This window comes from Puma concolor, chromosome A3 (assembly GCF_028749965.1).
Source record: "Puma concolor isolate L17-30 chromosome A3, mPumCon1.1.hap2, whole genome shotgun sequence".
Taxonomy (NCBI): Eukaryota; Metazoa; Chordata; class Mammalia; order Carnivora; family Felidae; genus Puma; species Puma concolor.
In genome coordinates, this window is record NC_141669.1 from 63,088,033 (window position 1) to 63,232,211 (window position 144,179).

General features: G+C 40.4%; 1 long non-coding RNA gene across 1 annotated transcript; it reads left to right on the forward strand.

The window, feature by feature from the left end:
• The first annotated feature begins 14,606 nt into the window (after positions 1-14,606).
• LOC147582503 (uncharacterized) lies at positions 14,607-111,482 on the forward strand. The gene is made up of 3 exons (XR_015248733.1): positions 14,607-14,731; positions 90,866-90,987; positions 111,344-111,482. It is a non-coding gene; the product is annotated as an uncharacterized LOC147582503 (long non-coding RNA).
• Positions 111,483-144,179: the final 32,697 nt, after the last annotated feature.

The window sequence follows — 144,179 nt, forward strand, 5'->3', positions numbered from 1 at the left end:
CTGTATGGCTTACGTAGGAAGATAGCAGAATTGTCTTCTGCTTATCCTTTCGTTCAGTGTATTAAAAACTTTGGAACTTTATACAGAGCATATACAGTCAGAAATAGAAACAGGGCAGAAATTATGAAGAGAAGAAACTAGCAGCTTCAGAGATCTGCCTTGGAAAGAGGAGAAACAGAACAAGGACAGATACTGTGACATAATTATTTGACTTTGAGGTGGTCATCTGGCCTCCAGATGCCCTTTCTCAGCTCCTACTGTAAGGTTCATTTTACTCTCTGATGCTGCTAGAAAGTCTACTAATTGGAGATTCGGTTTTGTTTCCAAAATACCCCATTAGAAATGCAAATTCCTCTGGGAATGGTAGACTATAAATCATTTACACATTAGTATGAAATAGCTATATCAGATTTACTTTCCTTCTAAAATCTAGCTAAACTTTTGATTTGCCTTACGGCACAGAGTATTTTGCATCACAAAATACTGAAGTAGGAAGAAGGTAGAGACTAAGTCTGGGTGAATCTGGACAATATAGGGTTTAGGATACCCTGAAAGAATTGATTTTGGGGAAGAAGAGCCACAGATGGCAGAAGATATATCTAGGAGAGAAGATAGAAGTGGGGCTAAAATAACTTGGCCCATTTCAAAATGTTTGAGGCCTTTTGACCAGAAAATGGAGAAGAGGCCCATTTTCCTGCCTCTTCCTACTTTCTGCTATATTAGATGTTCCGTTGCCTTTTTCCAGGACCCAGAATTTAGGCTAATTGAAATATTTCTGTGAATCAGGTTTTCTGGACTAGCCTGGGAGCCTGGGGATCAACAACGTAACAAGAGAAAATCATTGTTTATATGTCAAAATGCATTGCAGGATTCTAAAATCCAATTTATTAATCGCAACTCATACTCCCAACATAGAATGGGTACCATGAGCTGTGGGGGCTGATTGGTTATAAGTGCCTACTGCCTGCCAGATGCTCATGAGATTGACTTAAACCACCACGGCTATTTAACTCACTCTCCTTACTTTAAGCGAGAAAATGCTTACATACTAACAACACTGAACTTTTAAAGCTTTTAGTTTTCTTTTCAGTAATCTCTTTTACATTTATTAACTCATTTGCTTACCTGATGATCTTATAGCTGAGAATATCCACGTACAACAATTCCCGCCTGTAGACCAGGTTGTCAGCTAAGGACTGTGGCAGGAATGACATTGCCTGTCATGCACATCATCATACCTCATCGCCATATCCATGGCATCATTACCGATAGACTAGACGGTCCTCTTTTACTAAGCCTTGGAATCCTTCTCGTGCTATGTTCAAGGGAACTCCTATTTGTTGATCAAAGTTGGCATACCAGAGTAGAACTATTTGTCATTCTCGGGCTTTACCAGTTCATTTAATGTCAATATCCCTAGCAAAATTGTCTCCCTAGGAATAGTGGTTGGCCAGTGCATCTCCTAAAGGGGAAATCAAATCTCTGAGTGGTCAGGCTAATAACATAAGGTACTCATCTCTCATTCATTCATGCTTTCATTCCATATAAATACAGTGAATTCCTGTTATTTGCCTGGAACCGTTTTGGGCCATGTAGCTATATCAGTAGAGCTTTCTAAGGTTTGACCATGAAGTAGAACCTAGTGGCTAAGCTTTCTGATACACAGCCAGAAACTAGCCTACCAAAGAGAAGAGACTTCTGGGTGGAAGATAGCATTAGATGGAACCACCTTTCTCTGCAGGACAGCAGTGCAGTGGGAGGAGCCTACAGAAGTAAGTACAAACTTAACACTGGGGCTCTTGGCTGGAACCTGGATTAGTACTGAGGGGGAGCTTTATTTTACATTTTAAAGTTTCTAGAAAAGGACAAAAATGGCTAGAGTGGTAGCAGCCACTAAGCAGTAGAGCTGAGACGCATATGTAAATACGAATATGACATAAACTGCATGTCTACAAGAATCCATGTCGCAAAATTGGCCCGACCATCAGAAGATTTTGCATATGTTCTTCTACTCTCTGTGTGAGTCCAAACATGCCAGATCCTCTCTTTCTTGTAGCAAGAGTGATAGCTGAGGCTGGCAGTGGAAGCTGAATGGGCTCCTTGAGGGAGAGGACTGTGTTTGTATCACCAGGTCTAGCATGGTTGCCAGCACACAAGTGGCACTCAGGATATGCTGGGTGAATCAAATTGTTCAGAAGGTCAAAGGAAATGGACGTTCCTCGAAGGGTTGATTTTCAGGTGTTGGCCATTAGGCATTCTGTGGAAGTTTGATAAATGGAATTTAATTTGATATTGATACTAGAGAAGTTGCATGAAAGCACATGGACAGAGTAAATATTACAGACCTAGATACTCAGTAAATGCTAGTATGCTTGTCAATACAGGGTTTTCTCCTCTCTTTTTTTCATGCTCTATTGATGTGGTATATGAGTTAGGCTAACACCAAGTTAGGCAGCTGTAACAAATAATTCCCCAAATTTCAGTGGCTGAACACTGGGAGTTTATTTCTTACTAATAAGAGTTCTATGTGGGCATTCCTGTTGTCAGGAAGTTTTCCTTTGTCTTATGGTTTTGCTAGCCCTTAGGGCCTTGAAAACTCTAGAACCAGTCAGCAGACAGAGGAAGAAAGTATTTCAAAGACATAAACTGAAATGCTTACATTCCATTGGTAACAACCCCTTCAGACCCCAGCCAGTGCAAGGTGGGGGCTGGGAAGTATGGTCGTGGCTGGGCACTGGCTTCCTAGTGAGCACTGCTCTGTGGAAATGGAACAGGGATTTGGGGTAGGCAGCTAGCCATCTTGCACACACATAGGAAGGTGGTTCTCAAACATCATTCAGTAGCGGCAGCTAAAAATACGATGTGGCTCAACCGGTCAGACCTTCCCTGCCCACTGCCACAGGAGAAACCTCGCCATCAGTCATCCCTCAGCTTATTCTTCTCACAGTTCCTCACTCAAAATACAAAATTGTGAAGAAGCAGGAACACAGTTAGGTGGTTCACATTAAGGAGGGTGGTCAGAGAATGCTGACCCCTTGGCTGTATCATGGAAGGAAATGAATACTAAGGGGACCAACTTTAGAATCTGTCCAGGGTCATTCTCCATGCCCAGGCCCCCTGAGGAATGTAAGCCAAAAGGAATCGAGTGTCCTCAGGAAGCTGATGGAACAGTTCATGAGAAGACTGTCCCTCAGGCTTCTGCCTGTTAAGCAGGTGCCACTGATAAAACAATAGGGAACTCTTGGAGGGAAACCCAGTCCAGTCCAGTCTGTCTCAGTGTAGCTCCAGTTAGTGAGTCCTCAGAAGCACCTCTCAAGGTCTGTCTGATCTGGAGGTGGCCATGTTTTCCTGTTTGCCTGCATGATTTGTCCCAGCACCATCTTCCTCCTATTCTGGGCATTTAGGAGACAGGAAAAACCTCTGATGTGAGAAGTGCAGTCAGTGGGCTCTGGTCTGAGAAACTTCTATGATGTGATAGAAACAATCATATTGAAGAAAACAGCCATCAACAAAGATGTCATAAAGCCTGGGACTCATTTAGGCCTGAAACAGTCATCCCTACCCTTCTTCATACTCTTCTTTTTTGCCAGGTTCATCTGCATTAAAATTATCATTCAAAAGGCATGGAGATAGTATGATTCCAACTTTGGGGTGTTTTCATGGCTTCATTAGGTTTACATACTTCTTTAACTTGGATTCACTGTAAATATTCTGAGGCCAGCGGTCTTTATATGAGTAGGCAATGTGAGTAACCTTCCTTCCTAGGGGTGGGGGCAGCTGTAGAGATCAGATGGGGGCCTGTTTCATTGTGGTACAGACGCCACACTTCTTGGTGGAAATAAACGCCCAGATTATTGAAAGAATGTAGAGATTTGTTGGCAGTTCTGGGTCAAGGTAAGTCAGTAGTTATATATTTTTTTCTATTTGGAATTACACTAGGGAGAGGCTGGCCTCAGGTGCTCAGACAACTGGCTATACCCCCTTGTCACTTGGCCACAGAAATTTGAATGGGTTTGTATACATGGCTTCTAATATTTCAGGCCATTTACTTGCTTTGTAAGTGATGCAGCTTCCCCCTCAAGTTTTGCATTTGCTCTAAACCAGATGGCCATGATGCCTTGGCTAATGCCTTTTAATATCTAAGCCTTGTATATCTAGTGCTTGGTTAATAACAGGGAAAAAGCTCCGGTGACTCACCTTGACCTCTAGAGGGAAAAAACATCCTTTTAATAATCTGGGAGTTTATTTGGATCGAAGGCATACTGCATGTTACACAATCTTCTTGTAGACCCTCACGGGTCACAAAGTGGCACCCTTGTTTTTTATGAAGTCAGCAAAGACGTATAGGGGCCAGGCTCACCGCTTCTCTGAGAGCCTTCACATTCATCTTTAATATGTAACCTCCTAGCAGAGCAGAAATCCTCGCTAAGTTTAACTGGATTTTCTCTGACAACTTTTCTAAGTATATTACCTTTGTTGCAATTAAAGGTACATTTTCCAAATGTCCTTAGGACGGACTGCAGGCCCGTATTTTAGGAGTCAACCCACAATCTCTCATGTCTTTTTACTTTAAAGTTTCTCTCTGCTCCTAAACTGGGAACTACTTGAGGGTAGAGACAAGTACATTGATCAGTGTTCTAAATAGAACGAACAATGCCTGAATACATCAGTCAGATTTGGTGAATAAATGAATGGGTGGAGGCTTATGGTACACCTTCACCAGTAGTTCTCAACCAGGGTTGATTTGCCTCCAGGGGTAATTGATAATGTCTGGAGATGGTTTTGGTTGTTACAGCTTGGGGGATGTATGTATGTGTGTGTGTGTCGGGGGGGATACTACTGACATCTGGTGGGTAGAAGTCTGGGGAGCTGATAACAGTCCTCACAACAAAGAGTCATTTGGCCCAAATGTCAATAATGCCGAGTTTGAGAAACTGCCACATGCATCCCATAATGCCACATGTGTTCAGAATGTCTGGAGGTGGCCATTGGTCTCTGGAAGATCCATTCAGCAAATATTTATGGAACATTTTTCATGTTGAAATTCAACCAAGGTATCCACTCATAAAGTCCGTTGAAATTTTCTTTTCCCTGTCTCATCTCCTTTTGTTTTTTTGTTTTTTTGGGTTTTTTTGCCTTCCTCCACCCCATTTCCTTATCCTTACCGTCTTCCAATATCGATGGGAAAAATGAAAGTATACAATGGACTGTCTGGAGGTAGGAGCATGGCTCTTTCTAATTACTAATTTAATTATAGCTGTGTCTTTCCTGGACCATTCCTTCCAAAGATAAATCTATTTATGCTGCCCTTACACAACTTGGGAAGCCCTTTAGAGATGGGTATTGAAGGTAAAGAAACACATTGACAGGATGTTTACTCTAATGATGCTCTCAAAAGCATTTGGGAGGTTTAAACATATGCTTCCAGCATCTCTTTCTATCTTCACATTGCTGCTAAATTGTGGAAAGCTGTAAATAGAAATAATGGACTCAGTTTATTTTTAATTAGAAGGCTGCTGCTTATAGCCGAAATCGTGACACTACCAAGCATGTCTTTCTCTCATTTGGAAGGAAAGAATGGAGTGATCCTAGGGTTTTGAACTTGCGCCAGGTTCCCTGAGTGTCTTGGTCTCTGCATCCCTGCAAATCCAGTGCCATTCAGTGGCATGTGGCCATAGGATGATTCTCTGCAGCACTTAATAGCGTCTTTAGATGTAGAAAATAATGCTATATTATTTCTGCAATAATAAACACTTCAGGGAGTTGTTTTATTTTTCCTTTTTCTTCATGTTTAGTTGTTAATATTTATCCATCAATTCAATAAAGCTTCATATTCAATTTTTTTCTGGGAAGGTCCTATTAATTTTTTTAGGCATGTGCATGGAGTAATGTTGTCACGATGCTATCTCCCAAATATACTTTATTCTGGGAATATAATATTTCTCCATAGACAACATTTCTGAGGCTGTTTCCCTCTTGGGCCTGCCCCCCCCCACCTCCCCCCCCCCCCCCCCCCCGCCCCGGCACCTGTAAAATGACATGGATAGACTGGGCTAGCCTGGTGTTCTGTTGTTTTAGGATCCTCTGGATCCTAAGTCAGGAACCTTCACTGTTGTCTCAATCTTCTGCACTAAAGTGGAGAAAATGCCCATGTAAACACTGCCCAGTTTGGAATTGCCTGGTCATGGGACAGAGAGCAGCCATACAAAGATCCAGCTCTAGGCCCTAGTGCTTCCCAAAATGCTGTGATTTATGATATACTACCTGCCTTGAAAGAACTATTTCTCTCTTCTTTCCTGATATTTTAATTTTTTTCCCCTACTGGATTAACATTTCCTACTCTGCGATGGGATGCCAACCCTAAAGTATCATGATTCATGGAGAGAAAACTTTACTGTTTGACATTCATACTATAGTAGAAAGGTCTAAGAAGAGAGTTTGATGGAACTAAGAATTAGCATGTTTAGTGATGCCTAGTTAGGTTTAAAAGGATGTTATGGAGGAAAATGGATTTGAAGAAAAGGAAATATGATAAAGTGGTTTGAAACTGTGCTGTCCACTGTGTTAACATATGTGACTGTTGAGCCCTTGAAATGGGACTAGTCTGAATTGAGACGCAATGGAAGTATAAAATACACATTAGATTTCTAATGGTATGAAAAAAATGTAAAATACCTAATTTATAACATTTTATATTGATTACATGTTGAAATAATTATATTTTAGATGTACTGAGTTAGATAAAATATATTATTAAAATTAATTTTACCTATTTCATTTTACTTTTATTATATGGCTACCAGAAAACTTAAACTTAGTATGTGACCACAGCTGTGACTTGCATTATATTTCTGTTGGACAGAATGCTTTCTGTGAACGGCCTTGCCTTCCAGAGCATGTTTCCGTGGCCTAGAGGTAAAAGTTTAAAATTTGCTGTAATTTGGTTTAACCCAAACTATCCTCTAGTTTCAAGTTCTCAGTCCTAGAGCAGGGATTCAGCCCCATGGGTAACTGAGCCTCCAAGCCAATGGATACCGTTATGTCTGTGAAGACTCTAAAATTAAATGCGAAGTTTGTGTGTGTGTGTGTGTGTGTGTGTGTGTGTGTGTGTGTGTGTGTGAATTCCACTGAGGAGAAGCTTCTTGACTTTCTTCAAACTCTCCAAAGGATCCTTGACCAACACTTGATTTGTACAAGTCCAGTGGACCTCTATTCCTATAGAAGTGAATGGTGGCTGGTATTCTCCCTGAGGTTGGGCAATATGGTGATATTGCCTTGATCCCAAACTATTTTAAAACTCTGACCCATGGTGAGAACTCTCAGTGTGATTTTGTCACTCTTTTGTTCTTTAGTTCTTGGTAGCTTACTGTTGCCTTCAGAATAAAGATCATATTTCTTAGGATGGCATTGAAGACCAATTATATGACTACTTTTCGAGTTGCATGTCCATATATGTTCCAACCACGAAAGTCTGCCTAATTTCTCAGAATCTGACCTTCAGTTAAGAGCCCTGTGTCTAGGGGTGTCTGGGTGACTCCATCAATTAAGTGTCTGACTCTTGATTTCAGCTCAGATCATGATCTCAGGGTTGTGAGATCGAGCCCCATGTTGGGCTCTGTGCTGAGTGTGGAACCTGTTTAAGATTCTCTCTTTCCCTGTTCTCTCTCTACAAACAAACAAACAAACAAACAAACAAACAAACTCATGTGTCTTTGGAGATGCTGTTTCCCCTTCTTAAAATTCCTTCCTCACCAAACTTTTATTCATCTACATTCTACTCAACATTAAACTAAGTTATAAGACAGGATGGGGAGAATGTATTTGTTTATCTCTTATAGGATTAATATGCAAACATGCAAATACTTCCATAAATCAGTAATAAAAAGAAAGTACAAGAAATATAGGCAAAAGATAATAAATTCAAGAATAAGAAAAGATGCTCCATTAGTAAGAGCCTTTTACTTAAATTTTGATGTTCTAGATACCATTTAAAATCTTTTGTGCAGTTAATCATTTCATGTCAATATTCATTACTACTAATACTTCGATAAAGGCAAGTACAAACAATAGCAGATGCCACGGTTGGTGACGGCAGGAGAAATGAGCACTGGCATAAAGAATCACTGGGCCTGTAAATTTTTTTGAAAGCTGGTTTGGTAACTAATCAAAATTCAAATGCACATACCCTGTGACCGAAAATCACGTTTCTAGGAATCTGCCCTGTACAAATACTAGGAGGAATGCATAAAAGTGTAGGTACAAGGTTTCTTCATGATAATCTGGATTGGGTAAATCAATTCTGGAATGAGCCTAGAATACAGTCATTGAAAAAGAATCAAATTGACCAACATAGACTAATTTGGGAAGAGATGAATAAGTTTAATTAATTCAAAAATATTAACAGTATACTATAGCTAGTTTGATTTTACTTTTTAAAACAAAGTATGCGTGTGTGTATGTGGCAGTACCACTGTGTTTATTGAGAATTTCTAAGTACCAGGTACTGTTTATATTCATTTTCTTTGTTTAAATTTCAAACCAGACCTAGAATATGTACTTTTACTAACTGTACTTTACATTCTAGAAAAATACTGCAGAGAGAAGCTAAGTGAATAGCCTAAGGTCACACAGCCAGTTGGTGGTTGAGCTGAGACTTGAAACCAGCCAGTTAGATTCCAGAACTGGTTGTCTTGGCCTCTGTGCATGTGTTCGGAGAGGGGGTAGAATGACATATTTACCTAAGAGCGAATTACAAGTCTCAAAGCATATGCCCTGCACTGTTAATGCTTTGGAAACTGAGATTGGAAAGTGGGAGGGAGGGACTTAAATTGTTTATTTTAGAGACTTCAGTAGAAGAAGGAATTAAGGTCAAATTGAGGGTAATTTTTTTATTTTATTATTTTTAAAATTATATTTTTAATTTACATCCAAGATAGTTAACATATAGTGTAATAATGATTTCAATGATTTCAAGAATAGAATTTAGTGATTTCATCACTTCTGTGTAACACCCAGTGCTCATCCCAGCAAGCGTCCTCCTTAATGCCCCTTGCCCATTTAGCCCTTCCTCCCCCGCAAAACCCCTCCAGCAACTCTCAGTTGGTTCTCTGTATTTAAGAGTCTCTTATGGTTTATCTCCCTCTCTGTTTTTTGTGTGATTTTTGCTTCCCTCACCTTATGTTCATCTGTTTTGTATCTTAAATTCCACAGATGAGTGAAGTCATATGATATTTGTCTTTCTCTGACTGACTTATTTTGCTTAGCATAATACACTTTAGTTCCATCCACATTGTTGCAAATGGCAAGATTTCATTCTTTTTGATTGTCAAGTAATATTACATTATATATATATACACACACACACACACACACACACATACATACACACACACACACACACACACCACATCTTCTTTATCCATTCATCAATCCATGGACATTTCAGCTCTTTCCATACTTTGGCTGTTGTCTTTAGTGCTGCTATAAACATTGGGGTGCACGTGCCAAGTTAAGGGTAATTTCACATTTTGTGCTTTTCTGTGTTTTCACATATTGTTCACTTTCTATATATTCAAACATAACCTATTGAATATTAGACATATTATGCCTTTGTAATTAGGAACATATCTATAAATGATGTTTTGAACTTAGGAGACTCTGCTCAGTCTTTGTGAAGCCTTTTCCAGTCTTCTCACTTAGAATCAACACTGCTCTGGTCTGTACTCCCTTCGAGATCACCATGCCTTATATAGTGTTAGTTCGATGACACCTTTCTTCTGCCCTAGGTGGGAAGCTCAGTGAAGGCAGGGATGGCACATAATAGCATTCAGCTGGTGTTCTGGATGGATAGATGCGTGGGTATGCAGATGGATGGAAAGAGTAAAACAGGCATGAATGTCACTGAGGGATTGTCACTGATGTCACCTCAAGCTTCAGCCTCACTGCTGTGTTGTGATCATAATAGTCTAACAGGTAGGGCTGCTGGGACCTCTCTGAATCACTGTGTGCTGTGTCTAGCTTGATGCCAGGATGAAGTAGGGCCACAATGACAAGTGCTGTTTAGCGTGATTTCCTTGGCACCACGTTGGGCTTAATAATAGGGAGAAATGTGGCAAATAAATTCTCTAAAAATTTACCAGCCTTGGGTGGAGATAATGAGAAATAGCCTAATCACAGAAGAAAAAATAAAACTTAGGAGGGGCCTTAAAATGTCAACTCTTTTACTTGGGCCTCCTATGTAGATGAAAGAGCCCTCAATGGAATGAGAGCATGTGTTTAAAAGCTCTCAGTTCTGTACCTGGCACTTAGTAGGTATTCAGAAAAGGTGTGTGCACACATTAATGGAATACACCTCCCATCAATTTTTCCAGTAATCCTGGATAGGAAAAAAAAAAAAACCCATAGGAATCATTTATTATATTCTATGATTTAAAAATTTACTCAAGAAAATAACTATAATCTATAAAAACAAATGAAAGAAAGGGAACTCACTTGATTATTGATCTGCTCCTATATGCTTTCTCTGTCTCTACCCTTAAAAGATAGGGGATTGATTAGTTAACTGGGGAAGCAATCACACTTCCAGATTATCAGTTTGATTCCACTATAAACTTCGAGTGATTATTTCCTTAAAAATGACTGTGCTGAGTCAAAAGTACAAGCTGTGTCTATAGCCCTCAGCAACAGACTTGACTGGTGGGAGCCACAGGCAGAATTGGCCTCCTTGGTCTGCTGATCCTGGCTTAACCCCTTGAATGCCCAGCTGATTTTTAGGTGATACTTGTAGAGCTTTTCACTGCATGCATGCTTTCTGTGGGATCACTCAATTAACTCTAATTGTCCTGCCCTGGAGAGCATGGCCCCTGGCAGACTAGGGAGTGTGGTCCTTCAGGGGTTTTATTTCAAACCTAATTTTACAGAGGGTGAATCAATCCATGGACTCTTTTCCTCAATATTTAATCAGACAGCAGGAGCTTCAGTGTCACAGGATCCCATTCTTCACTAGAGAGTTAACTGACTCCTTGTGGACTTCAAAAACCGGAAAGTAGGCTGTGCTTGCTGGTCAAGAATAAGCAGGGTGCTGCTGTACCTGGTCCAACAGGGGCTAAGATATTTTGAATGGGCTAACTGCTCAAACCCAGGAGTGGGAAACCTGTTTGTAGCATGTATTTTGGTAGAAGTCATTTGTATAGAGGGATCACCAATGGATGAGATAAGGAAGGAAAGGGAGGAGGAAGAGCCAGAGGAAAGGAAGAGGAAGGAAAAGAGGAGGAGGGGTAGGGGAGAAGGAGACAACTATGATGATGCTTACTTTAATAATTCCTAGAGGCTTTCAACTATCTCTTGGGCGGGCACAGGGTTCAAGGCAAAAAGTGCCTTGCCATCCTCCTCCCCACGTGCCCTGACCCCAAATCTCTACTATTTTATACAAAGAAAAAATGCTGAGTGTCAGGAAAGTCCTTGAAGAAGGCAGGTCCTCCAAAGTTGGAATATGTGTGTGTGTTAAGGATGGAGGAGACATTTTTGGTGGCAGCGAGGAAAGATATTTCTGGACCACTTGTTTATATGCATATGGACCTTAGGACATTTTTACAACCTTTTGGAGAGCTGCTTTGTTTCTTTACATAGTAGCTCCAAGAACCATTCAAACTAATGGCCCTTGTCGTGTCAGCCTTAGGAACAGTTCTAGTTCTGGGCTTTTGTTGAAGACCATTCCTCAGTACTTTCAGAAGAGTTTCATCATAAAAATAGAGATAATGTCTGTAGTATAAAGGCCATCATGTGTTTTTGAGTACCTACTACATTTTGTACCCAGTGCTAGATGCTGTATAGGATACAAAAAAGTTCAAAATCCTTGGCCTCAATGGATTTACTACCCAGTCACTAGCCACGATTTTCCTACAAGATAATTATCTTAGTCACTTAATCATGCAAGTTTTCAGGAGCCATTTATGAAACATTTATAAGTTGTTAGGTACTGTACATAAAACAGTTTTTTATTTTGCCTTCAAGAAGCTGGTAGAGACTAAATATTACATTGTTTTGTGTGTATTCAGAGACTATCAAAAATCAGGATAGACTCTATGATGTAATGAGGACCAGAGCAGACTCCCAGTAAATCCTGTTTGAGTGGTCCTATCTCAGTGTGCATTTGTGCATACATTTGGTAAACATGTGGGAAGTAGTAGAAGGCATTGAGCTAGAATTTGATGCCTGGGTAGAGTTTTGATGGCTGGAGAGAAAGGCGACTTGCAGAAGGCGGGGGCTGCATGAGAAGACAGGTTAGGTCTCAACTAGAAGCCTTAGTCTGTGGACCTATGGGAGACCCTGATTTATCCTCTCACTTTATAGGTGAAGAAACTGGGCCCAGCAAGAGGGAAAGGATTTGAATTCAGCACCAAGGACCTGGCAAGCAGCAACACCTAGCCAGATCCTAAGAGTTCCTTGTGCCGTTACTTCTTTATCCCAAGAATGGAGCGCTGCACTCTTGAGTACAGAGGAAAGCTTGGGGGTCTCCAGGGGCAGAAGCCCCGGTATAGTCCATTCTGGATACTGAAAATAATAGCAGCTTGGAATATGGCAAAGAGTGAATGACAGCGAAGAGGGAAAGAAAGAGGAAAGGAGGAATGGAAGGAAGAAAGGAAGGTGGAAAAGATGTATTTATCATGGGTCAGGCAGTCCCCTTTAATCATCATATCAATCCTATGAACAGGGTAGATATTGTCCCCTTTTACACCTGAAGGCACTGAGGTTCAGAATAGTTACATATCTTGCTCAAACTCATACCTAACAAGTGGTAGGAATGAGAACCAAACCCACATGTACCAGACTTTGGAGTTTGGGCTCTAACAACTGCATTGACTGCAACCAGACTAGTATCCAGATGACCTTGTATTTTGATCCCTAACTTCCTCTGCATCAGTGCTTGGCACAGTGCTCTCTTCCCTGATATTTTGAGGGAAGACAAAAGTGTCAGGTGTCGTGACTTTTTACTTGAAGTTTCACTTAATCTTCATCTCTCTTTAAAGTTGTTAGTATTAGCCCAGTCCTGCAGGACAGGAGACAGGCTGGGGAGTTCAAGCCCCAACTTCTAAAGGAGAGAGCTGGAATTTAAACCAGGTCCCTCTGACTCCTAGTTCCACGTTGCTTCCTATAAAGGAAGCATGAGTTTTCAGAGCCACAGAAGGGGAGGATCCCTTGCAGGTAGCTGAGGAGCGACTGTTGCATGTCTACCATTCCCAGCTTGGGAGGGAGCCCAGAACTGGAGAATCTTATCAGCTTTATTTCTCTGCCTGCCCTGAAACTCTCCCCTTGCATTTTATCTTAGAGGAAGTTTTTAGGAGCTATATTGTCCAGTAATTCAAGAACAAGATTCCCAGGCTCCAATGTCCTGCTAAAAACTGAACTTCATAGAGTTATCTAGTCCATGCAGTCTGTCTGTATAATATCCTTCCTTTGTAGAGAAAGACATTAGGAAAAAGATGACTTTCTAATGGCAAAGGACAGGACAGGCACCTCCGATATCATATGATAACCATCTGCTTAAGGAGTTAGAGCTACTAATTGGTCTCTCACCTTCAGTTTAAAAAATACACCTCCAACTTGGGGTTATTGTACAGTTCACTCATCAAAATCTACATTAAATGAACCTTCAAGTTGTGGCACAGACCACGACGTTTTTTTTTTTTTCTCCCTTGTCATGGAAATTGAAATGACTGCCAGGAAGGCATGGAGAAAGGTTGTGCGACAGATGGTGGGATTTCTGAGGCCAGGGAAGTCTGTAATTTATATTTCTCAGAGCTGGTTTAAAGCACTATCCAAATAGCCCAAGCTGGAGCACCTAGGGAGGCTGGTCAGTGAGTTGCTAAATGTAGACTGTCTGATAGCTTTAGGATTTCAGGAAGTAATGATCAAATAAAGTCCTTGTCCTCATGGAACTTAGACTTTTCTAGGTCTTTATCTCTCTGGGTAAAGACTGATGCTGAGGTAGACAGTGAACATAAAATTAGGCAGAGTAAGATGACTCACGTAGGATGATTTAGGGGCAAGTCAAAGTCTTCCCCACCGACCTTCCCAGCAAGCAAGAAACAACTATTTTGTCAACTTGTTATAGTGTCTGAAATACCACCATTAAAGATGCATTGCTATTCTGAATTGCGAATTTAGAAATAATCCCCTGGTAAAACGTACATACTCCTTCAACATATATTTGTTTCTTTGTCTTCCTGGCACAAACATCTTAGACCAAAGCTCTGGGTGGTGGAGATGGTGCAGTGGGTGGGACAACTTAGGGAGGTAGCAGCTGTAAAAATGAAATAGTTCACAATTTTGTTGATATTGGACATTCACGCAGGAATTTCCAGCATCTACTCTAAGCCTTGCTATGACAACGTTGTAGGGGCATGGCTTCACTTAGAAAACCCATAGATCAGAAAGAGAGTGGCTGGCATATATGAAGAACATGCCATGTTGTTTCTGCTATCAGGAGAGTCCAAGAGTGCTCGCCTTCATCCTTCATTGCTCTCTGACAATTTGTAGAATTAACTACAGAGTCATGATTACTCTGGCCAGCTGATTACCCTGGTGAAAGTGTGTTCTTGTTTCCCCAGAGCCACCAGCCCAGTGGAAATCCATGTGCTGCTTGTTTCTTCAATTTCTTGTGGCTGAACCAATGACGATGACGGTTTCAGGAAAAGAAGAAGATAGAAAGTCCTTCCAAGCCATGACTGAGGTAACGAGCTACAAAGCTTGATTAAGCCAGAGTTAATCTCTTCTGTTTCTTCACATGACTTAAAGGCAGTGACCTCATTCGTGGGCTCTCATCCTACTGTCACTCCCAGTTGAAAGGTCCTCCATCACCCTGTCTAATCATTCGGATCCTCCAGTTCCTTCCAGTTCAGAACACGACTCATGTTCTCCACAAAGTGCTTCCTTTTCATTCTTGTCTGCATAGTCCAGTCTTCTGACCTTTTATTGTTCTTATCGTTTTCTTAGACTGTTATGGTTTTATTGCCCTGCAGTATTATATATCAAGTTCACAGGCATCCTTTGTATCTCTCCAACTAAACTATAAGCCCCTTAAGGAGAGGAACGATGTCTTATATATCTCTAGTGCTTAATGAATTACATGGCACTGTAGCACTTTTTGAATTGAATTGAATTGACCCATTCATCTCTAATCCAGCGGCAGTGCTAAGTTTCCAGCCTTGACTTGGAATGAACAGTGCCAAAGGATATAAGAAAAATATTAAAGTTGATCAAGTCTTCAGTAGAACAGCTCCACTAGAAACCATAAATTCCCTGTGAGGATCGGACGGAGAACATGCTCTGAATACATAACCTTGGATCACTGTGAGCAAGTGGGTGAAACAAGGTGAAAGGTGATTTAGAGGAAAGGAAGAGAAAATTAAAGAAGATTAGGGAACTCAGAGACTATATTTTGAGACTATAACCAGCAGGACAGTTAATCATCGTGTGTTTCCAGGGCACGTATTTTGTAGTAAAGGGTGGTTTTAGAGAAAAAACACTGGGGCAGAGAAGAAGTTGTTCAGCCAAAGATGTGTGAGCTCCTGGAAACAACTGGGAGAGAAGAGGAAGAAAGTTCTGGAACTGGAGAAACAGCGTGGTGGAAATGAGAAAAAAATAGATTGGAGACCCCTGGCCTAGAGCCTAGAAAATGTAGGGCACACTTTGTGTAAAGATTTTACACTTTGTGTAAAAGATTGTAGAAAGCGAGCCAAGGTATGTCTTAAAGAATATTCAGTGGAAGTCCTTAGCCACAGGGCTTGTCTGGGCCTTTGAAGGTCTTGACTACTTTCCCCATCCAGGAACAAGTGGAAAACCTCAAGGGGTGGATGGCAGGGAAATTGTTAAAAGTTTATTCGGCCAAGGGCTGGTCATTAGAGCCACAAGCTGTCCCAGTCCATCCACCTAGCCCTGGGGGCAGGTTTTACCTCTGATAAAGACAGGATTGGGTTCTGGAGAAGAAAGGGCAGTAGAGAACAAATCTTTACCCCTTCATTGTCCCATGTCTCATTTGGTGACCTTACAGGATGTGTCAAATCGATGATTTCTTTCCGGCTGCATTTACCTGCCCCGAGGTTTGCTGTCTCTGAGGATGAGGTTTGTTGTTGCTGCTGCAGGAAAAATGGTCTGAACTGGGGCAAGATTCAGAAGCCTGTGGCGATGCTTTTCATGCTCTTTCTAGAACTGATTCCTATCCGTGTCCTTAGGCAAGACACTCTGTTTTCCCATCGCTAAAATGGGATAATAACTGCTCTGACAAAAATAGCATGGGAATAAATCCATTTGCCAGGCTTCTCCCTTTGAAGTCAACAAGGATGCCTTATCATTACTATAACCACTTTAACGCTCTCTCTTTGAAGACACCAGAACAAACCTAGAGGCATCTCAAATACATTTAATTGCGTCCATTTTTCTCCCCGCAGAAATACAAGAGGGGTGGCCAAAATGTGTGTGTGGGAAGAGGCAGCCGTGTGGGTAGAGGGAGAACAAGAGCAGTGAGGTCAGAGCTTCACAGTCCTGATAGGAATCACAATCTCAATGATAACGATAATCAGGAGCACCATCTGACTGTTTTTTAAAATATAAAGACCCTCCTCGAGCATGCTGTAAACATTGGTGAAAAAGCTGGGTGGCCTCTGGGGCTGGAAGCCGATTTCAGACGCGCAGTTTACAGGTGGGGAAAAGGAGACCTGAGGAATCATTGTCGGGAATCAAATGAGGAGCAGAAAGTTGGAGAAATTCACCTCCAAATTCACGGGGGCAGGCTTGTAGCACCCACATCCTACTCTGGTGGCAGAGCAGTGATTCTGAAGAGAATTGCAACTCTCAGATGCATGCCTTTGTTATTCAAGGTCCAACCTCAGCACAAAACCTGTGGGTGATTTTTCCCTCTCTCTTTTTTCCTGCTCACTCTTTCTGGGCTGATTCTATTAATTTCCCCCAATGGCACGTGTGCGGTCCTGCACCGACGCTGCCATTGCTGATCTCCTTATTCGTCTCGTAGCAGAGAGGCCATTTGGATGAATATATGTTCCCCATTTTCTTTGCATTATAAATTCAGTGTTGTGGGAAAAGGAGCGAAATGTAATGGCAAGGCCTCCGCAGAGAAATGTCCCTATTTGAGAAGAGGAGTTTTATAGGGGGGAACAATTGACAGGCTCTCAGTACAGTGGGTACGTTTTTCTGTACAACTGCATCACCACTAATGATAAATGAGGAATGTATGATAGCTGGCACCATTGTCTGACAGCTACAGTTTTGGCCAGAGGGCCGTGGCAGCCTTTAGACTTCTGTTCAAAATGAGTTAAACATATTAGGCATTATGAAGGCACAGAAGCCTCGAGAATGAGTGCTGAAATGAGTGATCCGGGTAGGCTCCTGGGTACACAACTTGCAAAGCAGATGTCATTCTAATAATGTGTGATATAGAACATGCCTGGCCTAAACCCTGCCGGATGAAATATGAAGCCCCGTTGGTGATATTTAATACCATTTTATGAGGTGCCATCTTATAAAGACAATGCCCGCCGTATGTGGAATGCTTAAGGTATTTTGCCAAAGGCACAGGGAGGTATCTGGAGTAAGTAGAATTTTTATTATTTTATAAGCCTTTACTTTGTAATATTTCTGTTTCCACATTATTGTGGGGGCTTGCTGCCCTAACCCTCTGTCGAGTGAACCTGACGAGCGGCTTGCTGGTAGATTGACGGATAGCCCTCGCTGTTTCTGGAAGAAAAGGCTAGCTCCCACCTAAATGCGTTCTTCAGAAAGCCCTCAACGCAGAAATACAGCTTTACTACCAGCATTCTTTGAGCGGGGACTTTGAGGGCAGCACACAAAAATATTGCCATTTTGCAAGTGGACCATCTCGAGGGTAATAGAGGATTTGTGTGGACTATAGCTACCAGTTCACATTTTCTCTTTTCACTACAGTTTCTGATGCCGGGTACCCACCGAAGTTTGGGGTCCCTTTTAGGACATCCTAAGGTTGATCAGGCTTGTGAGTCTTAAGCCACAGCGTCGGTGTGGATCTTGCAGCCCCTAAAGTCCTAGGAAATCTAAGCGTGTGAACAGCGATGGTCCAGGGCTGGAAGGGATTCTTGGGAGAGGTGTGCATGGTGCAGAGAGAGGAAGGGCACTGTCGGGAAGGATGAAGTGATGATAAGAGTACCCAATTTAAAGCATGTCACATTTTACATTTGTTTTCTAAATGCATTTACATTTACAACTCCCATATCACATACAGCCTTCCATAAGTTGAGAGCCATATAACCGACCAGACTCAGAATGCTTAAGAAAGACATCACATGTTACATTTCTGAATCAGGGTCTGTTCTCCTCATACTCATGGTTTGGGCAGTGACATTTCTTCAAGGATCTGTTCAAGGTGAAGCATCCTGTATTAATTATAGGTGCATTGGATGAAGAAGAATAGACTTTTAAAATTTTTTTCTTTTTTGAGATACCGGCATATCAAAGAAACTTCCCAGCACATCCTCGGAAATAACATAACCAAGGTCATTTACTTCTGAATTTAGGTTAAGCTCTTTGGACAGAGCTCTGCCCAACAGTTTGTGGGCGTGAACACTGCCTTTTCTCAATGATAAATCATCCAGACAGTGCGCACGGCCTGCTGGATGTGTGTGGCCAGGAAGGCTACTTTTCACTGAACCGTTGCCTCTCTGCCACCATCAGTGGAGCTATTTGCTAACGCGTAGCCTGGTGTGTTTGTTTTCCAATGGGCTTACACAGATTGTTCTTGTTATTGTGTGATTTAGTTAAATATCTAGTAATTGATGAAATATTACTGCAAAAAGAAGGGAGTTGTTCCTCTGCTATTGAAATGCACACTTTGGGGCTACTCGATGAAAGCAAGACACTAAAAAAAAAAATGTGCTGTTGAATTAGGCATGTGTAAGACATCTGCAGAGGATTGGAGGAAGATCATAAAAAGTAAGAGCATTTTACATTCAGATGGCTTTACAAGTGTCTAGTTCTCATTCCATTTGAAAGAGACTGAAATCAGAGATTGTAACTGATGGATGCTAGGGGTGTGGTTTTTGTAAGAACGACTAGTTGAACCCCCAACAGCTGATGCAAAGACAAGGTTTAGGTCTACATCAGAAGATTGACCGATAATGTACTTTGAGGAGTTTTCAGCTAAACTAAAATGTTTAAAGTCTACACAGATGACTTTTGCAATTCTGTGCTTTGGCAGACACTCCTCCTCAACCAGCCCACGACGGTCCTCATTGGGGAGGATCTGAATCTGTTCAGGTTCCAACTGCTGGTATGATTCCAAGCAGAACGGCTCCTTTCTTAGATGAGCTGGATTTACACATCAGCTTTTTTTTTTTTTTTTTTTTTTGAAATGAAGGGAGTCGGAAAAGTTTGGTGCTTGAAATAGAAGGACAACATTGTAGGGTCAGGGACAAGAGCACAGGATTTGGAGCTTGATGACCCAGCTCTGCCACTAAGTACGAACAACCTTGAGGAGGTTCGTCACTTAACCTTTCTAGACCTGTTTCCTCATCTGTAAAATGAGGATAATGATATTCTTCCCTATCTACCTTGCATCATTGCTCTGACTAGCAAATGATAGAATGTGAAACCTTTCACATCATCTATGAATATGACTTGCCCCTGCTGCTGCTGTTTCTACCTCCATCAGTTCCGCGATGGCTACCACTCATACTGTGCTTCCAGCTACTACTACTTGGGTACTGATGTGACTAGGGAGAGTAGGCACTGGTTTCCCTCAATTCCATGGGGTCTCTTTTGGAAGGACAGCTTTGCTTCAAAAGGGCAAGTGCTAGACTAGGGGTTAGAAGACCAGTTTCTTGCCACTCAAGAAATGTGTGACTCTGGAGAAGGCATCTCAGTCCCTCCATGTGTGAAATGAGGGGATGTCACTCACCAGTGGTTTTCAAGCTGCTTTTCTTCAGAGCCCTAGGTATCTGCTTCCATCTGATCTGTTTCATTATTATATGATTTTATGTGTAGCGTTTCTGTGTAAAATTTTGTTTAGAAAATGAAAATAAAGTTCCAGTTTTAAAAAGGGCTTACAAATCACTGGATTAGAGGTTCCCTAATGTTCCTTTTAACTACAAAAGCCTGCAATTTTGTCATTCTGGGAATTATTATGTCCCCCATTCCCTGATTCTCAGACCACTGTGGTCACTTAATTCCCAACTTGATCGTCAGAGCCAAAGAGAACAAATTGTCCAACTAATTAATTGCCTCCCATATGTGTAAGTGCCAGCTTTCAGCGTGTGGCCTGGCCCTTCCCTTTATGGACAACGGCAGCCTCAAGGTCCATATGACAATATTTTCTGTGGCAGTCCTCAGGTCTAATCTTTAAACAGGACCTGAGACACCTCACACTTGTCAGGAGAAGTAAAGGAGATTGGCAGATTGGTGACTGTCTATCATTTTCAGCTAAGGTGTTTTAGAGACACATGTGCCCCTCACCCTCCAAATACAGGCAGATGAATGTGTGACGGCTACAAATCCTCTCCATCTCTTTGTATAAAAGTCTGACTGATTGCTCTTTTGCTGTAAATACCTTGATAGATGAACTAGGGAGAAATGCATGTTTCCAATGAAGAGCACAGAAGTTGTGACTGGATGTTACCACAAGGCCCAGTCCCTGCCCCAGGGAAGGTATTAGAATGAATCAGATTATTTCCTTCCCTCTTCACCTCCCTTGGCTGGAAAGTCCTGAGATTGTTCTTCTAAGGGATTCACTACAGGTTGTGGTCAGAGCCGTTCTGTTGCTACCCCATTTCCAGGTGAGCCACCCCCCTGCGGCTTGGGGTTCAAGGTTGCTCTGACTGAAGACTCCTCACCTGGAGTGGGTAATAACTTGATATTGCTTAGCACAGAGATTTGGGGGAGACGGATATCCCTTGACTGGACACTGTCTCGTGTCCTATAATTTCTAACCCATTGTGATCAAAATAATCAAAGAGGCCAGAGAGGACACATATCCCTAATTTTCACAGGCTCCTGAAACCCTGTTTCTGAGTACTGATGTCACCGAGCCCAGGCACCTTTTTTGTGTCCTGTGAATTTTCACCAAGGAGATGGGAGTATCTCCGTTCTGATTTGCATCTGTAGTGAAGAGGAAGATCTGCTATGCTTGCTGGCCAGGCAGATTGATCTGCACCCATTAGAAAGGTCTCATTTTCCAACAGTAGGGTAAAAACTTTTGCCAGCAGGATCGGATAACTGAATGATTCAGGTAAACAGTGTTTTGGTTGTTGGAGAGTTTTGACAGGTACTATATGTGGTTATGTGTTTCTAATGTTTTACAATACTTAATTTTTGAACGAACTAATTTGTGAAACATACTTTTATTAGATGTATACTATTGTCACTCCTTGGGAGTTACAGATGTCTATCCAAGGACATACAAATAGACAAAAAGAATTCCTCCTGAGGATCAGGCTGTAAAGTCAACATATATTGTGCCAGAGCACAGATAAGTGAAATCTCTTTACAGTGATGGGATGACTTTCATGTTCAGAAATATTTGGCTGCAAGCTGAGGCACTATTGTGGCAAATCTACACAAATAATATAATTACCAGAGAAGGGGCTGATCAGATATAAAAGTAGAAAAAGGGGAGGATTCCAGTAGCAAATGCTGGCTCCCGTAGGGGAGAGAGAACCTCAGCCTGGTAATGCTGTGCTGTGGTCAAGACGGCTATGTCAGGTGATGCCATCTAAGACACCAGCCATACAACAGATCCCCCTTGTTCTGATTCACTTAAACTTCTGATGAGAGTTCATTTTATCATGAGGCTCTGGCCTTGCACAGAAAACTCCCGGGCAGCCAGACCCAAGGATTTAGGTCTGAAGGAGAGTAACACTTGTCTTATAAGTAATTAAATGAGCACTTAGGTTTTACACCACAGGTCTCTTGAGCTTGACTTGCACAAGTCCACTGGTGAGAGATAGGCTGTTCTCGGTGTGCCAACAAATCAGTTTCCAAGGACCATCAGAAATGCAGACCAGGCCCTAATTAACAATGGACACAGTTGCCTGTGTCCACCAGGGTAAGTGCACCAACCGAATAAATGTTGCCTTGTAAGCTGCCTGAAAACAGCTCACTGGACCCTCCCTGGTCAGCAGACCTTTTGTACATCTGCACTGTGGGACCCTTTCGTCTAATCAGAATTGTGTACCAGTGCCAGGCAAAATAAGTGCACACATTGGCAGATAAGTCACATCTCTGTGACTCACCTTTCCTCCATTTTGCCACAGCAGACAAAGGAACTGCTACATCCTCATGTCAGTAGTTTAGCATCTTCAGCTTTGCTCTTCCTCATGCTTTGGCCTTGAACATTGACTCTAGACTTGGGTTTAGTCTTGCTTTTGTTTTTTCCCATTTTTCCCTTTTTTGTTTTTAATTAAGAGTGTCGTTGAGGCTTGGGTGCCTGGACGGCTTAGTCAGTTAAGCGTCTGACTCTTGATTTCAGCTCAGGCCATGATCCCAGGGTTGTGAGATTGAACCCCACATTGGGCTCTGCACTGGGCATGGAGCCTGCTTAAGATTCTCTGTCCCTCTCCCCTCCCCTGCTCTTGCACACACACTCTCTCTATAAAATAAAAATAAATAAAGAGTTTCATTGACGTTTAACTGGCAAACCATAGCAGCACATTTAAAAGCATGTGATTTAATAGGTTTTGATAATATTGATATACCCATGAAACCATCACCACAACCAAAATAATGAACACATCTCTCGCCCTCAAAAGTTCCTTTGTGCCCCTTGTTAATCCCCATTTACCCTGCTCCTGGGCAACCGCTGATGAGCTTTTGTCCTTAGATTTTAAATCAAGCTCTTGCGGTATATTTTTGTACTGGTAACTAAGGACCGTTTATTACTACCTCAGTTGCCTCAATGGACTTTTCTAGCTCTGTTGGAAACCTGGGTGTCTGCATTTCACTTCTTGTTGCAAGAATTCCCTATTAATGAAGACTTTCTTGTCCAGACTATGTTCTATGCTTTGCTGCTAGAATAATTGTATTTCACCTACCTTCTGGGCTCTCCACCTGTTCTCTCTGCTGCATTCCTGACATCAACCTGCTACCAGTTCATTTCCCAGCTTTGTTGGCCACCAAGCTCTGCATGGCAAATAACTTTGCTCTGCCACTGCTCCACTGTAGGTCCTTGATAATGTCTGGTGTCTTTTGGCTACGTTTTCCCCCTTACCTGCTCCTAGAAATGTCCCTAAAAGTTGCTTGAAGCCACGGGTCTAACCAGTTGTTACCTTTCAGTCATTCTAGGATGAATCTATCCCGTCATCAGGTGATCCTATTATTGCCAAGAAAACATTTATCCCTACAACTAAAGCACAGTTATTTTGATTATTTCTTTATTCAGAGAGTTCCTTGGAATCACAGGGTATCTCAGTAGCACCATTGTGAATGTCACTGGCCTGCGGGTAGGTTACATTGATTTACTGGTTAGTAGAAAATTCTGGGTTATAGAAAAAAGGATGAATTGTGATAGTGACTAGACCCCAGCTGATGAGGAGAGTCAAGGGAAGAAGGTCACTGCAGGAACTATGGGGCTGTTTTCAGGAGTATCACCAGGACTGTCTATTTAGTCTTTGAATTCTGAACATTTTCTGTAGCTAGAGAAACCCAATGGGCAGAGGTAGTTATAGCTCCTCTACCTCTGCCTTAACCAGAATCAGAGTGAGAAATTAAATAACAAGAGGTTTAATCCAGTTCTCTAACATTTATTGAGTTACCACCATGGCTAGACACAGAGTTACTTGGTGGTGAGATTTAACAGACCTCGACCGTTTCTGCTGTTGGGTTGCTTACAGCTCAGTGAATGGGAAGGAAAAGTTCCTGTTCTAGTATCAGAACTCCTTTGGCAACTCTTCCTTGTTATAACAGTTGTTTATAGACCTGCGTGCTTAGGGGACCTTTCATGCGTTAGCTAATCCCCCAGACTCAACCTTATGGCCGACTCTAGAAAAATACCTGCTTGATCATTCTGGCTGTGGCATCACTTCTGGAACTTTGATGTGTGCCTCAGAGGTGACTTAGTGGCATATGTCTGTTCTAGGTGAACTGCTTAGTTCATTAGGTCCTGGGATGATGGTGGGAAGTGCTCTGCCGTGGAGGGCTAGAAATAGCATGACCCATCTGTATGTACCCACTGAATTTTGGATTTGTATGCCCAGTTGCTGTTTGTACTCACATGAAGTCAGAGTGCTATTTTCTCCTGAACACTTCTATAGGAGCCAATGGATTTTTGATACTGGTTTCTTTTTGTTTTTTAAGATATGACATTTTGGATATAGGGTCAAGTTAATAAGGCAACTCAGGTACCTCTATCTAGAGGGTCTCCTTCCTTTGTGGGAAAAGTGCAGTATACAGAAAGAAATGTCCCTATTCACATAAATATCTTCATGGCCATGGTGTGTAGTTCGTTAGGGACTGTAGTCACTATTTATTAGTATACTCATTGATAATTCTGGTCAGTAGCATATCTGGATACTTGAGCTGTCTCAGATTTTTTTGAATGTTTATTTATTTTTGAGACAGAGAGAGAGCACAAGCAGGAAAGGGGCAGAGAGAGAGGGAGACACAGAATCTGAAACAGGCTCCAGGCTCTGAGCTATCAGCACAGAGCCAAACACGGGGCTCGAACACACAAACCGTGAGATTTTGACCTGAGCCAAAGTCAGAAGCTTAAACAACTGAGCCACCCAGGCACCCCTCAGAATTCTTTTTTTTTTTCTTTCTGGAATTCTTAATACAATCCTCAAACACAATTAATTTAAATTAATATCTTTTATAAGCATATGCCATCTAGATACGTAAGAAAAGAAGGTCTAGAGATTTTAAAAATGATTGAGAATGTCAGTTTTGAAGTATGGTGATAATATCTGATACATATCTACCTGAGGCATCCTATGTATGAAGTCCTTATAAGACCAGTTCGTTTAAAATAAAGAAGTCATGGGGCGCCTGGGTGGCTCAGTCGGTTAAGCGTCCGACTTCGGCTCAGGTCATGATCTCACGGTCCGTGAGTTCGAGCCCCGCGTCGGGCTCTGTGCTGACAGCTCAGAGCCTGGAGCCTATTTCAGATTCTGTGTCTCCCTCTCTCTCTGACCCTGCCCCGTTCAGCTCTGTCTCTCTCTGTCTCAAAAATAAATAAACGTTAAAAAAAATTAAAAAAAAAATAAAATAAAGAAGTCATGGGAATGTAATGTACAGTATGGCGACTCCAATTAATAATACAATTGAAAAATAGTATAGCATATCTGAAAGCTGCTAAGGGAATAGATCTTAAAAGTTCTCATCACAAGAAAAAAATGCTTATAACTATGTATGTATGTTAACTAGACATATTGTAATGACCATTTTGCATATATACAAGTATTAAATCATTACATTGTATACCTGAAATTAACATAATGTTGTATGTCACTCAATAATAAAAGGTCAGTTAGCCTTGCACAGAGTAAATCTCTGTAATCTAATAAATTATATAACTCTTAGTCTTAGCTAGGCTCTATTTATGCCTTTCTGTGCTGGAGTTGATATTGTATGTCTGTGTATGTGTGTGTTAAGTGTACGTTTAGGTTTTTTGCTTTGTTTTGTTTTGCGGAGGTGAGTAGAGACTATAAAACAAAGAAAAACATTATTAATAGTACAAATCCTCCCCACAGCTGTAATGGTGAGTCAGTAGCATGGTCATTATGTATAAGCACATGAATTTTTATCTCTTTAATCTTTCATGAAATTAAATTACTTCTCTTCCTTTAGGTTCTTCCCCTGAGCAGAATTTTAGGGAGGCTGGGTGATAGTGAAACTTGGGAAACATTATATTAGAATCTCCTCCTTAGAATATGAGATAAACCTAAAAAATGATATAATAATCTGTACAAGGGCACTTCGGTATAAATCTTCAGATTGTTTCATTCATTCATTCAACACCTGCTTATTAAGCACTAGACACTATTGAGCACCAGACACATGACAATTAGGTCCATAAACATAAATTTGGCACAGTCTCTTCCTACAGTGTGGTTGATAATGAAACATGTTTCTCGGAAACAGTGAACTCCCAGCACAGAACTTGTCCCGTAGGTTAGGTTCAGTAAGTGTTTACTGACAATAGTCATGGTTTCCCAAAGTGTACTCTGTGGAACACTCACCTGGAGGTGCTCTGGGAAAACAACAGTGAAAAGGAGATTCCTGGTCAAAATGTTTGGAAAATAGTAGCTATTACCTTTCTCTCTTGAGGATTCACAAAGCAGAGTTATATATTTAAGGCTCTGAGAAATCTTACTGAATTTTGTTTAATCCAGCATCTCCAAAGCTCACTTAATTGGGGTACCCTTCTTTAAAGTAAACTTAATAACCTCTGTGGAACATATGTTAGAGAATACAGGGTAAATGAAAGTGAAAATCAATGTCAGAAAGACCTCTAATGGTTTAAACAAGCCGTGGAAGCCTTCGGTTCTTCCCCCAACTGCATGACTGAGGTCCCATCCCTCAGAGGCCTCATTATTGTATGTTTTTGACTTAGTGCAGAAGAAAAATTTTGGCCCAATAGGATGAGTAATATTGGGATATATATATGTATATATACCATAGTTTATTTTGTATATATAAATTATATGTACACAATACATATATCATATATATGTTATATATAAATACACACACACACACACACACACATATATATACATATATATATGTATATATATATAATTTATAAAGGAAAACATCACTGGACAAAAATGTACCAGTCTTAAAAATTGCCCACTTGTACCCCCAATTGTAGTTCATATGGAATCACACTTCTAGCAGATTCTAGGTACATTTCCATCCCAAGTCACCTGGACAATTTTTATATTATTAACCACATGAGTAGAATTTAATGGGAATAGCTCAAATAAAACCTGCCCTCACACTACCTTTGATTGTCAGTTTCCATTTTCTGAATGGCATTGATGGGAGTCCGACTCAGAATCCTTCCAAAATGTTTGAGGAATCCTTCACCATTTAAGAAATATAAATCAAGGTTAATTGAAGAAAAACGAGAGAAAGCGTGTCTTTATGTTACTCTGATAAATCTGTGGCCAGGCGATAATTGCAAAACAATACATAGGTGAAAAATAGAAGCTGACAACTCAAAGTAGCAAATTCTGATTGTATGGAATTACATTATTGCACAGGATAACTCAGCTCCCCGTCCCCATTCATATGCTTCCTTGGAAAAAGCTTGGAAACCAGGGGCATTTTTCTATACCCATTATTTTAGTTATACAGGTGGTTCATTGAACAGAACCTTTATTTTTGGATCCCAAAGTTGACTTCATTCCTTTAGCAGTGTGACTTGTGTTTCTCTCATGTACAACCCTTGTTTCAAACTCCATGAGATTTTTCCTTTTTTCTCCCCTTCCAGCCTAGATATTGTTGCCACTGTCAAATGGGAAATACACAGAAATAGGAGATTAAAAATGTAAATTTTATAAACAGAAATCAAAGGTCCTAAATCCTTAGCAAAGAAAAGCCAACATAAGTAAGAACATTAAAAAACATACATAAATAGTGCTTCCAGGCTGAATATGTTAAATAATTCAACAGTTAAGTCATAAGCGTTCTTAAACTTAAGTATAAAAATGCCCTTGACAATATTTCACAGCCGTGCATTTCTTTAAAATATTTAGCATTCTCATTAAAGAGAATGACTTTAGTTTATATATTAGTTACACTCCTGCTTGTTAATATGAAGGAATTTAGGAGCAAAAAGCATTCTTATGTGTATAAGCAAAAGGCAATTTACATACAAAGTTAGACAACAATTCACTTTTTATTTATTTCTGGATCATGAGCATCTACATATAGCTATACAGCATTTAAACAAATTTGTTCCTTAATGTGCAATATTAATATTCTCTGCCCCAAAGTGCCATTTGCTAATGCCATTGTGAAGACAGGTTCCTTCAAAGCTACACGGAAGTCCCTGCTTTAGAAAGACTTAATGAACCTTACATTTTTTGGAATACTGCACAGTGTAATGCCTATTACATATTCATTGCTAAAATGGAAGATTTCCTTTAACTCTGAGCTTCCTGGTCTAGTTCTCTGTAAAACATTGTCAAAAGTCACCAGAGACTCTCGTGGAAGATTGTGACTCTTGATAGCAGGATGTAATGGGGAGGTTTAGAGTGGAGAAGCCAGGAGTCTATCGCCCCACAGGGAGACGTTCTGACAGACAAATGGATGGATAATACAATTTTTGACATAATGGGATGAAAAAGTTTATGCCAGAAAGAACTGAATTAAAGTTATTACTTTAAAAGAAAGTCTGAAGTTTGAAATCATCAGAATTTCCAATGTGTGCTTCATTGTACTGCTGAGATGCAGAAGAGATTTTAAAACAGAGATGCTGTCAGCAGATTTACAGAGTGACTAACAAGGCCACCGTAAAATTTTAGTTACCTCTTTGGAAACATCCACAATAATAACCACAGTGTTTCCTTTTTTTCTCTCACATTTTTAATAAAGGAAATGCAACACTGTCCTTTTATGTTCCTACTTTCTCATTACGGAAAGCAGAGCGGTAATTTTCTGAGGTTCAGGATACAGTTCAGGGGGATGGAAGAATGGAAGGTGCCACGTTGCAGACTCTTGTGTTTGTTGAAATGTGGTTCCTAATGTAATGGCAGGCTTGGAAATCAGCAGTAGCAACTGGACAGCAGGCCTCCCTTGATGTGTTGAGGACTGATTTGGAAGGGTTACCAACCCCCTCTCCTTTATATCTACCTTGTGGGTCTCTAAGGTGCCAGCACCAAAACCCAGCATCAGATACAGCCACCCCCTTTATATACTCCACCTCATCGACTCAGTCTGGATGCTTGGAAACATAATGCTATCTTCATTCTCCTGACATTCTCCATTTTATTTCAGACCTTTAAAAAAATCACAGAATCTCATAATTGGTTTCCATTACGCTCTATCTTGTTCACGTTTAAATCAGTTCATACTGTCGTTTCACCAAGCACAATACTTTACACCTGCCCCTATTACTTCTTTTGTTACTTTGTATGGATTTTATTTATTTAGTGTCTGTCCTCCTTTGTGGATGATTCCATGAGGGTCACACTGTGTCTTTTTGTCCCGATGTCTCAGTGCCTATTAGGCTGGGACTAGGAGACATGCACTCTCAGGGTCATGCAAGCGAGCGCCTCTTTTACACCCTGGGTACCTCATTTGCCTTGCCCTACTCTTGGCCCTGGTGCTAGAACAATGCTTCACATGTAACAAGAGCTCAATAAATACCTGGCAAAGGTCAAAATGCCCCACTAGATGAGTAAAATTTAAAATATATTCTCTATTGTTGGAATAGATATCCTAATAAAATTATTTTCTTGCCTTTAACATTTAAAAAAATTTTTTTATTGTCTTAGAGTGAGTGAGCATGTGAATGAGCTGGGGAGAGAGGCAGAGGGAGGGAGAGAATCTTAAGCAGGCTCCATGCTCAGGTGGAGCTGGACATGGGGCTCAACTCCACAACCCTGGGATCATGACCTGTGCCGAAATCAAGAGTTGAACTCCCAGCCGCCTGAGCCCCCCACGTGCCCCTGCCCTTAACATTTTTGAAGGTAGACCATTATTACTATGTTGTATTTACCAGAGATAGTTTTCACATAGTTACATAGGAAAAGAGAACCTCAAGACTTAGAAGTTATTTCTCAAGCAGTGCATAGCATTGGCTACTCCTGGGACTCAGTTGGTAAGACTCTTATAATACAAAGCCTATTTTTAATTAATGCTAAATAATGGTTTAAAGAATAATATAATTCATGAAAATTAAATATCTGGAATTATGGACATCAAAAGAAAACAGTAAAGGATAAGTAAAGGAGGGAAAAAAGGACATAAAATAAAAACAAAGAATAGAGGGAAGAAAGAAACCTCTGGTGTCTTGCATGAATTCACCACCCGCCTACTGAATTCATGAGTTGGCTTATGTGTATCAGAAGATAATCCAATGGCATATATGTTAGTGAAAGATATTCTGACAGTTCAGTGACTAGAAAGTACTATTGTAGATTCCCAGTGCCTACCATTAATGAGGAAGGGGAGAAAAATGTAGACCCTGGGAAACTAACACTATTTAAAATAATATGTAACAAAAAATGTTAGTGTGCTGACATTTTTTTCTGACATTACTCTTCCAAGGGAAAAAAAAAAAAAAACACTCAACATGCACTTTGGAGAACTAAACTATAGTTTTTCAACTTTAGATCACCCGTCACCTTTAATTCTTGGGCCTTAGAGGGATATCAGTTTATTTTAAAACAGTGATGTTTCAGAAGAAAAAATTATATTAGAGTGAGAAACACCCTGCTTAGAAATAAGGTGATGATGATGATGGCGATAAGCATCCAAAGCATTCCCGTGGTGTTTTATAAAATGCATTCTCCAATGTTTCCCCATTTGATTCTTTAGGAATCCTGTGGCATGCAGGTATGGGAACATTCAGTATATCAAAAAGGAAACTGAGGTTCACAGAAACCCAGCAACTTAACTGAGGTCATCTGGTGAGTGCATGTGGACAACCACTCAGTTCTCAACCACATGGAAATAACATGTTCTCATTGGATTTTCAAGCTGTCATGTGCTACCAATGAAAAGCATAATAACCCACAAAAGTCAGACCCAGAGTGGCCCCTTAATGTATTTGGATACTAGGTTCAGGATGTAGACATTATATTGTCAACATACAGAGCCATATAGGAATTGGTTCCTTGGTACCTCTTTACTTTGGTAATCCTGACAAGTTTAAATTTTGTCTGAAAGGGGAATTTGGGATGTCCTGAAAGTGGTAAAGTATCACCTCGTTTAGAAATAGTACTGTTGGGGGGCGCCTGGGTGGCTCTCAGTTGGTTGAGCGTCTGGCTTCGGCTCAGGTCATGATCTCATGGTTTGTGAGTTCGAGCCCCGCGTCGGGCTCTGTGCTGACAGCTCAGAGCCTGGAGCCTGTTTCAGATTCTGTGTCTTCTTCTGTCTCTGTTCCTCCCCTGCTCGTGCTCTGTCTCTCTCTCAAAAATAAATAAACATTAAAAAAAATAAAAAAAAAAAAAAGAAATAGTACTGTTGGGGCACCTGGGTGGCTCAGTCAGTTAAGTGTCTGACTTTGGCTCAGCTCACGATCTTGTAGTTTGTGAGTTCAAGCCCCCAATTGGGTTCTGTGCTGACAGCTCAGAACCTGGAGCCTGCTTTGGATTCTGTGTTTCCCTCTCTCTCTGCCCTTCCCCCACTTGCGCACACACACACACACACACACACACACACACACACACACACACTTTCTCTCAAAAATAAATAAACTTTAAAAAATGTATAGACCAAAAAAAAAAAAAAAAAAGAAAAAAGAAATAGTACTGCTTCAGATGACAAGCAACATCTGAGTGTTTGGTTCCAGGACTCTCACTAAAATGAAGTCTGCTATATTACAGTAGGCTGCTTACAAGAGACACACACCGAGAAACCATGCCAAGAGAGGCACCAGAGTGATCCAGCTCCATAAAAAGAAAGTGAATCCAAGTAAGATTCACTCTGGAGAACCAAATTTGCAAAGTAGCACCAGTGTCAAGGTGGCTGTGCCTTGTAGCAAATTTCATGTAAAACCTCTTCCACCCTTCTAACTATTTGGAAGCATAAGTCTCCTTCCATGGTAACTTCCACATTCACAATTCTTTTTCATTCTTGGTAGGTTTTAATTATTTCATTTATCATATTGGGAATTTTACTCTGATATTACATGATGATGTGTGGTTGAGAAGAGTGCCTGGGGGCACCTGGGTGGCTCCGTTGGTTAAGCATCCAACTTCAGCTTAGGTCATGATCTCACAGTTCGTGAGTTCAAGCCCTGCATCGGGCTCTGCACTGCCAGCTCAGAGCCTGGAGCCTTCTTTGGAATCTGCGTCTTTCAGATTCTGCATCTTCCTCTCTCTCTGCCCCCATCCCTCAAAAATAAATAAACATTGAAAAAAAAAATAGAACTACCCTACAACCCAACAATTGCACTACTAGGTATTTATACAAAGGGTACAAAAATGCTGATTTGAAGGAGCACATGCACCCCAATGTTTATAGCAGCCCAATAAATAACAGCCAATTATGGAAAGAGCCCAAATGTCCATCAACTGATGAATGATAAAAGATGTGGTATATATACACAAGGGAATATTTACTTTTAAGAATATGAGTATAGAGGTGCCTGGGTGGCTCAGTCAGTTAAGTATCCCACTTCAGCTCAGGTCATGATCTTGCAGTTTGTGAGTTTGAGCCCCATGTCAGACTCTGTACAGACAGCTCAGAGCCTGGAGCCTGCTTTGGATTCTGTGTCTCCCTCTCTCTCTGCCCCTCCCCCATTTGGATTCTGTCTCTCTCTCTCTCTCTCTCTCTCAAAAATAAATAAACATTAAAAAAATTAAAAAAAAAAATAAGAGTGCCTAGGATTAAACTGACTTTGTGAGGACTTTGTGAATACCATAAAAACCTCCCTGAGTAGCCTCAGTGGGGAAACTGAGTCTTCTTCCTCAATCCCTGGAAATGACCGTGGGGCAAGTGCCCATTTTCTCTTTGGGTGCATCAATCCTGGTCTATAGCATGGGGCAGGGCAGAAATTATTCATAGGAAATAGTGATATTTTGGGGCGCCTGGGTGGCTCAGTCGGTTGAGCGTCCAACTTCAGCTCGGGTCATGATCTCATAGTCTGTGAGTTTGAGCCCTGCGTCGGGCTCTGTGCTGACAGTTCAGAGCCTGGAGCCTGCTTCAGATTCTGTGTCCCCTCTCTCTCTGACCCTCCCCCATTCATTCTCTGTCTCTCTCTGTCTCAAAAATAAATAAATGTTAAAAAAAATTAAAAAAAGAAATAGTGATATCTAGATGCCAGCTGGGCCTGCCGTGGTATGACTATGAGATGTTCACTCACCTTCCCTGTGCCTACCTTTCTGCCCATGAAGTAGAAATATAGGAACTGCTGGCTCTCCAAGATACTGGCCATTCTACAGTTCTGGCCCTCCCACCCTCCATACTACCTGAGGTATTTTTATTTGTAGCACTTCTGACGCCAAATGTGTATGTGGGGAGTTCCACATCAATAGCAAATTATCCAAATCTTCTGCACCAGTTGGATGTCCAACAATTCAGTTGAGTTCTCATACAATCTGTGATTAGCACAGACCCCACCTGTTGTCCTCACTCCCGACCTTCTGACACCAATCCCAAATCCCATTACTTTTGACCAACTGGCTATAAATTCAGAAATTCCCATGACCCACTTGCCTCTCTCAGGCTCAGGAATTCCCTAGAATGACTCATGGAACTCAGGAAGGTGCTTTGCTTGCTATTCCTGGTTTATTATAAAGATACAGGAATAGCCAGCTGGAAGAGATGCATAGGGCAAAGTATGGGGGGCAAGCTTCGTGGAGCTTCATTCTACAAGTGTGCAATTCTCCCGGCACCTCAGTGTCTTCAACAACCCATCAGCTCTCCAGATTCTACCATTTAGGGATTTTATGTAGGTTCTGTATCATAGGAATGACTGGTCAAGTCACTGGTCATTCATGATTGACTCAACCTTTAGCTTCTCTCTCATCCCCAGAGGTCAGGGGGTAGGGCTGAGGGACCTGTCTTTCTCATGATCATCCCTCATCCTGAAGCTATCTGGAGGCCTCACCAAGAATCATTTCACTGGCATATAAAAGACACATTGTAATTCCAGAGATCTCAAGGGTTTTAGGAGCTCTGTGCAAGGCACAAGGAACCACCTAAAACAAAAACAAATATTTACTTTTTATTATACCACACAGTCCATTGAAGAAATTTTCTTCCCAGGAGTCTGAGAGTTTTCACCCTCTATTCTATGACATGTATTGTTATTTTTTAAAAGTGTATTTATTTATTGAGAGAGAGAGGGAGACCACACATGTGTGAGTGAGCAGGGGAGGGGCAGAGAGAGAATCCCAAGCAGTCTCCCAGCTCTGTGCTGTCAACCCAGAGTCCAATGCAGGGCTTGATACCACGAACTGTGAGAGTATGACCTGAGCTGAAATCAAGAATTGGACATTTAACCACCTGAGCCACCCAGGAGCTCCTGTGACCTGTATTTTTATAATGCCTTTTCGTTCAGCTAAACATCTGATCCCTCTTACTGAGAGTCCTGTGTGGTACAGCACTGCCTGTCTCCTGTCCCCTTTGTTGGAGGGAGGACCACGGGGTGCCCTTCTCTAGTCCATGATTCACGGCCTTCAGTCTTCCCCAGTCTCTTAGAACTGGCTTTCAAAGGGCTAGTGCATCCCAGCTGGAGATGTGAAAGAGAGCATGAATAAAGGGAGTCATCTCTACTGTCATTACCAGAGGCATCGTTATCTTCACACAGTTGATAGCCAGTGACACTCAGCTTGGCACTATCGAAAAAGTTTTTAAAAAGCCACAGCTTCTGCCTTCTAGGGGCACACACCTGGAAATAGCATACCTGACATATATAGGGGCAATGCAGAGACAACAGTAATTGTATACACATCAGATAATTAACCACACTTACTAAATAGGTAAAAAGAATAGCTCAGCTGATGAGACATGGGCCAGAACCCTGGATCAGGGGTGGGGTGGGCGGTGGGGACAGCGCTATGTGACTAAAGGAAACAAATTACTGAACCCCTCGGGGATTTTGTGAAATGACAGCAATGATAACCCCATCTCAGATATAGGGAGAGAGCATTAGTAAATGTGGCTGGGAAGTCCCCAATAAAATGGAGGACATTATGGCATGGTGGGCAGAGTACTGAGCATTCGTGCCCAGGCACTGTACTGGGCATGAATATGGCAGGTGAGTTTGGAGAAGGGCAGATCCATAGGTACTACTATGAAACAGACTTGGGGCAGTCTAGGGTAGGGGACACCCAAAGTCCTCTGTGCTCTGATCACCTGTCCCTGTCCTCCTTGTCCTCCCTGGCTTCTAACTACACTCATGCCCCCACTTCCTGGCAGTTTCTCTCCCCTTGATTTCTGTAACAGGGCACTGTCATGATTTTCCTAGGTCTCTTTTGAACATTGATTTTATAAGCAGCTTTTACAAATGTTGACATATATTCTTTGTAATTATAATATGTAAATGGCTGAATAATAGTCTATCATGTGGATACATCGTAAGTTACTGAAGCATTCCTGTATATTTCAATTGATTCTGTTCTCACTCTTATGATTATTCCCTCAACCAGTGAACAGATCAGTGAGTATGCATATTCCTTAAAATGTCCTCTGCTGTGCAGAGGCCTGCACCTGTTTACCTGGCCGCCAGTCATACGCAAGAACCATTCCAGTACCTCTCCAACTTCTATTTATGTCATTTGTCAGTGATTCTTGCTCCCACTTTTTTATGTCATTCCTCAAAATTTTAACCTCTGTCGTTTTTACTGTAATTCACCTCTAAACAGACTCTCAAGACCTCAAAAACACCTCAGCTGACTGCTCTAGAACAGATACCTTCCTGTCTCTGAACTCTCATTATCCAACCATCCAACCATCAACCATCCACCCACCTACCCACCCATCACCTATGGGGCCCTCTACATATTCTATTTATGCACTTATTTTTTAGAGAAACAATGATGAAGACATGGCTTCTGTCCATAATAAATTGGTTAGTGTAGATGAGGAAGAAGATAGATGAATACCTGCTTGAGCACAATGTATACAAAATAGATGGATATTCCTAATTGGGGTACCCATCCTGATATGGGAAAGGGGTGGATGTTAGGGACAGTTTCTCTAGAGCAGGTGGCATCCATGCTGAGTTGTGAAGGATGCCTAAGTGTTAGCCAGGTTAAGAAGGATAAAACAGAGTGTCTTAGAGAAGTAGCAAGACAAAAGGAAAGAAAGAGAAGAAGGCATATTTGGGGAACTGGAAGCAGATCAGTAAGCTATACTGTGGTGTGTGTGTGTATGTGTGTGCACACCTTATGCACATGTGTGAAAAGCCAGTTTAACTTCGAAAAGGACAAGACCATGGAATTTCTTGCTCATCACACTAAAGTTTAAATTTTCCTCTGAGGATAGTGGAGAGCCATTGAAGGATTTCTGTTTTAATTTTTTTAAACGTTTATTTTTTGAGAGACGGAGACAGAGCATGAGTGGGGGAGGAGCAGAGAGAGAGGGAGACACAGAATCTGAAGCAGGCTCTAGGCTCTGAGCTGTCAGCACAGAGCCCGACGTGGGGCTTGAACCCACAAACCGTGAGATCATGACCCGAGCTGAAGTCAGATGCTTAACCCAACTAAGCCACCCAGGCGGCCCCCATTGAAGGATTTTAAGTGGGAAATTAGTATGGCCAAGTTTGTTTTTGACGAAGACTGCTTTTCCTGCAGCTTGGAGAATGAACTGCAGCTGGGCAGGACAGAGACAGAGAATCTATGTACATGATGGAAGAGGTGATGAAAACTTGAGCTCGGGGACAGTGAGGATGTAGAAAAGGAGGGAAATAGAAAAGCTATTAAGGAGGTAGAATTGACAGAAGAATTCTGTCAGGGAAGGTAGGGAGGGGATTGGTGAAGGATGAACATGAGGCATTGACAACTCCCAGGTGTTTGAGTAACTCACCTTTTGTAGAGCTTCAGTATAGATTGGACCACCTGATAGCACCCAAGGAGAGTTGATCAACCATGAGATGAGAGGAACGTCAAGGACAAAACCCTAAAGATCACTAATATTTACATGGCAGTTCTTCCTCATGAAGGATGCTGGATTCACAGCATCCTTTAGCTGTAAAGGAAGTAAAAGCTTCCATATTTAACTCAAGACTCTTGAACAGTACATACAACTGCAGTGCTCTAGCATTAACTAATACTTGAGCAATTGCTAAAATTCTTGACATTTGTATGTGCCAGTAATGGTGTACACTAGGTTTTATTATTCTTTTGTTAATGTTAATTAGAGAGGCTAAGATACTTTCCCATTCGTGTAGCTAGTAAGTGAAGGAATCATAGTCTCACCCAGGTCTGTCTGATATCAAAGTCTAGCTCCTTCGACTGCACCACTGCCTTTGTCTGGCACCTCAACATTACTGCTCTGATCCATTATGCTGGTCCTATCAGTAATGCTCCTCTGCTTTATTTCCATCAGTTCACACTCCAGACTTCCTCTAGGAAGCCACGTCATTACCCCAAAGCTGTTCTCCTGACTCACTTTATCCTCCATTTTGCATCTCCCCCAGTACTTTTTAAAAATATCATTTGCATTCTGTTCTTTCTGGTTTAGATTTTGGAGCAATTCAGCCAGAATATATTGAATGCCAACTGTGTGCCAGATATGACAGTGAGCACTTTCTAATATGTCACACTGTGACTGAGATCTTGTAGATGTATGCTGTTCCTTGATGAGGTAAATCCAGTGTTGGGATTGGAACTTGGGTCTACCAGACTCCAAAATCTGTGCTTAGTGGGAGAGGGCGAGAAAGGAAGGAAAGAAAGGAGGAAAAGAGAGAAACAAGAAAACAGGGATAGAAATGTAAAATAAACATTTAATACAGGCAGTCCATTTTGGAGGCAGAGATCTGGACTGGCCATTGTTCTCAAGAAGGCCGTTGGCAAACACAGTCCAGGTGGGTTTGTAGAGGCTCACATTTTCTTTCACTGGCTCGAGACAGAAAATGTGCCTCGTGAATGTGACTTGTTCTAGAGCATAATGCAGACCTTAAAAAAAAATCTTGGGAAGAGAAATATCATGGAAGATAAAATCCATGTAACCGATGGGTAGCCAACCTTTCTCAGAGTTGCTACAATTGAGGCTTCATTGATACGGTACACACAGCGGAACGTCTGACGATAGCAAATGAGCTGGGAAACCTAGCAGGCACTGGGCTCTCCTATACAAATATATAAAGGTATCAAAGTTAACAACTTATATAATAATACAAAATAAGATAATGTCAGATGTGGGGCCTGATTTACTCCAGTGTCCTAGCTTTGGGGGGCTGTTAGGATCTCTGTTGCACTGTTAGATTAACATGATTGTTCCCTTTTACATAACTAACTGTTCTACACTTTCTTTCCCTGACATTCAGTTTCTCAGTGAAACAAGCAGCATCCAGTTTCCCCTTGTCTGTGCATATAGCAAAGCCACTCACGAAGCCATGCTTAGCAACAATCTTTTGCAAAGGGCCAGGTGATAAATACTTTAGGCTTTTAAAGACCATGTAGTCTCTGTTGCAACTCCTCAGTCCAACCATCGTAGTGTGAAGACAGCCGCAGATAAAACGTAATGAGTGTGTCTGTGTTCCAATAAAACTTTATTTATGGGAACTGAAATTTGAATGTCATAAAACTTACACGTGTCAATAAATTGAATTCTTTTGATTTTTCAACCCATTTAAAAATATAAAAACTATTCTTAGCTTGTGGCTGTCTGAAGACAGGCAGTGGGCTGGATTTGGCCTGTAGCCCATAGTTTGCTGACCCCTGCACTACAGCATGGAAATCTTAGGGTGGTTAGATTCTCCTGTGTTCATAGGATAGCCTTCCAGAAGGAAGTGGTTAGCTAACTCTATTAGGGCCTCTGAGCTTCAACTATTAATTGATATTATTTCTTAATTCTCAGCTATATTTTAAGGTATGAACCTAAGGAATTTTAAAGTCATTATGTGGGTGAGGGACTGTTAAAAATAAATCCTTCAGGTTTAGAAGTGGTAGAGAGGGAATAGAAGGTGTTAGCAACTCCAGGAGTTTTCAGGCAGATGGTTCAGAGAGCATTGAGGCTGGCCGCAAGTTGCCTCTAAAGGTCATCGGTACAACTTTGTGTCTTCTTTTTATGTACTTTATGTCTCTCATAAAATAAAGTGAAAGCAGTTTAATTTAACAGTCTAATTAGCGATGAATTTTTCATTTTATATTTCTGACTATGCAATACCAGGGGTCTGGATTTGACTAGGGCCAGGAAGGGATTGTGTATATTAAATCGGGCCTTTCCGACAGCAGGCCAAATCGAAATGGTCTGTGTCTGTTTGGTTGCCAAAGAACTGTTGGGCATGGGGAGATGTCACTGTGCATTTTCTCCAAATAACAGGCCCAGGTATTGGGGTACCCTTTGAGCCTCACTTTCAACTGATACGCACTTCTTTCCTTATATTGTATGTGGTCAAGAGAAGGAATACTGTTTTGTAGGCAGTACCCAGGCATGGAGGGGGCCAAGTTTATGGATCTCCACAAACATTTGTTCTTCTTTGTAGCAGTGTTCCCAGTGGGCTAAATGTGAGCTCTCTTTCTTCTTTTTCTTTTTTGTTCTCTCACTTTTGAAACTAAAAAAAAACCCACAAAAAAAAACAAAACACAAAACCCACAAAACCTTGCCCAACAGATCTTGAAATTCAACACCTTGGGATTAATTTCTTTTTTTAATTGGTTTTACACCTCTAAGCGAAAGCGTGAGGGGCTGGGGCAAAGATGAAGCCTTGAGAAAAGACCTGATCTTGAAACTTGGCCAGGAGTTGAGAGAGCCCTCACTCTCAAGAGATCAGTAAGACTGCATGCGCCCTCATTTGAAAAGGCAAAGGACGGACCAAAGGCTATGGGACTCTGGTTGAGTCATGCTTTTTCCTGTATAAGCCAGAGAAGTGGCTACTTTTAAATTTGACTTTGTGATTTAATCTCTATAAAATCATTTAATCCTCTTCCTCCACTGCAAGTGATCAGCCCCAAAACAGCAACAAATATCCCCACAGACAGAATATTCACTTGAGAACATACAGCTTTTCAAAGCTGAAAATAGGATTTTTTTTTATGAACAATCCCATCAAAACACAGATTAAGTCCCTAACCCATCCAAAAAAAAAAAAAAAATCCTTAAAATGTCCATAATTCCATTCATGCTGTAACAAATCTGTCCATTTGGGGGGATCTCTAATTTATTTAAAGAATAAGATGCCTGTAATTTCAGGAGCTGTATTTTGTAAGGCAGCTGTAATAGACACATATCTTGTAACATTTTGGGAAAGATAGAAAAACAAAAACACAAACAAAACCGTGTCTTCTTAGGAAAACAATTTGTTTTCCAATGATGTACATTCAACTTTGGTTTTGAGGTACTTCTCACTCCAAAGTGCAGTCCTTTCCAGATCCACAGTGCAGGAGGGCATGAGCGGAGTTCTGCCTTCACTGGCCCTGCCTCCAGCATCTGGGTTTGGGAGAAGAGAGCTTTCAGCCTGCAGGTCCGAGGCATCCCAGTTCACGTGTTCTATAAGTGCCCTGAGTTCTGCTGCTGCTCCAGCTTGAAGGTGAGCTTGTTCAGCTCACTAGGGCCAACTGCACCCCAGGGGCCCAGAGCCAGTCAGAGATGAGCACAGAAGAACCAATTTGGTAACTACTCTGCCTCCTGGTGCCTTCCGGTGCTGGAATCAACTAGGCCAGGGGGGATATTGTCCCAAATATGGGTGGACAGGTAGGCAGAGATGGGGAAGTGGTCCTGAAGGTGAGGTGAGGGGTGTGGGTGGGGTGCAGTGCAGGGGAAAGATCTTTCCTTCCAGATGAAATCACTTGGATCTGTAAATGGCAGAAAGGAAGTCTTGAGATGGCTTTACCCACTCTGGCTGATTCATTTGATTAAGTATGGGTGAAGCGTTAGCTGTGTTTTTTGGGGGGGCATATATCCATAGTACCAGGCACCTCCTATAAATAAGCCTAGTTCACCATAGCTTTTCCTTTGTTTCTGGACTCCTGTGGTTCAAAAACTGCAAGACTTAGGCACTAATATCAAGGGGAGGATGTTTTCAGAGAGAGACAGAAGGAGAGGGAGATTGAGACATTGAAGGGGTTGCATCCTTGTGTCTCCTTTGGGTTGGGGTGAATGGGCCGTGTTGCAGCCAAAAGAGAAACAAAGGATGGCACAGAGAAAGTGGGTTCACTGAGAGACTAACCCTTGTTTACTCAGGGAAGGTAAAGAACAAGCACAAAACGGAGTGTAAGGGACCACTGGCACCTGTTATCGGTCATTAACAAACGACCATGTACTGCTAATCTGTGATCATAAAAAGGCCATCTGCTAATGCTCAAAGGTCATTAAGATGCCAGCCGTGTTTACTGTGTTCTCATTGGTGGGGCCAGTCATTTCTAAGAAAAAAGGAGCTTAAATGGTTATTGTGGTGGTGCCTGCTAATGCCGGTCTAGTTATGGGTCTGTCAGTGTTTCCATTATAAACCCGCACTCTCATCTGATTTAGAATACAACCACAAAAATAACAGGTTAACGGAGTATGCATGTGTGTGTACATGTACGTACTTTTTATTTTCACAGAGGGGGAAGCTTGAAGTGCACCAGCTTGCCTCTATTCACATTCACAGATATTCATTAGAAAAGAAAGGTGATTTCTTCATTTCAGGTCTTCTTTTATTTAACCTGACTGATGGGCCTGTTTCATAGAAGAGCCTTCCCACAGTGCCTAAAAACTGTTTTCCTTGATAAAATAAACACCTTTCCAAAGAAGAATCCCAACTTGACGGGAGACCTTGGCCCTTCCATGCTGCTGAGAGAATTGGATTATGTGTGGATTGACCAAAGATTGGATTACAGTGTTGGGAATGTACCTTAGAAAGGGCATGTACTGAATTAAAGCTTGCCTCCCCTTTTGCCTGCTTCTCTTGCACCCAGAAATTATCAGATAGGTTTCCCAATTGATTTTGTTTCTGTAACCCTTCAAATGGATTTATGCATGTACTTCTCTCTAAAGAGGAGAATCGAAATTATTTTTTCTTTGCTTTTTCAAGATAACAGTGAACTCATAGGAACCTATTAGAGTGATAGATCATGTTAAGTGTTCAAAGATGTTAATAATATAATCGTGGCAATCTAGAGCTAAATAATTTCATTATTATATATGTACACACTTATAAATGTGAGAAATATGTCTAGAGCGCTGAGGAACTGTTCTTTTTCTTCTTATATATTTTCTTGTCTCCTCTTCTAGGATTCTCCTAGAAAGGGAAAGATAGAAATAAAGCTCAGTGTGTAAACTAATTGACCAAAGGACTCAAAAACAAGTTATGTAATTTTAAAATTCTATCCCCAATCTGTTCATTGTGGCTGTTAAGGAAGGTGGCTCTTATCAGTGGGTGGCCTGGCAGACCATATGTTCTACTACCTGGCCACAGCAGGTGGGAAAGACAGAACCCACTTCTAAAATACGAATTTTAGCAATACTCTGTGTGCATGCCCGTGTGCATATTTGGGGGTAAAACAAGCAAGCATGGTCAGACCTTCAAGGTTATATCAATGTAGACTTGTGTGCATAAGTGTGATTTTCAAAAACGCGGGCAGCTGGGAATTTTGTTTGGTTTTGTTTTCTGTTTGGGGTGGGGGAGGGAGGTTGTCTTCTGAGATTCTTTAGTGATAGAGGCCAAGACTGTTGTTCAGATTTTTTCTCCTTAATTTCTGATAGCACCGTTTCTCATCATATCCTTGCCTTTCATCTCTGCCAATTAACTAAGTAGCCAGAGCCTTGTTTGAAAGTTCTGAGTAGTTAGTAAGCTCTTTTTTTTTTTTTCCCTGAGCCAAGCCAACGTGTCCTCTGGAGGCCTCTGAATGAGGGGTCTGTCCACTGCCCCCACCCCTGTCTGCCTGTTAGTGCAGGCCTGGGCTTAATCTTTTGCTTTCAACGAGTTGCAAGGGGGGTGGGAGTTATAGAGCAGGGGGTGGGGTGGTGACCGCAGGTGGCTGAAGAAAGAGGTCTTGTTCTCATGATGCTAAATGGCTGGTTAGCACTGCTTTTACTGTGAAATTCAGCTTCTGTCACTTCGTGGTTAATTGCTTTATTATTCTCAGATCCAGATTGGACCTGATTTAGTTCTGTCAGGAGCCATGACTCTTCCTGGCATTTGGCCAGGATCCTTTCGATCCTTTGATCTGAGGTTTTATAATCACATTACCGTTCAGATTGCGGCAGGAGGCATGGGGCTTTTGCTGCCTCTTTCTACTCAGAAGTGCACAGGTTTGCTCAGTAGGTGGATGGAGTGTGACTTTGACATGGGCAGGGGATTGACGATCGGGGTCTTATCCCTAACTCAGTTTCTCCTTCCTGGTATTAGGCTTTATGGGTTTAATTTGCTTTCCTCTTTTTGTTCAGCCCAAAACAGCAATGGTAGTAGGCATGGACTTGCCTCTTTGGTGGGTTGATTTTCTGCCATCTCAAAGTTGAACCCTGGGTGAGGTTTTGCCCTCTTCTTTTGCCAAAGCTTTTCTGCATCAGCTGGCTGTCCTTAATGTGAAATAAGTCAACAGGTAGTTCAAATGACCTCCCCCCTAATTGTAAGCAGAGCCTGGCTGGCCCGCATCAATTGTTCTGGGATACAGACGCCAGGCGGAAAACATCGAGTAGCCCACGGGCTGCATTGTTAGTGTGCCTGGTGCGGGTGAGGAGCAGAAGCAGCTATGGCCTGGGCTTTTTAATAGGCAGGGCTGTAAATGTCGGCCAGGCCTAAGTCACAGATGCACCACAGAGCTCTTTCAAGCCCTTATTCCAATGCTCCACTTGTAACTATTTTTAACCTTATTAAAAAGGAGCGAAATGCTTCAGCTTCACAAGCGCATACTAGAGTCTTGCAGTAAATTTCTTTGGTTTATAACTCCACCTTTGATTCAGAAGGCCAGCGGGCATGAGAACTTGGATAAACATAAATCTCCAGATCTGCTCCAGGGAACCATATGCAGTTAGGGATGTGCTAGAGACCGGCCCTGGGGCTCCAGCTGGAGCAGAGGGGAAGCAGAGGCTCCCCTCTTTGGATTTTCAGGCAGCTCAATCTTCAATTCAATCTTGCAAAGACAGAATTTGTGGCATTTGTGTAATAGAAACACAGACAAAAGTCAGAAGCATGCACCCAGGCAGGTGATGTCTGATAAATTGAGCTGCACGTGACCGGCTTCCCAGCACAAGGTCAACGGGCCCGTGGAAGCCAACTGCTGGTGTAGGAGGCAGAAGTGGGGCTGGCATTACAGGACCAAGGGATTTTTGTCTCTTTTTTTCACTTGTCACATGGCAGCTCCTCTTCTATCAGTGGCAGGAGCTAAAATCTCATTTAGAATTTCTTCTAAGCTTTCTAGTTTGGAAAGTCCTTGCTAACTTTTGAAATAAGGACTTTTGGGGGCTGGGCATAATCTTGGTCCGAGGTTCGTGCAGGGGTCTCTTTGTCGTGGTTCAAAACAGAAAGAGACTCTTGGCTGCTATACTTCTCTGAGTTTGGGTGCCCACTATGTGAAGAAGCCCAAATGGTACTACATTTTAGAGCGTCAACAGGGAGGCCTGAGAAGAGCTGACATGATAACAGAAGTTTCTGGTTTAAAACTTCAGCAGTCGTTGTGAGGTGTGTGTTATGTGTACTGTGTAAGAATCAAAGGAGCATTGCCTAGGACAAGGAAGACAAGATTTCTGTCCTCCAAGAGCTTGTCATTTTATTAGAGATGCCACATCTAGTTATTGAGCCGTATGGGAAGTACATGACTAGAGAGTTAACACCACTGGAGGTCAGAAAAGAAAGTATTTATGGTGCCAAGACAGGTCAAGACAGGCTGATGAGAGCAAGGGCACTAGATTCTCAGATACGGTTAAGTGTCGACTGTAGTGAACATCTAGCATTTTAACTGTTGATGATTACTTCTCTCCATTCGCTTTCTGGCGACAAAATTCTTGTCACTGTGGGAAAAATCCATTCTGCGTGGTTGATTCAGCTGGGCTGCCCCATGATGGTGTCGTGCATGTGACTGAGGCCTGGCTCATCAGAATATCTCACTGCTTTGGCTATGTTGATTGGTTCCAGCATGGACACCTGACTCGATCTGGCCAGTCGTACTCCTGAAACTCTCTTGACAGCTGTAGGGAAGACTCATTCTTTCCATTGGGTTTGCCAGGCTGGAAATGTGTGGGAGAGGGGCTGCTAACAGCTCTTCTTACATGGTGTGGAGAGAGGCAGTTTGAGCTGAACAGAGATAAGCAGAGCTGAGAGATGGCAAGGGAGACAGACATCTTTTGGTGACATCGTTTGAAGTTCTGTAGCTAGCTGTGTCTGAAGCCAGTTATGTGGGCCGATCGTTTCTTTTATCTCTGCTAGTTTGAGGCAGGTCCTATAAGGTATAATTGGGAGAATGTGACTAATATGGTGGGGAGGAGGCTGTGAAGGAAATGCTTCAAGGAGGTAGTATACTTGTTTCTGTGTTAGTGCTGATGGCTCATAAAGAGCGTTAAGTAACTTTACCCAAAACAGAGCAACAACAACAGAATGTGTCACCCTGGCCGACTCCTTTCTCTTCAAGACAGGCTACATGGCAGTGTATAGGATCAAGGCAAGATGAAATGTTTATTGGTAACGGGCCCAAAAAATCCATTTTTAGAAATATATTTATCACAGTGAGCTGCCACTCAGACCTCCCCAACTTTCTTTAGAAACCTCATTATCACCATATATTCTGCCAAGAACACACTTTGAAACATGATACTTTGACCAGAACTTTCAGTTCAATATTTATTGAACTCTGTGAGTCAGGTACTATGCTAGGTTTGGGGGATGCACTGAGGAACAAGATAGACATAGTCTCTGTTCTCAAAGAACTTGTGAACTCAAAAAATAGTGTAAACTGGTATTATTTAATGAGAATAGAGTTTTCTGATGGCTTTATATTTATTAAACATTGAATGTCTAAGATCTCTCTCAAGACTTTGTTTGTCTGGGCCTCAGGACACAACTGTCTCACAGTTCCCTAACTCCTTCTTACAGTTTGTTCAGCTGTGCCTTATGTCATAATCCCCTGGTCTTGATTTATTTAAGTGTTAAACTCCTGAAAGTTTGGGCCATTCCTATCAACTTGCTTTATACAATGCCAATTAAAGGGTTTTGCTCAAATTAAAAGAAAAAACTAAAAAGAAGAAAAAAGAATACTGTGCCAATTCCAGCTGAATTGAGTATAATATCTTTGTGTCCCTTCCATAGCATCCTCCCCACTTACTGTCTTGGCCTGGGATATCACGAATTGTAGCATTGATAGGTATACTTTTATGCTTCTCAGTAGTGATATATTCATGGTAGCAAAATAAGTTAGCCCAAGGGCCACAAATAATGGACATTTTAGATGCTGGTATGCCTCTCACCTTGTTTGTAAGGGTAAGTGAATTAGACTTAGGTCCAAAACTGGCTCTATCACTTAGTAGTTATAGTTCTTGGATAACATTGCTTAATGACTCTGACCTTCGATTCCTCGATGATAAAATTAGGCTAATAATAGTATCTATTTGGATATGAGGAGTAAGTGAAATAAATGCATGAAAACTGCTTAGCAAAATGCTGGTGTATAAAATATGCAAAGGATGCTAATATTAGTGCGTGAATGTATGATGAAAAATAAGATCCTTACTGTCTCGAGGTGCTTACCATCTCCTCAAGGTACCTACCTATAAATTACAAACATGACAAATACCACTTTTATAAAGTGATCAAACTAACATCATTACTAACGTTTATGATTTAGTAGTAATTGGCCAAATCTAAGTCATGTGCCTCCTGATATGATGCACTGAAAAGGACACAATACCGTATTTATGATATTCTTGCCAAAAATACACAACCTGAATTTAATCATGCAGAAGCATCAGGCAAACCCAAGTTGAGAGACATTACAAAAAAATAACTGACCTGTACTTTTCAAAACTATCAAGGTCATGAAAGACAACAGACAGATTGAGGAACTGTCTAAATGCAGTGTGTGATCTAGGATGGAATACTGGACCAGAAAGAAAAACAGGGGACTTTAATAGGATATTTGGCAATATTTGAATATAATCTTTACATTTGATGATAACATTGTTTCAGTGCTAATTCCTGATTTGGGTAATTGCTTAGTAGTTATATAAGATGTCAATAGTTGAGGAATCTAAGTGAAGGGTATGTATAAATTCCTGTCAATTTTATAACATTTGGGAATCTGAAATTATTTCAAAAGGAAAAAAGAAATGCATGTAGTAGGCATTCAATAAATCACGTTGTAACTGAGGGAATCTTCCCGAATCTGGGCCAGCCATTTAGATGAGGTTGGCAGCTTTGAATGCTGCGTCTGTGCGTAACTCTGCTGGAAGGTCTGGTAACTCTGTGAGGGTATTATACATTTGCAAGGACATTCCTGGGCTGGTTTCTATCTGATCCACTCCCTATGGTATGTCCTCCTTCTCCACAGGTCCTTTGAGAAAGATGTTTGAGACAAGCAGGAAGTTATTATCTGACAGTTTTTTAGAAATTGAGCTCCTCCTTTGAGGTCAGGGTGATTGTCCAGTTGATACAGATCTACTGAGAGCTCTCTGCATTGTTCAACTGTTAATTTTGCTCTGGAATCTACTGTCATCCTTTCACCTGTTGGGCCTTTCCTGTTAATCATTGGGAACAGGAGGAATAATTATGGACTTCTAAAAAAGGGTTAAGTGTCCAAATCTGACATTCACATTATCAATGTAGTACATGCAATAGAAGAAAACTTGGATGGGGCGCCTGGGTGGCGCAGTCGGTTAAGCGTCCGACTTCAGCCAGGTCACGATCTCGCGGTCCGTGAGTTCAAGCCCCGCGTCGGGCTCTGGGCTGATGGCTCAGAGCCTGGAGCCTGTTTCCGATTCTGTGTCTCCCTCTCTCTCTGCCCCTCCCCCGTTCATGCTCTGTCTCTCTCTGTCCCAAAAATAAATAAACGTTGAAAAAAAAATTAAAAAAAAAGAAGAAAACTTGGAAAAGTTGACTAAGGCTACCAAAGGGGCATAATATGAGACTATGCAGAGTTCTAGAAGGAGACTTTGTTCCAGAAAAGCCAAACCAGAGAGAGGTTTTGAGATCTATAAAATGCAAAAGATCACGGAATGTAAACACGTATTCTTCACCGTACATGACAGAGATATATGTCGAAATGTAGAGGGACCAGTTCTTGGAAAATAACAGGAGAAGTCATCACACAATATAAACAAAACCCACCAGGTAATGAGTCTGCCAGTGATGAGGTTCTTGAAGGATTTGAATTAACTTGTAGGAGATAGATCTGAGAGACAAGTGAAACCATGGAAGACGGAGTTGCCAGACAGACACACAGGCACATCCTTCACCTAAGCCTCCTTTCTTTCTACCCATGTTACAATCACATATCAAACTGTGTAATTTTCCTCTTCTTAATTTTGTTCATTCGTTCATAGCCCCTTGAGCATGGGCTGCTCTGTCCGAGTGAATCAGTGGTGATGACCTCATAGGAATGTTGTGAGGTTAACAAATACAAATTGTAATGTGCACTGCAGATATAAAGTGCCATAAAAATGCTAATGAATGATAATGTGCGTCCACTGGTTAGCGGGCCAGTGCGACAGGCCAAGGATAACAGAAAAAGAGACTGCCTTTTGAACACACAAAGTGCAATCCTATTCATCTGGCCTCACGCCTGCCACCATGGGAGGCTCTGGCTTGGGTCTCATTATTCACCCAAACAACTTCCTTTCCTTCTCTGTCTGGGTCTGCAAGCTGCTTTCTGAGCAAAGAAAGATTCCCTGAAACCTTTTGGCGCCATCAACAACAGCAGCAGCAAGAAAAGTTTGGCTTGAAAAATTCATTCATGGGAATGAAAAAATACAATGGAAATCTATCATTACGGATGTTTGGGAAAGAGGGAGAAAAAAGACCTGGGCTTTGTTTTGCATTTTGGTAAGAAATGATATATAGCTACATAGTAAAAACAGTTTTATTAAAAACATCTTCTCGCCCTGTATTCAAAATTTGAATCGTGCCCTCTTATCATCCAGTCACTTTAGAATGAAAGTTGGAAATGCTGATACTGTGGAACTAGCCCTTGGTATTCTATCTCATAGCTGATATATTTGTCTAATACTTTGGTTTTTGAAGGCCCATTACTCAGGACCAGTGTGCAGGGCACTTCATTTTAATCCTTTCTGCTTACTGAAAACAGGAATGCTAGGAAGAACTTGTAGATAAGATTACATTCCCTCTTCTGTGTGTCCCTAGGTGGTGGGCTATAAGCCAGATAGCAAAGCAAATGGAGTTGTCATCACCCTAAGAAAAGGGTTCTGACCTCAGATTTGTGGGACTTTTGTTTAGGGAAATCCTGCTAAGGGTTCTATGTTGGTTAGAACATTCCTTCTTGTAGAGTGGAAATTTTTAACAGCCCAACAAGTGTCCAGATATTCATAATGGGGAGTTCAGGGGCTTTGAGAACCTTAGTTTAGCAATAGAACAGGTGTAGAATTTCATTATGTCTATTCTGCCCGAATAAAAGGAACCTCTTTTTCCACTGAAGCAGCATATCTAGGACCAGTCAGGAGGCTTGGGCTATCCTGTGTTGGGAAATGTAAGGGGAATTGTGACGTTCTCACTCCATGGTGCCATCTGGGCTCCATGAATGGTTCAAGGGAGGGTGGCTGAGTGACCCAGATTAAACTAATACTTTGGTTTACACAAAGCCATCCAGCGATTATACACATGCTTGACAGTGTTATCATCATTATTTACTTTGCTATAAGCTAGATTTATAGCATTTGTAATACTAAGCATAAGAAACATTAATAGCTTTACTAATTATATCACTACTTTACCGATATACATAGTGATAAAAATGCCAAGTAAAGTGAACTAGTAAAACATTTTTAAGAGGATTTTAAAATCAGTTACTGATTGACGATGTCTTTGGTGAGTCTTGGGGTTTGAATGGAGAGGACAGCCTTCTTTGTAGATTTAAGTCTTGCCTTCCTGCCTATTCATAATAAATTGAAAGTCATTCTGCCTTAACCCGACTATAATCAACTGAACCATGTATTTAATATGGAGCCAACAAAATGTACTTTGTTTTGGATCAGAGCTAAATGAAAATCCAAGTGTAGAGAAGGAGAGAGGGAGAGAGAAGGAGAAAGAGGGAGGGTGAGAGGGAGAGAGGAAACAATCATAAATGAAGTGGGGGGAATAAAGAGAACCGAGTAACTAACATCGTGTGTCTCCCCATTCTGGTTATTGATCTTGCTCTGTGTTCTCCAGAAAACACCTTGTTATAAATGAGGATATTGAGTGAAGAAAAAGAGTTAATAAATCCACTGCCTTTGCCACAACTGCTAATGGAAATCCATGAACAGTTTCAGTGCTGGACAAGTAAAAAAACCAAACTCAGAGTGAAGGGCATAGTGGATAAGAATGGGTGGGCAGCATGTCTGGTCTGTGAGTTGAAATGGTGGGCAACATTTTTTGTGGATTGCAGCGCACAATTCCTGAGGTCCTGAGTGTTGACCTATATAACAGGTCAGCAGCAAGGTTGCCTACTCTGTCCTATAACAGGAGATACCTGCTTTTGTAAACGAAGTTTTACTGGAACACAGCCATACCCTTTAAGTGTTGTCCATGGCTGCTTTTGTGGTACAGCCCAGAGTTGAGTAGTTGCAACACAGGTCTTATGACCCACAAAGCTGAAAATATTTACTATCTGACCATTTATTTATTTTTTTATTTAAAAAAAATTTTTAACGTTTATTTATTTTTTGAGAGACAGAGAGACATAGAGCATGAGCGGGGGAGGGGCAGAGAGAGAGGGAGTCACAGAATTCAAAGCAAGCTCCAGGCTTTGAGCTGTCAGCACAGAGCTCAATGGGGGGCTCGAACCCACGAACCATGAGATCATGACCTGAGCCGAAGTCAGGCGCTTAACCGACTGAGCCCCCAGGCACCCTATTATCTGACCATTTATTTAAAAAAAGATTACTCTAAAAAATTGCCCATTTTTGTTATTATTTTTCACTAGGATTCAATATATGCCTTCTTCAGAAATTTTCACTGCCTACCTGAATGCTATCTGAGCATCAGGAGACTGGGATGGGGGTGGGCATGGTGGGTGTGTAGAAGAAGGCCTGTTTGTACAAAACAAGAAGTGTGACCCTTCAAAAAAAGACCTCGGTTGCATTAGATAATCCTGATTTTAAATGTCTAATCTTAAAGCTATAACTCAGGGATAAAAGAGTGTGAGTATTTTTATTTGTGGTTTGTGGTGGGTCTTATTGCATTTCTCCGTCTTCTTAAAGCTGGCTGGGAGGTTCATAGTAGGGAATAACTCACCTAAGCCAACTTGAATGAATTCTCCACTACCACCTCCCTGAAGAAAATTCCTAACATGGAAAATTCATTTCAGCAAAAGAGGTCTCTATTTTTGAAATGTTTTGACCTGATTTAGAGGCTAGATATAAATAAAAAGGACAGAACTGTTTACTCGCTAAACGTATGATAAAATATTTGAGAGCTCACCCATACTGGATGCAATCTAACAATATTTGCAAAGTAGACATTGTATTTCTGTTGCTTTCATTTGTCTGTGAACAATTCTTGGATTTTCCATCACACTTGATCTCATTGTTGCCTGTGTAGAATTCAACACCCTATAAAGTTCAGCTGAAATTCAACCACTTTCATGACTGGTTCTCAACTAATTCACAGTGGAAAACTCACAGGCTTTGCAATCAGATTAACCTGAGTTCACATCCTGGCTCATCCATGGCTGAGGGGCCGCAAGCAAGTTACTCCTAGCCTCTGAGGTTCCAGTTCCTCATTTGTAAGTAGGTTACAAACTCAAATCTCAGAACTGTTATGAAAATTAAATAGGATGATGCACATAAAGAGCTTGGAGGATGATAGACTTTCAGTGAGTTATGATATTATTTTCTTGGGTGCAAGCCTTCTGCTTTGACTAACAGCAATTGCCTGCACCCGTTAAGTGACACTTTCTGTATACTGTTTTACATTTTTAGTTTCTTTTCATAAACGTACTCCCCCTCCCCCATTGAATTTTGTGCTTTTAGGAGTGGGCACCACGCCTGTGTATCTGTTCAAGTGTATTGCAAAATAATAGGTATTTAATAAATTTCTGGATTGATTATGGGTCTTTGCTTTGTTGGGTGGATAAGGAGAAACGAGAGCAAAGAGACTGCATATTTGCAAGCTCACTAGATTGTCCCAGAGACTGTGTGAGGGAGTGGAGGGCCCTGCCTCGCCCCAGTGTGATAAAATATCCAGATGTCTATATTTGCAAAATGGGAGAGATGGAGTAGAGCTACTTTTGAAATGCATGGTCCTGCTCAGAGGGCCTCAATCTGTTTTTTTTCCTCTGCCCGCAGCCCCATGAAAACATTGCTTTCCCGTACAACACTGAGATTAGCCTATCAGTGAGGCTAGCTTACTTAACAAATTAATTATGCCTTCAGTAGGGAAGATAGCACTACAATTAATTTTTACAAATTTATCATCTTTAGATTACTGTTCTCACCTGAGAATGTGTCAATATTGCAGTAGGCATTTTTTGAAACATAATTTAAATGTAATAAATTGATCCTTTTTAGGTGTATGTTCTATGAATTTTGAGAAACTTATGCAATGTGTAACCTTCACTACAATGAAGTGAGAATATTTCCATTATTCCACAAAGTTTTCTCATGCCTCTTTGTAGCCAATTTACCTCCTCTGATTCACCAGCCCCTGGAAGCCTCTGATCTGATTACTGATCTTATAATTTTGCCCTTTCGAGAACACCATATAAATAGAATCACACAGTATGTGTCCCTTCCAGCCTGGCTCATGTCACCTAGCAAAATACTTTTGCATTTCATCCATATTGTTTCTTATCGTTCCTTTTTATTATCGAGTATTCCATTGTGAATGCACCATGATATATTTGTCCATTCACCACATTATGGACATTTGGGTGGTGTCCAGCTTTTAGTGCCTGTAAATGAAAGTGCTCTAAATATTTGTGCACAAGGTTTCAGTGTGTTCATGTATGAAGAAATGGGTGTGGGATTCCCTTGAGTGAGGAACTGCTGGGTCATATGGTAAGTATATTTTTAACTTTATAAAAACCTGTCAAATTATACTCCAGAGTGGTTTTACTATTTTGCATTCCTAAGCAGAAATATATAAAAGTTCCAGTGGCTCCATATCTTTGTCAGGATTTTGTACTGTCATTTTTTTTTAATTGGATCAATTGTAATAGCTGGGTAGTGGTATCTCATAGTTTTAATTTACATTTTCCTAATGGCGAATGACGTTGACCAACTTTTTGTGTGTTTCTTTTCAATGAATGTATCGCCTTTGGTGAAGTGTCCCAACCTTTTGCCTATTTGCTTTTCTCTTTTTTGGAGGGGAGAGAGTTGTTTGTGTTTGCAACAGGAGTTTTTAATTATACCATATTTTTGCTAGTCAACACATAATATTTCATAACATGATACTACAGGGAGTCAGTCCACTATCATCTTGGAATATTCCTTTCATTACCTTGTATTATAGGTAAAATTTATTATAGAAACATATTAGCTGAAAGTCCAGAGTGAGCAAACTACCATGGTTTCTTTCAGCATCATGGTGACATAGCCCTCTGTCCATTCTCTGTCCTCATCTACGCCCCCCTTCTTGTTGGTGGGGCACACACCAAATATCCTTTGGCCCAGGGCCTTTGACCTAGGGCTCATTTTACCTGGAAAAGTCTCCCCCAAACTTTGCATGGCTTTTATGTGTCTCCTTCTTTCACTTTGTTCAGGTCAAATGTTACCTTCTTCAGTAGGCTTTTCCTGACCAGACTATGTAAAATACATCTGCTTCCTCCACATCCTCCTACTTTAATACTTCTTTGTACCGTTTGTCACTACCTGGTATGCTATGCTATGTGTTATTTATTTGTTTATTTACTCTCTCTCTCCTCCCACGGAACTGTAAGTTCCATGAAGGAAGGAACGTGGCCTGTTTTGTTTCTCTGCTAGATTCTAGAGCCAGAATAGTGCCAACGATATAGCAGGTATTCAATAAATTGTAGGAAGAATTAATAAGTCTTAAGGAGAAAGGTGAGAGAAATGCTAATTAGCTGAATTTTTAGACAGGCCTGCACATCATACCAGACCTGGCCTGCTCCCAGCACTTAAGAGTTTATTAAGCTATTTCACATTTGACCCAGGTGAACTCCTAAACTAAGCTTCCTTGGCCTAAACCTGTATAACATCTCCAAGTAGATGTGATGGTCCTTTAAAAGACAGGCCTAAGATGGCAGCAAATAGAAGTAGCAGTGATTGTCTTTGTTTGAGGCCCACTGCCTGATCTTTCTTTGTCTCTGGCTGGTTTATTCATGCAGCAAAGCAGAAACAAACTTCACGAGTCTGAGGATTCTCTCTCAGGTACGCTCTGTGAGTGGGCTTGGATTCTTCTGTTCTGGACTGCTCCAGACTTATTTTCTCTCTCTTGTGCTTTCTCATGTTGCATATGCAGACACGGCATTTAATTCTTCACTTTCCCTGGCTTCCCTCTGAGTAGACTGGGGGAGTCCTGGGGAAGGGTGGTGCCCCATGATGCAACGGATGGGCTACCCTTGAGTTGGAGGTCTCCAGGGTTAGGACCTTTAAGAAGTTCCTCCTCTTTCATGAGACTGAGATCACAGTGGAGTCAAGGGTGGGTTCTCCATCCTTTCCATACTCTGTGCTCCTGCTCGTAAATAGTTTTCCATACCTGGTTCAAATCCACACACTTTCCTGAATTGGGATGTGATAGAACACGCTCTGGGTTGGGACTAATGGGAAAGGATAGAGAAGTTCCTAGGACAAATGATCAATTAACTAACTGATCAAATGAACAACAAAATACCAGACCCTTAGCAATAAATGGCTGCTTTTGAAATCAAGAATATCCCCCAAGAAAGAAAAAAAAAAAAAAAAGGTTTCTAAAAATGTGCTGTTTCTCTTTTTTTATTTGATACAGATATTCAGATTTTTCAGTACATTTTCAAATCAAAAATTATTGGAAGAAAATGACAACCTAACCTACATTAATAAAACACAAAACAGCATTTGGGCCTTTTTATTGTCAAGACTTCACAAATAGGAGAAGGTGTTATGAAGAGCAAAGGGATACCGTTTGTAGCATTTCCCTTGGGCTGAGGTGCTTTATAATGTGTAGGCTTGCAGATTCTGGTTTTCAGAAATCTTCTAAGCTGAGCATGTTTCAGAACTGATCTTTGCCTTCTTGGTGATCTTAAGCAAAATTATGAAAATCTTCCCAAATCCTGATTTTATAACACCAAGAAATACTGACAGTGATGCTTCAGGAGGTTAATGATGGTCTAATTATCTTGCACCAATAAGGAAAAAGAGTCAGCCTTTTGGCAAGATTATGTCAGAACTAGTCAGATAATATAGATATTTCTACCTCCACACATTTTCTAAAGGGGGATGTTGCCGCTTTAATTAAATGTTATATGAATACATTTCAAATAGATCCAAACACAGGGCAAACTCTGTTTCAGAACTGTTTTTCTTACATTTAAAATGTATTTGAAATGTAATTAAAAAAAAAAGATAACGGGAAAGAAAAACTAAAATAACTCGAAACAAGCAGAATATAGTAGCTCATCATTACACTAATATATCAAACAATGTGATCTTAGCTTAATTATCCCCTTTGAGAGTTGAGAAAACTAAGCACAACCTTCAATTTACAGCTGTTTGGTGCCGGGAACCTGAATTATTATCGGAGAAGAAGGGGGGAAAAAGTTTATTTATTGTGACCTCCACTCAGTTTTTATTCATTGTGGAAAATCTGTATATTCACAAATGAGGGCTATTCATCCTTAGACCACAGCATTCTTCAGCTGTCCAGGCCTACATCAACTGCACTTCTCCAGCTTTTGTGTTCATCTCGAAGGCTCTTCATCCAGATTGTTCATCATCTTGATGGTCGAGCTTTATCTTGCTTTTGTGCAGCTGCATTCCGCTTATCCAAAGTGCTGAGAGAGACGAAGGAGAGGCAGAGGGAAAAGAGCGAGCAAGCAAGCAGGAGAGAGCGAGCAGGGGAGAGTGGGAGAATAGAAAGGAGAAAAAGCAATGGCCGGTGCACATATGAGGATAATTTGTAGTTTCTCAATAATAATATAAAAAAAAGGAGGACAGGCTAATTACTGGCTTAACTAGGGCAGCCTGTGGATCTTCATGTCAAAAGGACTGCCCGTAATTATTTGCCATCAAAGCACATTCATATTGTGGCACAAAAGAAGGGCCTTTTGCAAATGGATCTTGCTAATAAACAGGGCTGAGAGGAGCATTATGTGTCTCCCTGGTTGCAGGCACATTAACACAGTGACATGGAGCATAACTCGGGGCCTGAGGAAAAAAACACCAGAATGATAATTATCCCCCGCCCCTCCCCAGCTCCCTCTCGGTCCCTTTGTGTTGGATGAGGAAGCCGAACATGACCTATTGGAGGGCCCAAGGCAGGCTATTAGTGACCCCAGAGCCCTGACAAGGTGCCTCTGTTCTTTTAAAAGCCTGCCTCTTGATGTCAGGAGGGCCACGTGGACGGGCTGGCTCAGCTCGAAATGGTCCAGCAAACACTTCAACCTTAAAGACACCTGGAAGGTCATGACCAATTTAATGCAGATGGAGACAGCAGAGGAGACAAGGCTCTGTTGAATCTGGGTGCTGAAGTTTCTTACTCCCTTTTCTTTTTCTTGATTGTCCACACTTGCTCTCAAGCATGTATTTAAGTCCTGAAAACTAGATCTGGGCGGGGGAAGAAAGTTCTCTCTCTTTCTCTGTTAGTAAATAGAGAGAGTTTCAGGGTGAAAAAAGGTGGATACAGATAGAGCCCCTTGGGTTAACCCTGCTTCTGGCAGATGTGACCATCCTGATTACCCAAAGGTAGGGGTTAGTTGGGGCGGGCAGGGGGCTGCCTTTCTTGCTTCTTGCTGGGTAGGTGCAAGAGGTTCTTGTGCAGTAGAGGCTCACCTGTGAGCTAGGCCTGCCTGACGCTGGCATTGCCAGAGCTTCAGACCCACTCAGAAGGCCTGAGGCTGGTTCTGCTTTTATAGAGCAGTTGCTAGTAAAGCAAAGCGCCTGTAGTCAGCTTGGAAAATGTACCCGAGACCATTAAGATTGGGTTGTCTTTCCTCTTTCCTTCCTCTTCACTTTCTGTCTTGTGATTTTTCTGTGGGAGGTGCCTTCTGACAGGGGGGCACCCCAGAACCCAGAATGTGGGGGAAGGTATTCTATCTTACATGCACCATGAGCAAAACCAATCCCTGGAACTCTTATTTTACCAGCAGAGAAATTAAGGGTGATAATTTGCATTGCAAAACAATGCTTGCTTCACAAATGCCGATTTTCCTGAGCATTTAAATATTTAATTATTTGAAAGGTTGGAGGTTGATGAACTTCAAGTTAAAATGTTATGAGCCATTTCTAATGGAAAATCTACTGGGAATGACTTAGAAACACTGAAAGATGTGTATCTGTGGGAAAATAGGATTAAGGGTTTTTAGGATTTGACTTAAACTGATCAGGAGTTTGCCCTCTATCTGAAGCAGGTTGAGCCTAGGGAAATGGCACACTCTCAGCTTGTAAATTGCCCAATAACCAGCCTGTCTGCCTGCCTGCCTGCCTCCCTCCCTCCCTTCCTTCCTTCCTTCCTTCCTTCCTTCCTTCCTTCCTTCCTTCCTTCTGCTGTCCCCCACCCCACCTCCTTCCTCTCCAAATATCTTAGCATAAAGAAATTGGGGTGCTGACATACTAATTATAGACATAAAATTCCCAAACTATTAGAGTGGTTAAAAAGAAAAAAGTTGAAACCTTGCTATTCTTTATTTGAATCTCTCTATCCTGGACCTCTATCTCTGAAACGTTTAACTCTTATATCCGACTGCTCGTAAGACCTCTACTCTACACTAGCATATCAAATAGACATCTTAAACCCAACATATCCAGAAAGGAATTCATAATCCTCCTCCCCCGCCCCAATAGCCTTATTCACAGTTTTTCCAATCTCCGTGGATGTCAGCTGCAACTTTCCAAGGCTAAGGTCAGAAACCTTGTAATTATTCTTGTCTCCTCTCTTACCACAACCAAGCTACCAGAAAATACTGTTGGCTCTACCTTGAAAATACATTCAAAATGGAACTACAACTCAGTCACCTCCACTGATACCTTGGTCTGAGCCATCATCATCTCATGCCTCCATGATTCCAGTAGCATTTTAACAGGTTTCTGCCCCATTTGATCTACTCCTAAATTGGCAGCCAAATTGGTCCTTTTAAGCTGGTCATGTTGGAAGTTTGTTACAAAGGCCCATGAGGTTCTGACTTTATCTCTTACTTTTCCTTCCCTTAATCATCCCATTCGAGCAACAGTGCCCCTGAAATTTTCCCATAAACACATAGTAAGAATGCTCTGCATCTTAGTGCACTCAACTCCCTCACCTCCAAGTCATTTTTCAGAACTTACTTTCTCAATGAAATGTATCCTCAACACTGTATTTAACCCTGCAGTTACCTACCACCCCCAGCACTGTGATTCCTGGCACCCTTAGAAATGCTGAAATTTTTACTTTAAAAAGTAGAAAGGGGAGTCTGATTGTTTGTCATGATTTCCCCTTCCCATGTGTGGAAAAATCCATGCCAAGCAGTTCTCCAGTTCTCAGCATATACTGACTGGGTGTAAAACTTGACTCTGTTCTGACACTGTCTACCTGGAGATAGTATCAGATCCCACAGGTTGAGGGCTCAGTCCCCCAAGACTGCCCCCTCCTTAAGACACCAATGGCAAGGCCAGATTGTTACCTGCACTTCTAAGCAGCTTGCTCTAAATCAGAGGTTCCCACAGCTCGGCTCCTACATTGGAATAATTCACTGAAGTCGCTGACAGAACTCAGAGAAACATTTACTTACATTTACCAGTATAAAGGATGTTATGAAGCATACAGAAGAATGGCCAGATGAAGGGGTTACATGAGGTGAGGTTCAGAAGGGTTCTGGCACAGGAGCTTGTGTCCCCATGGAACTGGAGTATGCCACCCTCCAGGCACGTGGATGCTATAACCAACCTAAAAGCCAATCGTATCTGATTACTTGAGAGTTTTTATAGAACTTTAATTTCCAGCCCTCCCTTTCTCTTTCCAGAGATTGGTGGGTAGGGCTGGAAGTTGCAGCTCTAATCACTGGGTCTCTTGGGACCAGCCAGATCGGAGACCATCTCAGGGCCCCGCCCTAAGTCACTTCATTAGCATAAATTTAGGTGTGCTCAAAAGGGGCTCCTTAGGAGTAACAAAAAATACTCCTGTCACCCAGGAAAGGGGTTTAGGAGCTTTGTGCTAGGAACCCTGGACAAAGACCAAATAAATACATTTCTTATTACACCACACCCCTTTGCTGTGCAGCTGTGGGCTCTGTCAGCAACCTGGAGGACATTAGCAAATTCGTGAATCAGCTTGCACTGCTTATTGTGAAGGAGAATCATTTGTTAGCTTAAGTAAAACCTGGATTAATTACAACTGTCTGTGAAAATATTGACTAAGGAGGTCTTTAGTATACATTTAAGAAAGGTGAAAATCTCACAGACTCATGAAATTCAAGCCCTCTTTTTGTTCATCAGTAGTAGTTGGGGCAATAATAAAAGCAGACACTTTGGTTCAACTGAATAATGATACAGGAAAAAATAATTAGGGTTTCAAATAAATGATTTTGCAAAGCTTTTTTCCCGGGGTATCTGTGAACAAATGGAGAGTGTGGAAGGGTGGACAAGCAAGACAAGAAAATGTACTTAGAGGTGGCTCTCTGAAGAAGTTGTTCTTTCAGTTTGTTCCCTCCTTTTGTGTGACTTGGGAAGAGACAATCCTAGAAAACCTCGTGAGAACAGTTCTGAAAACATTTGAAAATGCTTATTTTCTGTAGGTTAACATATGAGGGAATGGGGTTGGTGGCATATTGTGACCCCTGTTTAATGTTGATCCTAAACTTCTTAAAAGTGTGTGTTGGGTTCCCTGTCCATGTTTCCAGCTCCTCAGTATATTACTGTTCAAAATTATTTACTTTGGTTTAAAATCATATATGTGATGTCAATTATTGACTTAGAAAACATGCCTTGAGTAAAGTGCTTGTTGATATTAGCACACGCAGAAGAGTCTTTGTGGAAGAAACAATGCTACCTCTTCTTTAAAGATATAAAAGTAGAACCAATCAGGGCTCCCATTGTGGGCCTGGGCATCCTGAGCGGGACTGAACAGTCTTTCAGGGTACATTTTCAGGAACCCTCCTGCAAACAAAAGGGGACTTCCTTTTCCCTTCTATAGCCTGGTTTTTGAAACCAAGTGGAATCTGTCGCATAATTGTTGCCATAAGGAGAGGCCTCATTCTGTGTCTGAATCCTTTATACCCTCATGTCCCTGAAAATGCCTTTCCAGAGAGAAGTGTGCAGGAAAGTCAGTGGATTGGGTGCTGCGGTCCAAAATCCCCTACAAAAGACAGAAGAAAATAGAGTCCCAGCCTGTAGTGTGTGGATCAAAAGAGAGGAAAATAGAATAGTTACATCTAGAAAGCTTATATGGATCTAGCTACTCATTAACACCATCAGACAATATGGACATATTTATTCTTTAACAAAAGCTGACCACCCACAGAATGAGAGAGAAATTCTGATACTTACCTCATTTTTCAGGGTAGAATTTTTTGTTATTGTTTTAGTAGTATTAATATATAGTAGTGTCAGTAGTATAGTTAGTATTTTCTCCTTTCCTAAATGGTAATGTGTGTTTGTGTCCTTTATATCCACGTTTAAACCTAAGTACACACATACACACGCACATATACATGCATGTGCATATAAAGAAAAAAATATGTCAACTGTGTGTGTATGTATGTACAGAGCAAGATATATCTACACATGTGTGCATATTATATATACATATATGTGTTTATATTTATATATACATGTATATAGGTCTTATATATATATATATATATATATATATATACACACACACACACACACATATATATACATATATATATATTTAAAAGTTTATTTATTTTGAGAGAGTGAGAGTGCAAGCAGGGGAGGGGCAGAGAGAGAGGAAAGAGAGAATCCCAAATAGGTTCTGTGATGTCAATGCAGAGCCTGACATGGGGTGCGATCTCACCAACCATGAGGTCGTGGCCTGAGCCGAAATCAAGAGTTGGACGCTCAACTGACTGAGCCATCCAGGTTCCCCAAGTCATATATATATGTTTATTAAAAAATTTCCAAGTCTTCCAACAAGACCTAAAGCATGTAGTGTCTTTTTTGCTGTAGTGTGATACATCTTTCTTTAAAACGCATCATAATATTTCATATTGCAAGTAATATACATTCACTGCAGAATATTTGGGCTGTATAGGAAAGTACAAAGGAGAAATAAATATCACACAAAAATCATATAGTACGACTATCTAAAGAAAACTACTATTACTGTACTTTGTTGTTGTGTTTATGTGGGATACTTTTTAATTTTGATTGTCCCCAACCTATTATTCTCTAAGAGGATATGTGAAACATATGTCTCACATGTGAAACAAATAAATTGTGGCATAATTGGTGCATTCATCTTGGTATTTTAAGACAATGCACTTTTTTGTTCAATAAATCTCCTTTTCTGAAGTACATACTCATTCTTTGCCCATCCATCCATCCATCCATCCATCCATCCATCCATCCATCTATCCGTCCGTCCATCCATCCATCCATCCATCTACCCATCCATCCGTCCATCCATCCATGTATCTTTCCCATGTGTACTTACAGATCTTCAAGTAATTTTTTTCATTTCCATTAGGATTTTAGGTTTTCCCACCTAACTAGTCTCTTGCATTATCCTAGGTCTACTCAAATTCCATTTTGGTAATGTACCAACATGGTAGTGATTTTGCTTCCTTGGTATTCTTTTTTCCCACTGCCTCTTACCTCCTTCAGTCCTTTAGCAATTCATCTCAGTGGCTTGGATTATGATGTTACTGTTCATCCACTTTAACCTGTTAGTCTGAGCTTTTGCTTTGTGGGTACCATCTGTAGTTCATCCATCATGCCTTCATGTCTTTTTACTTTCTCAAGGTTTTTTCACCTTTGTACCTATTCTTCACCTCCCTTTTATAATCACTTCTTCCCATTTGACTTGGGCACAGCAGTCAATCATTTCAATGACATCCTATCTCATACATTCAGCTTATTAATGAATTTATCACCCCTCCCCACACAATGCTGAGGAAATCTTGTGATTTTGCTGATTGATAAAAATTTATGATATCCAACCTTAGTTAAAATTTTAAAGCTGATGAAAATAACTTTTTAATGGCAAATGCATCCCTTTCCCTTTCTTTCTGATGTTTTATTATTTCTTTAAACTACCAATTCTGTCCCTAGTCCTCTTTCTTTTAGTGGGCAATCTGACTGCTACTGTCAGAAAGAAAAGCAAGCTCATGGAAGTTGGTGTGGTATGGTGGAAGAATAAGGGACTCTGGACTGCTACATTACACTTTTGGCTTCACCAATTACCATCTGTATGACTTTGACCCTTGACTTAGTCCTTGAAAAACTTTCATTTTTTTTATTTTGAAAAATTTACCAACTTCATAGGATTTGTCAAGAAAACTCAATGACACGATATGTTCAAAGAATTGTAGCTATTATTCTTATCAGGTAGCAGTGCTCTCAACTTCCTTTTCCATTGAGTTCTAAGTTTATTTGTATCTTTGTCCTTTCTTACTCCTTCCCTATTGGTTTAGAAGAAGATATAGCAACTCCTTCCAAGACTAATAACCTGGAGAGTGTATCCTGCATCCTGGACCTTGGCTCCATCAGATATTCTGTCCCTTTCTTGCATCTTCAACTTGAGTGGCCACACATCTTCCTCATGTAAATGCCCATTCTCTCCAAATTCCTTCCTTCTTGACAATGTTTTTTGAACATATGACTATTCATAACTCACAAGTGTAATCTTTTTACTTTTCAATCTTGTGCTCTTGGCGTCTTGTTAACCCCTTTTCTGAAACTGTTTATAAAAGTGTCCTATGACTCCTGATTGGCAACTTCAATGGAGATGGGCCTTAGTTTTCAGCCCAGGAAGCATGAAGAGAACATTGTGCTTCCAGTGCTTCTATTAGACTTGGTTGCCACTCATACTGTGGTGCTATGACACTGTATTGTTATTGGGTTGTCTTTCTCACCTGGTGGATGATGAATGTCTTGAAGAGAGGGCTTTGTTCCTAAAAGCCAAACTGAAGGATAAACACACACACACACACACACACACACACACACACACACACACACACACACAACCACATTGACTCCAAAGACTGTTGTCGCGAAAAGGAAACTTGACATATAAAGATTGCCTTTATATACACCCTGAGGTTTGTAAGTGCTAGGAATGGGCATCTTTTCATGTTTAGTGAGTGTTACCAGGACATTTCTGACATTGCCATCAGCCAGTCAGCAGATATTTATTTATTGACAGTGCTAGATACTGTCATGAGTAATAGGAATTCAGTTCTGAATAAGACCTAACTGTCTTTGCCTTTCGGGGCTGGTTGAAGGTTCAAGGACTTGAATTCTGTACATCTACCCCTCCCCACAGGACATATTAAACACTTAAATTTTACAGCTTCACACTTAGAACTTTTGGGGGGAGAGAGTTATGTTAGAAGTTTCTGTCATTTTCACTTGGGTAGAAAATGTATTTTTCTCCAGACTCATCTGGAGTCAGGGATAGAGTCAGTAAATTAAGTTTAAATTTCAGTAAGTATTTTTGACTTCTACATAACAATGATTGCATAATATGGGAATATGTACACTTGTTATTTAAAAACTGAGCACCTGTGAACTTAGGCACATCCTTGCATGAAGGTTTTGTACAGATGGCACAGGTCTAAGGAAGGAGTCACAAGCACTAGAGAAACATATCCAGTTTGGAAAGTTTTGCTTTTTAAGGTCCTCTGTGTAGAAGGAATTATGGAACAAATTTCACTTTGAAAGGACCAGCTTTAAAAATAGCCTTTATATATATACACATATATATGTATATATATAAACAGAAATAGTCTATCATTGCTTTAAATCTCAATATGTGATATTTTCCATTCTGAGATTCCTGGATGGAGATATATATATATATATATATATATATATATATATATATATATATATATTCCAAATATATATGGATTTCATAACTCAGTAGCCTGCTTGTTATTGAACCAGACATACATTTGAAATATCCTTATCACGATTATGTAACTTCTGAAAAACTGAGTACCCTACTTTGAAAATATTTAAGACGATGTAATGCATTATCAGTACAAGATGATACTGCATAGTTTGTTTTGAAACTGGTATTGTTGTTGGAGTACAACACATTAATCACTGCCACTGGGGTTTTTGCTTTTTTAATATAATCAGAAGAGAAATATGATATGATCACCCCCACCAAAGTGCTGGAAGAACTGAAGCCACCTGTTGGCATCTTCCAGATGACAACTTTGAATGTATGTCAGTATTATCTATCTTTTTGTGCTTGAACGAAACTGTGACCCTCTTAGCATCTTTTCTGTGTTGCCCATACATTTATCCTCTCTTGTCCTTTGTTTGGTTTTTGGCCCCACTTTTTCAGCAGTTTGGGAGAATTATATGAGACTCACACCATTGGGAACCTGGGGATGATGACAAGGGGACTATCTTTTGCACTTCTGGTTTCACAGAAGTTTGAACAATGTTTAACACTTGTAAATGCTTAACAGATACTTTTCATAAGTCTGAATGGAGAAGCATGATTGCTTTTTTTTAAAGATTTTATTTATTTGTTTATTTATTTATTTATTTATTTATTTATTTATTTATTTATTTATTTATAAATCCAAGTCAGTTAACATATAATGTAATAATGATTTAAATAATAGAATTTAGCAATTCATCACTTAAATATGATACCCAGTGCTTATCCCATAAGTGCCCTCCTTAATGCCCATCACCCATTTAGCCCTTCCCCCCACCCAACACCCCTCCAGCAACCCTCAGTTTGTTTTCTGTGTTTAAGAGTCTCTTACGGTTTGTATGATTGCCTTTTAAGTCTGTGTGACCACTGTGGTCTGAAATCATGGTCCTTTCCCATTTGAAAGGCACCTTCTCCATCTACTTATATCTGTTCTCAATAGAAGATGGCTATTGAGGCTCTGAGAGATGACCCTTAGAGAAGTCTTGACTTCAATAAAGTTTATTTCCAGTCTTCTCAGACCAGTTACCTACTTCGAAGGTCCCTTGTCCTTTACCTGTGTTTTCTGTTTCCTCGTGTACTCCAAGATCAAAAAGATTTTGCAGGAAAATCTGCTTTTTAATAGCAGCTAATGCTTTAACTTAAAGGAGTAGCTCTAAGTTTAGGTATTGGTCAACAAGTAGGGGAAGAAGGTATTTGGGGACAATTGGGATTTCCTGGAACTTCTTGAAATCCATTGAGTTAGGCCACCAGATCCTGTGCCCACAGATGAGACAAGTCCTAAAACTGGATAATGTTTGATTCTGGTCAAGGGATATTCTGCATGGGCATGGATTGGGATTTCCCTTATTTATTAAACTTAAAAAATTCTTATGACAAATAGTTTTTAAATTATGTAGATGAAAGTTTATTTTCTTTCTGACTTAAAGGCCCCTGCCTCCACTACCACATCCACAGGCGTGTACACTCATGCTCACACAGGTACATGCTTTTTGTATCCATCATACATCAACACTTCATTCTGTCTCCCTGTTAAGCTTATCCACATATTTGGGCAAGGGTAAAGGTGGGAAATGTGCCCCCTATCCAAGCAATCTCAGTTTATTGAACCTGTACAGCATTTATCAGGATTCTAAGACCAGGGACTGTTTGTCTTTGATAACAAATGCCAGCCATCAGGTCTATAGTAAACCTAGGAAAAACTGGGAAAAATCTTTTTTCATGTAACTGTCTTGTAGAAAAGAATTTGCCCCAGACATTTTCATCTTTGAAAGAATGTAGATTTATAGGCTTGATTTCTTAATCAGGGTGAACTTTTGTTAATGTTTCATGGCTAGGATATATATGGTCGTGCCATGGACCCAGTGGTGATATTAGTAATAAAGACAATATTATTAATATCACTACATCAATATAAAAAGAGTTATAGAGTTAACATTTGTAAGACAAAAAAAAAAAAGAAAGAAAGAAAAATCCCAGGTTAACAGTTGCCTTCTCTGCCATTAACTCACTCGTTGGCAGTATTTTATGCACTCATATAGTTTATATACCAAGACTAGTATTTGGCAAGAACAATCAAAGACACACAAAAACAACCAGTTGCTTCTTTTTTCCCCTTGCTTTTCATTTTCCCCTCCTCCTCCTTATGATGAAATTTTATTATTTCTTTGAAACTCCGAATCAGCCTCTAGTGGGGGGCCGTGTCCTTTTAGAGCCAAAGTACAGTATTTGAACTTTGCTATCACATAACACTTTCTGGGACTGCTTGTCTGAAATGACTTAATTTGCACTGCAGGACCAGCCCTGAACCCACAAATACTCCAAAAAGCCACAGTGAGCCAGGGCAGCAGACCTATTACTAATTTTTTATTAAAATCCCTGAGGCACCCAACACAGGGCCCCAAAGCAGCTTTAATAATAGACAACATACAGCACATTTTTCTTGTATTGCCATGTAATCAAATCTGAGGCTGCTGTTCACTTTCTTTGTTTTACCTAGAGGACCGGCTTCCAATTTAGTTGTGGCCTACTCTAAACTGATTTTTCATTGTAATTAATGCCTACTTTGGCCTCAGCCACTTATACAACTTTCCATTAGAGGTTTGCAGCCATCCACTGAGTCTTTTACTAAGTTACCTTCACAGACTTGCAAGAGCTGCAATTTTGTTAAAATCTTTCTTTTTATTATTTTTTGTAAAGAATTTTTAAATTGCTTAGCTAAATAGTTAAAAAACATTTTCCTTCTTCCTTCTTTCTGTGCTGTACCTATTAAAATATTTGGGCAGAGGTCCATGTTGGAGAAAAATTCTCTCTCTCTCTCTCTCTCTCTCTCTCTCTCTCTCTCCCGCCCTCCCTCTGTCCCTCTCTCTCTCCCTCTCTCCCTCCCTCTCTCCATCCACCCCCTTAGCAGCCTCTGACTACCGCAGCCTTGAAGTGATTTCAGAAAGGCTAGTGGAACTTACTTAGATCCAGGGACTTCTGTGGCTAATTTTCTGTCTTTTTGTGCTGTCCATTTCCTCTGAAATAGTACCTGAGGTTTAAGGTTCTTCAGCAGAGGATGTTAGGAGACCTCTGCAAACATTCGGGCGACAACCTTCCCACCACTAACCTTAAAAAAGATTATGGCAGTGGGCCCAGGGTCAGATTGAATAGATGAAAAAATATATGCCATGCCTTTGCTGCTCCCTGAACCTTTCTCTGTTGGCTGGGCTGACATTTTCAGTGACTTTTCTTAGAGTCTTGTTTAGACTGTCTTCCTAGAAAATTCTGGATCTGTTTACTACCCATCTTCTCTCACCTCCCTTGGCATTACCAAATCACAAGGAACAACTATCAGAAATTAGAGCCCTCCGGCTCCTTGAATGGAAGGAAGCCCTCCTTCATGTCCATGAAGACATGGTTTTTAAGAAGACCCAGTGAATTAGCAAGGTCCATTAACACAGCATTGATAACAAGTAGCTTCCACAGAAGGCAACTTCCTTGGCTTTAAAGGCCTTGGCTAAGAATACTCTGAAATTATGAGAACTTTGTGCAGTTTTTGCTTTTACATTTTAAACATTAGTAGTTTACCCTATGGGACTGATGGAGGATGATCTCCTACTGTCTGGTAATGAGCAATGGATTTCCTTGTCTTAGCTGATATAGGTTACGAAATGCTGCTAGCCATTGGGTATAATAATTCCCTTTCTCATCTTTCAGAGTCATTTTTTACTGGACAACATTTTACACTGTTGTGTAATACTGTCGGTCTTTTAAATGGCATGCACAGACTCTTTTGATCACATCTACGTGTGAGTTGTTGAAATTGAAAAGTGCACAGTGTCTCAATGGAAACTTGTATCTGTGTTGTGGCTGTCAACAACTTGGTAAAGTTTTATGAGAGAGAACACATTTGTAGGTTGGGGAAAGTGAGATCCAGGTCTTTTTCCCAACACCATTGCTTGTTTGTTGAACAAATAAGGCTTGCTCTTCCTCATTAGGTGGTGTGGCCTTATCAAATTTATGGCAACTCTTCTTTCTCCCAGCTAAGATCCACAGGCATCAGAAGATAAACAGAAGCACCTATATAAAGCACTTGATAATTCATATATTTTACCATAGAACATGGTTCCTTTGGTTATTGTTTACGTAAGAAGTGAACCTTGAAAAGACTGATTTGTGTGTGAGGCTTTAGAAGTCAGGTAGTGTGCTTATACTCACACCTCATGAATCTTACGTTTGCATTCATACATATAAATTATCTAAAATTTAAATGTAGAGTGACACTGAAAGGGAAGTGGACTGGTAATTTATTAGGTGATATGTTTTCCTTCTAAATTGGAGCGATCTCATGTACCATGGGTAGAATATGTTGTAAGGACTGAAGGCTAAAAAGGAATCACAGCCAACATGGAGAACCAGATTTCTAAAAGTTTACTTAAGAAAAATTCTATCTCAGTGCTTTTTATTTTCCTATTTTTCCAACCTCTTCTCCCTTGTGTCTATAACCAAAATGATCTATCCTGCCTGCTTCCCGAATGTGATAGCCCAGTCATAGTTTAACTCATTCATCAGCTTCTCGTGCACCTTCCATTAGCACCATGTCACCCCTCTCCTTGCCCTAAACATTCCCCCATCCATTGTACACCAGTTGGCTTCTATTTTAAAGAACTTCCTGGCATTGAACATCAGAGTCTGCCTTGTGCCAGTTCTGGCAAATAAAGACAGCCCTCCTCTTTCCTTTAGAAACACCAGGATGATTTTATTCCACCCTTATTTTCAAGTGAAAACATGAAGCTTGACTCTCTGGCTTTAAAGTCCCTCAGAAGATTAATTAGGGATTCCATTTAGGTTTTTCTAAAATGTGTGTGTATGTGTGTGCGTGTGTGTGTGTGTGTGTGTGTGTGTGTGTGTGTGTGTGTGTGTGTGTAAGATGAAGGGCAGAGGAACATTCTATTTGGACCATTGACAGATGTTAGAATTTTCTAGCAAACAGAACTGTTGTGCATCCTACCAGGTGCCCAATCAAAAAACATGTCTTACTGGCATCTGAATGGAATCAGATGGAGGCAGCACAAATGCGTTTTCCCCCCAATATGAATGGGATATTTTCTTGTCTTTCTGACACAAGACAAGATGCTAAGAATTAGAGAGGGGTTGGGCGATTGTGGTTGGCCTGGGCATTAATGCTGGGCTGTTCAGAGCCCTTTCACAATACTGAATACAACCTCAAGGGCTATTTTTACATTAATTGGAATGATTTGGCATCATAAAATATTTGAATGCAAAGGAACTGTGGAGATAATCTAACTCAACACCCTCACTCTGCAGATGGGGAAAATGAGACCCAGAAAAATTAATAAAATTGCCCAAGGTCCCATAAGCAGCCAGTGAGTCAACTGAGAATGAGACCCAGCTCTTTGTAGAATGTTCTCTCCCTTGATCTGCATAAATAATTTTGAGGCTTCCCGTCAAAGCCCAAGCCTACACCAGAGACAGAAATATTGAATTTTGGGAAAGAAGTTTAAGGTACCACTTAATCTGCCTCTGCAGTGAAAGCCCAGCAGGAATCTCCAAACGACTTTCCTGCTAAAATAGCTGTTTGAAATAGACCAGCCATTTGAAAACTGCAGCTTGGTGTAGTGGAAAGCATGTCACTGGAAGTCAAGGGTATCTGTCCAGCCCTGGCTAAAATGTTGATCATCTGGACCTTCGAAACATTAAAGTGCTTTGAAAGAATCTAAGAAAGTATTTAAAATTCAGATCTCCACACTCCTGATCCTAGATAGGAACTGCATAGGTCTCAGATAGTGCCGAGTAAGCTGCATTTTATTGACGACAGTTTCTGAAGACAAGTTACTGACTCCGTGAAGCTTTGAGTCAAACATATGTGTCTGTGTGTGTGTGTTTGAGTGGGCAGGGAAGTAATTGATAAGCACATCATAAGGAAGTTAAATCCAGAGATTGATAAATGAGATGAAAAATAAGGTATAATAAATAGACACATGCTGTGTGGGACTGCAGTTGCTGGTATGGACAGAGATGGCTTTCAAAGACCCAAATAGAGAGGAAGAACCTGTCATTTGGAGATTTGAGGGAAAAAACAGAGCAGGGGAGCTTGTGCAAAGACTACAAGACAGGAACATCCTTTGTGTGAGCAAGGACCACCAAGAAGGGTGAGGGAGGCAGAGAGTGGATGAGGGAAAAACACCAGCCCATGAGGGTGGAGAGGGGCATGTGCATATCCTGTGTCTGTGGTGAGGAGTGTGAAATTGGAATGTGGATTTCTTCCTAATTGAATGGGCAACTATCAAGTGTTTTTTTTTTTTTTTAGCAGAAGAATGATACGATCCAATCTTTGCTGTAAAGAGATGCACTTGAACAAGCGTCCCAGGTGATTCTGACGCAAGGCATCCTCAGATGCACACTTTGCAATTCTCGGCCAACCTGTGATCTTCCGCAGTGATTTGCCTTTCTGGGTTTTAGTGTTCTTCTTTATAAAATCTGATTCATGACCATCCCTATATCACAGGAATTGTAAAAATCAAGTGTTCCCCTGGGAATATTGTGCAGCGGTAAATCTTAAAAATGTATACATTTATTTTTACTCTTGTCTCGAAAGCCAAACTGGAAGACTATTGACTGGGAGGTAATTCAGATTTTGGCCACTGGGTTGGAAAAGTCATGTGCTGCAGAACACCCACTTGTAACCAACTTATTTTTCTTCTTTCCAGTACTCATTCTAAGTGGATTTCCCTTTTGTGTATGTATGTGTTTGAGACAGATGGCGACTTTACAGCATGATGTTAGAAGAAAAAAGTGTCTGGAAAAGGAAGAAGGGAGGCAAACACGAAAAGCAAGCCTTGAATAAGCAATTTTTCTTAAAAGGAATACATTCTGGGACAGTTTATTTTTGTGATCTGCCTGGAATTTGGGGACAATGTGCTAGAATTCTCTTTTTGCCTTCAGCTGGCAAGCTGCCTAAAAAAGGTGGGGACTTGGAAGAGAGACACAGTGTTTCTGTTAAAATAAGGCTTTATTGAAAAGCAGGACCAGTGGCTAAAGTTAGTCCTTGGCTTTTTTAAAACACTGTGGCTGGGTCTACAGAACACTGAAGTAGAGAACGGAAACTATTACCCAGCTGGGCAGTTGGGCTCAAATATCTAAGTATACTGTGTTCAAACCAGCGCAGGCCAAGCTGTTTTTGGAAAAGAATATGAATTATTTGGATAATTTCCTTAATTTCCCACTTTGTGGGGTAAATATGGTTTATATTTGAGCCGAGGATGGGTTTAACATATTTTCTCTTTCCAGAGATACTTCTCTGTTGTGTTCCTTCCATTCGCCTTGCGGTTGTCGCTGCCAGCGCTTGTAGAACAGCTCCCTTTGGCCTGGGGATCATCCTGGACTCTGGTCACGTCAGACTCTTTCCCAGCCTTCCAAACATCCCCCGGGTGTACAGGCCTTGCTTCTGAGTCTGTTCTGGTCCTTACAGGATCCAAAGACAAATACTTTGCGCTCACAACCGATCGTTATTTTTTAACTTTTCTGTAGGAATCAGCCTTAAAACGTTGGCGTCGTGATTGGTTCTGCATTTTTCCTATGCTTCCAGCTCTGGCTGCAGTTCTATTGATTCCTCCTTTAACGTGCTTCCCAGATAACTATGATATTCATTAATATTTATTGAGGCTTAAGGTATGTAAGTTCTTTTATGTTGATGAGTTAATCCTGACTAATTCCCATGATACCTTTACTAGTTGATGCTGTTGCTTCGCTGTTTCACAGTTGAGGAAACTGAGATGGTGAGACGTGAAGGCACTTATTCCACATGGCAGAGCAAGTCCGTGGTAGACTGAGGGTGTGAACCGACAAATTAGTGGCTTCAGTCCACGAATAATAATTGTGTGAGTTCTGTGGGCCAGGGATTTGCCAAACACTGAGAATTCAGTAGAGACCAGGGTAAAGGGGGAAACTGTATGAATTACACCAGAAAATTGTGCTAAGAGATATTATATAATTGGTGTGTAGATACAATTTGTTAGTGCATGGGAAGGCTGATTATTATAAAGATGTCAATTTTCCCCCAAATTTTATTAATCTAGTGTAGTTTCAAGAATATTATTTTATTTAACGTAACGAACTTATGACTGTAAAATTAATATGGGAAAAGAAAAAATAGTAGAACATTATGCAATATATCTCGTAAAGGAAGAGTAAAAAGATGAGAATTCTCTTTTTGATGGTGAATTCTACTACGAAACTAATCAAAATAGTGTAGCAGATAGATGTGTGGAGTAAAGTAGGTAGCCACGGGCTAGACAAATCTATGAAAATGTGGGATGTGATACATAAAAAATCACAAATCTCCAGAGAAGGAAGTGATTGATCACTTTACTGATTGATCAGTAAATGGCACTAGGAAAATTGCTTTACAATTTGGAAATGTAAGCTTAAAACATTACTTCTTCCTTTACACTAAAATAAGTCACTAATCATTTATAAAGAGAATAAATTTTAAAATATGAAGTGATTAAACAACATGTAAATATATATATATATAGAGAGAGGGGGGGAATAAGTAATAAGTATATTAAGTGTATTTTACCTTATGACTCATCAAAAATATACAAAAAATTTACAAATTCCCACATTTTATCATTAAGTCAGCAGAAATGTAAGCAGAGGTGTTATATTACTCACTATGGTGATGAGCGTAGGCAAAGTGCTTGCTCACTCAGTGATATAGGATTAGAAAGTAGGGGCGCCTGGGTGGCGCAGTCGGTTAGGCGTCCGACTTCAGCCAGGTCACGATCTCGCGGTCCGTGAGTTCGAGCCCCGCGTCAGGCTCTGGGCTGATGGCTCAGAGCCTGGAGCCTGTTTCCGATTCTGTGTCTCCCTCTCTCTCTGCTCCTCCCCCGTTCATGCTCTGTCTCTCTCTGTCCCAAAAATAAATAAACGTTGAAAAAAAAAAAAATTAAAAAAAAAAATTTAAAAAAAAGAAAGTGTCACGGTCTTTCCACACAGTGGATTTTTAACATTAACAAAGAGCTTCAAAATTTTTAAACCTATGACTTGATACTAGTCCTTTAAGATTTTATCCGAAGGAAATAATAAGAGAAGTATTCAAAAAAATTACATATAGGTCTATTTACCACACCATTAGTTATCAGAGAAAAAAAGTTTCAAAATGACATAAATGTCCAACATAAGGAAATAGTTAAATTATGATATGCAGGAGTATTATGAAAGATGCAGCTGTTTAAAATTATATTTTGAAAGAATATTTTATGTCATGGAGAAATGCTTATATTAGATAAAGTAAACATGATACAACTTTATATATTTCATCCTTTAAAAAAATCTGTGTATGTGGATTTCTTTTTCTTTTTTTACTGAATGGGCGTGATAAAATATTAAAAGTGGGAAAATGAGCACTTTGTATATGGAAAGTGAGTAAGAAGACACTTTACATCACGTATGTCTGAATTTTTCAAGTTTTTTTTTCTTTTCTTTCTTTTTTTTTTTTTTAGGAGCATATTTTATAAATTGGAAACAAATTTGTTTGTTTGGGTTTTTTTTTGTTTTTTGTTTTTTTTTAAGAGGAAGCAAACCGACCCTAACATTGACTCAAGTCCGTTCCTAGCTTAATGGGGAAACTGCTCTCAGATGGTATTTGGGTCTGAGTAGCCATGTGTCTCCAGGATATGGCAGGCAGGTCCCGTTTCATCCGTAGAACCCTATGTATTGTGGTGTGTGTGTGTGTGTGTGTGTGTGTGTGTGTATTTTAATAAGGGAAACTAGAGTTTTCAGAATACTTAAAGGAATGTTTGGCTCACATTGTCATTCAAATTGGTCTAATTTCATTGAATTTTGTTTTATCTCTAGTAAAACATTTTGAAATGGTCTTATGAAAGACCCTCTACAACCAAGCTATTGGCTGATCAATTTGATTAGCAGTTAGGAATTATAAATGGAAGATAAAACGGGTCTTTTCTTGTTATGCAGCCCTGGTAATAAATGGCAAGTACATATTTTTGTGAAGCTTTTATTCTTAGAAAGAAAGCAAAAGGATATAATAGGTTTTTTAAATACATGCCACATAATTTATTCTGACAAACAGATGTATTTTGTTGTTGCTATTATCATTTGATGAAATACTTTAAAACTAGTCCAAGGTGGTCCATTTTCGAATATAATACATACAGTACATCTAGTAGTTAACAAAATTTGGATGTGTAGCATAGAATGGTCATTATTTTTACTGAAAAAAAAATAAAGGCACTAATTACTTACAGACAAGATACTTAGCACAAACAGATAAGCTTCAAAATGAAAAATTCTCAGTTTATGATAATTATGTTCTCTGCTTTGTTTTCAGAGACTGATAATTTGAGGCTTTAAAATCACCAGGAAGCCATTAATTGGAATTCTTCAATAAAAAATAAATTACATAGAAGTTCATGATGAGTTGTAAAAAGCAGAGAGACTGTATTATACAGTGAGCGACATTGCTTCACTATTTATAGCCTCATGCAGATATGTCTAACAGAAAACTGTAAAGAATTTGAGATGTGCAGATAGCAATTATTCACAGATCCAAACTATCTACAGATATTTCAAATAACAGCTTTTAGCAGATCTTTGCACCAATAAAGACAGGGCTTTAATATGAAGCAGGGTTTTGCTAACATGTTGCATGTCTTGTTTTTGACATTTTCCATGGCTTTCTAAGGCCATCTCAGATCGTAGCTTCAGGAGAGAAAGATGTTTGTATCATGTGGCACAGTGCAGCCCCCTGTAAGGGTAATGTAGCCCTCTGTAAGAGCAGGTACACTTTCAGGATGGTGTCTGTGGTACAGATGGAGGTCTGAGTTGCACTCTTTGTAAGGTTAGCTGCAGCATTCTCAGCTGCAGAATACTCTCCCTTCATCCCTTCTAAAGAGAACCAAATCACTGTAAATCCTAATCTACCATGCTCAGGGCTAGAGGTGAGAGTTAGGATAGCCTCTTTGGGATGTTCCAGGAGAAAAGCAAATCTTTGGGTTTGAGAAGCAAGCAAGTAATGATGATAAACAGGTGCCGTGTAGGTCGAGGTCAAGGGGAAATGCGAACATACCAGTCTATAATTGGATAGTGAATGTGACTCTGATATGGAAGTCTGGATGCTTTGGATCCTCTTCTCATGTGATGTCAGCATGTGAAGACTGGCATCACTCAGGCCCATTGTAGAGGGACAGAGAGAGATTTATATGAGGGTGACAAAGACCATTGTCTAATGAAAAGAAAATGGTAGGACCTGGGGGGTGTAAGAAGGATGTGGCAGTTCGCTTTCAGTTTTTCTTAGGATACCTGCCTCAGCCATCTGGTCCATAGTTTCACAGTGTACCCACAGTCCGTCCACAATTGTGGGAGATACAGGAATGTTTGGAGTGTGAAGGGAAACAGGAGAGCGTGGTCAGGTGTACAGACAGGAGGCATCATGATTCTGTGAAATGTGCACCAAGTTCATAATCTGTGTTTGTCAGGGTAGGTGAGGTTACGCTTCGGTGGCAAACACTCCCCAAATCTCGGAGCCTTGATACAACAAAGGTCGACTTCTCCATCCTGATACATGTTTAACATAGGTTTTCAGGGGATTCCGCTCATCACAGTTGCTCAGGTACCAAGTCTTAATCACCAAGGAAGGAAAAAGGGAACGTGGTAAGTTTTGTACTAACTCTCAAATCTGCCACTCAGAGCTAGCACATGTGTTTTCGGGTCACATTTTATTGGTGAGTGCGAGTCCCATGGTCACTCTGAACTTCGGTGAGACACAAGAATGGTCCTCTCGTGGACTTGGATAGAGAGCTGGCATGTCTGTGAGCATTCCTAGTGAGCACCTACATTAGTTTCCGGAGGCTGCTCTAACAAATTACCACATACTGGGAGACTTAAAACAGCACACATTTGTCTTCTTACATTCCTGGAGCTCAAAAATCTTAACAGTTTCACTGGACCAGAATCACAGTGTAGACAAGGTCATGCTACCTCCATAAGCTCCAAGGGAGGATCTTTTTCCTGGCCTTTTCTAGTGTCTGAAGCTGCAGGGCATTCCAGAAATGTGAAAGGATTTATGTACAATATTATTTCTATAAATTAGGAAATTTAGATGAAATGGATGATTTTCTAGAAATAACCCAATGAAATTGACCAAATAAAAATTAGACATTTTTAATAGACCAAAAATGATAAATGATTAAAAAAGATGTCAGAGTTTTGGTTCTAGTTGGTTAAGCATGGGACTCTTGAGTTTGGCTCAGGTTATGATCTCCTGGTTTGTGAGATTGAGCCCCACGTTGGACTGCGTGCTGACAGTATGGAGCCTGCTTGGGATTCTCTCTCTCCCTCTCTCTCTGCGCCCCCCCCCCCAAATAAAAAAATAAATATTAAAAAAACTGGTTTCTATGTAATTAAAAAGCAAAAAAAAAAAAAAAAAACAAACAAACAAACAAAACAAAAGCATTTAGACTCAGAAAGTTTTAGAGTATATTCTACCAAATATGTAAGGAACAGATAATTCCCTGTGCTTTATGAACTCTTTCAGGACATTTAAAATGATATTCAAAATGATTTTACCAGGCTTACGAGCATGGCACACAAGAATAAAATGATATAATACACACTATACTATTGATTCTACTATAGATGTAAAAAACCTACATAAAATAACAAAGCAACAACATGAAGGGGGTGCCTGGGTGGCTCGGTTGGTTGAGCTTCCGATCATGACGTCACAGCCATGGAATCAAGCCCCGTGTTGGGCTCTGCTGACGGTGCAGAGGCCGCTTGGGATTCTCTCTCTCCTTTGCTCTCTGCCCCTCCCCCACTCTCTCTCCATCCTTACCTGCTAAGGCTTATTCTGAGCATGGAAGGATATGCAATATTTGGAAATGTCTTGATTAGACTTACTGTATTAACAGATTAAAAAGATTAATATAGTAATCTAGGTTTTCTCTGGGGAGGAATGGGAGAAGATTTGATAAAACCAGTCCATATTCAATTGACATGAACTTTTGACATGCGCATTTGGTAGTATCTGTCAGAATGTAGTATTTGTGTACCTCCTCTCCCATCAAGTCCTATTTTAAGTTTATGCCTCAGGGGGGAAAATGCTTGCTAATGTATACAAAGAAACATGGACAATTCATTTCATGTTGTTGATAATAAGTAAGAAGTAAAGTCATACAAATGGCTATCAGTGGGAGGAAACAGAAGACCTAGAAAGATCACCAAAACACTTTTTTTTGTTGTTTTTTTTTATTTTTTTATTTAAATTTTTTTTTTCAACGTTTATTTATTTTTGGGACAGAGAGAGACAGAGCATGAACGGGGGAGGGGCAGAGAGAGAGGGAGACACAGAATCGGAAACAGGCTCCAGGCTCTGAGCCATCAGCCCAGAGCCCGACGCGGGGCTCGAACTCAAGGACCGCGAGATCGTGACCTGGCTGAAGTCGGACGCTCAACCGACTGCGCCACCCAGGCGCCCCTGTTGTTTTTTTTTTAAAAAAGTAAATGCAGACTAGTCCATTCAATACGATTCTATTTATGTGAAAATAAGACAAAAATAAAACCTAGGTATATAAATACATAGAGAAAGCCTTGAAAGATACATGCCAAATTGATAACTTTTGGTTATTTTTGGTAAGGAAAATGGGATCAGACTGTACAGGCAGGGGTATTAGTGCCTAATAACTATAACTACATATGCCTTTTAAAATAATCAAAATTCATTCAAGTATCACTTGCATAAAAATAATGTTAAGAAACAGAGGAATAGGGGCTTCATTTTTAAATGACCTCATTAATCCTGTTATGTCATGCAGAAATATGTATTTCCTCCGTGGATGAAGGCATCTCTCAGTTCTCCCGAGCTTGGGAGAGCCACCCCTTTGAACAAGTAGCTGCTATTGTTGGTATTCTGTGTCCTGCAACATCCTTACGATGTATATCTGAGTTTCTTTAATGACTCCACAAGAAGGGAATGCCCTGTTTAGTTGCTTCGTTCTTACATCAAGTTTATCTTTGTTCTAAAATAATAGCACTAGCCACTGGTTGGTTTAAATAACAACTCCATACAAACCAATGCCACAATCCTTGGAATTCCCAGCATTTGACTTTTTTTACTTTCCACCTCTTCAAATGCCTAGGTTCGCAGAACCTATACAGAAGTTTTTCATATTTATATTTTTTTACATGTGATGCTAATTCCCCCATTACTTAAATGTGATGAATTCACATCTTTTTATGACTTAATGACATAGCCAGTGTGAGTTTATGGAGATAAGGTAACAATGTCAAGATAGAATGAAACGATATTGGCCAGTGTCTGAACATGTCTTAATGTCAGGATGCAGTAGGGCAGAGTCAGGGACAAATGCCACACAATAAAAATATTGGGTCTCTGCAGGCACAGAAACAGCTCATAGTTCTTGTTGAATAAAACCCACAGTAAATCACATGAAATCAATTGATAAGTGATCCCAGGCAGATTAAAAATTGTCCCCTCTCCTTCATTCATAAGGTGGCTTCAGTCCAGATTTGATTGTTGATGTGGCTCACTTTGATAGACTCCTTCTTACTTACTGAAAAGAAACTTTCCATAAGGAGACATTATCCTCTCTTTCTTATGCCAGCTTCGTATTTCCGTGTTGCCATCCAGGAGGGAAGAAGAGTGAAAAGTCCATTGAACTGGCAGCTCTGGCCAGGGGAATTGCTTCTTGGCATTTTCTAAATTCTTCATGCTGTATTCTATCTCCCTTCGCAAATTCTACCATCAGAAAACTTTAACAAGATTACAAACAAACAAACCCAAACCCCAGTTGTCTACTCTGAGATGCCTGGCTAATCTGGACTAGGGGCAGCAGAGATACTCTGGGGCTTTGAATTCTGTCACCAGTGGTGTTCTCTGGGAAGCAGGCTGAGACAGAGATGAGCATGTAAGAAGCTGATTGGCAAGTGTTCCAGGAATAAGACCTATAAGAAGTGAGGAGAGCAGGGCTGGTCCCAACTTGCAGCTGGACCACAGTGCTGTGTCCACAGAGCCCTCATCTGATCCATTAGAAAGTTCTGGAGCTGGGATGGTCCTGCTGAGGTGTCTCTCATTCGGTTCAAGGGGCAAGTTTTTTATAGCCTGCATTGGATTTGGGCTGCTTCAGGAACAGGGCCCAAGCTGGATGAGTTTATCTTCAGCCAGAGACTCTCAGAAGGAATGCTCAGCTATCACTTAGCACATACCCAGCCACTGGGGAACTGAGTGCCTCATCTTGGAGGACAGGACCTGGCCACCACAGAATCTCCTCACTGTCTAATGTTAGCTAATGCTCCTGCTAATTAGATTCTAAGCCGAGCATTTATTGGAATGTCACTGTGTTATCCGTTACCCTAGTGAAGTCATTCAGCCTGTGTCCAAAATGAAAAGACTGAAGTCCTGACTGGGCCCTTCCATCTGTGAATTCTGTGTACTAAGGACTTTCTTGCTGGACCATTTTAAGCATCGGTGTCTAAAATAGAAGTGCAACAATTGTTAGAGTTTCTCATGTCTTCGTTCCTTTTACATACTTTTGTCTAAACCTCTCGGGTGACTTGGGTGAGGGGAGGTCACATGCATCTTTGACAGTCTGAAGTTTTCAGGAACAGTTCCAAAATTTAATTAAGTACTGATTGTCTTCTATGCACATGAGAGAGAAGAAAAAAATCTTCAGAAATAACAGAATTAAGCATGCTCTATTTTGTAGCCTTGTAATGACCTCCAGCAAACGCCTGACCTAGTTCTGAGGGCCTTGAGTCCACTTGCGTGAACATGATGCCTTGAAAAGCTGACTAGGAAATCAAAGTCAAAAACGGGCACCATCCCTGGTAATGGAGCAGGGAGGGATGTCCTGTGTTAGTGGTAGAAAAGACAAAATTTAAAATAGAATGAAAATTGCCTCCAGTCACTTAATTTGGAGGCAGCACAGGAACTGTGCAGCATTTGGGTCTGATGGTATACCTTGAATTAAAAGAACTAATCTTCAGCAGGTTTTCTTATTATCCCTATGGTGTTGGGAACAGATATTTCCCCAGCTATATTAATGCCTAGGGACAGCAACTCCGGCACTCCCGCCTGCCCCCAAGAGGTTAACTAGTAAGCAGTGCTCTGTGAAGGTCCCAGAAGGTTCTGTGTGTCGGCCTCTCCTCCCTGCTGCTACAACTGAAGCATCGTTGGTCAGCAGAAACATTGCTCGTGCTGTTTTACGTTAGAAGGTAAACTTCACATCAGGTGGCAGAGCAAGGATGATGTCAGAGGAGGCTTGGACGGTGATCCAAGAGTTTTTTCCTTTGCATCATAGGAGAAGGCCCAAAGGGCATGACCTTCCTATCTTGTCTGTCCTGTGTAAGTCACTTCCGGTGTCCTAGCAACATTGCCCACAATGTGACTTCTTGAACACCAGTCTTGTGAAGTACTTCACTGAGAAAACTTTTTTTTGCATTGAGTTTGGAAAAAGCTGTTTCCCACACCCCGTCTTAAGAATTCACAATGAATATTAGCATATTAAAACACCATGTGGGGGTGCCTGGGTGGCTCAGTGGGTTAAACAGCCTTCTGATTTTGGCTCAGGTCAGGATCTCAAGGTTTGTAAGATGTGTCCTGGATCCGGGCTGTGCACTGAAAGAGCAGAGCCTATTTGGGCTTCTCTCTCTTCCTCTCTCATTGCTCCTCCCCCTCATGCCCGCCCTCTCTCTCTCTCTCTCTCTCAAAATAAATAAATAAACTTAAAAAAAAAAAAAGACCATGCGGTCGTGCCTTAAAGAAAACAGTCAGGTGAATACATGTTTTTCCAATCTCGTTTCCAATCTTATTTGATTTGCAACCGTCTTTCCCCTTCCCTCTTCTTGGTAACGACTTCATAATCACACAAAATGTACTGCAGGCCACAATTTGGGAAATGCAGCTTAAGCTGAACTGTCAGACTGTCAGGCGAGGGCACGGGCCAGTTTGGTGCTCCTCTTCTTGCAAGTCTAACCTGTCTTCCTCCTCCGGGAATCCTCTGATCACCCTGTTAATTGTAGCTCAGGTTAAGTGATTTCTCATGATTACAAGTCAAATCGTTTCCCTCATCATCCCTCCCATTCCCTGCTTCCCCTCCCCACTCTTTGCTTTTCCCTTTAAGCCAAATAGCAGTGTTATAGCGTAGGGTCACCCCCGCTTGCTTATACATTCTCACTAGTTACAGCCATCTTTAGGTCTCCACTATGCTTTGCTCATAGTGCAGCTTCAATAAATATTGATGGGTAATTGAAGAATGCAAAGTAGCGAATGTAGGTGAAAGAGTCCATCTGGAAACAGGAGCATGGGTAAGAACACAGCTAACTCAGAGGCAAAGGAATCCTGGGGAAAGGCAGAGGCTCTACGAGATGGTTTTCATGTCTACCTGGAACTCAGTCCAGGAAGTGTAGGGTCCAGAGCAGCATGCCTGGGATCCAGAATGACATCAGACCTCAGTGTGGAAGATGATGTGTGGAGGATGATTCCTCTGGAACATATCACAGTCCGTTTGACTACCTTTACTCTTTTAGTCAAAATGGTGCACGAAAGTCTCATTACTTTTGTCCCACATCTAGTTTTTTATCCCCCAAGGATGCTCTTCAATTCTGAAAGCCCTTGAGAAGTTCCCCAAGGTACAGTGTTTCTTGTTTCACCACATCCCCCACTTATAACATTTTCTTATTTGGTTTCTTGAAAAATGCTGTAACAGCCTTTTACTGTAAATAGTGGCTCCTACCCTCAAATTTACCTCTCCCAGAAGAAAGACGCAATAGCAACTCCAGTGTGAAGTATAAGGAGGAGGTAGTGGCTATTACACCACTAGGATTCATGTGGCATTATAAATTTCTATGAAAATGGGCATTACGGAGAATCTGCTTTGCTTTCGGGCAACCTGGTTACCTTACAGAACATTCTATGTCTTTTCTTTACCTCAGAGCATGAGTGGGTAATAGTTACAGCCATGAATCTACTAGATTTTTCTTCAAATAAATAGATGGTAAGATAAGTAGATCAACAGATAGGAGATATATAGCTTTATAAACTCTGGGATTATATCAAGTTTAACTTCATAAGTGTTAATTATGTTTCCTGTATAACCTAATTTATTTAAAAAAATAATATGTATCGAGCATGTGAAAGTACCTACAGAGAGACACAAGAATTCATAAAATGTCCCAACACTTTCAATATAGTATTTTTCTTTTATAAATATGATTGTGAGAAATCAAAAAAAAAATTATGTTTCATTTTATATTTAAGAGAGAGAGAGATACAGAGACAGAGTGTGAGCAGGGGAAGGGCAGAGAGAAGGGAGACACAGAATCTGAAGCAGGCTCCAGGCTCTGAGCTGCCAGCACAGAGCCCAACACGGGGCTCGAACTCATGAGCCATGAGATCACGACCTAAGCTGAAGTTGGATGCTTAACCAACTGAGCCACCCGGGCGCCCCTTGATTGTGAGAGATTTTATTTTGTACTGCTCACTGCAGAAGGGAAATATTATAAAGAAGAAGCAAAATTATGAAATTTGACTCTGGACTTTAAGTGACAAAAAAGGCCCAGCATACCCATGTAATTTCTTCATTCTTAGCATTTTAATCAGCCAGATGATGCATACTGCTTGCCATTCAGTACAGTCTCCGTCCCAAGGAGCAGTATAGACTATCAGGTTTACACTGATGACATGAAGAGTGTGGGCTAGTGTCCTCAGGGAATGGATTCCAGTGGAGCAGCATTTGGGCCTTAACATTTGGACAGTCACAGGGTGAGAATGTGTTGGGGGTGTTTTTAGGCCTTGGGGATACTAATATGAAGGGCGCAGAAATGACGGAATTACCAGTCCGGCCAGGGCAGCGCTACAACACGGGACTGAAGTATACCCACTAAGTGAAGAGTAATGCCAAATGATGCTGGGCATGTCCAGTTTGGACGGGCAGCATTGCTAGGTGACAGTTTTGCTTTCCTCCTAATGGCCAGCCACTTTTACCTGCGGCATTGCAACATACTGACCTGTCATAATCCATTATGCAGTATAGTGGAGTGATTTGATTCTAGGAAAAAATAACTACTAGAGATTTTGTTTGACTTATTTTGTATGTAAATGAAAGTTCCTATCTTTATAATCATGTGTGATAGGGATCTTAGTGTACCATAAAGTCTTCTATTGTCCGTTGCTCCAAGCTAGACATGGCTCAGCCAGCTTGGCCAGATGGTGGGACATAAAGAGTAACACGCCGTGACGTATGCACGGCATCCACCTGCAAGGGGCTGAAGAGTGTCTATCTAAGGGAGAATACATTGAACCCAAAGAGCACAAGCCAGTGCCAAACCCTTCATCATGAGACAGGAGCTTATGTTCTCCTGGTGGCTGCTCCTTGACTCTGCTCCCCATCCCACCCCTTGATGCATATCTGGGCCCTGACATGATATAAAGCCATAAATCCATGTTACACATTGGGACTCGAAAGAACATTACCTTTGGGCTCCTCCAATGGAATGCTGTGCAGGGTGGAGAGAACGCTTTGCCACTGTCTCCTCACTGCTGTAAGGCAGCCTGAAGACAAGTACTATGCTTAATAGACTGAGGCATGAGGAATAGCTCAGACGCTCTGAGATACTCTGGAGGTTTCCAGAAGTACCTGAAGCAGGGGCTTCATCAGATGGCAAAGGATACCTATCAGGATGTGATTTCCTAGCAAAGCAGGTAAGCAATTATTGGGTAAGCAGTGTCACCCTCATTCTCATGTGTTCCCATGCTATTACTGAATGGGAAGAAAGGGGGTAGCCATAGAGCAACAAGGCTAATTTTGTAAACACAAGAGATCCAGGGCCATATGAGTGAAGAGTGCACATCAGATGCACAGTGGCCGGGGGGTCACCTAAGAGTCTCAGCTACACGTGTCTGGTCTCGGAGCCATTGAAATTCCGAATGGGTGATGTCTAGAGGAAAGTGATTTTCTATGATGAACCTAGTGGCCAGGTGAAGAAAGGATTAATTAGAGCATATATTTCAGACCAGGAGGCCCACTTACAAGGGTGGCGTTCAATACAGTCAGCATTGAAATCAGAAAACTTATGTTCGTGCTCTTGCTCTTCGAATTAGCTGCTGTGTGCCCGTGGGTAAGATTCTTACTTTCTGAGCCTGCTTTCTCGAATACTACGTGGTCCGTGAGATAAGTTTGCTGGTTTGCCTCTCCTCACCTTCTGAGTCTCTATCTGTATCTCTCATTCTTTTACTCAGAATGCTCTACTTCCTCTTGCCTGGGTTTATTGTCTCCCCAGCTCTCCCTTTGAAAATACAAAAACCCTCAAAGAATCTTCTCAGAGTTTTTTCAAGTATTACCCCTGGGGGACAAATGAGGAAGCAAATAAGTATGTGAGAGTTTACAAAGCAATAGTTTGTAAAAAGCTTTTCAGTGATTCTTTTTCATCTTCAAATTTAACTTTCCTGATGCCCTTTTAGCTTCCCTGATGACTCATTGGTTAGTTTTTCTCCTGGACATTAGCCCTGCTTGACCCTGCTCTCTTTGACACTGGTATTCATGTGAGCTTCTCTCCCTTTTGTGTGGACTGTCTCTACTTGCAGTGGTCGCTACAGCAGAGTGATAGTGAGTGCTCAAGGGATTGTTGTGGTCCATGAGACCCAAGGAAGAAATGTGTGGACTCCACTGTGGGCTCCAGGCTGGCAGCTTCCCAGTAATATCTTCCAGGTTCCTATAGGAAACCTGAGGTCCCATTCAGTGGTTATGTGGTAGTTCCACACCCCCAGCTGATCACCTATCCCTCCTGTGGGCCATTGGAGTATTCTAAACTGAAACCAATTGGGTATGAGCTAGGGAAAGGTACGAGAAAGGGAAGAATGGAAAAATGTGCATTTGTGTCTGTCTTTACGGTACACACATATTTGAAGGAATTATTCAAAAAATGTGTATGGGGGATGGAAATCATTTTAAACCTGTATTTCTACTCTTAGATAATATAAGATAATCAACTGGGCCAACCACATAGTAGGGGGTTAAGGAATGTTGGTTCATTTCCTGGTGAAAGTAACTATAAAATTGTGAACGGGTCACATATATTATGAATCTTGTTACATATTGAAATATATAACACAAATCTTAGGACAAAATATTGAAAGTTTTTTCCAGCTCAGGTTCTTAAGTTCTTCTCCCCGCTCCCTTCTTTTCACCCTTCCTCCCCCTTTTTGGTGGACTGGCGCTGACAGTTATGTATGTTGGTTAAGTTGCTTAGAACTTCATAGCCATGCAGATTTTCTGCAGGAAGTTATTTTTCTCTCCTTGTTTGACTTGGTGGTGGCGGGAGCTTGGTGAAGGAATGTGAAAGCTCATTAGAGTTTATTGTACGGTGCAGCAGGGGGAAGTGAAATTATAGAAGCCAAGGGGCGTGGCGGGGGAGAGGCAATTGCTAGACCAGCGCTGACACCAATAACTTTTTACGAGGGTGAGTCAAAGCATCAGGGAGGCTGGAACCAAGTTTCCGCCCTCTTGAACCTATTACTGTAGATCATGACAGAGAATGGAGGGAAGGCAAGCCTCTCTCTCAGGCTGGGTAGGGAGAAAGACAAAAGTTATGGAGACAGATGTCAAGGTATTTGAACTCAAGTGGTGGTAAGGGCAGGTGGAGAGATTAGGAGAGACTGTTAATGTACCAAAAATAGTAAGAGTCAGTACCTGATTACCTAGAATAATGGAAGTCAGGAAGCATGTCCCTAGTGAAAAAATAGTGTCAGTGGGCGATTTCCGTGGACATCTGAGATTGTAACTTTGTCCCTCCATTTTCATTTATTTTTTTTAAGTTTATTTATTTACTTTGAGAGAGACAGAGACAGTGCTAGTTGGGGAGGGGCGGGGGGTGGTGAGAATCACAAGTAGTCTCTGCATTGCTAGCACAGAGCCCATTGTGGGGCTTGAACCCACAAAGCCATGAGATCATGACCTGAGCCAAAACCAAAAGTCGGATGTTTAACTGACTGAGCCACCCTGGCACCCCTTCCCTCCATTTTTATGTCCTTGTGAGAATGAAGAATCAGTGTCATGTCCAGCCTGCCGGAGAAATAGGGCATATTGCGGACATGTGAAGCTTGAAAACTAGCCCCCTTAATAGAGACACTGTGACACCCTATCTTAACAACTCTTTGACCCTGAGAGTTAACAGGCAGAGGTAGGCATTGCTGGTGAGGCTGGTCCATACCCACCGCTCTTTGCCAATTCCCTTGTGCCTCCTTTCTTCAGTCAAGGGAAAGGCCTCAGTGAGGAAAAGCATAAGTGGGCCCAAACTTGACTCTTCTCTATGCTGGTGGCACCTAGATCTTTGCATTTCCTAGAGACACATTCTCCTAGGACACTTCTAACCCTTCTGGTGGCCTCAGCTGTGCCAAGCTCAAATGGGAGAACTGTTTCCTTCAACCAACCAGAAAAGAACTAAATTAGTAACAACTTGCTCCGGGCCACAGCTTCTAACGTATGTCTTTACACTTTCATCTCCTCTAGTGTCAGTACTCCATGCATTTGCCTCATTAGTTTTTTTTTTTTTTTCCTTCTTTCTTTTTCACACTAATAAATATATCTGCCTCTGGATGTTACTAGCAGGAGATGCAGAATGTTTTGAATGAGACCCCTCAATCTAAAGCTTCACCCATTATAAAAAAAAATGCAAACTGCAATCACAGCCCGGGATGGAGAGTGTGTGGGTGCCACAAAGGATGCCAGATTGTTAGCACTTACCCTCTGCTCCCAACTCCGCACAGCCCTTAAGCAAATGCTCTGGCTGTGGTCAGCTTTGGTAGGGGCGGGTGCACCCAGGCAGGGGTGCAGACTGTGAGAAGAGAAGGGCTCTCTCTGAAATTCCTTAGAGCAGCTTTCTGTCCTATATCAAAAGATCGCTGCATTGTATGGGAGTACAAAATGGGGTTCCAGACACCGTTGGGTCTGGATGGCTCATCTCTCCGCTTTCTGCCCGTGTGTGGTCACTATGGTGCTGCTCCATTAGGATTCTTGGAAAGCAAGGACTTCTTGGATGGCACTCAGTGGTCTTTTGTGCAGACCCGGAGGCCAGCCTCAGTGAGGTTTCCACGCATGTGAAGAAGAGGCTGCGTGTAAAGAAGTGGGGAGATGGAGCTGATTGCAAGGCCCTGGAGTCCAGACCTCTTGCCTTTAGCTTACACTGACTTTGGCATTCAGGAGTGTCATTTGATACATCTCCTGGAGACAGAGGTGGATCGGCCCCCCTCTGCTGACTCCAGGATAGCCATGCACACCCCCCGCGGTGTTCCCTCCTGGGCTGGGGGCAGCAGGAGCAGCGCACGAATACTTGGCTGCATCTTCACACTGAAGCACCAGACCCACTCTGCTTTCCCCGAGAGCTCTGTGTTGGGCATATGTCCAGCTGAAAGGTTTTCCCTTGTGGTTGCGATGAACAAAAACAGCAATGGGAGAGGGCCCCCTAGAAAAATGACCGCCGTCTTATTGTGTCCTCAGGCTGTCTCCTCTCCCTGGCTACTTTTCCTGTAGAGGAACATGCTACAACAGGATCTATCCTCGTTCCTCCAGGCTCTCTCTGACCTTTATTTTAAGTATCTTGTGACATGTGTACATGTGTTTTTATTGCAAACTGCCTCAGATCCATTTGGATATGGATGCTATACAAATTATAAATAAATAAATACATGATAAAGAGAGGAGCTCTTCCCTGCCAGCTCGTTGCTTAAAAAGCAGCAAGTTTGCACTTGCGTGACTCTGCTTTTGCTGGGCCCCATGCCGGCAGCCAACAGGAGTGAAAACAAAATCTGTCCCTTTCAGCACCACACATTCCTCTCCTGAGCCTAGGGGAAGAGGTGGCAAGTATCATTTGCCAATCAGCAACCAGATAGCCTTGTCTTTCCTAAATTCCACATATTTAAGGAAATTCCACCCAGTTTGGGGGAGTCAGGCTGGTAAATCAGGTAGTCATGGCTCTTCCTGCTGGGTTCAGGACGCCTCTGCCTCATTCCTTCCCCGCCGTTCTACACAGCCCCTGGCTCACTCTCCTGTTCTGCCCTCTGCCTGTCCCTTGGGAACCTTGTTTTTCTCATAAGCAAATGCTCCGCTGTCCTTCCTTTATTTTACACATCGGCGTCTTGGCACTTGCTTCAGTGCGATCTAGGCTTCCCCTGAACTCCCATCACTTCCAAAGAGGGCATCTGCTTATCGTTTTGGTAGTCCCTTTAGTCATCTCGTGCTTTAGTCATTCTCATCTTGCTGACTGTCTCTTTCAAGTCAGGGTGCTGCCTTTGAACGCTGAAGCCCACCTCTTGTCTTTTCATTTTGAGCAGAGAACATCGGGCCCACTTACTAGGCTGTGGAAATCGTTCTGGGTGATTCTTCTCCATGTCCTTTGATTTTGGTTTCCATTTCTCCTGTTTTAGAAGTGGCCTTCTTCCTTCCGAAGGCTCCATCTTCAGCTTTGGCCTAGATTTCAGTCACTCCCTTCGACCGTGGCTCCTTGCCCCATCAGTCTGACCCTGGTTTTCTCATGACTCCATTTACTTCACCTCCATGAGTTCTACCCCCATCTTTAAATTTAAAAAATATTAATGAGCTAGAAACCCTCATTCTACTGTGTCACCTCCACAGGCTATTTTCCTCTTGCTGTTTTTCTTATCAACATCAGCCTTTTGGAAGGAATACTTTGGCCCTCTTGCCATTGCTGTGTGATTCCCAATACCACCACCATGAGGAAACTACTTTAATTTTTTCTTCAATTTTTTTAAACGTTTATTCATTTTTGAGAGAGCATGAGTGGGGAAGGGGCAGAGAGAGGGAGACACAGAATCTGAATCAGGCTCCAGGCTCTGAGCTGTCAGCACAGAGCCCAACGCGGGGCTCAAACTCAGGAACTGCAAGATCATGACCTGAGCTGAAGTAAGACGCTCAACTGACTGAGCCACCCAGGTGCCCCAGGAAACTACTTTCTTAAATATTATCTGTGGCCCCTTATCTGCCAAGTCAAGTATTTCCTCCCACCTTATATTCTCTGGAATATTTTCTTGCCCCTCACCTTGTGCTTCCATTTCATGCTATGCTTTAGGTCCTACTACCTCTAAAATTATTCCTTTTCCATGTCGTTTGTTGCTTCATTGAGTTCTTTGCTTTGCCTTCTCTCCTGAGATTCAGTTCTTAAATCCCGGTTGTCTACTTGGCATCTCCTCCCACATAAAGTTCTATCCCACCAGAATCTCAAACTCCCCTTTCCTCCATCCTGTTCTTCTACTGAAACCAAATGGCTTCTTTCTCCAGGATACCTTTTTCCCAGTGTCTGAAATCTGGGTGTTTACTCCAAGTACTCCTCCTTCCATAGTTCACACATCTGATCAGTTGGTAAATAGTGTCATTTCCCCCTCACCAATGTCTCTTACATCTCTTCTCTTTCTTTCTATTCTTGCTAGCGACCTTCTGGTTCAGATATCTCTGTCTCCTCCCAAAGCATTCCAGTAAATGTCATGGATATTTGGAAGGCGAAATTCGTTTGTAGCCTGAACCAAAGACATATAGATGATTCTCTCTTTCACTCCTCTTACCTCACTATGGATATGTAGACTGTGACAAAAATCAGTTGCCTGGGTGGCTCAGTCAGTTAAGTGTCTGACTCTGGCTCAGATCATGATCTCACTGTTTGTGAGTTAAAACCCCACATCTGTCTCTGCTGTCAGCACAGAGCCCACTTTTGATCTTCTGTCCCTCTCTCTCTCTTCCCCTCCCCCACTGGTTTGCTCTCTCTTTCAAAATAAATAAATAAAACTTAATTTTTTTTAAAGTTCACTTCTATACTCTTGATGGTTTTGTTGTGCTGCATGATATAATTTTATTTAGCTTATGTTAGATTTTTATGGAAAAATGATACTGTTTTTAAGTCAGCTTGCTCTGTACTGACTGACCTATTTACTCAGAAAAAAAAGAGATTAATCAAGTGTAGCTTGGGGTTGGCAAATATCAGAGGTTGATCACATGGAGAAACCCAGAAGAGAATGCCCACAGAAGACAGCAGAAAGTAGGAGACATTTTAGCAGCTATAGGCTTCAAAATGATATAAGAAAGAGTTTTAAGTGGAGCTCATTGCTTCTAAGCAACAAAGTAGTGTTGATGTCATATAGCAAAGAATAAATAAACAAGGAATAAACAACATGCAAAGAATAAACAAGGACGGGGTGGGGGGGCATGAAAACATTACAGACAACATGTGAAGACCAGAAAAACCCACACAAAATTATAATAACAGCGACTTTATTGCAGCAAAAACATTGTATACCTTTTGTGCGATATGTTTATGTGTAGTATATATACTTATAAATTAATTTTATTCATTTCTGTGTTGCTTTATGGATAAATAATTGTATTTTTCATTGTAAAAGAGTAGTTCATTTTATATATATATACATACACACACGTGTATGTGTGTGCGTATGTGTGTGTGTGTATGCGTGTGTATATCTCAAGTTTCTTTTTCATTTATTTTCTTATGCTAGTTAAAAGTGAACCTTGCTAAATTTGGGGGTGTGCTAAATAGAGATACCTCGAAACTTCCAGTGGTGGTAAACAGAAATAAAGATGAGTACCAAGAAATGTTAAACAGCCTCCTTAGATCTCACCTTATTATTATTATTTTTTTCCCCAGATTTCTCAGGGACTTTATTTGCTGGATCTTCTACTGTCATCAACTTTTTCTACTTCTTCATGAAAAAGTAGTTCATAAATAAGAAGTGGGGAAGACCATGCATTATACTACAGAGATACAAAGTAAGTTTGTCTTGAATTCTACTCAATAACAATTCAAGTTACCATTAAGAGTTTACTACATACCATACCATACCTGTACACTTTATAGGCATTAACTCACTTGATCCTCATAGAATTTCATAAGGTATAAATGTTATTCTCATTTTGTTTTTTTCCCTTTGTTTATTTTTCAATATATGAAGTTTATTGTCAAATTGGTTTCCATTCAACACCCAGTGCTCATCCCAAAAGGTGCCCTCCTCAATACCCATCACCCACCCTCCCCTCCCTCCCACCCCCCATCAACCCTCAGTTTGTTCTCAGTTTTTAAGAGTCTCTTATGCTTTGGCTCTCTCCTCTCTAACCTCTTTTTTTTTTTTCCTTCCCCTCCCTCATGGGTTTCTGTTAAGTTTCTCAGGATCCACATAAGAGTGAAACCATATGGTATCTGTCTTTCTCTGTATGGCTTATTTCACTTAGCATCACACTCTCCAGTTCCATCCATGTTGCTACCAAGGGCCATATTTCATTCTTTCTCATTGCCACGTAGTACTCCATTGTGTGTATAAACCACAATTTCTTTATCCATTCATCAGTTGGTGGACATTTAGGCTCTTTTCATAATTTGGCTGTTGTTGAGAGTGCTGCTATAAACATTGGGGTACAAGTGCCCCTATGCATCAGTACTCCTGTATCCCTTGGGTAAATTCCTAGCAGTGCTATTGCTGGGTCATAGGGTAGGTCTATTTTTAATTTTTTGAGGAAGCTCCACACTGTTTTCCAGAGTGGCTGCACCAGTTTGCATTCCCACCAACAGTGCAAGAGGGTTCCTGTTTCTCCACATCTTCTCCAGCATCTATAGTCTCCTGATTTGTTCGTTTTGGCCACTCTGACTGGCGTGAGGTGATATCTGAGTGTGGTTTTGATTTGTATTTCCCTGATGAGGAGCGACGTTGAGCATCTTTTCATGTGCCTGTTGGCCATCCGGATGCCTTCTTTAGAAAAGTGTCTATTCATGTTTTCTGCCCATTTCTTCACTGGGTTATTTGTTTTTCGGGTGTGGAGTTTGGTGAGCTCTTTATAGATTTTGGATACTAGCCCTTTGTCCGATAATGTCATTTGCAAATATCTTTTCCCATTCCGTTGGTTGCCTTTTAGTTTTGTTGGTTGTTTCCTTTGCTGTGCAGAAGCTTTTTATCTTCATAAGGTCCCAGTAGTTCATTTTTGCTTTTAATTCCCTTGCCTTTGAGGATGTGTCACGTAAGAAATTGCTACAGCTGAGGTCAGAGAGTTCTTTTCCTGCTTTCTCCTCTAGCGTTTTGATGGTTTCCTGTCTCACATTCAGGTCATTTATCCATTTTGAGTTTATTTTTGTGAATGGTGTGAGAAAGTGGTCTAGTTTCAATCTTCTGCATGTTGCTGTCCAGTTCTCCCAGCACCATTTGTTAAAGAGACTGTCTTTTTTCCATTGGATATTCTCTCCTGCTTTGTCAAAGATGAGTTGGCCATACGTCTGTGGGTCTAGTTCTGGGGTTTCTATTCTATTCCATTGGTCTATGTGTCTGTGTTTGTGCCAATACCATGCTGTCTTGATGATTACAGCTTTGTAGTAGAGGCTAAAGTCTGGGATTGTGATGCCTCCTGCTTTGGTCTTCTTCAAAATTACTTTGGCTATTCGGGGCCTTTTGTGGTTCCATATGAATTTTAGGATTGCTTGTTCTAGTTTTGAGAAGAATGCTGGTGCAATTTTGATTGGGATTGCATTGAATGTGTAGATAGCTTTGGGGAGTATTGACATTTTGACAATATTTATTCTTCCAATCCATGAGCACAGAATGTTTTTCCATTTCTTTATATCTTCTTCAATTTGCTTCCTAAGCTTTCTATAGTTTTCAGCATACAGATCTTTTACATCTTTGGTTAGATTTATTCCTAGGTATTTTATGCTTCTTGGTGCAATTGTGAATGGGATCAGTTTCTTTATTTGTCTTTCTGTTGCTTCATTATTAGTGTATAAGAATGCAACTGATTTCTGTACATTGATTTTGTATCCTGCAACTTTGCTAAATTCATGTATCAGTTCTAGCAGTCTTCTGGTGGAGTCTGTCAGATTTTCCATGTATAATATCATGTCATCTGCAAAAAGTGAAAGCTTAACTTCATCTTTGCCAATTTTGATGCCTTTGATTTCCTTTTGTTGTCTGATTGCTGATGCTAGAACTTCCAACACTATGTTAAACAGCAGCAGTGAGAGTGGACATCCCTGTCGTGTTCCTGATCTCAGGGAAAAAGCTCTCAAGTTTTCCCCATTGAGGATGAGGTTAGCTGTGGGCTTTTCATAAATGGTTTTTATGATCTTTAAGTATGTTCCTTCTATCTCGACTTTCTCGAGGGTTTTTATTAAGAAAGATTGCTGAATTTTGTCAAAGGTCTTTTCTGCATCGATTGACAGGATCATATGGTTCTTATCTTTTCTTTTTATTAATGTGATATATCACGTTGATTGATTTGCGAATGTTGACCCAGCCCTGCATCCCAGGAATGAATCCCACTTGATCATGGTGAATAATTCTTTTTATATGCTGTTGAATTAGATTTGCTAGTATCTTATTGAGAATTTTTGCATCCATATTCATCAGGGATATTGGCCTGTAGTTCTCTTTTTTTACTGGGTCTCTGTCTGGTTTAGGAATCAAAGTAATACTGGCTTCATAGAATGAGTCTGGAAGTTTTCCTTCCCTTTCTATTTCTTGGAATAGCTTGAGAAGGATAGGTATTATCTCTGCTTTAAATGTCTGGTAGAACTCCCCTGGGAAGCCATCTGGTCCTGGACTCTTATTTGTTGGGAGATTTTTGATGACTGATTCAATTTCTTCACTGGTTATGGGTCTGTTCAAGCTTTCTATTTCCTCCTGATTGAGTTTTGGAAGAGTGTGGGTGTTTAGGAATTTGTCCATTTCTTCCAGGTTGTCCAGTTTGTTGGCATATAATTTTTCATAGTATTCCCTAATAATTGCTTGTATCTCTGAGGGATTGGTTGTAATAATCCCATTTTCATTCATGATTTTATCTATTTGGGTCATCTCCCTTTTCTTTTTGAGAAGCCTGGCAAGAGGTTTATCAATTTTGTTTATTTTTTCAAAATACCAACTCTTGGTTTCGTTGATCTGCTCTACAGTTTTTTTAGATTCTATATTGTTTATTTCTGCTCTGATCTTTATTATTTCTCTTCTTCTGCTGGATTTAGGCTGTCTTTGCTGTTCTGCTTCCATTTCCTTTAGGTGTTCTGTTAGATTTTGTATTTGGGATTTTTCTTGTTTCTTCAGCTAGGCCTGAATTGCAATGTATTTTCCTCTCAGGACTGCCTTCGCTGCATCCCAAAGTGTTTGGATTGTTGTATTTTCATTTTCATTTGTTTCCATATATTTTTTAATTTCTTCTCAAATTGCCTGGTTGACCCATTCATTCTTTAGTAGGGTGTTCTTTAACCTCCATGCTTTTGGAGGTTTTCCAGACTTTTTCCTGTGGTTGATTTCAAGCTTCATAGCATTGTGGTCTGAAAGTATGCATGGTATGATTTCAATTCTCGTATACTTATGAAGGGCTGTTTTGTGACCCAGTATATGATCTATCTTGGAGAATGTTCCATGTGCACTTGAGAAGAAAGTATATTCTGTTGCTTTGGGATGCAGAGTTCTAAATATATCTGTCAAGTCCATCTGATCCAATGTATCATTCAGGGCCCTTGTTTCTTTATTGACCATGTGTCTAGATGATCTATCCATTTCTGTAAGTGGAGTCCCCTGCAATTACCACATTCTTATCAATAAGGTTGCTTATGTTTGTGAGTAATTGTTTTATATATTTGGGGGCTCCCATATTTGGCGCATAGACATTTATAATTGTTAGCTCTTCCTGATGGATAGACCCTGTGATTATTACATAATGCCCTTCTTCATCTCTTGATCTCACCTTATTAAAAAAAATATATATATATATTGTGGTGGGTCGCCAGATAAGATAAGATAAGATAAGATAAGATAAGATAAGATAAGATAAGAATTATTGTGGTAAAGTATATACACTCAAATTTTCCATTTGAGCTATTTTGAAGTGTACCATTCCCTAACATTAGTTACATTCACAATGTCTGTGAAAAGCTATTTCCGTTTTCTCCATCTCTGCCCAAGCAAGAGTCTGTAATAGTTAAGTAACAACTTCCATTTCCCCCCACTCTTCAGTCTCTGGTAACATCTAATCTATGTTCTATCTCTATGAATCTACCTATTCTGGATATTTACTGTAAGTGAAATCATGGACTATATGGCTTTTGGGCCTGGCTAAATTCACTTAGCATGTTTTCCAGGTTCATCCATGTTGTTACATGTATCAGAACTTTATTTTTTATGATTGAGTAGTAGTCCGTTGTAGGTATATGTCACATTTTGTTATTCCATTCACCCATCAGTGCACACTTAGGTACCTATTTCTACTTTGGGGTTATTATAAATAATGCTTCACTAAACATTGACACACAAGTATTTTCTTTGTTCTGTGTTTTGATTTATTTGGGGTATATACACCTACAAGTGGAATTGCTGGGTCATTTGGTAATTTTTTATTTAGTTTTTGAGCAACTGCCAAGTTGGATTTCACAGTAGTTGTTCCATCTTACATTCCCTTCAGCAGTGTTTGAGGGTTCCATTTTCTCCACATTCTTGCCAACACTTACTTGCCATTTATAAAATTATAGCCTTTCTGGTAGGTGTGAATTCATAACTCACTGTGGTTTTCATTTGTATTTCCCTAGTGACTAATGACATCAAACATCTTTTCATGGGATTGGCCATTTGTATAACATCTTTGGAGAAGTGTTTATTTAAGTTTTTGGATTGGGCTGTTTGTCTTTTTGTTGCTGAATTATAGGAATTATTTATATATTCTAGTTATTAATTGTCATATCATATGTAAAATTTATAGATTTTCTCCCATTCTGTGAGTTGGCTTTTCACTTTCTTGGTGAATGTCCTTTGATGCACAAAAGTTTTTAATTATGATGAAGTCTGATTTATTTTTCCTTTTTGTTTCTCATGCTTTTGGTGTCATATCTAAGAAGTCACTGTTAAAGCAAATTCCATGAAGATTTAACCCTTTTTCTTTTTACTATGAGTTTTTTGGTTTTAGCTCTCGTATTTAGATACTGATCCATTTTGAGTTAATTTGTGTATATGATGTGAAGTGGGGGTTCAACTTCATTCTTTCACATGTGTCAATTCAGTTGTACTGACACTGTTGTTAAAGACTGTTCTTTCCCTGGGGCGCCTGGGTGGCGCAGTCGGTTAAGCGTCCGACTTCAGCCAGGTCATGATCTCCCGGTCCGTGAGTTCAAGCCCTGCGTCAGGCTCTGGGCTGATGGCTCAGAGCCTGGAGCCTGTTTCCGATTCTGTGTCTCCCTCTCTGTCTGCCCCTCCCCCGTTCATGCTCTGTCTCTCTCTGTCCCAAAAATAAATAAACGTTGAAAAAAAAATTAAAAAAAAAAAAAAAAAAGACTGTTCTTTCCCTAATGAATGGACATGGCACCTCTTTCAAAAGTTAGATAGATAGACATATAGGTTTATTTGTGGATTCTCAATTGTATTTTAATGTTGTATAAGTCTACACTTACATCACTATCAAACTGCTTTGGTTCCTTTAGCTTTCTAGTAAGTTTTGAAATTAGGAAATTAGAGTCCTCTGATTTTGTTCTTTTTCAGGATGGTTTTGGCTATTTGGGACCTCTTGTACTTCCATATGAATTTGAGGGATCAGCTTTTCCATTGCTGCAAAAACACCATTGGAATTTTGATAAATTGTCATCTTCAGAATATTATGTCTTCCTACCCATGAACATAGGATATCTTTCCATTCCTTTACGTTTCTTTTAATTTATTTTGGAAATGTTTTGTAGCTTTCAGTGTATTTGTGTTTCATCTGTTGGGTTAACTATATTTCTAAGTATTTTATTCTTTAGATGCTGTTGTAGATGGAACTATTTCTTACATTTCTTTTAGGATTGTTCATTGCAGGTGTATAGACTCAATTAATTTTTGTTTGTTGAGTTTGTACTTTGCAACTTAGCTGAATCTGTTTAGATAAAGTAGTTTTTTGTGGATTTTTTGGGGACTTTCTATATATTAGGATCATGTCATTTGCAAACAGAGATAGTTTTACTTCTTCCTTTCTAATGCAGATAACTTATTTTGTTTTTTCTTGTCTAATTGTTCTGGCTAGAACTTCCAGTACTATTGACTAGCCATGGTAAAAGTGGGTGTTCTTGTCTTACTCCTGATCCTAGGGGGTGAGCTTTCAGACTTTCTCCATTAAGTGTGATGTTAACTGTAGGTTTCCATTAATGCCCTTTATCATGATGAGGAAGTTTCCCTCTATTTCAGTTTTCTGAGTGTTTAATTAATTAATTAATTTACTATCAGAAAGTGTGTTAGAAAAGCATCAAATGCCTTTTCTGTTGATTGAGATGATCACATCTCCACTCCCATAGTGTCTCAGTGTGGTAGATTGTATTGATTTTCTGATATTTAACCACCCTTGCATTTCTGGGCTAAATCTCACTTAGTCATGATGTATAATTCATATTCATAAAAGGCATTGATGTGTAATTTTTTTTTTTTTTTGCTTGTGAAGTGTTTATCTGGCGTTAGTATCCAAGTTATGCTGGCCTCAGAGAATAAGTTAGTTTGAGAAGAACTTATGTTAATTCTTTAAATGTTTAGTAGAATTCAACAGTGAAGCTATCTCATCCTGGACTTTTCTTTGTTAGGAGGTATTTGTTTACTATTTCCGTCTCTTTAGTTATTATAGGTCTTTTGAAATTTTCTATTTCTTCCTGAATCAGTTTAGATAATTTGTGTTTCTAGAATTTGTGCATTTTATCACAGTTTCAGAATGTGTTTAAGTACCGTTGTTGATAGTATTCTCTTATTTCTCTTTATTTCAGTAAAAACAACTTATCCTTTCCTACATTTCTGATGTTAGTTATTTACATCTCTTTCCCTTTTTCCCTTTGTCAGTCTAGCTAGAAGTTTATTAATTTTGTTAACCCTTTGAAAGAACCAACTCTCAATTTCATTGATTCTCTGTATTGTTTTTCTTTTTTTTTTTTTAATTTTTTTTTTCAACGTTTATTTATTTTTGGGACAGAGAGAGACAGAGCATGAACGGGGGAGGGGCAGAGAGAGAGGGAGACACAGAATCGGAAACAGGCTCCAGGCTCTGAGCCATCAGCCCAGAGCCCGACGCGGGGCTCGAACTCACGGACCGCGAGATCGTGACCTGGCTGAAGTCGGACGCTCAACCGACTGCGCCACCCAGGCGCCCCTCTGTATTGTTTTTCTATTCTCTGTTTTATTTATACTATTCTGATAGTTTTTTTGTTTTTTTGTTTGTTTTTTTTACTTCCCCTAGCTTTGGGTTTACTTTGCTCTTCTTTTTCTAGTTCCTTAAGGTGTAAAGTTAGGTCACTGATTTGAGATCCTTCTTCTTTTTTAAATGTAATTATTTATAGCTATAAATTTCCCCCTGAGTACTGCCTTTACTGCATCTCATAAGTTATAGTATACTGTTCTAGTTTTCAGAAGTTATAGTATACTGTTTTAGTTTTCAGTTGTCTTTAATTATTTTCTAATTGCTTTTGTGATTTCTTCTTTGACCCATTGGTTATTTAAGACTGTATTGTTTAATTTCTACATATTGGTGAATTTTCCAGTGTTTCTACAAAACTGTAACAAGATATTTTGTATGATTTCAGTCTTTTAAAATTCATTAAAGCTTGTTTTCTGGGCCAGTATATGGTCTGTCTTGGAACTTTTTCATGTGCACTTGAGAAAAATGAATGTTCTGTTTTTGTTTAGTGGAGTGTTTTCTTTGTGTCTGTCAGATCTAGTTGGTTTATAGTAGTGTTTAAATTCTCTATTTTATTTTTAAGTGCACTTCCCACCCAGTGCAGAGCTCAACACAGGGCTTGAACTCACATCCCTAAGATCATGACCTAAGCTGAGATCAACAGTCAGGTGCTTAACCATCTGAACCACCCAGATGCCCCTAAATTCTCTATTTTCTTGTTGATCTTCTCTCTAGAAATTATATCTATTACTAAAGGTGTTAATTGAATTATCCAAATACTATTATATAACTGTTTATTTCTCCCTTCAGTTCTGCCAGTGTTTGTGTCATCTATTTTGGGGGCTCTGTTGTTTTGTGTATGTTTATAATTTTTATATCTTCTTCATGAGTCAACATTTTTATTAATATACAATGTCCTTTTTTGTCTCTTGTGACAATTTTTTATTTGAAGTCTGTTTTGTCCAATATTAGGATAGCTACCCAGCTCTCTTTTGGTTACTGTCTGCATGGATTATCTTTTTCTCTCCTTTCACTTTAATCTATTTGTGTCTTTGCATCTAAAGTGAATCTCTTGTACTCAGCATATAGTTGGATCATTACCAAAAAAAAAAATCATTCTGAAATCTCTGCCTTTTCATTGGAGAATTTAATCTATTTATATTTAAAGTAATTACTGATAAAAAAAGGACTTGATTACTTTATGCTATCTTTGTTTTATGCTTCTTTGTCCCTCATACTCCCCATTATAGTCTTCTTTTGTTTTTGATTGATATTTTTATAGTGAACCATTTTGGTTCCCTTCTCATTTTCTTTGATATATTTTTAATACGTTTTCTTTGTGGTTACCATGGAGGTTATATTTAACATCCCAAATTTATAATGATCTAGCTAAAATCTATATAACTTATCTTCAGTAGCATACAGAAATTCTGCTTCTATATAGCTTTGTTTTCCAACCACCCTTAATGTTGTCAGAAATCATAGCTTTATACATTGTGGACCCATTAATGTAGATTTATAATTACTTTGTATGCTTTTTTCTTTTAACTCCTATATGAAATAACAAATAGAAACCAAAACACTATAAGACTGGATTTTATATTTTCCCATGTATTTACTTTTGCCAGAGATTTCTATTTCTCTTATGTCTTAAAGTTACTGTTTAGTGTCCTATATTTTAACCTAAAGGACTCCCTTTAGTATTTCTTATATGGCAGGGCTAGTGGTAATGAGCTCTCTGAGCTTTTGTTTAGCTGATAGTGTCTTAATTTATTCCCCATTTCTGAAGGACATTTTTGCCAAATATAGAATTCTTGATTGACGTTTTTTTATTTCAGCACTTTGAATGTCATTCTGCTGTCTTCTGGCTTTCATAATTTGTGATGAGAAATCTACTGTTAATCTTATTGAGGATCCCTTGTATGTAATGAGTTGCTTCTGTCACTACTTTTAAGATTCTCTCTTTATCTTTTGATAGTTTATAATGTGTCTTAGTGTGCATATTTTTGAGTTTTTCTTATTTAGGATTTGTTGAGCTCCATGGATTCATAGATTCATGTCTTTCATCAAATTTGGGAAGTTTTGAGCCAGTATTTCTTCAAATATTCTTTCCGCCCCCCACCACCCCTTTTTTTCTCTCATCTCCTTTTGGACAACGTGTATTTTGGTTTTTTGATGGTATTCCACAAGTTTCTTAGTCTCTGTACTTTTTTTTTCTCTCTTTTCTCAGAGTGAGTAATTTCGGTTGTCCTATATTCAAGTTTATTAATTCCTTTTTCTTCTGGCTTTTAAAATATTTGTTGAACCCCTTTAGTGAATTTTTCATTTCAGCTATTATAATTTTCAGCATGATAATTTTTTGGTACCTTTTTAGTATTTCTGTCTCTTTATTGATATTCTCATTTTTCTTATACATTACTTTCCTGATTTCCTTTAGTTCTTTGGCATTGTTTTCCTTAAATTACTTGTGTATATTTAAGACAGTTGTTTTAAAGTATTTATCTTCAATTGTAATGCTTGAACTTCCTCAGAGATGGTTTCTGTTAATTCTGTTAATTTCTCTGCATACACGACTGCTTTTACATGTTCTAATTTACTAAAGAAACTCTTCCCAGCATTTGTTCTCAGGCTTTAGGTAGCCTGTTGTCTATTTTGACTGTTGCTTTTGTCCCAAGCATCTGAGTATTGTGAGTTTAGCTTTCAGTGTTTCTGAGCAGTGATAACTGCTCTTCTGTTCTGAATTCCTAGTTAGGTGAAACAGATGGGTACCTTTTGTCAGTCCTTCAGATCACTTTTGGTTAAAACAGACATACAAATAATTTGTGAATAAGCTGTACTCTGCTCCCTCCCAAACCAGAGCCCAGGGTCTTACAGTTGGAATCTGTACTGCTGCTGCCTTAATATTACCACTATTCTGGGGAGGGGATTGGCTTGGGTGGGTAAAAATGCCACAAAGTTCTTCTGGTATCTTGGAGTTGGCTTTTTCTTGATGCCACAATCACTTGGTTGCTGTAAATTTTGTTTTTCACAGTTCTGGTAGAGTTGATTCTGACAGTTTTTGTTTGTTTTTTAATATTTCTGTGGAGCAATGAGAGCCAGGAGCTGTCTATTGCTGTTTTGCTGATTACACTCCCATCCTAAAATTAACCAAAAATCCTTTGGGAAAGATTTATGAGAATCCTACAATTTCAGAACTGGGGTAAGCTTTTAGATCATGTAGTCTGGAAGTTTATAATCCATCACCCCATAGCAGCAGGGGTTACATGGAGGGCCACCTCAGAAGGCTTGAGTCTCTTTACCAACCCTCTCCCCCATCTTCACCTAGAATCACTGACCTTGCCATCCTTACTTTTATTTTTTTAAATGGTAAACTTTCATTTGAATCAAGAGTTTTTGGCTTAAAAATTTTCAGAAACCACTAATTCGTGTAAAGAGCTTAGTTCAGGACTAGGCAAGGAAGGTTCAGGTTCCTTATTCAAAGTCATTCAGTTTCCCAGCTACTTAGTTAGTAGCTGGACAAAGACATGTAGGCATGCTTGGGAGGATAATAACTTGGTGCCTTTGTTCAACATTTAATTAGAGCAAAGGCACTGTGCTATGCAGAAGGTAAGAGAAGGGGATTATTGTGGCGCTTCTCAATCCTTTTCTATCATCCTCAACAATGTAGTTGTGGCTACAAATGTGTACCCTCTCCCAGCACAGCTAGCCTCTGAATTTAACCAGATTGTATCTTTTTGGAAGACAATTTATCAACTATTTATTGTGACTGGAAAATGCCTCTTGGAGCATTCACTGCTCCTTCTACCATAATCTGAGGGGCTAGCAAAGTAATTTTTCTTACCACATGTAATTCTGTTCCCTAGAGGAGATCTAGAAACTAAAATCTTCTCCATTTTGTTACATTTTCAGTTCCACTTATATAAGGCCACTAGCCTGAATACATGAGAATATTGTATGGTAATAGTGAACTGTTTTTTGTTTGTTTTTTTTTTTCATGTTTCACTGTGTTTGAGCAACAAAAGGGAGCTTAAGTGATTATTGAATAAGACATTGACACCCAGGAAAGACATGGGACACCAGACATGATATCAAGCTAGACGTAAAGAGAGGTTGGAAAGTTTTCTGCTGAGAAGAAATAGCAGTCTCCATTGGGTGGGTTTCACTGCAGTTATTAAAGAGAGTGAGCTGGTCTGATGCAATTAACCTCTCATAGTCTCTTAGAGTCCTAAGACTCCATCTTTTATAGTAATTAAATAATTTCTGATTTCACATATCTTGTATGGATATGACAAGTTTTATTTTCCTTGGTATAACTTAGATATTTAATATTTATAAATATGTAATATTGATATATATACACAAAAATAAATATATAATATTTGTATATACACATATCTTTAATTGATTGTATATGAGTATGGAAAACATGATAATAGCACTCAGAAGTTGGTAGGAGCAGCAGTTTTCAATCCATGTAATATTATATCTAAATAGAAAGCAATCAGCTTGGAGGTTTTCTTGCTGACTGGTATATTGACATGATTGTGATACCTCCAGCTGGCTTTTTCACACTGAATGACAATTACACGCATGCCCCATGATAGTTGATGCTCACAGAGCATAAAGAGAAAGGAAAACAGTGATCTTAGGTCCATGAGGGAAGGCTATAACCACGGACAAAGTAAGCAAACAGAAACCTAGCTAATTGAAAGGGAGGATAGTTAAAATTTAGCATTGTTGAATTGGGAATAGCATCAATGTCAAAGGGAACTTGGATTTCACTGGGTGACTGAAAACTAACATGGCAAATTGTTTCTTTCTTCGAATTTATGGCACCAAAATAAGCCAAGGACTTTCCCCCACTGTGTCATAAAAAGGGAGCCATTGAATATACATGTCTGGAATGAGTTTGGATAAAAGCTGTTGTTCTCTAAAAATATTTTACCTTTTGCATATTTTAACTGTGACTTATGGTTATGTGGCTTTGCATTCACATGAACATTAGTGACTTCTGTTTGAAAGTTCTGAGTATCTGAGTCTCTTTACCATCATGCAACTCTGTCCGTTATTCAGAGTAATAACACTTCTGATTTTTAAGCTAAGGAATAATATGTACATATGAAATTAGTCATAAACAATGAACAGTGATATATTAAGGCAAAAAAATATTAAAAGTTCTCCTTTGCATGTTTCAAAGAGGTACCTGAGTTACAGTGGAAAGATCTTGGTGGAAATTCAGAAAGTTTGGATTCAGTCTCCACTCTGCCACTTGCCGTGGTTTTTGTCAAGTCATTTTTGTTCTCTTAGCCTTTCTCCCCTCTCACATTTGCACTATGGGGGCAGGAATTTTGCTTTCTAATCCCTGGGTTATTTCAAAATAGTATGTAGAAAGCCATGTGGAAAAAAAAAGTGATATGCAAATGATGTGGATGGTGATGCTCCCAACTAGAAATTAATCTTTTCAAAAATTATGTTTCTTACATGCTATTTTACATCTTTTAAAGACAAAGCATAACCAATAACCAGCCATCTTTCCATGAAATAAGAAACATTTCATTACTATTTTTACCTGAATTGACAATGAAGAATAATGGAAAAAAGCTAAGTGGAAGCAAGAAATAACTAAATGCTATCAACTAACAGAGCTTATGTGTGTTGCTTCGCAACCCTGAGGCTTTATTTATTTATTTATTTTGTTCAAATGCAAATACTCTATTTTCTAAGTTCCTTTAAAATGTTATGATTTGATGGGGCGCCTGGGTGGCGCAGTCGGTTAAGCGTCCGACTTCAGCCAGGTCACGATCTCGCGGTCCGTGAGTTCGAGCCCCGCGTCGGGCTCTGGGCTGATGGCTCAGAGCCTGGAGCCTGTTTCCGATTCTGTGTCTCCCTCTCTCTCTGCCCCTCGCCCGTTCATGCTCTGTCTCTCTCTGTCCCAAAAATAAATAAACGTTGAAAAAAAAAATTTAAAATGTTATGATTTGGTAAGTTTTATCTTCATTTATCCTATTATTCTCTCTCTCTCTCTCTCTCTCTCTCTCTCTCTCTCACACACACACACACACACACACACACACACACACACACACTCCTCTCTACCACTTTTTCCTTCTTCCTTACCAAGGTCTTCATGACTTAGCTCAGATGTCACATCTTCCAAGAATTCTTCTCTAATTTCTCCTCCCAACCTCAGTCTGGCTTAACTAAGTCTTCTCTAGGTTATGTTAATACCTTATGCCTAAGCTATATCATTGGACGCTGCTCTTGGGTTAAAAAGAGTGTATGTGTCTTTTACCCCAGCTACAATCTAAGACTCCTAAAAGATAGGAGTCATGTGCTATTCATTTGGGGGACTAGCATTTAGTAGATTCTTAGTAAATGTTTCTTTACTGAGTGAATAAATTAGTAAATGGATAATATATGAGAAGCTCTTTGAAAAGAAAAGACAATGTGCAATGTGATATTTTTCAAATATAACTGCAGGAGGAAGAAGTATTTATCTAGTGAAACAGTACTATATTTGGAAGCAAGAAATCAGTTATTGGGCCATTTCTACTAATTTGATGAGTAACTCCAGGAAAATCACTTGAGCTCTCTGCATTTAACTTTCCATTCAAAAATGGGGCAATCTTCATTTCCCATTGCCTGCCTCATTAAGAGTGTCACAGAGGCCAAAACTGGAGCAGTTATGTGATATCTGCTGATTTTTAAAAATAAAGTTATGTTATGCATTTTAGGGGCTGCATTAATACCTGTTCATAGTCAAACACATATCTCACTTTATACTGAAAAATTCCTGAAAAGTTTTCTCTAAACAATTCAGAATTAGATAGCAGTTTAAGTAGACTGAAGAAGATTTATATTTAAGGCATAGTTTTAGTCTAAGACCAGTTTTGTAGTATACTGAATCCTTTTGAAAGGGAAAAATTATTTATAATTTATTTTATAATTTAGAATTTTCTTGTAACACCAGTTTCTTGAAGTAGCACCCTCCTATATCCCACCACATCTCTTCTTCTGCACCGCAAGCCATTGTTGCTAACAGTGGAGAAGAACTATCCTTCACTGAACCGTCTGTATTGTCTTTGGGATGTTGAATTTTTGTTCAGGAGCACAACCTCTGTCCTGCAAATGATAATTTCCAGCATTGCACACAGATATCTGTGTCTTTGAGAAATAAGCAAAGAAGATGAGTTTTTCCGGAACTTTGGGATGTCTTGATCCTAAACTAAAATAAAAAGTACAACTCTTAATAATTCCCTAGAAGAGTAGGGATTTTTTTTTCTTTTCAAACAAAGTATTTTTGTTTTTCTGTTTGGAAATTGACCTCACAGTAACAAATCCAGAGTTATTTTCTCATGTAATTATGGAATTACTTATCTCCATTTTATCAGGACACTTCTTGTTCTCACCCAGGCAGGAACATAATTTAGGCTTTGCTTAGTCTTCAGTTAAGAATACAAACTGCACAGTGTTTAGATTTTCCTTGTTATGAAATTGTTATGGGGTTTCTTCTTAAGTGTCCCACTATGCTTCCGTATGAAAATTCTGTCTCATGGGAGTAGGACATCTCTGTCTTGATTGCTTTTTTCTTTTTGAATCAACTGGATCGAAGTATACTGTATGTATAATAAACTGTACCCATGTAACTCCATGTAGCCACCACCACAATCAAGGAGCAGGGCATTTCCAGCTACCTCCAAAAGATCCCTCATGTCTCTTTGCATTCACTTCCCATTCCATCTCAGCCCAAGGCAACCACAGATTTGCTTTCTGTCAGCATAGATTAGTTTGCATGACTGTCTTTTATTGAGCCCACCTTCTTAGAGTTGAGTTTCTTTCTAGGGAGACAAACTATATGGCTGGATTGAAGGAGAAGGCAGAGCCGAGGCATTTATTTAATCTTCAGATGTGATGAGCACTAAATCTTTGTGGAAGCAAGGATTATCAGAAGTCATAGGCCAGGTAGTTAGTTTCCTTTAGAACATGGGTAACAAAGAACTACGAAATAGGAATGAAGTTTGCATCTGGGTCATTAAAACCAGAAACACCCAAGAGGAAGTTCAGGATATACAGCAGCTATGATGAAGGAACTTTTCCATTCTTCACATGAACTCGATCTTATGCTTTTAGCCATCACTAAACTACTTGGGGGGTCTGATATTTGTTTTTTATATGCTCACCTTTCAGAAGTGAGTGAGGTTGTTTCCCTTTCATCATGTAAAGTTATGAGATATAAACTCTTATTTTTAGGAGTGCAGGAATTTTTTCCATTCAAATTTTGAAAGTGGTCAAGGGACAGGGCCAAGACTACTTATCTTCATTTGGCTTTAGTGCAGTAGTTCTGACTACTGGACATTTGACTTTATACGGCTAAGAGTCAAGAGCTGTTTGGTGAGATGTTTGCAAAAAGATTGGCATGAAATTGCCCGACTGGTATTTTATGCTTGTGCCACAGTCCAGAAATAAACATTACATTTCTTTCTCTAAATATATTTGTGTCCTGGATAGCCAACTGACAACTATTGTCTCTCTTTCTTTCTTTCTTTCTTTCCTTCTTTCTTTCTTTCTTTCTTTCTTTCTTTCTTTCTTTCTTTCTTTCTTTCCTTTTCTTTCTTTCTCTTTCTTTCTTTCTCTCTCTCTCTCTCTCTCTCTCCCTTTCTTTCTTTCTTTCTTTCTTTCTTTCTTTCTTCCTTCCTTCCTTCCTTCCTTCCTTCCTTCCTTCCTTCCTTCCTTTCTTTCTTTCTTTCTTTCTTTCTTTCTTTCTTTCTTTCTTTCTTTCTTTCTTTCTTTCTTTCTTTCTTTCTTTCTTTCTTTCTTTTGATTTTCCAGTTAAATAGCAATTGTTTTGGATGAAGGAACAGCACTGTTTAAAACTCTTTCACTCTGAAGTGTCTCCTGGGTAAGAAGGAAAATAGATTTCCAGTCTTAAGAATCAAATGGCCCTATTCAATGTCAGTCCTATGACTTTGCGCGCCCCCCCCCCCACATGTTAAAATTTTGTTAAATTGGGCTCTAACCTGTTTCAAAGTAAAGTTGAGAGGCTCCTATATCAGAAATGTTCTAGATGCGGACGTATTTCTCACTTACAAAAGTACCTTTTTTCTTCATAATGTTTGGGGGAAGAAGTGACTTTTAACCTCTTGATGTCTAGGTTTCCTTTATTATTTTTAAGAAGGTTTAATTGACCAATTCCATTTAAATTTAACCTATTGTTTAGAAATTTCTGGGGACATAATTTATCTAAAGCAGTAAGTCAGATTCTTCTCTCCCTCCTCCCTTTTATTCTTTTATAGGCAAGAACTGGAGTATATGCAGATTATTGAGAGAGGAAAAATAATATCTGAAAAGGTGGCTTTCTTAAAAGGCACCAGCAGCATTAGTGTCATGTCTGAAGCACCCATTTGTGTCAACTGTACAGACCTTTCAATGGAAAATTGTGCTGTGCTACCTTTTAAAGTATGAAATGCTAATTTGGGATTTACAGTTTTTGAACTGGAGGGCTGCATTTTGCATGGGATTTTGTTTAATTTCCCAGTGAAAAAAGACATTTGAAACACAACTGCCTACAGCCAACTGTCAACAAAAATCAACTGTAATAGCACAGAGCCTGTCACTGATGTATGTGGTGATGTGGTAATCTTCTCAATTTAGCTGGATATTTCTTCTCCGTACAAAATAGCTGAAAGTCTTGCTAGGCATTTATGAATATCGAGAGGTATTATTAGGCTGATAATGGGGCCAGATTAAGGAAGGGTACACTGGTTCAAGATGTCAGTTAAAGAGACACAGAATGGGACGATGCATGGCCCTCAGTATAAGGGACTCTTCGTATTTCAGGTCTGCTGAAGATTTGGGCGATAGCATGCTGAGTTCCATCTGCTGTGAAAGTGGCTTTCTGGGGAAAAAAATAAAGTTGTTATGCTATTTTTTCCCCCAGAAATCTGTTTTTGTTTATCAAGAGGGTGAAATAAAAAATCTCTGAAAATGGAAGTGAGGAGGGCAGACTAGGGAAATCTCTTGAGGTGAGACTGGTCAGTATGACTCTCCTTGCAGCGTGGAGAGCCAGTGGTTGACAGCTGGCATCTTTTCCCCCTAAGTCACGACTGTATAAGAGCTGGAAGAAGAGAATTCTTGTGGAGACTCTGTATTTTAGTGGTGGGACCCCATTTGGATTCTGAATAACAAACCTGCAAATGCAAGGAAAACAATAAAGCTGCAGATAAGCTATTCTTCGGCAAGGCACAAAGTTGGGACTTATTATTAGCTGTCATCAAAACATAGCATTAGTGAAGCATCTCATATCAAAAGGGTATTTAGAATCAAATGGCACTTTATGTTACCAGTTGCTTCTTTTTTTTTTTTTTTTTTAAGTGAGCCATATTCAAATCTGGCCCCACCATTTTTTAGCTGCGTGGTAGCTTAGCTCTCTGTGTTTAAGTTTCTTCATCTCAACATTGGATTAATAATCATGCCCACGTCATAGGGATTTTGTGAGAAATTATTTAATAGGTATAAAGAGCTTAGAGCATGCTTGACCTATAATAAGTATCATGTGATCAGTTATCATCACCACCATCATCATCGTTAGCATCAGTACAAGCAACATATTTACTGTTCTCAAGTACTCATGGCAAAAAGAGAAATATACTAGCACATATGCTACATAACTTATTGTGAAAGGTGTATCCATTTTTTTCTTGATCATTATGTTTTTATATGTAGATGGAAGACAGGAGTGAATTGTGTTATTTTAGCTACAGGGAATATGTTCTAAGATACTTATAAATAGCACCATGGCTAATAAGAATTTGAGAGTGCCCTGGCCCGTTTCTGCACTGCCTGCCCGGTGCCCCTTTTTCTGTGGCTCTACCCTTCTGCCGTCCCTGCTTCCCATGTGACCTTGATCTCTTTCCTTCCCTGCTTACTTTGGCCAATAGTGATAAATCAAGGATGGACCTCTGATGGAGGAGTGTGGCTCCAGATAGGCACGTTGGTGACATGTCTTGGCACACCCCTAAGAACAGCTAGATTGACCCAATCTAATCTCTTTCTCTGCAATTCCATGATTGAGCATGGAGGTGCAATTGTCAGTTATCAGTAGGTACCCAAATTTAAAGACATGGAGAGGAAGGCAGAGTTAGATGTGGCTTTGGAAGTTATATACAAATTCAAGCTCGGGTAAGACAGTGGAGCAAAGAGGAAGGCAACACCATGAGACAGACTCTCTGTGGCTGCCTGTTTTTCTGTGTTTCCTGAGCTTTCATAACTTGGCTCTCAGGGGCGCCTGGATGGCTCAGTTGATTAAGCATCCAACTTCAGCTCAGGTCATGATCTCACAGTTCATGAGTTTGAACCCTGCGTCAGGCTCTGTGCTAACATCTTAGAGCCTGGTACCTGCTTTGGATTCTGTGTCTCTCTCTCTTTGCCCTTCCCCTGCTCGCTCTCTCTCTCTCTCTCTCTCTCTCTCTCTCTCTCTCTCAAAGATAAATAGACCTGGCTCTGCAATTTTTCCAGATCTCATGAGCCCTCTTTATGTCCCTACAACAAACTTCCTGTCCTCTTGACTTCCCACTCATTTGAGAATTTTTCTGTTTGCTGCAACCAGTTAGGGCATGGAGAGTCGAAGGTTCCATGTGTGGTAAGAAGTAAAGTTTTCTGCTGATGAGTAAAAAAAAAAAAAAAAACACTGCATGTAATGGAATTAAAATGACATTGACAGAGCAGTCAGGGAAATTTCCATTATCCATTTTCAAAGTCTTAGGAATGAAGGATTGGCAGAAATAGGAAATGGGCAATTATCTCTAGGTTCTAGTGGACTGACAAGGTCTTTGCACATATGGTGATTACTTTTTAATGGCATGGTCAGATAGATGATCAACAAGTAAATATAAATAAACATGGTAACAGTAATTTATAGTCTGAGATGACTTCGATGAGGGAAATAGTTTAGATAAGGAGTAAAATTAGGCGATGGATTGGAAGTTGGCTGAAGTGTGTTCTTTAGTACCACATGATTTTGCTGGGGCACCGCCTCTGAGTGAAAAAATATGACCACCATCCATCCCCTTCCTTGGCCTTGGCCAATGATGATGGACTGGGAATGGATCTCTAATGGAAGAGTGTAGCCCAAGACAAGCACAGGTATAACATAGTTATATACTAGATCAACATATACTCCAGGTAGATATGGACCACTCTAGCTTTTCTGCCTTTTATTTTCAAAGATGACACCAAAACCATCATTATATTTTTGATTTTTTTTCTCTGTTTGGGATGGATTTGGATAGTGGATAATGGAACAACAATTTAATGAGCCTACCTTTTACTAGGCAATGTATAAGATCCTTTCCACAATTCTCTGATTTAACGAACAAAGCCACCCACTCTCACCTTGTAATCATTGGCATTTATAAATACAGTGGCTACCTGGGATTCAGGCTTCTGTCTTCATGTGGAAAGGAGCATTTTTCTCTGGACTAAAGAGTTTTTTAATCTGCTGCCTCTTTCCTCTAGCATAAAGTTCTAGCCTGAATACAGACTTTTAATGAGCAACCCATATGTAAATAATTAGTATAAGAGAGGAATTAACTATCATTACCCAATTGCTTTTTTTTTCTTTTTAGAAATGATTTGCTATTCAGTTTTAAGCTTTCCAACTATTTTGATGGAGATCCAACTTGGAGAAAAGAAGTGTTTTTTGTTCTCATTATCACTTCCTGTAAAACTGCACAGTTAATTTCCAGAGGTAGATATCCCTTTGAGTTCTCATGATAGGAAATAGAGAAATCGCTGTTCTGTGCCTTTAAGATCAAGAGAGATCAAGAACATTGGAAAGGGAATATACCATGCACAAGGTCGTATATGAAACAATGGGATTTAATGAGCATGAAAAATTCTGTCATTAATAGGTGAACAATTCTCTTGAGTCTTTCCCAGGATGCAAAACAAGTGGTCTCAGCAGGGACTTTTTCTTCTTCAGGGTTTTTATATATTGAAGAAAAGGCAGATATAAGCACACTGACAAGTAAGCCTTTGGATGGAGTGGTGAGGCCAGGAGCACCACGGGCTACTTCTCGAGAACGTGAGTATGACTGATTAGGGTGTTTTTCCAATGGTAGTAACTTGACATCTAAACAGGTCCTTTGGTGATGATATTCCTAGTTCTTCTTTACTGTGTGCTTTTCATTCAAAGGCATTTAAGTACGAGATGGAGGTGCAGCCATTACCACCCTATTGTCCATCAGAAATGACACGTCCCGAAATACTTACTTCGGGCAAAGCGGTGATGATACTCCTTCTTCGGAATGCCATTTTGCCCCAACGAGAAGATCTATATCTATTTCTCTTCATAGAGTTAGGCTTAGACAAGTGTGAGACCAGTACGCATTTTTTTTTCTGATGAGCTCAGTATTCTCTGATGTTCATTACACATTTTTTCAAAAATACTCATCCAGAGCCTATGTTGTGCAAGAAGCCACTGAAGATGCAGCAGTAAAGAAGGCAGACACGTCTTGGCTGCTTACATGAGATTATATTCTAGTAAGGAAGACAGATCATCAAGAAAATGTAAACAAGGTAATTATAGATTGTGATGGTTACCAGGAAAGAAAGTTTATCCAGTGGTGCTCAGGGCCATCCCATCCTCACACCAAGCCTCCAACATGCCTTCTTAGTCTTTGAAGTGCACAGCTGACTTTTCTAGTTTTACATACATAGCTATAGCTAATGCAGCTTCAAGCGCTCCTCTCTTTCCAAATTCTTGTCCCTAAATCTTTTCTATATAGACATTTTAGAACTGCCAGTGGGCCCAGTAGTAAGACATTTTCTTGGGAAAAAAGACACAAGACACAAATTGTGTGTTATCAAAGTCTAGAACTCCGAGAGGACAAGTAGCTGTGTGGTAGTTATTTGCATACACATCTGTCTTCCCTATTAGATCTCCTTGAAAGTAGACACTAATGTATTTTTTTGTCTCCTGTGTTACATGCACATAGTAGGAACTCAGTATATTGCTCAATGAATTCAATTGAATTAGCACAAACCACAGGCTTTTGCCAAAAGCACTAGTGAATTCGTGTTTGAAGAAAATTAACTAACAATTAAGATTAAAACGTCAGTATTCACATGGATTTTGGCTGAGGAGATACATTTCCTTACTGGTGAACATAAGGCTTTTCGGACCAATGAATCTGGTATCCGACAGTCCCTTGCCAGCAAGGCATGGCAGGAGTGGAAGGAGAGGAGCATGGGCTGAATGCAGACTTTGGCAAATGGTTGGCACTTCCATCTCTCCTGGCAGACTTATAAGCTCTTGGTGGGTGTGGCAGGAGATATGAGAGAGAGCAACTGAGAGGTCCTAGGATGAGACCTCCCTATGGAGGTGCCAAAGCTTTTTTTTTTTTTTTTTTTTTCGGTTTGAAGTTTGTGAGAAGGATGCATGCTTACCCCAACTGAATAATTTTGGGCTTCTTTTCTGGACACTGCCTTCAGGGACCTAGTTCAAACGATTTCTTTTGCTGAGATCTCACAATGTGTCAGCCTCATACATAGAGCCAGGGTTACAAAGATTGACAATCAAGATTCTTACCCTCAGGTGACCACTGTTCCCATTTGAGAGGTAGGAATTAACATGTAACCAGTAAAGAAAAGCCAGCCGTGTTATTCTCCCTGCCCTGAGAGTTCACCTTTGTGTGTACATGCACATGTGTGTACCCCCACAGATGTGCACACGCAGACACAGGCACATACACATGTACCTTAGCACTTTCCCATATAGGATAAATCAGAGTAATTGCTCCAAGCCCTTCATTTTGGTAATGGGACTTGAGGCTGGTTCCGGGCTTTCCGGGCTATGACAAGGAGCAGGTTTCAGAGCAAGGACCAGGAAAGGCAACTGATATGGAAGAGGGATATGGTTTTATCAGCTGGCTTTGGTTATATGGACCTAAGTCCTCTATGATACAAATTGTATGAAATGAACAGCAGGAGTACACAATTTATTCAATCCTTCCGTTGTTCTTCACTTAAGAAATGATTGTTGAGTATCTGTTATGTGCTAGGGACTAGGGATGGTGCAGAAGGGAAAAAAAATATAATCTACAGGAGGAGCAGACATTAAGCAAATAGTTCCACAAATATAAAATTTGCAAATATGATAAGGGCTAAGCTGCTAGGTGTTGTGAGAGGTTATAATAGGGGCATTTAACCCCTTGGGGAAGACTTTTTTAAAACTTTACCTAGTTTTGCTAATAAAATACATTTTTGGGGTCTGGGGTGGGGAGGATTGGTTTGCTCTCCACTTTGTGTGGTCAATCTTTGTATCAGTATGTGAATGCCTGCACACAACTTAGACCGGTTCTATCTTTTTATCTCTTTACTTTTCATTTTACTTATGCATTTATGTACTTACACACAATTACAACTATTTTTAAGTTTATTTATTTATTTTGTGGGGGAGGCGCAGAGAAATATGGAGAGAATCCCAAGCACTCAGAGCCCAATGTGCAGCTCGATCTCATGAACTGTGAGATCATGACCTGAGCTGAAACCAAGAGTTGTGCCCCACAACTATTTTTAAATGTTGCTGTGTTTACTCATCATCTTCAGGAGACTATAGGAATTGCATGGAAAGTGCAAATTCTTCAGTCACTCACCAGACATGGGTGGATGTTTCCAATGAGCTGGAAAACAGAACTGAGTGATGTATCATAAAACTTAGCTTTTATATTTTCAACTATGTTATATTAAGGTAGAATGCACTGGTGGTAGCATGGTGTGTGGAAAGAGCAGGGATTTGGGGTCCGAGAGCCTCCACCACTTGTCCACGGAGGCCTTGGTAATTTATATATCTTCCCTGAGCCTCAGTGACTCTGTCTGCAAGATGGAGATTATAACAGCTACCTCAGAGGTTTTTTTGTGTGTGTGAAGAAATCTTTAAAGGCTCTAGGACAGTGATGCTCTAGCATTAGTAGGAGCTTGGTAAATATTTATTTCCTTTCCTGCATTCAGATTCTTGGGCCCCTTTATCATAAGTCTACATGGAGATACCCTGCTGACTTCAAAAAAGGTTTCTTTTACCATAGAAAGTGAGATCGAGGGGAAAATTCTCAAGGAATTCTCACCTTGACCTAGGGGAGATGAGATGCCCATACCCCGGCTCATAACAAGATTCCATAGAAAGAGGGGATGGAAGATGAATGTACATTAAAGTGATTCAAAACATGAGCAGACTCTGCAAGTGTTATGCACAGATGAGTTAATTGTTTTGCCTTAAATATATTTCCTGAAGAACAGAAGCCCGATCACAGCACACATCGTTATGTATTTTAGACAAACAGCACTTTGAATCAAATTATAGTACATGCATAAAATATTAAAATAAGACATTTATAACAAATCTTTCTAACTTAGTGCTCAGCTCTAAAATAGATTTATATGCGGATAAGCAATAGGTGCGATAAATGTGGTACAGATACCACAATTTAAATTGCAAATCAATGGGGCATCATGGGTAGAAGGAATGCAGACTTGAAGCACTGAGGGAAAAGATCCAGCCACGCAATATTTTTAGGTCTTCTGCCTGATTTTGTTTTGCAATGTCTGTATCTGGACTCCACATTTGATAAATTATAATATCTGCTCTCTCATATAGTTTCTTTACACACCCAATTTAAACGATCTAATTAAAACCTTCACTTATTGTTCCTTTTGTTTATTGTTGAACCGTTGCCAATATACAGCTCCCCAGAGTCTTCAGGTTATTTTCGTTCCTTGGGAGATTTTAGAAGGTTATTGTTTCCCAGTTAACAAAACAGGCAGGGGAATGGGGAATGATACCTCTGCACAATGCTGGTGTGCTGCCCACTTCACCAGATCACCTTGCACTCTTTTCCTCCCCCGTGGTTTGTTGGACAGTGTGCGGTGAACGTGTCGACAACTTGTCTCTAGGAATGATCCCTGCCCGAGAATATTAAACTTGTTTCATTTATTTTGAAGAACTTTAGGGCTGTCAAGTTGAATGTATATAGATATGAATGTTTCTGGGCTAGCTGGCCTTCTAGAGGACTCCCCCACCCCCACAGCAGAAGCCCTTGGAAGAAGTCTAAGGGATGAAGTTGCGCTGTAGGGCTCTGATGGGATCCAATCCATGCTGGAGAAGTAGATCATTTGCTAGGTGCAGATGCACAGCTCTGACTTGCCCAGCAGTCATTCTCAGGGCTGGAGGTCTGTGAACGGAGTGGATGAAGGGCAATCACAAAGAGTTAATGACAGTATTTCTGGGTGCTGATAACTAAAGAGATCTTTTAGCCAAAATTTTATATGTAGCTACAGAATCAAAACATCTCTCAGCAAGGAGTAGAGCTGTTTTACTTAGAAAACTTTCTTTGCCCAAACTGTATGGTAGAAACTTCTCTTCCCATTGAATATCTGCAACTTTCGTTTTCCTTCACAGAGAAAGTCTGTGTTGCCATCGTTCTTCTCTTCTCGTCTCGTCTCTTCTCGTCTCTTCTCGTCTTTTCTCATCTCTTCCCCTTCTCCTTCCCCTTCCTCACCCCTCCTCTTCCCTTCCTTTCTTTTTTGCAATGTATTGTATTGAGTTTTTAATGCTTAGGTTCCTAGTGCAATGAACTTACCTACCTTTTTCCCACTCTGCTTGCCATAATTGTTTCCAATACTTTTTTGGAAGTTGCTGCCTTAAAATTAATGAAGAAAAAGAAATGTCTTCATATCCAAGACTTCAGGTGGCAAGCTTCAACCGTACTTCATACGTCAGCCAACCACACCAGAAGAGACGACAATGCCTGGCTATATTCCTGCTGTAAAGTCGTATCCACAAAATTATATCTGTCAGTGCTTACCTCCGTGTAGGTCAGTATGATTAGGACAGCTCTTAGGAAGAAATTAAATATATGGAATTAAATACATGTATACAGATGGTTCCTGGAACTAAAGAACCAGTATGCATTCCCAATAGTCTGTTCCAATAAGAGCCAAGTGCAACCTTAAAATAGAGATGTAAAGAGTTAGATCTGTGCTATCCATTACAGTAGCCACTGGCTGTATGTGGCTACTAAGCACTTAAAATGTAGTTAATCTTAGTTGGCAAGAGCTTTGAATGTAAAATACATACCAAATGTTGAAAAATTAACACAAAAAAGTGAAAAAAAATCTCAGTTTTTATATTGATTATCAGAATGATAATATTTTAGATATTTTGGATCAATAAAATATATTATTAAAATCATTTTCATATGTTTCTTTTTCTTTAAAATGTGGCTACTAGAAAATTTAAAATTATATATGTGGCTCACATTATATTTCTGTTGTACAGTACTGAGCAAGATTGATGTCAGGTAATATTGTAACGAATTGGCTTAAAAGACTTTGGTGTTAGGCAACTCACTTTGTTCTTTATAGCATGGCTGAAATGCGTTGTAAATGGAGTCCTATTTTAAGTATGCCAGGAGATCTTACTGGTTATAGTAACCCCATGGTGAGAACCGCCATATTTTGAGTAATTGCTCCCTAATATATTTGTTTAATAGGTTTTCATTTTAGGGGCACCTGAGTGGCTCAGTCAGTTAAGCGTCTGACTCTTGATTTCAGCTCAAGTCATGATCTCACGGTTCATGAGATCGAGCCCTGTGTCAGGTTCTGTGCTGGATAGCACAGAGCCTGCTTGGGATTCTCTCTCTCCCTCTCTCTCTGCCCCTTCCTCTTTCTCTCTGCCCCTCCCTGGCTCACGCTCTCCCCTTCTCTCTCCAAATAAATAACTAAACATTTAAAAGAAAAGGCTTGGATTTTAATAGGGTTTTCCTAAAGCAAAGCTCACCAATTTTATCATTTGCTTTCCAATATGACCATTATTTATCTCTGTGCGACGAGTCTCTGGCCTTTCATGGAATACATGTTTTTGTTTATTTATCTTTCATAATTGCCACTTTTTAGAAGGTAAGTGTGGTTTGGGTGAACATGCTTGGACTCTTAGGGTGGACTGCCTGGGCTCAGCCGATAGTGACTCTTGGCATATCCACCTCTCTAGGTTGAACTTTCCTCATCTGTGAAATGAGACAACAACTCAGAGCTTGCAGGGGAGTAATGCACACTTTATGGGATGATTGCTATCTTGGGCCTATGGACTCAGTGGGGTGAGTCCCCTGTCACATCCTTTTGTTTTATAAGTGCCTTGGGCCCAAGTTTCTAGGACACTGAATCTATATTGCTGACCACTGATTATTTTTCCTGAGGGAAGGCCATTATTCTGAGCACTGTGTGCCTGTTTGATATACTCAAACAGATACTCAGGTATCTGCATATGTACAGATATACTCATGACACTTGTGAAGAGTATCACACATAAACTCTTGGCTCGTGTCTTTGCATTTGCCCTCCTCCCTGCACAAATTGCCCTCCTTCCCCCATTATTTCCTTCCCCCGTTGTCTTGTCCATCCTTCAATGTGCAGATGAAGTGTCACCTCTTTCATTAAGCCTTCTTGGACTACTTCAGAGAGGACTAATTTATCAGCTTTATACATGTTATTGCCAATACAAGCCAGCTTAAATGAAGTAACAAATATTTATCTGGTGTTTCAAATTCCAGTGCTCTCTGCCAAGTGATTTCAAGCTCAATTTTGGTTTCATGCACTGAACTGTAAGTGTTTTGAAGGCAGCGGCTATGCTTCATACCCACTTCACCACCTCCATGTATCTTGATCAAAAAATACTTACTGATTAATTGACTGGCTAGGGCCTGGCTGATAGCAAATTTTCTACTGCAAGAATAAGTATTCATGATAGGAAGTGACCCGGCAAGAAAAAGAACATACACCATCTTTACGGCTATCCGTGGTGAGTAATTAATACACATGTCAAAATTTAAGATCATCATCACGTAAAATCCCTGTCTTCTTTAACTGCGGAGTTCTAGGAGATACCTGAGTTAGTAGGAAGATGACTTAAATAAGTTTCCGATTCTGGATCCTTCAGAGGTACATAGATATGTGTAATATATACATGTAGATAGATGTATTAAGATCACTAAGATGCTTAGTTTCTATTTGTAGTCTTTTCTCAATAAGGCAGTGGGACATTGGTGCTTTCAAGTGAGTTTAGAGATGTTGAATATGACATTCATGTCATTAAAAATAGTTAGCTCTTCTTGGCTACATTCACAAAGAAGTCCCCTAATGCTTCCTTTAATTGGCAGGATCCACACGTGGTGTCTATTTTGCAAATGTACTCTGCACAGAGCGGCTCGAGCTGTGTATGTGTCTGTGTATGTTCTCTGTAGGTGACACTACACCCTAATCAGACAATTCGTGCATTGTACTAGGACATACTGTATGCAGACAATGCCTCGCCTACCACTCCCCCCCCCCTTTTTTTAAACCCTGAAATATGGTTGATATGGTCCATTGCAAAATGAACCTATATTGGAAATGGCAAAATTGTAATGTAAAATATACCGGGGTCAGTGGGGTGTGCTGTTTTTTGCATATATTTTTTCTCCCCTGACCCATGCCATTCCCCTGCATACGGGGAAAAAAGCTTCATCTCACACAGAAATGTGATGTCCTTTACTGCCAGAGGCTGTTGCTGTTTTAAATGAGGAAAAAGCACAATGCATGAAGAAGGAAAATTAAAGCATATTCATTTTGGAAATTAGATATGGTGTCAGGAGACTCTCGGAAAATAGCCCCGTTTGAATGGAGCCCCACACTACAAGACAGTTCACTGAACTTTTGACCACTATTTATGCTATGGAAGCTTTTGAAATAGGGAAGAGAGCAAAACATTTTATAGCTGCTTAATAGCTGAGTTCATTTTTCTTTCTTTCTTTTTCTCCCACCAGGCATTTGTCTATCCCTTCGGTGTATATAAGATATGCAAACACCATGTAGTTTATTGGCAGGCCTTTGTGTTAATGTTTCCAGGTTGGTTCCAAAACACACAGCTACTGGATGAGAGACTCTCCTGGCCAACCCAGTGACCTTCTTTACCCTCCACAGCACAGTCTGCCTCCTGCCCTGTGGCTAGTCTGGAATGGCCAGGGTCACACAGGCCTTGTGAGTGACGATGACCTCTTTAGAGGTCATTCTGCCAATGCAGAGAGAATATACCTTTCACAATTCCCAGGGAATCCTTATGCAAAATTGGACAGGGATGGGAGAGATGATGGAAAAGGCATTTTGTCTCATTTCTCCCTTTCTATTATTTGGAAGAACAGTTCTCAATTTGTGATCATCCCTGTTCTGCTTCATTGCTGCCCTCCTGCAGAGCATATCACACCAGCCAGGTTAAGTGGGATTCAAGGGCCCTCCAGGAAGGACAGCCAAGATACTTGATTAACACTGAATAAGGAAGCACCTGCAAAAATAAGGTAGGGGAAGAGTTAATCAGGAGTGGATGGTGGGGTCAACTAGAAGTGGAAAAAGAAACCCAATATGAATGGGTATTAATGAAAAATATGCCTTAACTTTTATACAAATATGAAGCATGGAGCTAAATATTACAAATTACAGGTTGTGAGTCTGTGTCAGCTTTATTATTGTTATTACTATTAATGCAATGATATCAAACCTAAGGGGTCACTGGTGTTTGTTTAATTTATTTTCTGGGAAAGCTTGGCATTTCATTTCCAAGTGAGGACCTTTTTTCCGGCCTCTCGGTGACCTGCCTACACGGGCACAAATTGGGCTCCGCCTCTCGTAGGACCTGTGAGCTCCTTAGTGTTCTCTCTTTCGGATCATCACCAGCCTGGACTCTCAGGGCTTTACCCCTCACTCCATTCCTCAATCGACCATGGGTCTCTCACTTCCATTAGGAAGTGATACAATATCAAGATTTTCGAGGTGACTTGAGGTGGGGTGGGACGAGGGATGCTGAGAGAAGGCTTAACCGTGGAATCACTTGTGCCACAAAATGTTGAAATGTGTCTGAATGCTCACTTTCTGTGAGGTCATGTCTTTGGCTTGGGAAATAAGGACACTCTGTTCCCATACACAGCTATGAATCCTTTGCAGACTCACTCGAGGAAAACTTCAACATGGCACATGTTGCCGTTTTCTTCTGCCTGTGCTCTTTGGTTTTAACTTCAGAGAGGGAGGGAGCGGGATGGAGGGAGAAAGAGCCCATCTCTCTCCTCCCCCACTCCCAGCATTATTCATTAGGAGAAGATTTTTTTCCTCCCTTGGACAGGAAACTTCTCTCCTCTCACTAGCCAGTAACAACCCTTCTGTTCATCCTTATGTCAGACCCTCACAACTGCACTAATATGATCTCTGATGATTGGAAGGGAGCGGGAGAGTGTTGTAAGGGCCGCTCAGAAGTCAGGAGATGGCTCAGGATCTTCTCAGAGCAAGAACTCCTCCCGACTATCTACTTTCTGCCAGGACTGGGAGGTTGAAATCTGTGTGCTGACCTCAGGCCACAGGCTGAGAGAAACCTGAGAAGTGCTTTCATTACAATCTTCTTGGCCTCAGAAACTGCCCTCCTTTGTTTCCTGTTCTCCCTGAGGCTTCTTGGCACTGCCAGTAGCCATGTTGCTTTTGCTCAGGCTTTGTGCGAGGAAAGTCCCGGGGAGACCTGGGGAACTGCTTTGTGCTCCTGCCCATACTACCCACCCACCTCCAGTCTGTAGTCTGATGAATGGACCTGAGATAGGATGAGGGGGATGCAAAGGGGCGGAGTCGTGCTGGCCATGTCAACTGTTGGCAGAAAACAGGTGCCAGAATTGGTGACATCAAGTAAGTGCAGTTTAGAGCTGGGAGTGGGGGAAAGTGAAGGATCAAGCTTGGAAAATTCTCAAGCCCTCCCAGGCTGCTTCACCCTGTCCTTCCTACTTATGAAGACTTTGCTGAGATGGACCCATGGTGGACTCGAATGCCCTTCATTCGTCTGTCACCCCTGCCTTGGCAGAGGATTACCCCTGCAGTTGTCACACCATTTGTGATGGCCCATGGTTCCCTTGCCATTGTGGTGGCTGATGGGGATGAGCTTATTAAATAATGAAGCAAAGGGGAGAAAATGATCAAATCCAGCACCAAATGCAATAATAACCATAATGATTTTCTTTTCTTTCTTAAGACAATGAGGAGAGAGGCCTAGGCAGGATTTCTGCTTTGCTTAATTATAAAAGGACATATTATAGCAAATATGATGATTGTTTTAGTTTAGGAATTTCAAGTCTGACTCGAGTCTGACTATCATATTCTGATGACCAGGCCTTAAATGCAAATCCGTCTTAAAAGATAGTTCTCATCAGGTGCAGTATTGGTAAGATGACCTCAATGCATGTTGACCATGTGGTGGTGAGGTGTTTTCTGGGTCACAGGGGACTTTGCTGGTAGTTCCTGAGTATTTCTGTTATTCTTATGGTAGTCCAAGAAATAGGATTTTTTAAAAAAAAGTTTAGCCGTTTCCTTTTTTTAAAGTTTATTTATTTTGAGAGAGAGTGTGTGTGAGCGCACACATGCGCACATGAGTTGGGGTGGGGGAGACGGAGAGAATCCCAGGCACTGCACTGTCAGCACAGAGCCTGACACAGGGCTTGAACTCACAAACCATGAGAAATCAAGGATTGGATGTTTAACTGGCTGAGCCACCCGCGAGCCCCAAGCCATTTCTTTCTTTATGCAGTTGGGTTTTGGGTGAGGGTTGCAGGTCACATAGCAGACTAGTGAGAGGCAATGTGATGGAACAAAGAGGGACAAAGTAGCATTCAAATCCCAGGTCTGTCACTTGGCTGACTTTAAGGCCTTGGGCTGGTCAGACTCTCCCAAGTACAGTTATCTCATAAATAAAACAGAGTAATAATCTCTACCATGCAGCATTGTTTTGAAGATTGAAAGTACTACTCACATAATATTTACTTAATAAAAGATGTATTATTATTATCACTACAATAAGAGGTCTTAGAGCTGGATGAGGCCTTTAAGATCTACTAGTTCAACCTTCCCCCATCTTACAGAAAAAGAAACTAAGTTTAAGAGAAACTCAGCAACTTATTCAGCAACCAGCAAAATGGCCTCAGAGCTTGCCACGGTTTATGTTCTTTGGGTGCCCAGATAATGGATTATCTCAGTCAACTCAGGCTGCTGTAACAAAAATACCATAGACTACGTGGCTGAATGGAGCATTTCTTTCTCACAGTTCTGGAAGCTGGAAGTGCAAGTTCAAGGTGCCTACAGATTTGGTATCTGATGAAAGCCCTCTTCCTGGCTCATCAACAGCCTGTTTCTTACTGTGTCCTCATGTGGCAAATGGGGCCAGGGAGTTCTCTGGAGTCTCTCTTGTCAGGGCACCAATCCCATCATGAAAGTCTCATTGCCCTGACCTAATTACCTTCCAGAGGCTCCACCTTCAAATACCATCACACTGGGCATGAGACTTCAACCAAGGACTTTTGGGGCCACAAATATTCAGTCCATAGCATAAACTCCCCTCCTCCTTAGCATTTCTCAGGTCTGGATTTTCATGTTGTTAAAGATGAGTGCTAAATAAGAGTTTTTCTTAAGTGTTTTATTTTTTTTTCCTCTTTTTTTTTTTTAAATAAATTCTTATGGTCCTTGGACCTCACATAGCCCTTGCTTCATTGATATTACTGTCCTTATTAGCTAGCCCTCTGATTCCCTTCAGTTGGAAAACTTTATTACCATATTGCCCTGTCTCAGCCTTGTTTTTTTCCACAGAGGGTAGAATACTTAATAAAAGACACCATGTACCATAATTTATTTAACTTTGTGGTTCCCAGAATTTTGTTTTGACTGATAAGTTAAATTTTTCTTTATTACTTTTTTTTGAAAATTTACTTCTTTCTAATAAGGGATGGATAGAAGTTTGTCAACATTTCAGTTTTCCAAGAGCTTTAAAGAAGTTTATTTTATCTATTAACACCGCTTCATGAATAAAAACATCTTTGAAAACCATAAAAAATAGAAATAATGAAATAGTAGAGCTCTCTTCAAGAAAGAATGTCAGCAGAAGGGCATAAGCATTGTCTATGTGGTGAAGAGAAAAAAATTTTGTCACAGACCAGTATAGGCCCATAAACGAGTAAATGGGAGCCAATAGTCTAAGGGACAAGAGTTGGGCTACAATGTAAATTGAAAAACCTTAGGGGCGCCTGGGTGTCTCAGTTAGGCGTCTGACTTCAGCTCAGGTCATGATTTTGTGGTCTGTGAGTTTGGGCCCTGTGTCAGGCTCTGTGCTAACATCTCAGAGCCTGAAGCCTGCTTCGGATTCTGTCTCCCTCTCTCTCTGCCCTCCCCCGCTCACACTCTGTCTCTCTGTCTCTCAGAAGTGAATAAACATTAAAAAAAAAGCTTTAAAAAATTTAATTGAATAATATTAGCTCATCAGGAGCCTAAAATGGGGATAGCAATGTTAAAATGATTTCATAGAGTGGCTATGAGGTTCAAGTAAAATGACATGGAAATATGCTTTAAACATTCTGTGGTCCTGTGCAAATATAATGGGTTATGGTTATCGTGTCAGAAAGCACTTACAGAACACCGAATTTTATTTATATATACATACATAATATAAATTATATATAATTATATATATACCGATATACAAGAGCTCTATAGGACCGTCATACCCCAGTACTGGGAAAAACAATGGGAGTGACAAGAACCATGGTATCTTGTCATAATCTAGTGAGCACAAAGAACTTTGGGAGTACAGAGGACAAAGTTACCATGGCTCTCACCTTGACAGAGTTCACAGAAACACTGCCACCATCCTGTCATCTGCATTGACTCTACCTCCCAAGTCCTTATCCCTAATGCTGGGTATATGCTCACGAAGAACTTTTGATCAACTGATTGTCTGCAGTATGTCTGCAGTAGCTCCCCAGATGAGATCTTGCTGTAGAGGCAGTGATGCTAGAAACTGAGTAATGTGAAGCTGTGTAGAATGATAAAAAAATAAATCAGTCCATCTCTCAGCCATTGTTACTGTATGCCTGATTCCAAAACCAATACCGACCCACGTTTTTCTCCAGCCCACATAAGCAGAATGTGCAGTGATCATGGGAGCACACACGTGTCAGGTCATTGTAGCTGGGAAAACATTGTGCTGAGCCATCACTGCAGATGAGAAAACTAAGATCCACAGGAGCTAAGAAACTTGCCTAGTAATGCATGGCAAATAACTGGCAAGGCGAAAAGTTTTAGAATAAATCTATATGACTCACCAGCTCACGGTCTTTTCAACAAACTTATAGTCATATATGTATGAGAGTTGTATGTCTTAATGAGTAGAATGAGGAAACTTCCATCAACATGGAAATGATGAACTTCTGCCTTTTTTCTCTTCCCCTAAATGACTTGCCTTTCATCTTTACCTTGACTGACTTTCTAACGCTAGTCACAGTTGAATTCCTTTTTCCGAGGTCCAAAGACAGATACTAATTTGGAGGCGATTAGTTCAGGCGTTGCGAGGGGGCCCAACTAACCTATGCTTTCTCAGATATCAGACAAGTCAGGTTACCCAATTATTTCTGAGAGTAATTACTGTGTTTTCACTCTAGTCCATTTCTACTCTTTGGCTCATTGTTTACCTCAGAGAAGAGCAAAGAATGAATTCAAGTTACAGTCTGACATTACAATGAGATTGCCAATAGAAATCAATGACTTGTCCCATGACAAGCTAGGGTTTATGAGGCAGCCTAACGGTGTCCTTATATCTTTGCCTACCTCATTGTACTGCCATTCAAGCGGATTATACAATTTTCCTGTTATAAAGGGGGTGTAGTCAGGGCAAAAGAGAGTCTAATTGAGTTTAATAAAGCTGGAAGCAGTAGTACAGAAGAGAAAAGAATATTATAAATAGGATATTCCAATAAGAGTGGTCTGGGTTGTCTGTTAAGGTTGATATTTATGTCCACATTTATTGACCTTACAAAGGGGGTATAGACAGAGCAGATAGAGGTCAAGGAACTCACCTTTTCAGCAACAGAAACCTAGACTTCAGTGGAATTGAAAAGAGTTACACTCGATGTGGTGAAATGCCATTTCATCCATTTTGTATTTATGATGACTTCTGCTTATTTGGATAAAGTGGCTGAAAAATAGAGCCTTCTCCAAACAAAGCAGCAAAGCCATATGGAGACCGTGTGGAGTTGCAGGAGATATACGTAGTTCTAGTGTTGTTCTCTCAGGTACAGTAGCCGCCAGCCACACGTGGCCACAGAGCTCTTGAATCAATGCATAGTTTGAATATGTGCTTTAATTATAAAATACATCCTGACTTTCACAGACTTGGGATGAAGAAAATAATCAAAAATCTCACTAATGGTTTTCATATTGTTTACATTTTGAACTGATAATATTTTGGATGAATAGGGTTAAATAAAACATTCAAACAATTTCACCTGTTTCTTTATACTCTTTAAAATGTAGCTGCTATGTCAAATTACATATGTGGCTTGCACTGTATTTTTAGCATACAGTGGTCATCTAATGCAATGCCTAAATGGTATCATCTGTGAGTCAAGTTCCAATAATTAGGAATGTCAATGTGTATTCTGCCGGCATGGGATATGGGTTTGCACCCATGAGTGTGATGTGCACCTACACACACATCCATATTCATGCACGGTGAGGAATTCTATCACCTTTGGAAGGAGAGAAATCATCCCAATACAACCAAAGTTGCTTTCACACATAGAAATGATGTTTTCCTGCGTCTCTTTGTTTTAATAAAACCCCGAACCCTAAAGAGCACGATTTGGAATAAGCCCCTAGAATAATTTATTGTTTCCTCTCCATGGATTAGAGAGGCGGTACTTGGAGCGGCTTGTTAAAGAGAAGAGCTTGGCCCTTGCCCTTGCTCTGTGTTTAATGATCCTCTCTTCATGTGCTACCTCTCTAATCTGCAGAGAGATAGGTACAAATTGTGTCTATAATGTTATATTACTTAACAGTATAATGTATGATAAATCATAGAATTGCATCCCTACCTTGTAATTGGTGAGATGTGTTGCATGAGAGATCCCCTAATTCAATAGAGAGTGGTTGCTCTTATGCATAACTGCCTCTCTGGATCAAACCAATTCAGCCCACAAGTGATGAGGGGAGAGTTAAAGCTTTTTTAATTAAAAAAAAAAGGAAAAATATGACTTAGAAAGGCTTTATCGGCCCCTGGATTCAAAGGCTGTTTAATAATCCTCTACACAAATGGAGCCTCTTTCCCCTCCCCCCCTTTTTTTCCCTGTAGGCGGCATGGATGGGCCATCTGTAGGAAACAGGTACCTGGGAGGACAGACAATTCATGTTCTCACATGTGGCAGTCATCACTTTTGATATGTTGTCCTTAGCCAAGTGTGCTTATTATTTTTGAAAGTCACTGTCTTCCTGTTGTTATCCCCACATATTTTATCCTGAACACTTTTTGCTTTTGTTTTAAAGTCTATTCATTTGTTTTGAGAAAGAGAGAGAGAGGTGGGGAAGGGGCAGAGAGAGAGGGAGAGAATCTCATGCAGGCTCCGTGCTGTCAGTGCAGAGCCCAACATGGGGCTTGAACCCATGACCTGTGAGATCATGACTTGAGCCAAAATCAAGAGTCAGCCGCTTAACCGACTGAACCCCCCAGGGACCCCTGCTTTTGTCTTAAATCCCTTCCTTTTACCTATATAGTCCACCCCCTGATTCTTCAGAGTTCTTTCATCTTCTTTTGTTTTCTCTTCCTAATTCCTTAAACGTTTTATTGTATTTTTTAGCACTGCCTATTTTGGTGACCTGTTTTCCTAACTCGTAATCTTTTAAACTTCCCAAGTTTTCCTGCAAAACAAGTAGCATGAGGGTGTTTAACAGTGCAGAAAGATGGAGCGTGGGCGACGTCACTTCCATTCCTCAGAACACGGAGGTTTTAGTAGGAAGCCATACTCATATAGAAATGAGCAGGGACAGTAGCATATAGATCTTGATTGTTCTTGGCCATCTGAAAATCTCTGACCAGCACTATACTTAATTGGATCATTGACCGTTCAGAAATTAGTTTTGAAGAGAACCAAAATAAAATTTGACAGGTGAGCTTAATTAAGTCTGTTACAGTTGTTATGACTTTTTTATACAAATTAGACTGTTCCAGCTGGAGGGGGGGATCACAGAGGTCCCTAACTTTCCAAAAGGGTGGAAGAAACATGGGGGAAATAACCAGTCTCAGCAATTCCTTGAAGGAGATCTGGGTCTAGCATTCGTTTCCCTTGGCCCTCATAAGCTCTCTTTCCATTCCCTCACAGAGTCTCTTTTCAGGGAGCTTCTCTTTAGGAGCTGAACTCCGGGATGCATTGTTTGGGGCTGAAAAATACCCGATAAAAGTTGTCTCATACTTGTCCCTGACAACTCACCATTCATCATTTAGTAAATGAGCGAGATGCGGTGACCTGATTTTTCACTTTCAAAACTTTCATGTGTACATATTTTAAGAAAGATAAAACAGATTGTGTGGTCTTAACTCAGTCACTTCTCAAGTCTGACTTTCTGAGACGAGTAGAAGGGCAGCTTTTGACATGAGTCATTGATTCTGTCCAAACAGACCTAGGGATGGTGCCAAAATTGCAGCCTAGCACAGCCTACTTGCAAAAGTGGTGGCTTTGAAGGTGGAATTGCCTTATGGTGTTTGATCACATCTACATCGCTTTTCCTGTACTCTACTTTTTCACGTCTTAATAAAGAGAAACAATTCATTTGGTAAAGAATCTATAATACAATTTCCAGAGATTATCCTGCCATTTCTCAACTGCCAGATATATTTTATTTTTACTCTGCATGTAACCAAGGAAAACAAGGTTGCAAAATGATGCCAGCTTATGCTTTTCAGCTATGAGATGTCAATAGCCCTTGATTTTGTTGCTGTTGTCACTAATTTCTGCAAGTTCACAAAAAAGTGTCATAAAAACAAATTGCTTTTAAACATCCTATCATTATTCACCCAGTATTCTTATGAGATATAAGAATATATTTGCCATAGTTTTTGAAATCACTTTTAATCACATATATTCAGGCCCTTAGAAAAGGCTACTTAAGCTCTATTTTTTATTTTCCTCTCAGCTTTTTTTCCCCCCTTCCTTGTGTTTTCATGCTGACATTTTTACTATAAAGTCACATTTTCATCTAGGACAATGGCATCTTGTTTTTAAAGCAAACAAACACGAGACGATTTGTTTTGAAAATATGTGGGTTGATGACAAAGTCATAAGAATTTCAGGGAAATGTCAGCGCTGGTGTCAGGAGAGCCAGTTCTCATGTGTTTCTTCTATGAAAATGGGATTCGGTGCCTTATGCTGACGACCTGCGCACAGAGCAGAAGTTTCTTTGTTTTTGCCGGGCACCAGCTTCCTCCTTCATTGCAAGCCCACTTGATGGTTTCGAAAGATCAATTCTACTTTGCAGTGAATGTATCTCTTAACCTTTTCCCTAGAAACTGAAACAGTATACAAGTGAGTTCCACAAAAGAGGGAACTCTTAGATGAACGGCAAGGAAGCGGAGGGTTATATTCTAATTCATCTAGAAAAGAGCATTTTCACTAATCAGTACCCATATCATACATTTGTAAAAATGACTGCCTGACAGGTGAAAAATCTATTTTTTTTGACAACGTACATTTAGTCTTAAATCAGTCCAACACAATAGTTCCTTTTTTTGCTTTACACAAACTCTCTTTCACCTTTTGATAAACTGTACCCCTGTGAGCCGTAGAATGTTTCAGATTCCTACCCTATTCTGCGTTGCAGCAATATTTTGAGAGCAATGTAACGCAGATTCATTTGGCAGAGTGTTTTTATATGCATATCAGTGCAAAGGTAGGATTTAATGATTTTGAGGATTAAAGGCTCTGTCCGAAACTTTGTAATGCGCTGTGAAATACTTGCCGTGCGAATTGGACTCCTGACCCTCTGAGGCCTCTCTGAGGTATTCTATTTTAACCCGGTGCATAGAGCACAATAGCGATAAATCTTGAAGCAGATTAAGTAATTTCCCCATAGTGGTGTGTCTATTGGAGTTTCAAATAGCCCCACATAGGGATTCAAAGTCTTGCTACATTTGGATATTCCAGACTGTATCCCCTCTGTGTAAAAAAACTCTCTGGCGGGCAGCATCATGCACTTTGACCCCCGTGTAAGAGTATAAATGGATGCCCTACTGGGCTGCTTGAATGCTAATTATTTTGCTGCTCCTGAATCCTTAAAAATAAAATAAAAGAAAGACAGAGAAGAAAAGATGGCCCATTTGCATGCTTAAAATATGCCAAAGATTGTATGAAATGGAAGCTTGAGACATTATGACAGTCTGAGGTTTCAGGATGCCATTGGGGATTTGACTTACTTTTCTATTTTGCTGGCAGATATTCTCGTTTGGCCTGGGCAGTTTTGGTTAGAAAAATCTCCAAGGCTTACCTGAGATAGCATTTATGAGCATGGGTACCCCGGGACAGCCGGGAAAGAACACGCGGGACCCAGAGCTGGGACTAGAAATAGTGGTGTCTCTTCATGGGAGCTATCTTGAATTCAGCACTTTGGTAGGGGAGAAACTTTGCATTGTGTCTTCTCAGTGCCAACACCTTTGTGAGGTATAAAGGTCAGATCTACATAATGAAACAAAAGCAGGGCCAGGTCAGAGAGAGGGAGAGTTGTTTAATCTAGGAGACCAACAAACTTTGGAGATTTGATTAAAAACCCGAATGCTTCTGTGGGAACAAGCATCTAATTAGTATGGGTAATCTAAATGTGCCCTTGACTTCTTTGTTCCTTTTTGCAAATGACAAGTCTTCTCACTAAACACATTTTCAAAAAACAGAAACCATGGGCTCCGGCAGAACACTATATGGCCCACTGATTTCTCCGCTCCTTTGAAGAAAAGACCTGTGGGCAGTATTGTCATTACAGGGAGAGAGCACTTGGCAGTATGGTGTTAACAGCACATTAAGAAAAACAAACAAGAGAAGTAGGGCTCCAAGCACTCTCTGTTTCCCAGATCAAACCTCAGGGCCCTTCTTGTGGCCTGTCCAGTGGAAGGAACCAGGTGTGCAGCCCAAGCAAAGAGAAAATGTGCCAGTGGGCGTGTGGACAATTGTACGCACAATTGTATGGTTGTGGGGGTATTCAGTGTGCATACATGTGTGAGAGTGTGTGCACGTGCATTTGTGTGGAGAGCATGTATACGTATAGGCAAGTATGCATGCTGGGCGTGTAGATTGTAGTGTGTGTGTGTGTGTGTGTGTGTGCGCGTGTCCATTTAAAAAATTATATATCACCACCTTAATCATGATCATACTCTTACTTATTATAGTCTGTCATGAAAAACAAGGAAAAGAAGAGCTATTGCTTCTTAGCGGCAGTAGGATGAAAATACAATTACTCCCTTCATAGTTTTGATGGGGGCATCATGAGGCAGAGCACACTCTGGCCTAGGAACATACATGTACATTAAGTTGGAGAAAGACGGAGAGCATTTGTTGAGTGGGTCTGAGTCAACGTGATGTTTAAATAATGTGCCCCACTCCCCCTATTTCCCTGACTTCCTCATTCCCCTGCTGGCTTCAAGGTCTCACCAACCCAGTGATTCATTCTGCATCGAAGCTCTTTCCTCCTGCTCCCATTTTCCTCTTGGAGCTTTCTAACATGGTCCATATTTCTTTTTCCTCCTTATGTGTGTCTCTACTTTACAAAATATATACTAGAAATTCAGCATCGCAGAACCCCAGATCTCAGGCTTGGCATCACAGAAACTTAAAGCTGAAACTTAAAGCCTCCAGGATGTCCTAATTCAGTTCCTTCATTTGCAGATGAGCATGTTTAGAGCAGATTCCAGGGGGTGGGAGTGGGGGCAGCCAGCTGAGGATCTGAGTACCCAAGCAATGTCATAGGGTTGATGTGGACATTTCACTAGAAGTTGTGGTGATCTGTGTCATGGCAGTGACTGGAAACGGTGCAGAGAGCATTTCCTTTAGGAGATTAAATGTGGAAACTTACATTCGTGAAAGTGCTTTCTGAGTTACGGCGTGGTAACTACATGAAATGTAAGATGATTCTCATTTTTCCTTTCATAATTAATAATATACTGGGTGAAAGTTGTAACGTAACTTTTGAAACCATAAAACCTGGTGAAAACTGAAAAGTCTTTAAGTGCATATTTCAAAGAAGCCCTCTACTGTGTCTCAAAATTCTTTACTGCTGAGTTTCTGGAAAGCTGCTTTGAACGTTCAGCCCTTTAGAGGAAAAGGGATCGTTCGTAGAGGTATAGAGAAAGAGCACTGGACTGGGAGATCTGCAGGCTCAGACCCCATTCTTGCTTGAGATTTTGCCATATTTATTTACTTGGTGTCCTAAGTGACTGCTAATTATTTAAGCTAAGTGGGACACCTAATTTTCTCTCGTCCAAAAGTGAGTCTCACCTTTTGCAGTGCGTGGCCCCAAGTGTCCAGTTGCCCCAACCAGAAGTGTGGGAGGCTTCCTCCCCTCGTCAGGACCTGTCACATTTGCCCCTAAATATCTCTTCAACTATCCTAGCTGCTGTTGTCCACATCTTTGTCTCACCTTGTTTTAATTCTAACTGGCCTCCCTTTCTCCAGCCTTGCCGCTTTCTCCTTCAAGTGCTAGCCAGATTGATGCTATAAATTCCACATTTGGTCAGCTCACTCCCCTGTTTAATACCCTTAATGATGTCAGAATGCTCTGCGGAGGAAGTTCACAGTTGTTACCCCCATCCAGGAGCCTTTTGTGACCTGGCCTCTGCCATCTTACCAGGCTCCTCTTACTTCACAGCCCACACCCCAGTCTTTGGGATCTTTTTTTGTTTCTTCAGTGCACCATTTTACCTCTCACCTCTGAGCTTTCACATGCCATGTCCTTGGCTGAATACCTAAACGCTTTAAAAGCTCTCTTTTCCAGCTCTGTTATTTTCATATGGTTAAATCCATCTTATCTTTCAAGTCTCTGCATAAACATACCTTTGTCTGGAAGCCTCTCCTGATTGCTCCTCTCTCAGGTTGCTAATTTCTCTGTCCTGTTAGAGCATTTATCACAAATCATTAAACAGCCTGTGGTTCCCCCCACCCCCACCACCATTAACTCCATGAGATAAGGGACCAAGCATATATAATTTTTATAATTTTTGTATCTCTAGGTTTTACTCCAGTGCCCCATACATAGGCTGCATTCAAATAATGTATGTTGAATAAATGAATGTGTAAATGGCAGTGACTTATTTGTGACCTTGAACAAGTCACTTACCTTATTTGGGACTCTATTTTCTTTGTGACTAGCATGAGAACATTGAACTAAAATTGCATGAAGGTAGCTTCCAGTTTTAAAGCCACTTGAATTTATAATGATATGTTTATTGACATATAAGAAATATGCTAGAAATTTCAAAATATCTATGAGTCAGTGATACATAACTATGTTTGATTTGAGCTTATACATTTAGAAAGTTTGTAAAACTAGATCAGTACTGTCTACCTCGTGATTAATATCTTCCTAATGCAGCCAATATTGGTCAATTAATATCAGAGATCAAGAAAAGTATATATACCCTTACAGTTTGGGGTTTTTTGGGCTTTCAGGACATGTGAAAGAAATTGTAAGAAATAATGTTTTTCTGAAAGAATTTGGGTCCAATCTAAAAGAGAGAAAATGGTTCAGAAGGAAATGCACTTTCATTGTTTCTCTAAGTTAATGAAATAGTTACTTGAATGTTATGGACTAAATATGGGAGCTAGTCAATATGTCTCTCAACTAAGTTGAACTTTTGGAAGTCAAACCATCGACATTTATTTGGTGGCCAAGTCTTAGGTCTTTAATTTCATTCTTAAATGAGAAAATGTAGTATATGTCAGTGAATCTACAGATTATCCCCGTGAGGAAGCAAGTGAGGTGAGATAGCGCTGATGGCAAAGAGAAGCCACAAGACATTTGAGTGTAAAATATGCAGAGAAGAAATTTTTGAGCTTCTTGTTCTTAGTTTTTGGATGACCTCAAAGGTAAGAAATGCACATAATCTACTGTCAAAGAGAGCCAGTTTGGGGGAGCCATAATGCAAATCAACAGACATAGACACCACATTCCCTCCCCAGAGAAGCTGAGAAAAGGTCAGAGCTTTATACCAGGAGAATGATCCAATTAAATACCAATATGAAGCCAGCATGCTATGTGCCCAAAAAACAAAGCTAGGTATGCATTCTTATCAGTGCCTCTTTGTAGACCCCCTGAAGGTTGACCCCATAATTATTGTATTTGCTCTTCCCCACTCAGAAATATAACCAACTTTCCAAGCGTTTTGTCCTTGACTTTTCATATTTTACCCTTCTCTGCCTTGTGGTGGTTAGGTTTTAACATATCTGCTCCATGGTATTGTGGTACTGGAATTAAAAGCTCTACCTCTAGGATTATTTTTCCAATTTACTGCCTTCTAGGGCAGGGATTTATTCTTTAGACCTCTTGCCAATCTGCAGTTGCTAGCAAATGATATACTGGTTTGAAGATCTGGATACTTTTAGGCGGGGAAATAAAATCATGAAAGAAAAGGATTTTGATCTGAGACTGAAATTCAGACAAAGGATTGTTGGTGGTGTTTGAGTAGACAGTGCATCAACATGGCTCTATATTAGCTAAAAGTGCCAGCTTACAGCAAGCAGGAGAGGACTCAAGAAGAAAATAAAACTAGGCCTACCTCTGCTTATTCAAATACCACCCACAACTTTCTGGGAGAAGAACATATGCAGAGCATATTTGAAAACATTATAAGGCATGCATAAAGTACAATATTAGTCAATTTTATATGCTCAGTTGCATGAAATCTGTGTGTTTAAAAAATATAATAATTTGCATTTCATGGCTTTTGATAACCTCAGGAGTGCACTTGAAATTCAGCACATGCCCACAGCACCTCCCAGCTCACCCCATTTTTAACTGAAGACCAATGGTTTCTATTAAGGGATCAGGCAGGGCCTCTGACAAGCCAGTCAATAACTATGTGAGGTTACTTCATTAATGCTATAATGGCTGATAGAGTGAGAGGCAAAAAACAGGTTCCTGACAGCAGCAAATGAAAATGATAGAGATTCCTGAAGCAATGCGCCTTTCCTTTGTCATTGTCTTTTGCTTCGCTTATTCAAAATGTGGCATTTATGTATTCAGTCTTGATGAATGTTGCAGGCTTTAAGTACTTTTTCCATCTCTAATGCAGTGCCAATTGCACATTGTTCTCTCTTTCTCTCTCTCTTCCCCTCTCCCTCTCTCTCTCTCTTTTTTCCTATAACCTCTGCTGTCAAGGCACTGCAGGCTGAAGGGTTGCAGGCACTGGCTAAATAGCTTTTGTGCTATAAATGGTGAAGGTGATGGGACAATGCATCATAAGTGCTGGCTGGGTCATAGAGCAGAGAGGGTGGTAGGAGCTGGGCCCTGCAGCTAAGACGGTGCAGGTCCCCCTGGCCCTGCCACTCTCTTGCCTTTATTTGGAAGCCCAGGCAAAAATCTCCAAGGAGCATAAAGACGTCTCTGTGAAGTTCAGACAGGAAAGCAACTGGGAAAGGAAAGCTCCCTGTAGGTGAATCACGAAGACAGGTTGCATTAACAGGACACTTCCGTTGGCCATGTTGAGAACCACGTGCCGACCTGGCCAGGCTGGGCTGACGTGATTGTCTGGCTTCTAGAGGCTGAAGTTTTTTTCAGCTTCTAAGTGCCTCGATGGGCACAGGCTCCATTCTGATCCTCAAGGGGACCTCCCACTCCGTCTGAATGGATACGAAGGGGTACACAGTGGAAAGACACGTCTTTGGCATTGGTGAGAGGGGGGCTTTAGCACAGCCGGAGTGGAAGGTGCACACGTTTCCCTGATACTGCTGAGTGCCTCCTTTGAGGTAGGTCAGAGTCCAGCAAAGGAGAGACGTGCAACGAAGCGAGAGTTCAGAGCTTCCCCGGGGCCTGTTCTGATGTGGTTTGGGGTGGCAAAGCAAGCCACATTAACAGGATTTCTTACACCTTTGGTGGCATGAGAACCAAACTTTGGAGGAGGAAATGGGATAAATCACTTGATAAAGACATATATTTGAATTTCAGCAGGCTTCACCAGGGAACTGATCTGTCTTTTGAGGTGTTTGGCTTCAGCTGGCAGAACATCAGAATATCAACACGGTCAGAGGCAAGGCAGGCAGGAATGAAAAACGGGATGGCCCTGATTCTCTACGGCTTCTCCCCATACAACTTGGGTGGTGGGACGTAGCCTCAAATTGCCACCATGTGTTGTAAAAACTGACTCAAATCCTTTGTGAAGGAGTCTGTACTAGAATATAAACAAACAAAAACCTACCAACCCACAATTAAATGCATAATTGTAGTCTGGATGTACAGGTGACTGTTTGGCTAGAAGCGGCATAGCAGAAAGGACCAACCTTTATTTTTCTGTGGTTCCATCACAGAATGTGGTAATACTCTTCCATCTTTGTTTACTCCAGAAAGCCAGAGCAGAAGTTCTTGTCTAATTGAAGACTGAGCTGGCCTGAACTATGGTATTTTATTCTGGGCAGCCTCCATTGCTTTGTCAATTACACAATTGTATTTTAATGGGTTTTGTTTTGTTTTTCTTACTGGTCTTTACCAATTATTTACATGTAGCTATTATTCTCTCTTTTTTGGTAAATGTTATGGGCTGAATTGTGCCTCTTCCCACACTCATATGTTAAAGTCCTAACCCCTCCTACCTCAGAATGTGAGTGCACAGGAGGACAGGGTCTTTAAAGAGGTAATTAAGATAGGGACGCCTGGGTGGCTCAGTCAGTTGAGCTTCCAACTTCCGCTCAGGCCATGATCTCATGGTTTGTGAGTTCGAGCCCCGTGTCTGGCTCTGTGCTCTGTCTCCCTCTCTCCCTGCCCCTGCCCTGCTCATGCTTTGTCTCTCTCTTGTCTCTCAAAAATAAATAAATGTTAAAAAAATTTAAGAGTTAATTAAGATAAAAATGGGTCATTTGGGAAGCCCTATTCCAATATGACCAGTGTTCTTGTAAGAAAAGGAAATTAGGATATAGATAAGTACAGACTGAAGGTCCTATGAAGACATAGGGAAGAGATGGCCGTCTATGAGTCAAGGAGAGAGGCCTCAGAAGAAACCAACCCCACTGACATCTTTTTTTTTTTTTAATGTTTATTTATTATTGAGAGACAGAGAGGCACAGAGCGTGAGCAGGGGAGGGGTAGAGAGAGGGAGAGACACAGAATCCAAAGCAGGTTCCAGGCTCTGAGCCATCAGCACAGAACCCGATGCGGGGCTTGAGCTCCCAAACTGTGAGATCACCACCTGAGCTGAAGTCGGTCACCCAACCGAGCCACCCAGGCACGAGTTACCCTACACTTTTTTTTTTTTTTTTTTTAATTTTCAATGCCACCTACATCTTAATCTCAGACTTCTAGCCTCCAGAATGGTGGGAAAATAAATCTGTGTTGTTTTAAGTCACCTACCCTCTATCATATGTCCCCAGTGATCAGCATTTCAATGAAATGAGTGCCTTCTCTGCATCCCTGTTTTTGACTTTTACTTGTAAGTTAGAGGTCCATAGATAAGAGGTAGAATTAAGTCATAGATTTTGAAACATTCACACACATAAAGTTTCATCTTGCTGTGATGTTCTGTAACCTTTATCTTGCTCTGCATTCTAGTTTTAACATGTTTTGATAAATGTAGAAGTAATTTATTTTAACAGCTATACAGTACTTCAGTGTATAAATGTACCACCATTCATTTATCCTTTCCCTAATGGAAGGAATCCAGATCATCTTTATTTTTTTATGATAATGAACAGTGTCTTCCATGAACATTGTTTTCTGGAGCAGAGAATGAGACTTCACTAGGCCATATTCTCAGAATAGGAATTAACTGGATTATAGTGTGTGTGTGTATATATATATATATATATATATGTATATATATATATATATATATATTTATATTTGTTTTTTCAACCTAACTATATATTATCAAATTACCAGCCTAAATAGTTATATAGGCCTCTTCTCCCAGAAGCAGAATAGAAACATTGCTATTTTTCTGTAATCTTACTAATACTTATGTATTGTTCAGATGTGTAATGTTTTTCTAGTCTGATGGGAGTGAATAGCATCTCATGGTTGTTGGGAGTGTTTTTTTTTTAAGTTTTTTTTTTTTAATTTATTTATTTTGAGAGAGAGAGGGGTGGGGAGAGGAAGAGAGAGAGGGAGAGAGAGAATCTCAAGCAGGCTCCATGCTGATAGCATGGAGGGCTCAGTCTCAGGAACTGTGAGATCATGACCTGAGCTAAAATCAAGAGTCAGAAGCTTAAAGTTGGGAGTGTTTTCTTAACAACCACAGTTGCTTGCAATGCCAGTATTTGTTGAGCCCTTATCAAGTGCATGGTTCTGTACTATTTGTTTTACATCTTAGTTAATCTTTACAATAGTCATACAAAGTTGGCATAGTTACTATCACCTGTATTTTACAGATAAGGAAATTGAAGTTTAGAAAGATTAAATAACTTGCTTAAGGCTAGACAACTAGCAAGTGATTAAACCAGGATTAGAATGTATTAGAATGATTCCAAAGCCTGTTGCATTAGTTTGGGCTTCCTCAAAAGCAGACCATGAGATAAGGGACTTGGGTACAGGTAGTTTATTTGGGAGTTGATCCCAGGGAGCATACATGAGATCATGGGGAGAGTCGGACAGGGTTAGAGGAGTCCGTACAAGATGTATTAATGAGCAGATATCCCCTGCGGGGAACTGGGGCTCCATATTTCTGGGGCTTCTCTGAGGGTTGGTGCCTTGGAATTATCTCACCTAGTTATGGGGAACCTAGGGGTATTTATCCTCTGATTTCCATTCCTCATTGGTTGGCTTCTGGGCTACTCTGCATGAGGACTAACCAAGTTCCCCAGGCCAGAGAAGAAGAGATATGTTGGTCCTCTCCCTCCAGCAAGCTTCAGGGGGCGTAGAGGTGGGCACATGTGTGGGGAGTGCCATCAGCACCCACCACCTCCAGCTGTACTGCCATCTGCTGAAGCAGGAGAAATCTCTACACTGGCTTCTCCCTCTCATGACCTAGGGAGAAGCAACTGCATTTTAATCTCTCCCCAGTGGGGCTGATTTATAACTGATAAGACTTCGCTTATAGATGTTGGCACACAGCACTGCACTTACCAAAATTGTCCACCTTGCAGTGTGATGGATTTGGGGGGCACATTTATTCTTTATTGTTTTTTTTTGTTGCTTTGTATGTGATAACAAGGCTCATCACATATTTTTGATAAAGTGGGGAAAACGTCAATTTTCTCACTCCTTTCTCTTGAAATATATAAAATAAAGCTCATCTCTAATTTTGAAGTGGTTTTATGTTTATAAAGATGCATTTTTCACTCTAAAAATGCTTCAGTAGGGTCATGGATATAAAACTAGCCCATAAATAAGAATTTTACCAGAAATCAGACTGGCAACAATAAAAACAAGGCAATGTGTCTAACAGAAATAATAACACTTAGATTTGTATAGTACTTTGGGTTTTCGAAGCATTTTTATGTTATTTTACCAGAACTGCCTAAGAAGAAAGTAATGGGTGCTAGAACCTCATCATTCCCTTTCATAGATGTGAAAACAAAGGCTCAGAATGGTAAAAAAAAGTTTACCCAGTGAATCGGTTGAACTTGGACTCTGGACTGCTGAAACCCAATCCTATGCTTTGTCAGCTCCATCAGAGTGTTTCTTTTCTTTTCTTTTTTTTTTTTTTTTTAATATTTTTTTATTTATTTTTGAGAGAGGGAGAGAGACAGAGCACGAGCGGGGGAGGGGCAGAGAAAGAGGGAGACACAGAATCCGAAGCAGGATCCAGGCTCTGAGCTGTCAGCACAGAGCCTGATGTGGGGCTCGAACCCACGGACCGTGAGATTGTGACCTGATCTGAAGTCAGATGTTCAACTGACTGCACCCCCCAGGCGCCCCATTCCATCAGAGTTTTTAAATACATGGTTTTCAGACAACCTGCATCAAAATTGCTCAGTTTACTTCTAAATGGCCAAGTCCTAGGCCTTACCTCAGGGGATAGGCATCTGATAAATTTGCCTGTATACCCTTATGCAAAGGTGCAAGACATTTCAATGGGAATGTGTTGACACTTGTATGTCATGATGGTCACGATATTCTCACTACCCCTGGAGATGGTTGAGGGGCAGGCAAGCCACCATACTCAGGCAGTGTCTTCACACCACCAGGCAGCCCTGCTTTTCACAGCAGAATGTTTTTGTGCCCACCCATAGTGGTCATCATTGTGTCGATGTGAAGAAAGCAAAATTGTTCTGGGAGAAAGAACATATTTGTGGTCATCCTTTCCTTGCCAATGATATCTTTAAACAAAACAGATTTACCCCCAGACATACAGACAGGCTGATTCATGCAATCTGGATAATCTTCTACTACTTTTTTTTTTCCTCCCTCTCTTTAAAAAATTAACAAACGAATCCCAACAGCATGTCTGCAATATAAAGAGTGACTTATTGTGGCATTGATGAAGTGTCACTTAAGCGAGTTTTAAACACTTCCTGTAAATCTTCTAGTGTTTTAAGAGGCCAAACTTCAGTTTTTATTTTCTCTGCCTATCAGAATGGCACTGTGGTTAATGTGTTCTCTAAAACCTTTTGGGGAAGCCTGAACTGATTGCTGTGCCATCACAATGAACCAGAGATGAGCTGCTCATAGTATTCCCTTGATTTCCAGGATTTTTGCCAGAGGCGGTGGCAATTGTCCAGTTGAAAGATGATAGGAGTTTAGGCATTGATGTGGCAGTGGGGGTGGTCAAAAAGAATTCAATTCTGTTTATATTTGGAAGTAGAGCCAACAGGATTTCCTGATGGATCGAGTGTGAGGTATAAGAGCAAGAGAGGGGTCAAGGATGACTCCCAAGTTTTCTCCCTGAGCCCCTAGAATGGTGAAGTCGCAATAAATTGAGATGGAGGAGGCTGTGGATGGTGCAGATTCTGTGAGTAAGATCAGCTTGGGACATGGATATTTGAGACAGCTATTCAACATGCAGGGGGAGATGTAAGGTAAGCTTTTAGATGCATGAGTCTGGACTTTGGGAGACAAGTCTGGACTGAAGATATAAATTTGGGAGTCATCAGCATATAATTCAAATGTAAAGCTATGGGACTATAACTCACTGAGACAGTGAGTTGTAGATTTGAGAAGAGGAACAAGGACTGAGCCCTGGGGCACTTAATATAGACTAGGAAGAGGAAGAAGAATCACCCAAGTTGACTGGGAAGGAATAAGTGAGATATGTGATATCTTGAATATGAAGGAAATATTGGATATCGAGGCAGAAGCAATGGCCATGTCAAATTTCTATCAAGGTCTGCTGATACTTGACCACAGATTTAGTAACATGGAACTCACTGGTCATCTTTAGAAGGGTAGTCCTTTCTGTGGAAGAGAGAGGCAAAGGCCAGTTTGGGATATGCTGAAGGGATGAGGGAGGAGAAAAACTGGTCCCTGTGTTAACTTGGTTCCTACTGAACATCTCACCTGCACCAATACCTCCAGCGGACTGCCCTTCTGTTATGCTAGTCCAGCACCATTGGCACATGGTCCTCGACCATGAATTTAGCTAGTTAAGTAGGATGCCAGCGACCTGCAAAGGATTCAAATGGCCAGTTTTCACCAGCATGGTAACTTGTGGCCATCATCGAGAAGTGCTTTTCTCTGTTTGTGGGGAAGATGATTATAATTGGTCCCAAAATAGCCTATTCGGCACCCAGCACAGTGCCTCATACATAGTAAGTATTTAATAGCCTTTTTGTGGTCTGAATGGATTTGTAAGAGAATGAATGTGCTTGGGTATATTTGGAGCAAATTATCTGTGTTTGGTCAATTTTCTTTTTCAAATAAAAGATCTACAAATGATTGCTAGCAAAAATAAATAAATAAAGCCAGGGTGGGGAGGGGGGACCTATTTGAGACAAACACATTGTGTCCTGAAAGATCTATTCTGTCATGCCAGCAGTCTCATTGGCTGTGATTTGTATATTAAGAAGATTTTAATTGCTCAGGTAAGTGCCTGCACCTGCTAAGACATTGTGTATTAGAGCACTTTATTCTAATCTTTTACAATACAGGGCACACTTCACCCATAAAATTATTCTCTGCACAATTATCACTCCGTTTTGCTGAGGTAGAAAGTGCAACTTAACACTTTTGGTTTCACTCATTATTATTAAAATCATGGAAATTAGGATCGTTGGGCAAAGCTTGTGCAGTTAACTGCTGAATTGCCCCTATCCTTTCTGCTCCTCTTTTTGCTTGCACCAATGAGCAGGACTTGAGTGAGTTTCCACGTTATCTGCAAGCATGGTGGGGGCTGGATTGTTTTCAACACAAAAGATTTGTAAACTCCAAGCAGAGCTTTTCTGCTGAGGCTCAAGGAACATCTAAACTAGCTGGTTTTCTTCTTTCTTCTTCAAATAGTATTTTTTTCTGATTATAAAAGAATTGCGAAAGGAAGATTAAAAATAATTACATATAGAAAGAGTGAAAAATTTAGAAAATATAGGGAAAAACAAAAATATTCATAATCAATCATTCATATGTGTTTGATGTACTTTCTTCCAGTTTATATGTAAATAAAGAGAATGCATAAAACACAAACACACACTCTCACAGTTTCAGATTGGAATATAAGCAAAAGACTAGTTGCCTTTTTCTTTTCCTAAGATAAACTACAGCAGGAGTTAGCAAACTACAGCTTTCAGGTCATAGTCTGCCTGTTATGATAAATAAAGTTTTATTAGAACACAGCCACGTGCCTTTGTTTACGTATTGTCTATGGTTGCCTTCATGGTACAACAGTGAGTGGAGTTGAATAGTTACAATAGAGGCCATATGACCTGCAAAGCCTAAAATATATACTATTGGCCTTTTATAGTAAAAGGCCTATTGACCCTGACTTCCTGTAGCAACATTTTGCTGCACATCTTGCTCTGACAACCAGGTACCTTGTTGCTAATGTGGTTAGCAATCTCATTGCAGTGCTTGTGTTACCAATTTCTTGGTGGGAAGCACTTACATGCTGTGTCTTAGTTGTGGTTTTGTTTGACCCAGCTCATCTCTATTACATACCTATTTTAGAGTGATGCTTCATTTCTTCACCCATTTTTACCTCACTTTCCTGAGGCTTGCAGCTCCCTGTGTTCCCCAACAGAACCTGCCTTCTCTTTTATCTAGAACACCAGTTATCAAACTTCTGTGTGCCTTAATATGCACCTCAACAGATTCTGAGTCAGTGGGTCTGGGATGGGGCCGAGGATCTGTATTTTAGACAAGCATTCCTCAATGATAATGATGTGGTTGTTTTAGACAACCTCATTTTGTAAGGATTGCCTGAGGCCCTCTCTCTTCTTTCCACCTGCCCTACCAAACTTACTACCTGCTCTCCCTTCCAACTCCACTTAGGGCTTTGCTCTTGGCTAGGAATTGAAAAATCCTTTGGGAGCTAGAAGATTAACATGCAGTGTCTAAGGAGTGTGCTTTCATTCCATTAGGACTTCTAGGAGACAAAATCTTAACCTGTAGAAGTGGTTCTTCTGGAAATTTCAAATCAGGAACATGTCAGGACAGGAGATGTTTAGATGAGTGAGTCTTTAGGTCTTCATTCTCTTTAAAGTAGACTGTGAAATCTGTACTTGGACCAGCTCTGTTGAACACTGACTGTTTAATAGGCACTATCTAAATTTGTGAGCTATCCTAGTCACTAAGCAAACAAAACCAAGCAGTAGGTTGACACATAGGGACAGTCTTCACTGGTCAGAAGTAGTTCATAGTCATCTTAGTTCCTGTGGTTCATATTTTCTCTCATTTCATCCATTAGCTTCTGTTTATCAACCCTGACAGTTTCCAAAACCTCTTTGGACACAGTACAGACTCTATGCCAGTGTGAACATTGATTTGTAGTTATAATGGCATTATTTAGGTTAGGAGTGGGATAACTTTTTTTTTTTTTTATCAGAAGTCTAAAGAAGTTTCTTGTTTGAGGGTTCTACCTCTGCATTGACTGCATCTATTAAGTGAAATGGTTTCTTCTCTAACTCACGAACAAGTCTTTAACAGCTTTTATAGATTTGTAAGGACTACAAGCTCTCAGGTTACTATGTCATTTTCTCCATTGCCCTGCCTGTACTCAGCACAGTTTTAGAAAGCAGTGATTTGAACAATTACTATTTGGGGCGGAGGGGCTGTGTGGAGAGGGCTGAGTATACCCAGTATTGGTTTAGGTGTGGTGGGGGACTACAGAAGTGCCGTAAAGTGTAGTTTCTGTCCTAGAATTGCTTATAATGTGATTAAAGAGAAAAATAATCAGGTGACTTACAATTGGGGCATAATTCAGGTCAGTAGAGTTAGACCCTTGGTGTTCACTGTTTTAATATTTATCCATTCAGTCAATAAGTTACTATTGGTTGCCTACTCTGCATTGGTACTATATTGGTAGTGAACAAGAGACAAAAACCTTTGCCCTAAGGGAGCTTATTCTAGTGGAGAAGACAGACAATAAACAATAGTATGTGAGTTATAAACACTGAGGAGAGCACCAATAAAACAAAAGGAACATCAGAGAGTGTGTGTTTAGGGATTGGGGAAGGGGTGGTGGTTTTGATGACATTTCTTGTAAGTTACCTAAAGTCTCAAGAATTTGGATTTCCTGAGCGTTGAGACCCTTGCCTAAATCCTAGCCTCTGAGGCCTCATGCCTAGAATCTCAAGGCTGCATATTACTCTGGAATTCTCAAGTGGGCAGAAATTCTAATT